General features: G+C 41.3%; 1 protein-coding gene and 1 pseudogene across 2 annotated transcripts; one reads left to right on the forward strand and one right to left on the reverse strand.

The window, feature by feature from the left end:
- Positions 1-13,879: 13,879 nt before the first annotated feature.
- On the reverse strand, positions 13,880-13,945 carry LOC122663470 (annotated as a pseudogene).
- An 855-nt stretch (positions 13,946-14,800) lies between these two features.
- On the forward strand, positions 14,801-103,492 carry LOC122660774 (putative RNA methyltransferase At5g10620). 2 transcript variants are annotated; one of them, XR_006332785.1, is made up of 8 exons: positions 14,801-14,907; positions 15,057-15,088; positions 15,416-15,558; positions 41,758-41,824; positions 77,078-77,155; positions 77,420-77,474; positions 90,067-90,212; positions 103,303-103,492. XR_006332785.1 is itself a non-coding variant. In XM_043856008.1 (7 exons), the coding sequence occupies exons 1-7, from the start codon at positions 14,856-14,858 to the stop codon at positions 103,340-103,342; spliced, it is 558 nt and encodes a 185-aa protein (XP_043711943.1). In that variant the 5' UTR covers positions 14,801-14,855; the 3' UTR covers positions 103,343-103,492. The 2 variants fall into 2 exon arrangements, 1 of the variants encoding a protein (XP_043711943.1); XM_043856008.1 differs by lacking the exon at positions 77,420-77,474.
- Positions 103,493-144,179: the final 40,687 nt, after the last annotated feature.

The raw sequence follows: 144,179 nt of genomic DNA on the forward strand, positions 1-144,179 counted from the left end.
ACAGACACGGCCATGGGAGCAATATTAGCATAACACCAGGAAGATGGCAAGACAAAGCAGGCTATATACTATTTAAGCAAGAAGTTTGGGGACTATGAGACAAGATATACCACTGGAGAAAGTCTGCACGGGTCTGATCTAGGCCACGAGGTGGTTGAGGCATTACATGATAGCTCACCAAGTGTTTCTAATCTCGAGGATGGACCAATCAAGTACCTATTCGAGAAATCTACTTTAATAGGGAGATTAGCATGATGGTCGCTCTTATTGTTAGGGTTCAATGTCAAGCATGTGACACAAAAGTCAATCAAAGGACGAGCAATCATAGATCATTTATCAGTGCATCCAAACCTTGAAACTAGACCGTTGGAAGATGTATTTCCCGATGAGGACATTGCATAATTAAACCAGAAGATGCCGATATGGTCTGGCAATTACTATTTGATGGAGCAACCAATCACAATGGGTTATGGAGCCGGCATATTATTAATCACTCTCGTGGGAACCCATATGCCCTGGGTGTTTAAGCTAAACTTTGAGTGCACCAACAATATGGCTGAATACGAAGCTTGCACCATAGGACTTGAGGCCGCCTTATCAATAGGGCTCAAGAGACTAGAAAGTCTATGGGGATTCTTCCTTGGTCATATGCCAAGTGCAAAGAAAGTGAAAAACAAATGAGAAGTTGGTTCCCTATCAAGAATACGTTGAGGTACTGTCCAGAGAATTTGAGGAAATCACTTTCTCTTACATGCCAAGCGATAACAATTGGTTTGCCAATGCACTAACAATGTTAGCATCCATGGTTGAGATGGAATCTAAAATAATGGTACACCCATTCTCGATTAATCAAAGACATCCACCGACATATGTCAATCACATCCATGCCTTGACGGTGTATGGAAGGCCATGGTATATGTTTGAGTTAAAATAAAACCGCAAGCGTACGGGTCAATCGTAGCTACGGGTCGAACACGAGGAGATATACGCCACTCTATTTAACTAACTTAAAAGTAATGCAAAGTGAACCAAATTAAAGTGTTAAATTAAACTAATTAAACTAACGAAAATCAATGCATCCTAACTCATAAGCATCTAACAAAATTAAAGGATTAAATCGGCGTCCTAACACATGAGCATCTAACCTATCAAACTAAAGCGAATTGAAAGGAATAAAAATACAGCCACACATACTAACCATATAAAAAGAAATAAGGGAATAAAAATGCATCCATAAACCACAACCATATAAAATTAAAATAAAAGAAATAGAGGGGGAAAAAGAAGAAGATAGAGAGAGATAGAGGAGAGGGAGAATGAGATTGAGAGTTTAGATAGTAAAACCCGGATGTGCTTGCATGAATGTAATTGAAAAGCTTGAATATTTGCATAAACTTACCATGACCTCCTCTTCTAAATCTTCAAGTCTTGTCATCAACTTAAGAACTTAGACTAGAAGGCTTAAAACCTAAACTAGAATTAAGAAATTACAACCCAATTGAAGACTTAAATTGAAATTAAAGTATAAACTAAACCTATTACAACCATTAAATGAAAATCAAAAAGCAAACTAGAACTTAGAAAAGCCAAAAATCACAACTTAGAAGGAGAAGAAGAAAAGAAATTTTACTAAGTGAATGAACTAAAAATTACACTAAAAACTAAATTAAAATTGAACTAGAAACTAACTAAAAACTAACTTCTTATAACCCAGAGGGCAAGGGGTATTTATAGGGGGAAGAGAGGAGAAGAGAGAAGAGGGAAGTGTAGGAGAAATATTCCCTAAGAAAAAAGAATATTCTCTTCTCCTTCCTCTTTTACAATGCCTTGAATCCTAAGAAAAAAGTTAAAAAATAGAAAGAAGAAGAAGAGAAGATTGTTTACATAGACCTTCTATTTCTAGAAAAGTAAACTTCCAATTCTAACAAATGCTTCCTTTTCTTTGTAGATATCTTCTCCAAGCAATAAAATCAAAGCATCTTTGACTTTCAACTTTCCATAGGTGAGAGAATATCTTTCAAAATAAATCTATCCCAAGTAGAATTCTAGAAGTGCCCTTGAGAAATTGGAGGAGAGAGAGAGTAAGGGTGATGACTAGGATTCCTTCAAGAATAAATAAAATACCCATTATATCCTTCAGAAAACGTGGAGCATGGGGTGCTTACATAGACCTCACCATTGTGTTCCTTGTGAAAAATCACCCAAAATAGACCCAAATTTCGTCCAATTTGGAGTTGGGGAGCCCAAGATATCTTAAGTTGAAGTTGGACTGTTCAGAGCCCTCCAAATGGAATCTTTAGGGTACAGGAAATATAACTTCTGGTTATTGCGTTAAGCCTCCTGCAATCCGAACTTCCGCTTCACTTTGTCCCCACCTGACTGTCAGTGATTACAAATAAACCCCTACAGACCATTTTCGCGCGTTGTTACGAAAACGACCGTCACTTCTTCGTTTCAACTCGGAATCAAGTGTCGTTTGAACCGTTACGAAGCTGATTCGATGGGCTACGCATCCATGCCATTAACACTTCTAAATAACTTAAAAACATTTTTTTAGCATCATCTCCTCCATTTTCACAAGAATTCACCTAAAACCTGAAAAGCACAAGAAAGAACCAAGTAACTCTGTCCAATGTGGTAAAATGTATGCTTTATGCCCTAAGATTTCACACATAAATGTGCTCATCAGTATACAAATGAAGTGGATTTTATCAGGGAAGGACGATACCCTAAGGATGCTACAACTAAGGAAAAGCCTTTCTTAAGGAGATACGCTACGCAATTCATCCTACTAGAGGACATTCTATACAAGAGATCACATGATTGAGTACAACTATTGTTTGTTGATGAGGAACAGTCAAAGCTAGTCATGGATCGAATCCACGAAGACATATGTGGGTCTCACATGAATGCAAGGATGATGGCCAAAAAGATCCTTAGACTAGGGTATTGTTGGAACACTATGGAAGTTGACTGTGCACAATATGTAAAGAAATGTCACAAAGTGTTAGATATTCGGCAATCACATACACACACCGCTTTCAGTGTTGCATACTCTGAGTTCTCCTTGGTCATTCTCCACTTGGGGCATCGATGTCATTGGCTAGGTGGTCCCTAAAACTTCTAATGGTCATGAGTACATTTTAGTAGCCATTGACTACTTTACCAAGTGGGTGGAAGCACAATCTTATTCCAAACTAACAGAAGCCAAGGTGACTAAATTCATAAGCAATAAATCATGTGCCGGTACGAAGTATCCCACGAGCTCATATCAGATCAAGGATCCCACTTCAGAGGAGAGGTGAAGAAACTATGTGGCAAAATGAACATCCAAAGGCATACATCATCACCTTACAGACCTCAAACTAATGGTGCAGTGGAAGCCACCAACAAGAACATCAAAAGAATAATGCAAAAGATGGCCAATAAGCACAGTGATTGAGCCTTAAGCTGCCCTATGCACTTTAGACATACAGGACATCCATCCGAACTTCGACTGGGGTAACACCTTACTCACTGATCTATGGATTGAATGGAAGCAGTCCTTCCAATCGAACTAGAAATACCCTCTCTTCGGGTCATGATGAATAGTGAAATTCTAGAAGCGGAATGGATTAAGACTAGATTCCAAGAACTAAACCTCATTGACGAGAGAAGAATGCATGCCATGGACAACATGAAGAAATACCAACAAAGGATGATACAAACATTCAACAAGAAGGTTGTACCATGTCAACTATCCGTTGGTGATCTGGTGCTTAAGGAGCAATGAGCACCCATACATGATCCACGAGGCAAGTTCAGGCCCAATTGTAACGGCCCTTACATGATTAAGAAGATACTATCTAGCCAAGCAGTACGAGTGGTGGATCTAGATGGGATCAAGCTCCCTTATCTTACAAATATGGATTAGCTTAAAAAGTACTATGTCTAAAGTTTCCTAAACAACGGAACTACGTTCGACCTGATCCCTTAAAAACTTAAGGGTACGTAGGCATCTTGGTGACATAAACATTAGGACCGATCATATAAAAAAAAATCAAAGTCAACCCAATCAAATTAAAGTTCAATCACAAGTTCAGAGTTTGAGCCACAACAATGTTCAAAAAGCAAAAAAAAAAAAAAAAAAAAAAAAAAAAAAAACAAAGCACCAATGCAAAAAAAAAAAAAAAGAGAGAGAAAAGTACTACTCTTGGCAATCAAAACATCCTAATAACTCAAGTCCTCCACCTTCTTCTGCAACTTTGCAATCCTTGCCTTCAAAACCACTGGGTCATTTGTATCCTCATCATCATCTTCTTCCACTTCCTTGGAACGCTTGGAACTCGAAGAGCTTGAAGTTTCCTTTCACTCCCATGTCAATCTCCTCCTTGCAGTCTTTTTCTTTCCTTGGGTCTTCACCCAATTCTCACACTCAACGATCATTCCTCCATCATCAACAGCTCCTACAGTTTTCAATATTGTCTTGGATCGCCACAGACTAGCTATCCTCCCCACCAATTCTTTGTCTAGCTGCTCCGATGGATGAAAGTTCACCAAGTCTTCAGGTATGTCTTGAGTCAGTCCGTATTATCGACGCAGCCAATTAGGCATATAGAAAGAAGTGTGACCAAACCCCATCAGGCGCACGTGGTTACACCCAGAAGATTCAGCACCGATGCATTGACAGGCCACATAGAGCACTGCCAACGGATGTCATTAGAAGAAATATGGGATAGAGCACGCTCCCAAGCATCCCAATGGTGACACTCCATCACTACCGAATGGAGAAGATAGTGCTTGATTTTGAAGTCTCTTCTCGTCGGCTTCACAAATTGCAGCCTCTCAATAAGCCAAACCTACCATACAAATGAAAATAAGGGTGATTCCAAACGCATGGAAAAAAGAGAGAAAGAAAGAAAATTTATAAGGAAGAAGAATACCTGCAACAAGTATGGATTGCCAGCAAAATATTCACTACGAGAAGTATGATTCCCACTCAAGATATCCAAACCCCTCATCGTTTCCGCCAAGATGGTCAGGACGATATTGCTACCCCATTGGATTTTCTTGACTACCTCCATTAGTACAGGGGAAGCCCCACGAGCACCAGAATGAAGTAGGAATTGAGTGATTACACAAAACAAGAAAGCTCTCTTCCTACACTCCATGAACCCATGATCACCCCTACGTTAACCCGCAAAGAGGCGGATAATTGCCAAGACATCGATATGGTGACCATGCGTAAAATTGGGGAAGACGTCCCTTTTCTAATCCAAAGAAGGACATGAAGTCTTTGGAATAGTCATTCTTTAGGAGGGATGTATCATGGCACCATGACGAGGAGAGAGGAAGCATGCACAAAATTCCTCATAAGTTGGACATACCTTAGCTGTACCAAAGCAGAACACATGAACCTCTGGGACCCAGTAACGACAAACACCTCAAAGTAAGTCCCATGCAAGCGTCATGTTCTTCATACCCATCAAATGCTAGAGATGCACTCTTCCCAAGGCTTCACGATCATCCTTCAACATGGAATCCATCCAAGAACTCAACGCCTTATCCATTGATCAAGAACAAAGAAAACAACAAAATAGGAGGAAAGGGAAAGAAGAAGCCCCGAGGAAACACCCTAAGAGCAAGGACAAGAGTTTCCACACTCCCTAGGTCCCTTAATAAAGCCCCAAGGACGAGCAAAGGCCCAAGAAGGGAAGGGGAATAAAAAAATCTTGCAATTGGGTATTTAAAAAAGGAAACAAACTGGAATTGAAAACACGGAGTCGACAGTGAAACTCCCCGAGTCAACAGCGAACCATGTTACCATTGACATCGAAACAATGTCAAGGATTTCACTTCGATGTTGATCCCAAATGGTTCGCTGTTGAGCAGTGCTCTTCCACTGTCTAAGCCAGTTTGACAGTTAGTCAATGACACTCGACACTCACGATTTTCTCTTAGATGTTGAGGGATATCGATCGACAGCAGTTCGATGTCGATACTGTGTTGTTCACAGCTTAAGCAGTCCTTTACATTTTTGGGCAGTTCGTACTACGCCAGTGGGTCCCTGCTGTCCCAACACAATACACCCTAGGGTCACGATTGACCAACCCACATCACATTCACATCGACATATCTTATTTTGACCTATCCAATCACACATTTGATCAAAAATCATATAATTAGGTCAAATAAAATTGGATTTAAATCTTTCAAAAAAACAACTACAAGGCTTAAAGGCCCAAAACTGTCTACACCTCTATACATTTTCAAAAGCAAAAAAGCGGGGACTTAACTACTACTCCCTACCATCTTCATCCTCTTCCTCATCCTCATCGTCCTCATCATCATCCATGCCATCCTCTTCATCATCACATCACTCCCGCTCTTTTCTGGCTCATCCTCAACCCCTACACCTTGATCACCAATGAGATCATCAATCTAAATAGTCGGGGGGTCAGGCACATAAGTCTCTGTAGCCGGGGCATTCCGGGCAGCAGCTAGGGCCTCATCTCTTTCCTTCTCGAGCCGATTGGCGTTCGCCTCATAACCTAGGATGTCACCCTCCTGCACCACACATCAAGCATCAGCATCATCATGCATCTTCTATTATGTACTAACAATGTAGGAAACAACATGACACAACATTCAACTTACCAATTCAAGAATCCTCTCGCTCTGTGATGCAACGAGTTCCGTTATACTAGCAACCATCCCCAATAGATCATCATATCTATAACCGGGAACCTGCATCAAAATCAATGGTTAGCCCGTTACGTAAGAAGGGAAAAACAAATCCAAAGCAACATCAATACTCACAAAGTTGAAGCCACATGGAAAGTCAACAACAGAAGAAGGACGAGGGATAGGCACTTCCCTGCCACGATAGACGAAGGACCACCTCGGCACTGGGAAGAAAGCATCAGGCACCTTGTGGAAACACAAGGGTGCTGAAGATGATCTAGCCCCAGTATCGCCAATAGGGAAAGGCGTCGCCCTAGGAGCAGACTCAAAAGAGGAAGCCTCACGAGCTGAGGTACCAGCACTAGCAGTGGCAGCACTAGTAGCCTCCCCAGTCTCGTAAGGATCAAAGCCACTAGGAGCTTGAACATGCAAAGGACAGTTAGTAACCAAGATGCAAACTGGGAGCATAGAAAAGCAAGAAGCAAAAGAAATCGAGACTTACCTGTGGACCCGAAGGAGTGAGTCGAATGCATATAAACTCCTTCACCCTATACCCGCGGTAGCATCCCCACGAGCTAGGCTCAACGAAGGGCCATGCATCGACGCCCTTCATGAACCAGTTCATCTCCTTTTTGGAGAGTCTCTCCGGTTTAAGCACGAAGCGAGGAGGCTTCATGGGAATACAAGGCCTCTCAACATCAGGCCACTGCCTGTAGGCCTGATCCCCCAGATACTATGCATACCTAGATGACCCGGTAAAGACCATGCGTTGTGGCACGAGCCTCCTTGCAGCCTCCAGTCGAGCTTGCGCACCCAATTCGAGAGACTCGAACGGCTACCTCACAACCTGTCAACACAGATACATCAAAGACAGAATCACAATCAAAACTAAGTCAAGCATGAAGCAACAACACAGGTAAACAAAAAACAAGTCTTTACCTCCTGTGGGGAGAGCCGATCTAACGTCGCCCTGACTATCGACACGGGAACCTTCCTCTCCTTGGGACGGGTGTTATCAGGCAAACACATCCCCACCCTAGGAAAGTAGGAATTGTCTCTAAATATCAACCTGGGAGCTCGTACCCCTAGGTGGACATAGCACTAGCACTATAATCAGATCAACAGACATTACCACAAGCAATACAAGCAAACATAACTCAAGAAAAAAAAAGAGGAAAGGAATGACGGATTACCTCTGGTACAAACCAAGTACCGTCGATGCACTGGGTGCACTCCATGGCCAAGGAATCCAACGTCCTCAACATATGGGCATAGCCCGCTCCAACCTAGTTGAAGATCTTCACCTTCGACAGGTCCCTGAGGTACCACACCATGGAGATGTGAATCCTCATACCGCTGGTACTAAACAAGGTGTTTCCCAAGAGATAGAAGATGAAACATCTTGCCTACTGATCCAACTCCTCACGGCTGGAAGAATCGATCACCGTCTTCTTGTCCCACTCATGAAGGAACCACTGCACCGCCACATGCGAATCAGGAGGAAGAGACCCAAGAAGCCTCGTCAACTACTGATCCTTGTACACCTAGCGAGAGAGAGAGAGAGAGAGAGAGTTGCAGAACGGTATTTGGAACTCACCTCTACAGATGCCTTTGGGCACAGAAGCCCTTCTCCTCTTCGTTGATGTGAAGCCCCTTTTCCTCTCCTACTTGCACTTTCTATTGGGTTTTCCCCAAAATTAATGGTTTTTCATGTGTTTCAATTTATTTTATAAACCGTCAAACCATGTCTAAGGCTACGTTTGGTAAATATCTGAACAGGGTTCAGAATTGTTTTTTCGTTCTTTAAGAACAAAAAAACATGAATTTCTGTTTGGCTTGACGGTTCATTTTTCTGTTCTTTTAGAACGAACCGGAGGAATATTTGATGTAAAGAACAAGAACGACAAAGTATCACGATTCACAATCAAAACTCGTGAGCAACTGGGCTTCAAGACAAACTTGCGAGACAGATCTGGGGAAGAGAAGGGAAGAGAAGTAGCAGGCAAAGCTCTCTTGCGACAAACCCATTTTTCTGTTCGTTTTCCTCTCGTTCATTGCTCCCCAAAGGTCGCCTACAACTCTCATCTCAACAATGATCGTCTGTGATCTCTTCTCTACTGCCTGCTACCATACGGCTCCTAGCCCCTCTCGCTTGCCTATGCGATTGGATTTGAAAGATTGAACTAGCCCAGGTGAACCCTCATTCGTGTTCTTCTTTTGTACTTCTCATTTTTTTTTTACAGATTTCAAGTAGCAATAGCAAACTAGGGATTGGAGGACCCCATTCGGGCGTGTTCAAATTTGAGCCTCATCCTCCCTCGCGAAGCTCGCCATCAACAAAAACAATTTTAGAAACCTAACACCTCTCATCGCATGGCATCTCTAACCTCTCCCAGTCTCCCTCACACTCAATGGCATGCCGCGAGCCAGCAACCTACAGCCCCGGCCACCAGAAACCTGCAGCGGTCAAAGGACTCCTACACAAATTGGATTTCTCTTGCTTCATAATTTGCTTGTTTGTATTTGGGATTTTATTTTTCTCCTTTCGGAAGCAACCAAAAAACTATGATTTCTGCTTTATCTTGATTCTTGACTCCTCTATTGGATTATTTCTTGGGCGTCTTCTCTAGCTGCTAAAAATTCTTGTTTTATTTTTTATTTTTAAGAAGTTCTAGATAGATGACCCAATGATTCTGCAATTCATACGTATTTTTTATTGCATTTATGTGAGTTATGTAGCTTTTATATTTTGTTGGTTGCAAGATTTATCGTCTATTCTTCTTCTATTTTTTTTTATTTTTGCTGCTCCCTTTCTCGGTTAGTTTTACTTCAGTTTATTTTTTTCCCCCAATGGGTTACTTTGGAATTATGTTTCCATATTTATACTAAAGAGACATATGTTGATCTTGAGCCTGATCAACCTAACCCTATATGAAGGAGAAGTATGATACATTTGTGTTTGTTTTAATGAAAGACATGGATCTTGACCAGGTTCTAAGGAATGGACTGTTTAACACCCTTTGCAGGTGTCTAGAAATTGTCTGGTGGGAAAAATCATTGATTGATCAAATGATAGGCAGAACAGGAATTGGATACTATGTTGCTTTGCCTCTACCATCTCTAATGGAAATAAGATATGGTGAAATTGAACACATTAAATTATAGCGTGTGTAATGGAATCCATGGTGGTGATCAATATTATATTTTAGCTTTTATTGTCATTATCTCTAAGGTCAACAAACCTGAAATACTGTAGCTTATCTTAGAAGACACTCTTCCAACACCTGACCACTAGTTTACTTGTCATTGTTCCTAAAATTGTTCAGAAATGGGTCTTAATTGAAGTTACAAGTATTCTTAAGAACATTGCCATGACACAGGAATTGGGATTATAGTTGGGCAGGGGAAAGATTGGAGAAAGTGTCATCTGAGAGCTTGATGGCTAAGGCTTAATCATTTAGAGGTTCTCAACAGGTTTGGATTCTTTTTTGTTGGATTGATCTCACAGCAACATAGCTCATTTCATTAGAACTTTATCCAAGCTACTTGTTGGTAGTGAGTGAGTATTGGTAATTAGTTGTAAGATTATAAAGGTTGTTCAGCAAAAGAAAAAAGAGCTTAAGCTTTTCTTTGATTTTCTCTACACATCTCTTGTTCTTACTGGATTTCTCATGGTTATAATAATTGTAGAGATTTGTCAATTTCTCTAAGGCTGCATATGGTGGGAGTGCAGGTGTTGTTCTTATCTTGCTGCTCTGTCTCCCATTAGCAATTGTTTTAAAGGAAGAGATTAATCTCTGGAAGAACAAGTGATCAAATACCTTGAACAATTCTGATTCTTCCCAGTTCAGATCAATAATTGAGGAGCCTATGGATAGAACTGGAACTACTGTCCACCACTGAGTATTACTTCAATTTCTTCGCTTGACCCAGATGTTAAAAGCACCAAAGAGAGGTGAAGACTACACTGTTTTGCAGGCGCTATTGAACTTAGACATGTTGATTCTCTTTGTGGCAGCAATTTGTGGGATATGCGGTAGGTAATTGCAAGCCAAATTGCAAAATAGCCTCCAAAGCTCATTGCTGCGCCTATGAAGATTACAAGCCATGGTGGTGAGAGATCAGAGATAACCTCATAGAGAACACCTACATTGGCACTCAATTCCTTGAAGAAACTTAAGAGATTGAGTGTTGTTTGATCATACCCAAGTGATGATTTGATACTATTTGAATAAATACCAAACATGTAGATTGAGGTTCTCAACAGGTTTGGTTTGGTTTTGCTGTATTTTTGTTTTGGATCTCTACTTGATAGGTCTTTAGCTCAAATTGGTAGAGCACTTGGAACATGAGCATATTCCAAGGGGATGGTGATTCGAATCCACCAAGGCCTTTTTTATTCAAATGTTCATAGCATAGTCAGTTATGGCACTAATCCACACAAAAACCCAATTTTTAATGGCATCTTTGAAATTTGACATATTTTTATAATTACTTTAGTTATGTTAATGAGATATTTTAATTTTATGTTAAGGTTGATAAGAGAGAAAATGATTTTACAAGTATTTTTTGGTATAATTTAGAAGGAAATGGCATTATTATAAATAATGTCAAATAGGGAAGAACAAATTATACCAAACACCATTTTCGTTCTGAACGGCGTTCTTGAGACCGTTATCAAACTGTCATTTTCGGTCTCAGAACGCTGTTCCAGACTAGAAACGCCAAAGAACATTTCTAGTCAAGAACGGGTGTTCTTTGTTCAAACATTTACCAAACGTAGCCTAAAGAGGTCTGTAAACGTTCTTTTCCACTTTTTTTCATCCAGTTCGTTCTTTAAGACCAAAGAACGAACCGTTTTACCTATGCTTTTGTTCTCGGAAAACAAAAGAACGGAAACAACGTCCTTGAGACCATCACCAAACGCACTCTATGGCTGCGTTTGGTAATGGTCTGAACAAAGAACGTCCGTTCTTGAATAGAAATGTTCTTTTACGTTCTTGGTCTAGAACGGGGTTATGAGACCGAAAATGACCAAGAACGCTGTTCAGAACGAAAATGGTGTTTGATAAAATCTGTTCTTCCCTATTTGATGTTAATTACAATAATGCCATTTCTTTGTGAATTATACCAAAAAAAGACTTGTAAAATCATTTTCTCTTACCAACCTTAGCATAAAATTAAAATATCTCATTAACATAACCAAAGTAAGTATAAAAAGATGTCAAATTTCAAAGATGCCATTAAAATTGGGTTCTTGAGTGGATTAGTGGCATAACTAACTATGTTATGAACAGTTGAATAAAGAGGGCCTTGGTGGACTCGAACCACCATCCTCTTGGAACATGAGCATGTTCCAAGTGCTCTACCAATTTGAGCTAAAGGCCCATCAAGTTGTCAATGAATTAACACAACAGATTAAACCAAATTATATTCTCCATTCTTTTGGATTCTAGACAGCCACGAGATTCCATAGACTGAATGATCTTAACTAACTGAAGCACTTGGCTATTTTGGACATGAGACGTAAAGAAATTTTTTGTTTTTCAAAGAAAAGGCAATTAGTACAAACAGAAAAATGGTGGTGCCAATGCCAAAACCTTTTGAAATTGGTCCTAAGAGATAACATAGATGGGCCTTGCTCCAAGAAGTATGACTAGAGGGGCCATCTTAATTTGTACTCTAGTTTAATAATGTGATTTTCTCACCAATGAAGTTTAACCAGCTGTACAGTGGAGAAATTGGTAGAACCATAGGCTCTGTTTGGTTACAAGGAAAGTGAAGGGAAGTATTTTCATTTTCCTGTAAAACATCTCACTTCTGAAGGAACTATTTGCATTTCCCTTGAAACCAAACACCAAAAATAATGCTGGAAAAACAAAAGACATCACTAATATATAACTCCCTTTTTTCCCCCCATTAACTTAGGCTCACAGTGCCTAGTTTATCAGATTCAACCACATTAGTTAGATACTTAACACAAGTTTGCTACCCTGTATTATTCAATCCGTTTGTTCACAGCTACCCTGCGCTAACCTCATCTTCTGGAAGCTAGCTTCTGGTTCAAATGTTCCATCCAGCAGATTCAGTTTTAAAAATTCTGCTTCTACTATCTGTCAACAGAAATATGATTTTTTAGACATTCTTCATTGATACTCCAGACTCAAACACATTTTATTAAGCTAGAGATGATACTGAAAGTAAACAAAAAAAAAGGGGGGGGGGAAAGAAAGAAAGAAGGAACATATATAATGGTCAGCATGAAATCACAATTTCCTAGTAGTGGAATAATGCAGGAAACAATAGGAGAAACTGATTCTGAAAACATCTTGATTTGTCTACGATGATTCGGTGTAGGCAAATTTCACATGAAGATGACGACTGCAAAGAATTTATCTTAAAGCTACTATTCTGGCTTTGTGTTTGCTTTGATTACAGATGACAAAACAATATCTGGCTTTGTGTTTGCTTTGATTTTATTGCTTTTCTTTTGGTTTATCTATTGAAAAAACATATTACATTACAATGGAAGGCAGTGGGAAGATACATAGACAACTGCTAGTTTATCCTATAGCAAACCTTTTCCCAATAGTTTTATGACCTTCAAGGGGTGGTATATATATATTTGCAGTAAAAAGAACTGTCCTGGATATGTTAAAAACATATTTCCGATTGAGAAGGTTTGGTTCATCTGTTGGGATTGAGTATGCCTTTCAGGATGAGGTGAGACCTGGGTCTTTTCCACGTACAGTACAACTATGTCCATACAGGTAGTTCAACCCAGTTCCTCTTCATGCTGACATAATATGCTTGTGTCATAGTCAAATTTCCAAAGATTCCATGAAAAAAAACCAATTATTTCACATAACCACCGTTACAATGGAGCTTCTTAAGCTGGAAGATGATTACTCATTCCTCTTATTTCCCTGGGATTAGTTGATTGAAGCAGGGATAGAAAAAGATCCTAAATTATGCCTATGATTTGTAGGCCCAACATAATTAATGGCACAAACAACCAGACAACTAAGAGAAAAGAAGGGATCATGTGTGTAAATTGAATAACAACCCAAGATAGACCTTGTGCAGATGTAATAAAAGGAAAAAAAGAGAAACCAAGTGCAATGTGTTGATAAATCGGAAGAGATGGAGAAAAAAATGCATAACACATAACGGAAATGGAAAAGAAGTACCTATCACAAAAAAAAAAAAATGGAGAAGAAGTTCGGTAAGCAGTTCTATTGACAGAGATGAAAATCTCACAACAATCGACCAGTTAACTTCTGAAAAACATTACAGATTTCAGGAAAAAATCGGCCAACAATCACAAATTTCAAACATTACACCATAAATCATTCATCAACGCATGAAAAACAATACAGGAAAAAATCGGAAAGAAAAAAGAAGAACGAAGACGAGATTTTCTAAAACCGAGCGGATCAAAATGCCTCTTGGAAAACCTAATCCTGAAAAACTAAATTGAAAGCCCAATTGGGAACCACACAGACCAGAAACGAAAGTCACAAGAATGATAACCTAATTAGAGAGAGAGAGAGAGTCACCTTCGTTGTTGTCAACTTCAGTTGCAGAGGGGGTCGTGCTAGAGAGGACCACTGTAGCAGAAACCTTCAAATTTGAGGGATGTTGCTCCAAATCCTGAGACACAAGGGAGAAAAATCGATAGAGCCCTAATCAAATCTTCATCCCAACAAACGACCGAGAGAGAGAGAGAGAGAGAGAGAGAGAGAGAGAGAGAGAGAGAGAGTATCGACCTGCAAGTTTCGCCTGCTCTTCCTTCCCCGGATATGTCTCTTCGTTTTTTTTTTGTCTTCAAGGCTTGCTCACGGGTTTTGCTCGTGAATTGCGCGATCGATCGTTCTTTGTTATTTGAGACGGTCTACAAAAAATATTCTTTTGGTGCTCAAGACCTCCGGTTCGTTCTAAAAAAACGAAAAAACGAACCGCAAAGCCAAACACTTTTTCATGTTTTTTTATTCTTTTTGAACAAAAGAACTGTTCTGACGTTACCAAACGCACTCTATGAGTTTATAATACTTTTTCCTGCTCTTGTATTGGTGTGACAAGATATCAGTAGGAAGAAGACCCGTAGAGGATACGATAGTACGCACTTCGGTTCAAGGAACGTGTCCGTTGCACAGCAGAGTCCAAAGCAAATTGAATTTCTCTCTCTCTCGATGATAATTTCCTTGAGCTCCAATCCTTATAATACGAAGACCCCAACTCCAGGTTTTTGAAATCCTTACTTAAAAATTTTTCGATAAGTTTGTTCACAAGAAATATTTAGATTTTACATTTAATCAATAATCTACACTTTTTTGTATATTTATCTGTAAATTTTCTAACATGGGTTACGCAGTTACGCTTGAATTTTTCAGGAAGAAAATGCAAATACTCGGGCCAATCAGTGGTAATGTCTCTGTTACTACTTTTATCAATTTTTGAAATTTGAATTAGTTAAACCCTACAATTGCCATGGAAATCCGTAAATACACGAGGATTATCTCTTTTTATTCTGGAAAAAATGCCCTGATTGCCATTTTCAACTTATTGAGCCACATGAGATTTTTGGTCTCAGCTTAATCTGAAGTTTCACCATGACGTTTTATGGTGGGGGAGTCTCTTATTATGTGTGTCTGTGGGGTGGGGGGGGTGGGGTTGAGGGGGTAAAGTTTGAAGCACAACATAAAGTTTTAAGCACAATATGATGTCCTCTCTGCTCTGTTAAAATTGGCAGAGAGCACTTCCTTTACGTCTATTAACAGTTGGGAGAAGAAGATCCAGTGGAGTTCAGCTTTTGGTTGAAGAGTACAAAGAGAAACTCAAGTACTATTGCAGTGTTGACGATATCCAAATTCGATCCAATCCAAAAAAGTCTTGGTACTTCCTTGCATTTTGCCCTTCTAACATGTCGTAGTTGTGATATAACCTTTTTCCCCCCTTTGTCTCACTGGCCTCTGATGAAGATGATGGCATAGAATATGCTTTTACTTATTGGGGTGGGTGTTTCACTCTATGTTCAGTTGTTTTTTGTTTGTATTGTTACTCATAGCATATGTATATCTGATGTATTATATGTATGGTGTCAGATTTGAATGGTGGAGTATGATTCATTGAGAAAATTGAGAAAACCCAAGTAGTTCAAATTAAGTCTTGGCTAAGTTGTAAATTTATGTGATTTAGAACAATCTTCAAAAGGAAAGTAATATTGAAAGGAGATATTAAAGATAGATTTGGTGTGAAATAGCATGAAACACTAGGGGGAAACAAGGTTCATGTGTTTAAGAGGAATTCAATGCAACCCCCATTTCAAATTAAGCTTTTGTTTTATAATAACCTGTAAGACACATAATGAACTGCCTTGGCAGACATAGATGGTAATGCAGTAATGCCTCCTATTTGGTCTATGGGACAAAGAGTTTGTAATTTGGTACCAATGAACTGATGTTGATATTTAAAGAGGTCTCTACTAACAAAATTAGCTAGAAGAAAATCAGAGGTTACAATTTCAGACTCCCAAGATTTCTTGAACATAAAAACACCCTGTCTCTATTATGAACCACGATATCTCATAATTCTTCTGGATATAAAGGCCTGTCTTTTACCTTTGGCATTGGATCAAGCTACAATCTGGTGCTTCTAAGACACAAGATGTTGTAATATGGGTACACGGGTAGAATTGTCTTATAGGGGTATTTTGGTTTTGACTCATTCTAGATTACCTCACCCATATTATAAATAAAGCTGGCCTATGTCCCATTAGACACAAGTCAGATTCACCAAAACCACATGGTATCAGAGTTGAAGATTTGAAACCCTAATCGCAAACCCTCTCTATCCCTTTCTTGATTTCAGCGCCTCCACCAACAAAACTGAGACTCTCTCTTCTTGGTTTGCATCTCTCACCACCATTACCCTTCTCTTTGTTCTCGGGGGTTCCTCCCTAGTCCATCGAGGGCCGTTCTCTTACCTTGAAGATGCCTCTTGAGATCTAGATTTATACGGGATCTTTTTCTCATGATCTGAGAAGTTTACCAGTTTTTCATAAGTAACCCTTTTTGTGGTCATAGTGCATCTGTTATAACATCCCCGTGGATGATCAATTTCGGGGTGTCAGATCACATGACAGGTTCATCTAACCTTTTCTTTCAGTATACTCCCTGCTCTGGTAAAGGCAGGGTTCGGTTAGCGAATGGAACTCATTCTGTAATTTCTGGGAAGGGTTCTATTCCTTATTCTCCTACTTTGCCTCTTTCCTTTGTTTTGCATGTTCCAACTTTTCCCACTAACTTGCCCATTAGAAGTCTTACATCTAGTCTTAATTGCAAAGTCACCTTTTTCCCTTCTCATTGTGTTTTTCAAGATCTGGTGATAGGGGCAATGGTTGGTTTTGGTAGAGTGCATAATGATCTGTATCTGCTTGACGATGGCTCCTCTTTGGTCTCTAGTCAGGCTCTACAAACATCTTCTTTGTCGCCTCCCATTTCTGAGTTACTATAGTGGCACCGTTGTTTGGGACATCCTCCTTTGGGGACTTTAGCTAGGATTTTCCCCTTTTTTCGGCATTGTAATTCGAGTCAATTTTTTTTTGTGAGGCATGTGTTTTGGCCAAAAACTTGAACCAGTTATTCTATTTCAGATAATAAAAGTGTCACTCCTGTTTCTTTATACAGTCTGATATTTGGGGTCCATCCCGTTGTATATCTGAAACTGGCTTCTGATGGTTTGTTACTTTTATCAAATGCCACTCTAGGATCACTTGGGTTTATATGATGCGCACCAAGGGGGAGGTTACTTCAAAAGTATGGTGTAGAGTGTAGACTCAATTCAGTAGAAGGGCGCCTAGGTGACGCCTTGACAACCTTGGTGTAGACTCATTTCATTGCTACTGATAAGGTTCTTTGAAGTAACAACGGCCGTGAATACTTCAAGGGCTCCTTTTAGTCTTATCTTGCTGCCCATGGGATCCTCCATCAGACTAGTTGCGTCGATACTCCGGCTCAAAATGGTGTTGCTGAATGGAAGAATCGACATCTGCTAGAAGTTGCTTGGTCTCTCATGTTTGAGATGCATGTTCCTCCCCAGTACTGGAGTGACACAATTCTTATTGCGGCCTTTCTGATCAATTGAATGCCCTCTTGGGTCCTTGGCTTCCACTCTCCTTTGGATCTCCTCCAGGGCTCTGCTGCATTTCCGGTACCTCCCAAAGTGTTTGGCTGTGTTTGTTATGCTCGTAACCATCATATGGGAAATTTGACCCTCGTGGCCTTCGGTGCATTGTTTGGGTTACTCTGCCACTCAAAAGGGCTATCGATGTTATCACCCTCCATCCCGATGCTGGTTTGTAACTATGGATGCCATCTTTCATGAGTCTGCTGCATACTATCCTGCGACACCTGATGTAGGAGCACCATCATCCCAAGCTAGTCCAGCCAATAGTAGGCCTAGCCCCAGCCCAGACTAGACCAAGGCCAACAGGATCAGCCTAGGCCCACGGCTAGCAAGCCTGGTCAGGGTTGTGTGGGTATTTTCTGGTCAATCCCAGCAGTGACTCTTCAGTTACAGCAAAGCGTCTTTTTAATTTTCTTAGTTTCTAGTTTAGTGTCTTTTTGTATTCCTAGGGAGAGTTAATGAGATTGTTTTAAGTTCCTAGGCGTAGTAATTTCCTTTTAAATTTCCTTGGTAGTAGTTTGAAAGTCGTAGTCTATATATTTAATGTTTTATTGGATCTATTTTCTAGGTGTGGGGAAACCCAAAAGTCCTTTTGTATTCTCACTGTAACTTGAGGCTTTAGCCTCCACATTTTCTATATAAAGGCAAAACGTGGGGAGGGTTCATATAACCTCCAGAATTTTAAAATTGCTCTCTTTTGTGAGACTTTTCTTGTGAACTCAACTGGCTGTGGATCTCAGCGTTTATATCCAAGGTGGTGGCTTAGGTGGGACTCCTACGGCTGGTAGACTGGTGGGACTCCAATTCTACATCTATCTATCCATCTCCATCATCATCCATCTTCATCATCACCACCACCAATCTTCATGCCCCTATTCTCTTCCAGATTCTTGGCTTGCTTACCCATTCCGGTTTGCATCATTTTGGTATTAGAGCTATGTTTGGTGAGGAGAATAACCCCCAATCAATGGAAGAAATTTCTGCTACCATGAAGCAAGTTCTTGATTTCATGATGCAGGAGCACCATCATCTCAAGCTAGTCCAGCCAACAGTAGGCCTAGCCCCAGCCTAGACTAGACCAAGGCCAATAGGATCAGCCCAGGCCCACGCCAGCAAGCCTGGTTGGGGTTGTGTAGGTATTTGCTGGTCAATCCCAGCAGTGACTCTTCAGTTACAGCAAAGTGTCTTTTTAATTTTCCTAGTTTCTGGTTAAGTGTCTTTTTGTATTACTAGGGAGAGTTAATGAGATTGTTTTAAGTTCCTAGGCGTAGTAATTGCCTTTTAAATTTCCTTGGTAGTAGTTTGAAAGTCGTAGTCTATATATTTAATGTTTTATTGGGTCTATTTTCTAGGTGTGGGGAAACCTAAAAGTCCTTTTGTATTCTCAATGTAACTTGAGGCTTTAGCCTCCATATTTTCTATATAAAGGCAAAACGTGGGGAGGGTTCATATAACCTCCAGAATTTTAAAATTGTTCTCGTTTGTGAGACTTTACTTGTGGACTCAAGTGGCTGTGGATCTCAGCGTTTATATCCAAGGTGGTGGCCTAGGTGGGACTCCTATGGCTGGTAGATTGGTGGGACTCCAATTCTACATCTATCTATCCATCTCCATCATCATCCATCTTCATCATCACCACCACCAACCTTCATCATTCCTGCCCCTATTCTCTTCCAGATTCGATCTTGGCTTGCTTACCCATTCCAGTTTGCATCAATACCTCTTCAGGGGGACCCTTCTTCCACAGTGGAAGATGTGCCGCCACTCGAAGTTGATATACCGCAACCTAATATTCTTGTTCAGGGGGAGACTGACACTACCACACCGGTTTAGCCGCCGAGATCAGAGATGCATGTCTATGTTCGCAAATGTCAGCAGACTCAGACCACTATTGCACCTACTCTACCACGCCAATTGCCACCTCTCGAGCCTGATCCAGTTCCCTTGGATCCTGGTAACAGTCTTCCCTCTTCTGATGTTGATTACCTTGTTGACCCCACTCTTGATTTGCCTATTGCTGTTCGCAAAGGTACTAGGTCCTGTACTTTACATCCTATTGCTAAGACTGTTTCTTATGACTCGCTCTCTCCCTCCTACTTTAGTTTTGTGTCCTCTCTGTCCCTTGTTTCTATTCCCCAGAACTCGCAGGAAGCTATTGCAGACTCACAATGGCATGTAGCTATGGTTGAAGAGATGCAGCCATTAAGGAAGAATTACACATGGGATCTGGTTTGTCTTCCTCCACAAAAGAAGATAGTGGGTTGCAAGTAGGTATTCACACTTCACAGCTAAGCAGAAAGCTGATGGTACGATGGATCGTTGTGAAGCCAGACTTGTTGCCAAGGGCTTCACTCAGACTTATGGGATCGACTACCAGGAGATGTTTGTACCAGTGGTCAAGATGAACGCCATCCGCTTGTCCTGTGCTGTTAACTTAGGCTTGGATCTACAACAACTGGATGTGAAGAGCGCTTTCCTTCATGTGGAACTTGAGGAGGAAGTGTATATGGACATTTCTCTTGGATTTACATGCTCACAAACTTAGGGGAAGATGTGTGTTAGAATAAGTAGTTCTACTCGATAGGGGTATTTCTGTCCTTTTTATGTTCTTTCTCCCTTAGCCGATTCCTCTTGGGTATTCCTAATTAGAATCGGCAAGGGTAGCTTTCCTATTTGTAGTGTGAGTAGTTGTAACTCTTTGAATAGAAATAAAGTAGCTTGGTGATCCATATTGATCACTCAGGCATTCAGTTTCAAGGCTGTTTACATGGTATCAGAGCCATCTTTGATCTAGAAGAGCAGCCTTCTCGGTTTTCAGGTTTTTTGTTCTCCATCACTCTCGGTTTCTGGTTTTCTTCTTCTCCACCACTCTCGGCCTCTCTCTCTCTCACTCAGGGCAGCAACTATGAGGTAATCTAATGAAGATTTAGCTGCTGCCCTCAATTTCACCTCATTGAAGATCGAAGACAATTGGTGTGACCTGAATCTGCCGCAGGTTTCCTCCACCCTTAGGGATCGAGCTACTCCTTCAACTCAAGCTTGATTTCTGCTTTTTTTGGAGATTGATTCCTGCTCTTATTGGTCTACACCCTTCCCTGATTGAAGACTGTAGCTTTGGATAAAAACCAATTCAGATTCAACCTTGCGATTTCTCTACTTTCAGGTTTTTCCTAAATTTTAATAAATTTAGGGCTTTTTATTGGCTCATCAAAGGAGCTAATTTTTGGAGGATATCTTCCCTACTACTAGAGGGAAACTCGACCTCAGTTTCAGCCAGTTCTGATGGCTGAAAATTCTGCAATATCAAAACCCAGGACTCTTCTCGATTCTAGTAACTGCCCTGCTAGGGTTTTTTATTTACTCATCAGAAGTTGCTGATTTTTTGAAGACTTATTCCTCACTACCTGAAGAGAATTCGATCCAAGTTTGAGCCTATTCTGACGGCTAATTTTATAGGAATTTCAAAACCCGTTCATTACACACTTTTGACATCATGTCTGATCTTACTTCAGCTGACTCAGATGGATCTGCTCAACTAGAGTACATTCCTTTTGCTTCTGCCACTAAACTAGATGGGACTAATTACTTGATGTGGTCAAGGTCTACTTACCTTACTATTGCTGGCCGTGGCTACACAGGACACCGTATGGGCAGCCTTCCCAAACCTGTTGAAGGATCTGCCCTGGCTCGATGGTTATCTCATGACTCTATGGTAATGTCATATCTTATACATTCTATGTATTCTTCCATTGCACCTGGTTATCTTCTCCTAGACGCTGCTGCCCAGATATGGAAGGCAGCAAAGGATACCTAGTCCTAGGTTGGGAATGATGCTCAGGTATATGAATTAAAGAAAACAATTCATGATACTAAACAGAATGAGTTGACAGTCTCTCAATACTATGCTGAACTCCGCAAGTGCTGGCAAAACTTGACCATTACTCTGATTATCAGCCCACTACTGCTACTGATATTGCTGCATACAGGAAACATGTTGATAAAATTAGGGTTTATGATTTTTTGGCTGGCCTTAATGTTGAATATGATCCGATTAGAGTTCAGATTCGCAGCAAGGATCCTTTCCCTACTCTGGAACAGTCCTATGCATTAGTCCACATTGAAGATCGACGCCGTGCAGCTATGCTCCATAATACACCTCCAGATCGGTAAGCTCTAAACACTGGGACTACTTCGAATCCTCCTATTGCTGAAACTTCTAAATCTGAAAAGGCAGCCATCAAATGTGAACATTGTGGTAAGTTATGGCACACTAAGGCCACATGTTGGAAGGTGCATGGTAAACCAGATGACTTTGAAGCTAAGCGTGCTGCTCCTGGGAAATTGAAAAACAAACCCAATCATACTGAGGCTATCACTACTACTCCTACTACTAACACTAGACTATTCAAGGAGGAACTTCAGGCTTTCCGGCGTATGTTATAGGCTTCCGCTCCTACTACATCGACTCTTGCCAGTTCTTCCACCGCTCCAAGTTCAAATTTTGCCTACTCAGGCATTTCTTTTGCTGGTCATTGTGCATCGGTGGTCTCTTCTCCCTGGATCATAGACTCCAGTGCCACTGATCACATGACTGGATCATCCAGCCTATTTTATCGTTATTCTCCTACTTTTGGTAAAGATAAAGTTCGAGTGGTTGATGGTTCTCTCTCTTCTGTGTCTGGGAAAGGATCTATCAGTTGCTCTCCCTCTCTCACTTTATCCTCTGTTTTACATATACCTAAATTTACAACTAATCTTCTATCCATCAGTAGTCTTACCCGTGACATAAATTGCAAAGTAACTTTCTTCCCTTCACACTGTGTTTTTCAGGATCTGGCAACGAGGGCGACGATTGGATGTGGTAAGATGCATGGTGGATTGTACCTATTTGGTAATAGGAGTCCTCCTTCATCGCAACTTCCTTTTCCCATTCATCAAAGCACATTAGTCTCTTCTGAACTTCAACAATGGCATAAACGACTAGGTCACCCCCCTTTAGGGACTTTATCCTTTTTATTTCCAGCATTAGTTAAACAATGTAATAAGGACGAATTTTTTTGTGAGGCCTGTGTTTTGGCCAAACAACATCGTTCCACTTATTCTATTTGTAATAAAAGAAGTTCTTCTCCTTTTAATCTTGTTCACTCTGGTGCATGGGGACCTAGCCGTAAACCTTCCCTTTCTGGTTATCGTTGGTTTGTTTCTTTTATTGATTGTTATTCTAGGAGTACATGGGTATATTTATTGCATAACAAAAGTAATGTTTTCTGTTGTTTTCAAAATTTTCTTAAGATGTTTCAGACCCAATACCATGCCACTCTCTTGATATTGCGAAGTAACAAGGGCAAAGAATATATGGATGGTCGTTTCCAACATTACCTTACGACCCATGGAATACTCCATTAGACCAGTTGTGTCGATACCCCAGCCCAAAATGGTGTGACTGAAAGGAAGAACCGCCACCTCCTTGAGGTGGCTCGGGCTCTTATGTTTGCCCATTCTGTTCCTTCCCAATATTGGGGAGATGCTGTCCTTATTGCAGCCTATCTCATTAATAGGCTGCCTACCTGAGTGCTTGACTCACAAATCCCTGCTAATTTATTACAGGGCTCTTCCTCCTTTGTCGTTCCCCGAAAAGTTTTTGGTTGTGTATGTTATGCTAGGGATACCAGATCCCCAGGTAAACTTGAACCTCGTGGCAATCGTTGTATTTTCTTGGAATATTCTCCATCCCGAAAGGATTATAATTGTTACCATCCCCCCACCCGTCGTACCTTGGTCAATATGGATTTTATCTTTCATGAAGCTCTCTCCTATTATCCTTTCACGCCTCTTCAGGGGGAGAATTTCAGTGAAGATGTGTTAGTTGACCTTGTTCAGAACCAGCAGAATATTGACCTCACCCCTCTTGAGTCTTGACCCTCCTGCTCCTCCCCTCCCTCTTAATGAAGACAAAGAGGATTTTCCACAGGGGGAGAACTTAGATGCTGAAAATCCCATTCAGGAGGAGTTGACTCTAGTCCAACAAACTATTAGGGAATTTCAGAAGAGAATCAATGGCTCTAACCTCAAAACCTACCACAGAGGACATTCCAAAAATAAGCTGCTTCCATCTACTGCAGCACCAGTACCAATCCAGTTGCTGGCTCTGAAACCAGATGATTCTCTAGGTAACATCTCTTCTCCTTCTTCTCCTGACTTACTTATTGCTCATCGCAAAGGTATTCGGGCTTGTACTCAACATCCTATTTCTCATGTAGTCTCTTATGAATCCCTTTCTCCATCCTTTCGTACATTTGTCTCTTCTCTTTCTTCTGTTCGTATTCCCCAAAATTGGCAGGAAGCTTTTACAGATGGAAAGTGGAGGCAACAATGATGGAAGAAATGAAAGCCTTACAAAAGAATGATACATGGGAGCTTATGGTTCTTCCTCCAGTAAAGAAACCAGTTGGATGTAAATGGGTGTTTGTGGTGAAACAGAAGGTAGATGGTACTGTGGATTGATACAAAGCACGATTGGTGGCAAAGGGATTTACTCAGACTTATGGATCGACTTCCAGGAGACCTTTGCACTGGTTGCAAAGCTGAACACTATCAGAGTACTACTATCTGAGCAGTAAATCTGGGATGAGAATTGCAACAGTTAGATGTGAAGAATGCCTTCCTCCATGGAGAGCTTGAAGAGGAAGTATATATGGATATTCCACCAGGTTTCTCATGTGATAAAACCAATGGCAAAGTATGTAAAGCGTGCTTTATACGGGCTGAAGCAGTTACCCCGTGCATGGTTTGGACGGTTTCTCAAGGCTATGGTTTCTGTGGGTTCTAAGCAGAGTAATGCTGATCATACCCTGTTTATAAAAAGGAATGGTGAAAAAATAACCATTCTCATAGTCTATGTGGATGACATTGTGGTTACTGGGAATGATAATAATGAGATCAACAAGTTGAAGACTTTCCTTGGCCAAGAGTTTGAAATAAAAGATCTGGGAAACCTAAAGTACTTTCTAGGGATAGAAGTTGCTCGATCCTCTAAGGGTATCTTTCTCTCTCAAAGGAAGTACATCCTAGACCTGTTGGCAGAGATGGGAATGCTAGGGTGTCATCCTTCTGATACACTTATGGAAGCTACTACACGGCTCAAAGAAAAGGAGGGTGAACCTTTTGACAAAGATCGTTATCAGAGATTGGTCGGCAAGCTTATTTATCTATCTCATACATTACCAGATATAGCCGTCGCTGTGAGTATGGTAAGTCAGTTGATGCATGATCCTCATTCTTCTCACATGGATGCTGTTCTTCGAATTCTCCGATATTTGAAGTCAGCCCTGGGAAAAGGAATTCTTTTGTTTCCAAATGGCCATCTTCATGTTGAAGTATATACTGATGCTGATTGGGCTGGATCCTCTGATAGGCAGTCCATCTCCGGCTATTGCTCATTTTTTGGTGGAAACCTCATCACATGGCGTAGTAAAAAGCAGAACGTAGTGGCAAGGTCTAGTGTCGAAGCAGAATTTCGTGCTATGGCACAGGTTATTTGTGAATTGTTTTGGCTCAAAGGCTTATTGCAAGATCTTGGTGCTCCTGTCCTCCCATGATGTTATATTGTGACAACAAGGCTGCTATTAGCATTGCTCACAATCCTGTTCAGCATGATCGTCCCAAGCATGTGGAGGTTGATAGGCACTTTATCAAAGAGAAATTGGAAGAAGGGCTGGTCTGTGTTCCTTTTGTGAAGTTTGCTGACCAACTAGCTGATGTGTTCTCTAAGGGATTAAGTGGAAAAGTTTTTCATCATATTCTTGTCAAGTTGGGCATGTTTGATGTTTATGCTCCAACTTGAGGGGGAGTGTTAGAATAAGTAATTCTACTCGATATGGGTATTTCTGTCCATTTTTATGTTCTTTCTCCCTTGGCCGATTCCTCTTGGGTATTCCTAATTAGAATCGGCAAGGGTAGGTTTCCTATTTGTAGTGTGAGTAATTGTAACTCTTTGAATATAAGTTTCAAAGCTGTTTACAGTGTGCAAGCTAAGCGTGCTTTATATGGGCTGAAGCAGTCACCACATGTTTGGTTTGGGCGTTTTCATAAAGCTATGGTTACCGTAGGCTACTACTCTCAAAGTAATGCTGACCATAGATTGTTTATCAAACGACCAGGTGGAAAGATTGCTCTATCGATTGTGTACGTTGATGATATTGTCGTCACCAATGATGACATTGAAGAAGTTTCTTTTCTCAAGAGATATTTGGGCAAGGAATTCGAGATTAAGGATCTTGGACAGCTTCGTTATTTTCTTGGCATTGAAGTTGCCTGGTCCTTTAGTGGCATCTACCTATCTCAGCGGAAGTATGTGCTTGACCTTCTTTCTGACATTGGTATATGTTGGGATGCAAGCCGGCTGATACTCCTATTGATGCTAACTATCACCTGGTTAGCAAGGAAGATGATCCCGTGGATAAGGGAGGATACCAGAGATTAGTCGGGCGACTGATTTACCTTTCTCATACTTGCGCTGACATTGCTTACGCCGTTAGCTTGGTCAGCCAGTACATGCATGATCCTTATTCCACCCACATGGAAGCAGTGCTGCGCATTCTCCGCTTGAAGTCTGCCTCAGGTCATGGCATCCTCTTTTCTCCCCATGATCATCTTTGAGTTGAAACTTTCACGGATGCTGATTGGGCGCGTTAACTTATTGTCCGTAGGTCTACCACAGGTTATGGTACCTTCGTTGGTGGTAACCTCATTACTTGAAGGAGTAAGAAGCAAGCTGTTGTGGCTCGGTCTAATGCTGAGGCAGAGTTCCGTGATATGGCTCATGGCATTTGTGAACTTCTATGGCTTCAGGGGCTTCTCACCGATTTGAATGTTCCCATTACACTCCCTATGATCAAAATTTATTGTGACAGCAAATATGCCATCAGCATTGTAATGGGGGGAGGGAAAGCAAGAAAGAGAAGATAGGAAGGAAATCAGAATTGTAGGGGGAAAAGAGAAGAAGCAGTAGGAGAAGAAGAAGAGGGGGGGGGGGGAGAGAGAGAGGAGAGACTTAAAGAAAGAAGAAGACTCCAACGATTCTGCAATTTTTATTTTCTGTTCTGTTCTACCTATTCTGTAGGCTATTACATATTTAAACAACAAAATAAAGGGGTGGTTATGAGTATGGGGCGGGAAATAAGGTTGCTGTCCAAATTGGACAGTAATCCAAAACCGTGGCGGGAAAGGGTGGATGGGAAGAATAGGGGAGGAAGTTGCAACTTACAACCAAAACAGTTTTGTAACTTCTAAAAAGAAAACAAAAAAAAAAAACTGCCTGCAGAAAAAAACTACCTATTTAAAATTCAAAATATCTAGCAACACAAAACTTAAAAGAAAGAAATAAAATAAAATCAAAGATCTTCATATGCTGATGTGGATGGTGGTGTGGCTGCTGATGTGGCATGAGATGCTGACATGGCAAGGTGCTGATATTTCATTCCTGATAGTGTGATCTTCTCTTTCTTTGGTATTCCTTGAAGGGTTGACCAGATTGTGTTGGAAAAAATGCCCTCATCAAGCAGCCCCCAAATGTCCTGCATCAACTCTCCCTTGCTTCAAAAAAAACTCAACCACGAGTTTTATAGAACGGAAGAATCAAATTAGTAACCATCGATGTCAATTTGCAGTCCTCAATCGACCAGTCTTCATTCATGGCAACTTCTGTGTAGCAGAAAAATAACAAGACAACAGTAACAAGGGACGGAGGGGGAAGGGAGAAATATAGAGAACCTGGAGAGGAGAATAGAAGAAGAGAAGAAGAAGAACTCGGGAAGAAGGGGAAGGGGAACAGAATTCAAGAAGAAGAAGAAAAAAGAGGAGTTGAGACTTGAGAGAGAGAGATTCACCCAGGTTTGAGCTCTGATACCAAATAATGGGGGGAGGGAAAGAAAGTAAGAGAAGATAGGAAGGAAATCTGAATTGCAGGGGGGAAAGAGAAGTAGTAGGAGAAGAAGAAGAGGGGGGGGGGGAGAGAGAGGAGAGACTTAAAGAAAGAAGAAGACTCCAACGATTTTGCAATTTTTATTTTCTGTTCTGTTCTACCTATTTTGTAGGCTATTACATATTTAAACAGCAAAATAAAGGGGTGGTTACAAGTATGGGGAGGGAAATAAGGTTGCTGTCCAAATTTGGACAGTAATCCAAAACTGTGGAGGGAAAGGATGGATGGGAAGAATAGGGGAGGAAGTTACTACTTACAACCAAAACAGTTTTGTAACTTCTAAAAAGAAAACAGAAAAAAAAAACTGCCTGCAGAAAAAAACTGCCTATTTAAAATTCACAATATCTAGGAACACAAGACTTAAAAGAAGGAAATAAAATAAAATCAAAGATCTTCATATGCTGATGTGGATGACTGCTGACATGGTTGCTGATGTGGATGGTGACGTGGCTGCTGATGTGGCATGAGATGCTGACATGGCAAGGTGCTGATATGTCATTCCTGATGGCGTGATCTTCTCTTTCTTTGGTATTCCTTAAAGGGTTGACCAGATTGTGTTGGAAAAAATGCCCTCATCAAGCAGCCCCCCAAATGTCCTGCATCACATTGCTCACAACCCAGTCCAGCATGATTGGGCGAAACACGTGGAGGTTGATCGTCACTTCATCAAAGAAAAACTGGATCCAGGTGTTATCTGTGTGCCTTTTGTCCTAGCAATAAACAACTGGCTGATATATTTACTAAAAGTCTTAGTGGAAAAATGTTTCATCCTATTGTTTGGAAGTTGGGCATGTGTGATATCTATGTACCGACTTGAGGGGGAGTATTGTAATATGGGTACAAGGGTTGAATTTTCTTATAGGGGTATTTTGGTCTTGTACTCATTCTAGATTGTTCTTCTCTATATTATAAATAAAGCTGGCCTATCCCATTAGAGACAAGTCACATTCACCAAATCCATACAAGAAAGTAGCACAGGAAAATACTGTAGTGTTAACAGATTTAGAATTAGAGTAAGGCTTGGATGATTAATGATCACCCCAAGCTCTTTATTTATATTATTGAAAATAGGGGACAAAATTACAAGTAAGCAATGTGGGACTAAAACCCACATAATAGAAACATAATAGAAACAAGAATATGTCTAGAATACCCCTACGGTTCTTACACTCCCCCTCAAATTGGAGCAAATATGTCAATCATGCCCAACTTGAGTAGATTAGGATGGAACAATTTCCCAGACAATCTAATGTAGTCCTAGATAGGTAGGAGACCTACCAGGAGCCAGATAACAGAATAAATAGCAAAAAGGGGCTGTTGGTTCACATGGACAGCCTAGGTTTTAGGTTAATTCTAGGGTTTAGGATGGGAATTTGGGAATGGGTCTTATATGGTTTTAATATGCAGGTTTAGGGGACTATTATGATATAAAAAAAAACAGGATTTGGTTCAGTTTAAAATTCCTGCAGAATTAGGGTTAGGGTTTCGGGTTTTTAGAAATTAGGGAAATCACTAAAGCTAGGGTTTAGATGGATGGATAGGGCTGGGCTTAGGATCAAGTTTAGGGGACTATGAGGGGAGGCTGTGGTCAAAGTTTGGATGATTTCTAATGGGTAAACAGATCTGGACAGAACTGAGATCCTCCTAGGGTTTATGAAAATAAAACAGAAAAAGAAAAGGGAATCGAATGGGGAAGGGAGGGAAAGATAAAAACAGAAAATTAAAATTCAAACTCACACTGGAATCCACCGGCAGTAGCTTGAATGTTTGAAGGATGAAACCACCTTCGAAGAGAGATCCTCTCAGCCGTCACGGCGTAAAGAGTCGCAGGAATCCACCCACCCTTCCACCTTGAAGTCCACAAGGATGCACACTCACATAATGTCTCTTCCTTCTAAAATCGTGGAAGGGAGAGTTCTAATCTAACTTAATTAAATTAAAACAGTAAATGTCCTAACTACCCCTACTAACTTAAAATAAAAGAATCTAACTTAAAAACAACTAATTTATTCCATATTAGCCAATAGGATATAAGAACCTATTAACCAATAGGAACACTTCACTTAAATTAGACCCATTGAACCAATTGGATGCAACCAATTCTAAACTGGTTCAATCTAAAAACAAGAAAATAAACTAAGTATGGAAAATAATAAATTCTAATCTATGGCTCCCTATTCAAACCCTAAGTTCAGGGCCTCTTCTTCTTCTTCTTCCTTCTTGGAGCTGCATCACAATCCCTTGGTGAAAAAATCAGCAACCTGATCAGTAGACTTCACAAAGGGAACACAAATCAATCCGTCTTCCAACTTCTCCTTGATAAAATGCCTGTCTACTTCAACATGCTTGGTGCAATCATGTTGTACTGGATTGTGAGCAATGCTGATTGCAGCTTTGCTGTCACAGTACAACATTATAGGAAGATGAACAGGAACACCAAGGTCTTGTAACAAGCCTTTCATCCAAAGTAACTCACAAATGCCCTGTGCCATAGCATGAAACTCTGCTTTAGCACTAGAACGAGCCACCACATTCTGCTTCTTGCTACGCCAAGTGACAAGATTGCCCCCTACAAAAGAACAATACCCAGAGATAATTTTCGATCTGCAGAACCAGCCCAGTCAACATCGGTATATGCCTCTACCCGTAGGTGACCATGAGGAGACAGAAGAATGCCTTTTCCAGGAGCTGACTTCAAGTAGTGAAGAATCCGAAGAACAACCTCCATATAAGAAGAATAGGGGTCATGCTTAAACTGACTCTCAGTACTCACAGCAACAGCAATGTCTGGACGTGTGTGTGAGAGATAAATCAGCTTCCCCACTAGTCTTTGGTACCGGCCTTTATCAACAGGTTCACCCTCCTTTTCTTTGAGACGTACAGTAGCCTCCATAGGAGTATCTGAAGGGTGACATCCTAATAAGCCAGTTTTAGAAAACAAGTTTAGGACGACTTCCTTTGGGAGAGAAAGATGCCATTAGAAGACCTGGCAACCTCAATCCCTAGAAAGTACCATAGCTTCCCTAGGTCTTTAATCTCAAACTCCTGCCCAAGAAACTTCTTCAACCGGTTGATCTCATCACCATCGTTGTGAGTAACCATAATGTCATCCACATAGACTATAAGAACAGTGAGGTTTTTTCTAGCCCTCTTTATAAAGAGAGTGTGATAAGCATTACTCTGCTTATAGCCCACAGAAATCATGGCCTTATGAAACTGACCAAACCAAGCTCTAGGTGACTGCTTCAGCCCATAAAGTGCTCGCTTCAATTTGCACCCGTTACCTTGATTACTGTCACAAGAAAACTCTGTTGGAATATCCATGTACACCTTCTCACCAAGTTCTCCATTTAGGAAGGCATTCTTCACATCCAGTTGTTGTAGATCCCATCCAAGATTGACTGCATAAGATAGCAAAACCCGAACTGTATTCAACTTTGCAACAAGAGCAAAGGTTTCCTGGTAGTCAATCCCATATGTCTGAGTGAAGCCTCTTGCAACCAGACGTGCCTTATATCGATCCACAATGCCATCAACCTTCTGTTTGACCACAAATACCCATTTACATCCCACTGGTTTTTTTCCCTGGAGGAAGATCTACAAGATCCCAAGTATTATTTTTTTTCAAGGCTCTCATTTCTTCCAACATAGCTGCTTTCCACTTTCCATCTGCATAAGCTTCCTGCCAATTTTTAGGAACAGAAACAGAAGAAAGAGAAGACACAAATGAACGAAAAAATGGAGAAAGAACTATATGAAACAAAGCGAGAAATGGGATGCAAGGTGCAAGTCCTAGTACCTTTGCGATGAGCAATAGGTAGTTCGGAAGGAGAAGTCTTACCAGGAGGAGGAGGATGAGGATTTGGATCCTGAGCCGGCAATTGGATAGGTATTGGTGCCATAGTGGATTGATGCTGCCCTCTTTTGGAGCATCTCTTTCGGTAGGTGATAACATTCGAGTTGACAATTCTCTTCTGAAATTCACTGATGGTCTTCTGGATTGGAGTCAACTCCTCCTGACTAGGAACATGACCATCATTATTTTCTATAAGCTCCCCTTGTAAAGGACTCCCTGCGGAAGAAGGGACAACAGCCAAAGTAGGCTCCAAAGTAGGCTGGACAGCAGCCAAAATAGGCTCCAAAGTAGATGGGAGAGGAGGAGCCTCAAGGGGAGGAAGCACAAACACATCTCCACTAGAACCAGAATTCTCCCCCTGAAGATGTGGGGATGGATAGTAGGAAAGACGTTCATGAAAAACGACATCCATACTGACCAAAGTACGACGGAAAGGGGGATGGTAACACTTATAACCTTTCTGGGTTGGACAGTAACCCAAGAAAACACACCGCAACCCATGAGGGTCAAGTTTACCATGAGATTTCATGTCTTTGGCATAACACACACAACCAAACACCTCGGGAGGAACCACAAAGGTGGAATTCCCATGTAAAAGTTCGGCCAGACTGCGGGAGTCAAGAACACGAAAAGGCAACTGATTAATGAGATAGGTTGCAGTGAGTATAGCATCCCCCCAATATTGGGAGGGAATATGGCAGGAAAACATCAACGCCCTGGTCACTTCCAACAAATGTCGGTTCTTCCTTTGAGCCACACCATTTTGGGCTAGGATATCGACACAGCTAGTCTGGTGAATAATCCCATTATTAGCCAAATACTTCTGAAATTGGTTTTCCTTATACTCGGTGCCATTATCACTTCTCAAAACCTTGAGATTAGCTTGAAATTGAGTTTGGATCCTTTTATGGAAATGCTGAAAACAGGAAAAAACTTGACTCTTGTTGTGCATAAGATAAACCCATGTATGCCTAGAATGACAATCAATAAAAGAAACAAACCAACGATGACCAGAATGGGAAGTTTTATGACTAGGGCCCCAAACATCAGAATGCACCAATTGAAAAAGTGAAGAACTCCTTTTATTTGAAATCGAATAAGTAGAAAGTGTCTGTTTGGCCAGAATACAAGCCTCACAAAAAAAATCGGTCTTATCACATGTTTTGGACTAAAGTAGGAAATAAAGATGCTAATATTCCTAATGGAGGGTGACCTAATCTAGAGTGCCATTAGTAAATTTCAGAAGAGACTAAGGAGTTCTGATGTGGATATGGTAACGGGGGTGGAGTGAGACAACCATCATCAAGCAGGTACAAGCATAGTTCGAAAACTCGGGTCTCGGTGGGATCTCGGTCCCTTGGAAAACCGAGACGAGTCGAGATCTCGCCGAGATTCTGCATTTGGTTTTTTTGGACTCGGACCCCAAACTCGGTGGGTTTTACACATATTTTGGGTCTGAAACTTGGTATTCAGCCTATTTCAGGCCATTTAAACACAATGGCATGCCCAGATTTCCTAAAAAACAAGTCCAAATATGAGTTTCACTTTGGACCATAGGTTGGTAGGCGACGAGTCGTACTAAAACAACCTACTCTATACATAATTTAGTAATACATAACAAATTAGCAATCAAAACATTCAATTTAGTACATATCAATCAAAACATTCAAATAAAGAGTACATTACATCAATCTTCTCTGAATTTGTTACATAAAATGTGATCGATTAATGAATTCTTCTCCATATTGATCCACAAAGAATTCCCATGTCATAGAATTGCTGAAGTATTGCGCATAGTATGACACAGCCTCCATATAAGTGTTGTCATCAACATATACCAAACTTCCTATCCTAGGGTACATGGGAGGCTGTTTGTATGAGGTGTGAGATTCACTGTTATTGTCATATTGAGTTTGAGGCGTGTATGGCTGGTTTGGGACTGGGAATATGTACCAAAACCTGACCCAGTGCTTTGATTGTCAAACTCAATTGCTGACTGCCCAAACTGACCATAGCCACTATATTCAAAACCGGTGCTCTCCTGGCCATATTCATAGCCATGATGATGCTGAGATGAATGCCATGACTGAGACTCACCTGTGAAACGCCCAAGGTCTAAGGATGTAAACGGATCGGATTCGGCTCGGATAGTGCTATATCCATATCCGTATCCGCATCCGATTAGCTTTCGGACGGATTCGGATAGTGCTAAACGGATACGGATCGGATATTTTATCCGTTTACATGTAAATATAGCTTTTTGGATGGCTATAGTCTATCTGTATCCGTATCCGTTTAGCTTTCGAACGGATTTAGATAGTGCTAAATGGATACGAACACGAATTCGGAAACGGATTTCGGCTATTCATTTACATCCCTAACAAGGTCCGCTTGCGTTTCCACATCATACTGGTACTACTCGCGCATCCCCTCATGACAATCATCATAATAACCACCACTCTGCATGCCACTACCACCACCACCATCACCACCATCACCATCACCACCACCATCATCATCACCAGGACTTCCTCCAGCAGCCTCAAAAGGTCTCGGTGACTCTGAATGTGCACGCCCCTCTTACGACATATAGTCCTCAACATCAGTACCGGTTACAGACGCAATGGTGGGGTCGGGCCTACCCCCAGGCTGATCCATATCAGGTGTACCACGATCCCTCACCCACTGGAATAGGGGATCCTCATCATCATCAGAGTCCTCCTGGAAAGTGTTGGATAGTTCAATGGGTACTTTGTCATTGGCTTTAATTCCTTCACGTATGTGCCTCATCCTTAATCTCATATTGTAGTGCACATACACAAGCTGCTCCAGTCGTTCGCTACCCAACCTGTTCCGCCTCTTTGAATGTATCAATGAGAATGTACTCTAGTTGCGCTCGCATCCGGAGGATGAACAAGTTTGTGAGAGCACTCTCACTGCTACCTTCCTCAGGTTGGGTGAACTTGTACCATAAAGCACCCATCAGTCGGCTGCATTACAAATATAGAATATTAAGAATATGTACATTCTAAAGGGATAAAATTATAATTCATAAATGTAATATCATGCCACCTACCAGGGTCTGACTTTTGTCTACCCTCCACTGTGGCTTGTCGACCGAAACTTACTGAGGCTTCTCTGAAGTATTTGATCTATTTTCATTTTAAATTTCGAACATTGTTAGAGGCATTAGTATTTGCTATTTAGTAATTACATTCATAAACTAACTACCAAAGTACCAAAGTCCCATACTCTCACCTCATCATTGCAGGTAGCTTGTATCTTTGGATTGGGCTCCAACTTCTCAATAACAGCTTGAACTCCCACTAACAAATATGTGTCTAGCCCAAGATCATGGGAGTACTGATACTTTGGATTCAAATAATATGCTGGTAAAGTAGATACCACAAATATAATTTGTTAGTGACTTAATGCCTTTGGGTTTTGAATATGTAAATGTAAAAAAGTTTTAACATTTAAAGTGTAAAGTATGTTGAACTCACCAGCTTTATGCAATGGATGACTGAAGTGCTTTTTCCACCGCTCATCAATGATGTTAATGTAGGACTTTGCACTTCGAGGTATAGCAGCTCTAACCATTTCCTTCTTTTTTTGAATGGCAGCATAAATGTGGGCCAAGGTAGGTTTCTTCTCTGTATTAACCATCCTCAGTACTGCCACCACTGACTCTAATATGGCAACCACTTTATGTAAGTCCTTCCAGAATCTGTCACTTGCAATGGTCTGTTGTCCTGCTCTCCCTTCTTCTGACCTGGAACCTTGCCAACCAAACCAATGTTCACTTGCAAACATAGACCTCTGACCTATCACCTTCGTTTGAAAGCTCTTCAATACAATGTAACTGGTGGCAAATTGAGTGATACCAGGCCTCACTAAATCTTTATTGCATTTTTCTCCCTCAACATGGCTAAAGCATAACCATGGTTATATACAAAATTTGTCACTTGTCTTGCCCTGTTTACCACACCCGCCACCAAAGTTTTTTTCCCTATATCCTTCAGCATTAAACCAATGGAATGTGCTGCACATGGAGTCCAAAAGAGCCGGATCCTCTTATTCTTCTTATTCATTAACTTCTCTCCAGCCTTTTTAAAGTTAGAACCGTTATTTGTCACAATTTGGATAACGTTCTTTGCTCCTACCTCGTCCACCACTTGCTTCAACTCCTTATACAAGTATGATGCATCCTTTACATGCTTTGATGCATCGACAGACTTCAAGAATACAGTCTTCCCATTGCAACTCACCATTGAATTTATAATGGACAGTCTAGTAGGTCCAGTCCAACTATCAGCCATAAGAGTAATCCCATACGTCTCCCACATTGGCTTCAAACCATCAATGTACTCTTTCAGCTTCTGTACCTCCTGAGGCAAATATACATTATATAATTTATGGGGTGAAGGCCCCTTCCATCCTAGGCCATCCTTCCCTGTAGCGTCAAGGAATGCATTATAGTATGTTCCTTGTGCTACATTAGCTGGAATGCCATTGTATAGCATGAACTTGCTGAAGACTTTCCATGCTTCCTCTTGTTTACCACCATACATTTGCGGGATGGTTGGTTGGTAGGCATCTTGTTGCCTAAAAATTGTTGGATCCTGCTAAAAAATGGGATCTGGAGAATGTGCTCGTGGTCGGGATGGGGGTCGTGGTATATTTCTTGTCTCAGTGCTCCTCCTCTCATCTTCTTGCATTGGTGCAGCTGAGCCAGATCCACCAGCTCCTCTTGCCTGCTCATATCTTCTTACATTCTCAAAATGCAAACTTTGTCTACTCTCTGCCAAAGTCTGCTGGTAAATTCTCCATTCAGCCTCTGATTGAAACTCACCAGGTGGAGACCTAAATTCAGTATCATCTCCTCTACGGACCTCTACACCAGGCCTCTCTAGTACTGCCTCATCAAACTGTTGTTGTCTTCTTTCCCTCTCAGTTTTTTTTATTCTTCCTCCTCTCAAGTGTTGTGCCATAGCCAGTTTCACTTGGGTCGGAACATTTGGGCATGAGGCAACATCCTTGCCTGTACTAGACAAATGTTGCTTTAACCTGGTGGCTCCTCTAGATAGCAACTTTCCACAATAATTGCATTTGGACTTCTTTTTGTCTTCGGACATTGGGACTCCATGTTGCCATGCTATATCAGACATTGTATACAAAATATCTTATATTTTACACTGTTATATAAAAAAGCATGTATTAATAACTATTAAAGATTTAAAGTAATGTATTCAAGACTTAAAGTATTCTATTCATAACTGTTAAACATAATGTCAAGCTACTAGAACAATCAAATAACTATCTTTTATTTATCCCCTTACCCTAGTATTTATTTCTTAATTAAAAATAATATTTAGAATTTTTATTAAAAATATTTATACCTTAAAGTATAAGAAAAATATAATGTGATGATGTATTTGATACCATTTGAAGTTGAACATTATGTACATATGTTGTGCATAATTTTCCATAAACAACAAGTATTTTTCCTTAATATTATATATATATTTTTAATTTTAATAATATTTTTATTAATTCTGAAAAATAAAATAATTTTTTTAATGGGTGAAAATAAAAAACTGATCCATGAGGCTGTAGAGCATCCAAAGTTGTTCAACATATATGAAAATCATTTCCAAACAATCACTATTCATCCTAATTTTTCAATTTTTTTTTCAAATAAATCATTTATTTTTGCAGAGATTATAATAAAAAAAATAATAGCAGAAAAATAATTCAGACTCTATCATGTGATAGATCGGCCAAAGTTGTTCAACATATATGAAAATCATTGCCAACCAATCACTATTCATCATATTTTTTTCAATTTTTTTTCAAAAAAATCATTGATTTTTGCAGAAATTATAATAAAAAAAATAATAATAGAAAAATAATTCGGACTCCATCAAGTGATAGATCGGCCAAAGTTGTTTAACATATCTCAAAATCACATGAATGTATCAAGGATTGCACAAATTTTGTTGAAAAAAATAGATTTGGGGAAAAGAGGGAATACCTTTGAAAAATCTTCAAATATGTGATGATTCTTGCAATATTGGAATTGAATCTTCAATTTAGTAGTTGAATCACACTTGAAACCATGCAATCCATTCAAAATTTGAAGCCAAGAAGAAGAAAATGGAGTTTGGAGCTTTTTTTTTCAAAGTTTTAGCCTTAAGGACAGAACTCGCCGAGATATGCGAGTTTTGTCCATGGTTAGGTGTTATTATTTTAGGTAGATGGGTCATAATGGGTAAACAAAATGGGTCAAACCGATATCCGAAAAGCGAGAAATTGCAGTTTTAGAATGCATAGAAGGTATCGTCTCGGGTTTTTGAAATACCGAGAAACTCGGCGTTTCTCGATCCATACAAGCCACCATGCATTTTACCCAATCCAATTGTCTTCTTAGAGGCCAGATCCTGAAACATACAATGGGAAGGAAAAAAAAGTCACTTTACAGTTAAAATCACGAGTAAGACTACTAATGGAAAGAAGGTTAGTAGTAAAATTACGAATATGCAAAACCGAAGACAAAGTAAGGGAGGAAGTGCAGTTGATGATTCCTTTTCTAGATATGGAGGAAAGGGAACCATCAGCCACTTTGACCTTGTCTTTCCCAGAAGTAGGAGAATACCGATGGAATAGACTAGAGGAACCGGTCATGTGATCTGTAGCCCCAGAATCTATGATCTAAGGATGGGAAGCTACAGAAACACAATGACCACCAAATGGAATACCTGACCTGGCAAAGTGTGAACCTGAAGGAGCAAAAGAGGTGGCAGGAGCTGATGTAGTAGAGGCAGCAGCAGCGGAAGACCTTAGCATTCGTAGGAAAGCTTGTAGATCATCCTGGGATAGACCAGTGTCAGTAGCCGGGGCTGTAGGAACAGATTCAGAGTGGTTTGCCTTACTTTTTGTCTTCTTCTTGGCAGCCCTTTTAGCCTCAAAGTCAGCTGGCTTCCCGTGAAGCTTCCAACACTTCTCTTTAGTGTGGTAAGGCTTGTGACAATGCTCACAAGTAACAGTCCCTATAGTAGAATCACCAAGAGAAACATGTCTGACAGGTGCAGGGGTAGCCTGGGCAGCAGACTGGAGGGCTGATCTGTCAGTAACCGGAGGGTGAAGCATAGCAGCCCGACGGTTCTCTTCAGAGGAGGCCAAAGCATATGATTGTTCAAGTGTGGGAAAAGGGGAATGACCCAATACTTGAACACGAATCTGGTCATACTCCATGTTCAAACCAGTCAAAAAATCATACACCCTGGTTTTGTCCAGATGCTTCTTATATGCAGTGATATCAGCAGTTGTAGTGGGATGGTAATCAGAAAAATGGTCTAGTTGCTGCCAGAGACTACGCAAAATAGCATAGTATTTGGAGACAAATAACTCCCCCTAAGTAGTATTATTGGCCTTCTTTCGAAGTTCATACACTTATGCATCATTACCGAGCTGGCCATTTGTCTCCTTGCAAGTAGACCAAATCTGATGGGCTGTATCAAGGAGAAGAAAACCATTGGTAAGGTTTGATTGCTTTGAGCCAATCAAATAGGACATAAGTATACCATTGTTGGAGATCCATTTGGTCAAGAGAGTGCCAGGAGCAGTCGGCATGGTGATAGTATCTTCACTATGGCCAGTAAGCCCGCGGCGAGCAATAGCAAAGTATGCCGAACGAGACCAGATCAAATAATTGCTCCTATCCAGTTTGATAGGATTAGGGAGGAGATCACGGGTGTCATTCCTACCAAGTCCATCAGCAGCAAAGGTGCCAGTAGAGACTTCAGAGTCACCCATAATGCAGCCAAAAAACCCAAATCGCAGAGGAGGACTGTGGTGATAAGAAGCCCAAGAAATCCTTCTAATTAAAGGCTGAAAATTGGAGGAGAATCCCCTTTCAATGTGAGAATATGTGTCTCCAAAAATCAGCAGTAGCAGACAAGTGTAGCCCCTAGATCGATTTTTTCAGGGTTTTGGAAAAAAACCCTATTTGGCTGAAATCAATATAGGGAAGATTAGGCCCAAAAACTGAATTGTTGAGACTCAAATTGGAGTCAAATCTGTTTTTATAAGTGGAGAACCGGCCTTCAAAAAATCAGCACCAACAGAGGCTCAAAACCCTGAGATCGATTTTTTCAGGGTTTTGAAAAAAACCCTGATTTTGTTGAGATCGATGTAGGGAGAGAAGCCTGCAAAAAAACACTGGATTGAGTTGAAACTTGGCTCGAGTGTGGGTCTAGAAGAGACTGAGCACTCTTCCAAATATCAGCCCCAACAGAGGACAGCAGCTCCTAGATCGATATTTGTCAGGGTTTTGAAAAAAAACCCTGTTTTTGGAGAAATCGATCTAAGAGGTCTTCAAGGCAGATCTGAGATAGAAAAAGTATTCAACAAAGGAGCCTGCTGCAGTTCTTGATCTTCAATAAGGGAGATTGGTTCCTTATACATGAGGTGGAATCAATCAAATATGTGAAACTTCAAATATCGCAGCCAAGGTGTTGTTGATATCGAACATATTTATTTAACCATGGAATGAGGTGAGAAAGGGCAGCAGCTGGATCTATGGATCACCTCAGCAGTGCTGCCCTATTGAAGAATAGAAAACAAAAGAAGAAAAGAGAGAAGAGAAGAGGAGATCGAGAGAGAGAGAGAGAGAGATAGAGAGAGAGACGAGAAAGAAAAAGCTGAAATTAGAAGGTAAGGGACCCTAATTTGAAACCTGCTCTGATGCCATGTTAACAGAGTTAGAATTAGAGTAAGGCTTGGATGATTAATGATCACCCCAAGCTCTTTATTTATATTATTGAAAATAGAGGACAGAATTATAAGTAAGCAATGTGGGACTAAAACCCACATAATAGAAACAAGAATATGTCCAGAATACCCCTAAGGTTCTAACATGTAGCTTACCAGAGGATGATGATATTGCGATTACAGCCAACTGGGATTAGCATATATGAAAAGAGAGCTCCAACTAGGTCTAGTATGGGCGGCGCCCGGGGGGGGGGGGGAGAAGGAAAGAAGAACCTGGTCAGCTACGATGTGGTGGTCGTAGAAATTATGAAGGAACTGAAATTTGGTTTGCAGAAAAATGCTATTACTTTGTAAAATAAAGCATTGAATATCCATAGCAAGCCTTGAAAAAGGTAATTGGCTCTAGTGAAATTCTGTTGAAAAAAAATACTACGACTTATATTCCCTGGTGAAGCTCTCTTGGTTCCTTTATCCTGAACATAAATACTGATTAAGATATAGCAATCGAATGACTCTTAGCTTTGATAATATCAGCAATATTAAAAAGCAAAACAACTGGCCTTCGAAGTCTTTGAAGACGAATAAATAATTATCTTCTACCTTCCTGTAATTATGAACCTTGCGCATAGAGGAGCTAAAACTATAGTTCGAGGTTTCGGTTGAAACTTGCACATTTTATATGCAAGTTTTAATGTTTGGTTTCGGGTGTCCAATGGACAAATTAAGTCCTGAAACTTGTAGGACACCCTATAATAGGCCATAGTGGAACCCTTAGATTTTAAAAAATCACACCGAAAATGGTAGTTTAGCTGTAATCAAATCAGCTCTGAAAGTCTTTTAAATCCTTAGAGTTGAAAGGTGAATTGACTAACTGGACTGATACTAAGATCAAGGTCGTAGTAAATTGTATAATTTTCTATTTTTTTTTCTTTTCTTCTGTGTGTGTGTGTATCCTATATACTTCTGTTCCACCATCTATTCCTACATTTCACATCTAAACAAAGAAAAGTAGAAAACATACCCACCGCCATAATACAGTACTCCTTCATTGGTATGTCTGATCTACCTACTTTTTGTTACCTGATGGAATAGTCTGGTAGCTATTTATCCTTTTAGATGCTAGTTTGTATGTGAGATTTGCTCTTTTACCTTGACAAGGAATTAATGACGAGATAATTTATTTGTTTAGAAACACAAAATAAACATTGGAGGGTTTCACTGGAATTCTCTTATTTGTTGTGATATTTTTATATATTTTCTCATCATTTCTCTCTTAATCTGCTTTTACTTCATGCAGTGATGTGAAGGCTCAGGTTGAACGGGAAGACATGGCTGTCATGCAGCACATAAAGTCCGAAGATTGGGTATAATCTTAAATCCACTTTGTAGATTTTCTTATTAATGATTTTTTAATGTTAATTTCATGACTTATCTGTGCGTTGGAGAGCATTCCAATTTCTCCAATAAAGAAGAACACGAGATAGAAGGCCAAACCTTTGGTCCTCTGATGTAGAATGGTCTGAGGCACTCCTGTGACATGATTCTCATGTGAATGGATATGGGGACCCACCATTGGATGGATCCCAGAAATTGCTTGAGTAAAGAAAATCAGTCTTTTCTTGTGATTGCAGCTGTATATTTCCACTGCACGTTGTGGGGGACTTAGGATTGTGCAGTAGTTCTGATTTTTGGTCTAGGCAATCTTGAGGTTGGCATTGTTCAGTGATAGATCCGGATCCTCTGAACCCAAGACACTAGGCATTTATAAACACCCCAGACCTGTCTTATGGGTCTTGTGACAGAAGGCCCAAGTCATTAGTCCCTTCCGAATTAAAATGCTATCAGGCATTCCCAAACGATGAGAAAAGCATACCTGAGAGTCCCTGTCTGCCTCCTCCCTGAGTGTCGTCCCCCTTGGCTGGCCTCCTTGGTGTGATGCCGCCATCTCACAAGCATGGTCCGAAAACTCGGGTATCAAAGCCAACTCGGCCCACGAAAAAACCGAGTTGGGTTGAGATCTTTGCCAGTTTTTGCAATTTTTTTTTTGTTTGACTCGGAGGCCCATCTCGGTGGATTTTAGGGCTCTGTTGGGTCTGAAAATTGGTACACAGCCTATTTTAGGCCATTTAAAGTTGCAAAAACAAAGTCCAAATATGACTTACATCGGACCCTTAGTTGCTAGGTGGCGACGTATTAAAATAGCATAATAGATACATTAATGACATAATTTATGTACATAGAACTCAAACAAAACATTCAATTAATAGGAAACAAGTTAATAAGCATTATAAATGTTTAAGTTACAAGTTACAACTTCATCACATAAAATGAGATTGAATGGCATATTCATTCCCTATTTGTCCCACATAGTCTTCCCATGACATATTGTTGCTAAACTGTTGTGTATAGTCTTCCACAGCATTCATATAAGAGTTCTCATCCACATATGCCAACATCCCTAACCTAGGGTATAGCTGTTCCACAGTGGAGTTAGACCGTTGCCATGAAGGATGAGATGCACCGCTTATGCTACTGTTATATTGAGGAATGCCTGGGACTTGGAATGTGGACGGATCGATGGACCCAATGCTGTACCCAATGCCAGACTCACTACTTTGATAGTCATACGCATGTGTTGGCTGCCCAAACTGACCATAGGAACTATATTCAGAACCGGTGCTCTGCTGGCCATAATCATACTCATAATGAGGTTGATATGATTGCCACGGCTGATGTTGACTACCAGTATCCATACTCATGCTTCCAAAACTTGCTACCATGGTGTTCATACGCGTGTCATCATACTGAGGTTGGTTCTGTTTGTGACCCGTCCTTCTCTTGTAAGTTTTGCTGTGGCCACCATGGTCTTGATCTTGTGTGGCATGTGTAAACTGAGACTCACCTGTGAAACGCACGGGGTCCTGCTGTGTTCCCACTTCTTGCTGGTATTGGTCGCGCATCCCCTCATGACGATCATCATAATAACCACTAGCAGGCATGCCACCACCAGTACCACCACCACGTCTACCACCACCACCACCACCAGCAGGAGGGTCATCACCACCAGCAGGGTCATCACCATCACCATCATCACCATCATCATCATCATCAGGAGGAGATCCTGTTGCAGCCTCAAATGGTCTCTGTGACTGAGAATGTGCATGCCCCTCTTGCGACATATAGTCCTCAACATCTGTGCCGGTTACGGACGCAATAGTGGAGTCAGGCCTACCTCCAGGCTCATCCATCTCTGGTGCACCATGATCCCTCACCCACTGGAATAGGGGATCCTCATCCTCATTAGAGTCCTCCTGGAATATGTTGGCTAGCTCGATGGGCTCTTTGTCATTCTTCTCAAATTCTTCATGTATGTGCCTCATCCTTAGTCTCATATTATAATGCACATACACCAGTTGCTCTAGTCGTTGACTACCCAATCTGCTCTGCCTCTTTGAGTGTATCAAGGCGAATGTACTCCAGTTGCGCTTGCTGCCAGAGGATGAACAGGTTTGTGACAGCACTTTGATTGCTACCTTCCTCAGGTTGGGTGAACTTGTACCATACAGCACCCACCAGTCAGCTGCATTATAAACAAAGAATATTAAGAATATGTGAATTGTAAAGGGATAAAATTATAAGTCATATGTAAAATCATGCCACATTGCCACCTATCAGGGTCTGACTTTTGTCTACCCTCCACTGTAGATTTTCGATCGAAACTTGCTGAGGCCTCTCTGAAGGCCTTGATCTATTTACATTTGAAATTTGAAACAGTGTTAGAGGCATCAGTATTTGCTATTTAGTAATTACATTCCTTTACTGACTAGCAAAATACCAAAGTCCCATAGTCTCACCTCATCATTGCGGTCAGATTGTGTCTTGGGATTGACCTCCAACTTCTCAATAACGACTTCAATCGCCATAACAAATCCGTGTCCAGCCCAAGATCATGCGAGTACTGGTACTTTGGATTCAAATAGTATGCTAGTAAAGGGGAAACCACAAATATAAGTTGTTAGTGACTTAATACTTTAGAGGTTTGAATATGTAAATGTAAAAACTCACATAAAGTGTATAGATGTTGAAGTGTTGAACTCACCAGCTTTATGCAAGGGATGACTCAAGTGCTTCTCCCATTGCTCATCAATGATGTTAATGTATGAGCGAGCACTTCGGGGTATTGCAGCTCGGACCATTTCCTTCAGCTTTTGCAGGGCAGCATATATGTGGGGCAAGGTAGGCTTCTTCTCAGTGTCAACCATCCTTAGTACTGCCACCATTGGTTCTAATATGGCAACAACTTTATACAAGTCATTCCAAAATCCATTACTTGCAATGGTCTCTTGTGCTGCCTTCCCTTCTTGTGTCCTAGAGCCTGGCCAAGTAAACCATTGGTTACTTGCAAACATTGACCTCAGACCTACCACCTTTGACTGGATGCTCTTCAATGCAATGTAATTGGTGGCAAATCTAGTGATGCCTGGCCTCACTAAATCCCCCTTGCATTTCTCCCTCATTAAGGCTAAAGCATAACCATGGTTATACACAAAGGTGGTCACTTGCCTTGCCCTATTGACCACATCAGCCACCAAAGCTTTTTTTCCCATGTCCTTCAGCGTTAGATCAATAGAATGGGCTGCACATGGAGTCCAAAAGAGGCGGATCCTCTTACTCTTCTTGTTCATCAGTTTCTCTCCAGCCTTCTTAAAATTAGAACCGTTATCCGTCACAATTTGTTTAACGTTCTTTGCTCCTATATCTTCCTCTACCACTTGCTTCAGTAGCTTGTACAAGTATGATGCATCCTTAACATGCTTTGATGCATCAACAGACTTTAAGAAGACAGTCTTCCCATTACAACTCACCATGAAATTTATAATGGACTGTCTAGTAGGTCCAGTCAGCCATAAGAGTAACCCCATATGTGTCCCACAATGGCTTCAGACCCTCTATGTACTCTTTCAGCTCCTCTACCTCTTTAGGCAATTATACATTATACAACTCATATGGTGTAGGCCCCTTCCATCCTGGGCCAGCCCTCCCTGCAGCATCAATGAATGCATTAAAATAGGTTCCTTGTGCTACATTAGCTAGAATGCCATTGTATAGCATGAACTTGCTGAAGGCTTTCCGTGCATCCTCTTGTTTACCACCAAACACTTGTGGGATGGTTGGCTGGAAGGTATTTTGTTGCCTAAAAGTAGATGGATCCTGCTCAAAAATGGTATCTGGGGAACGTGCTCGTGGTCGGGCTTGGGGCCGTGGGATATCTCTTGTGCCAGTGCTTCTCCTCCTCTTATCTTCTTGCACTGGTGCAGCTGAGCCAGATCTACCAGCTCCTCTTGCTTGCTCATATGCTCTGATATTGTCAAAATGAAAACTTTGCTTACTCGCTGCTAAAGTCTGTTGGTAAATCCTCTATTCAGCCTCTGATTGGAGCTCACCAGGTGTAGGCCTATATTCAGTATCATCTCCTACTCCCCCAAGGATGTCTACACCAGGCCTCTCTAGCACTACCTCATCGAAAGCTATTTGTTGTCTCTCCCTCTCAGCTTTCTTTGTCCGTACTCTTCTTAAATTTTGTGCCATTGCCAGTTTCACTTGGCTCGGAACATTTTGGCATTTGGCAACATTCTTGCCCAGACCAGACAAATGTTCCTTTAACCTAGTTGCTCCTCCAGAATTTAGAATCTTCCCACAGTAGTTACACTTTGACCTCTTTTTGTCCTCAGACATTGGGACTCCATGTAACCATGCTATATCCCCCATTGTGTAACCCTTATCTGATTTTTTACACTGTTACATAAAAAAACATGTATTAGTAACTATTACAGACTTAAAGTATGGTAATAAATACTTAAAGTATTGTATTTATAACTATTACACATAATATAAAGCTACTAGAACAATCAAATACCTATCTCTTATTTATTCCCTAACCCTAGTATTTATTTATTAATTAAAAATAATATTTACAATTTTTATTAAAAATAATTATACCTTCAAATATAAAATATTATAATATAATGATGTATTTGACATCATTTGAAGTTGGACATTATGTACAACTGTTGTGCATAATTTTCCAACAAAAACAGGTATTTTTCCTTAATTTTATATATTTTTTAACTATTTAAATAATATAATTATTAAATCTGAAAAATAAAATATTTTTTTTAATGGGTGAAAAAAAAAAATGACTCCATGAGGCTGTAGAGCATGCAAACTAGTCTAACATACATCAAGATCACATCCAAACAATAAGTATTTATCCTATTTTTTTAATTTTTTTTTTGAAAAAAATCATTTTTTTTCCAGAAATTATAATAAATAATTTAATAACCCAAAAAAAATTCGGCCTCCTTCAAGTGATAGATCGGCCTAACTTGTATAACATAACTCAAAATCACACCCATCTACCAAGATTTCATCAAATTTTTTTCAAAAAAATAGGTTTAGGGAAAATGGGTTTACCTTTCAAAAAACCTTCACAAACTTGAGCAATCCTCCAAAATTGAGCTGCAATCTTCACTTTGCCCCCAAATTCAGATTCCAAATGTTTCAATCCAACCAAAAAATGAACATGGGAAGAGAAGATTGAGAGAAGAAGAGAGAAGAAGAGAGTTGGAGAGAAGAAGAGTGTTGGAGAGCTCTCTGTCGACAGAATAGGCAAAAACAGACTTGTTTTAAGACTTAAAACAAGTCATTTGGGTCAAATCATGGTGCCCATACCCGAGATCCACTATTCGACCCGAGATCTCGGTGAGATTTTGCATTTTTCCTCCTGTTTTTTCACTGGTTTTTGAAGCTTTTTCGAGACGAGATCTCGCGAGATCGAGATCTCGCCGAGATATCTCCGAGATCTTGCACTTTTATGTTTCCCCTTCCATCTCGACTCGGATTTCTAAAAAATCGAGAATCTCGACGAGATCTCGCGAGATTTCGGACTATGCTCACAAGTTCTCCTCTCCTTCGCCCCCATCCTCTTACATGTCTTCATCCCAAACCCCTGATGCCCCACCTCCTTCCCAGTGGAGTACCCTCTTCAGCCATACCCCTGCATCGATGAGAGAAGGTCTTCCTCTCCACTTCATTGCACCCTCCATCGTTGGAAACTCAAAAATAGCTCACTGTCCACCTGGTTTATTAGATGACAAAGTCAAGCTTTGGGGCGATTGCCTGGTTTGCCATTTCATTGGGTCCAGGCCTCCATTTCTAAACAGTGGAGAGTCCAAGGGAGCCTCAAGATCTTCCTTCTGGACAATGGATTCTTTGTTTTCTAGTTCTTAGACGATCATTACAAACTCCAAACTCTCGAAAGTGGTCCGTGGCAAGTGGGAAAGAAGCCCATATTTCTCTGTCAATGGCATTGTCAACTTCAGTTCTGCTGTGTTGATTTGTCCACTATTCCCCTGTTGATCTCCCCCTAGGTCTTCCCCTTCACTTCTGGTGCACGGAGGACCTCAGTGCCGTGGGTTGGTAGTGGGAACTCCACTCTACACTGATGCCAGAACTATGAGGAAGGGGACTGTCTTGTGTATGCCCAAATTTGTGTTGAAGTCTTTACTGATGATCCATTACCTTCCTCCATCCCTGTGAATGATGGTGAAGCCTACTCCTTTGAGCAAGATATTGTATATGATTGGAGCCCTCCTCACTGCTTGTCTACAAGTTGTTTGGTCACGACTCCAACCTCTATTCTCCAAAGGTTGCTTCTGCTACTCAAGAAGATCTTCCATCAACAACTTCTGAATGCATCTTTCCTAGGGCTGCAATAGGGTCGGGTTGGGCCGGGCTTTATAGAACCCTAGCCCAACCTTGAGTCCCCTTGGCTGGGCCCAGGCCCGACACGACCCGACCCTTACACAAGGCCTGAAAAATCCAACCTTGATCCACCCTCAGGGTCGGGCCGGGCTGACCCTGATTGGCTCTGATCATGGGGAGGGGGAAGGAAATGCATGGGCTGGAATGGGTCGGAGAGAAAATTATCAATTTTATGTAAAATAACATAATAAGAAAATGTATTATATCACATATTATCTTCATATATAATATATTATATAACAAAATGTGGGTGGCGTTTAAAGTTTATAATATATATATTATATAAATATATATTTTATAGTATAACTTAAAACAGGGTCGGGCCTGGCCGGGCTAGGCTTAGCCCGAGGCCTCAACCCTGACCCGACCTGACCCTCACTCAAGGCTAGAAATTTCCAGCCCTGACCAGCCCTCAGGGCCAAATATCTCAGCCTAGACCCTGTTTGGGCTCAGGGCGGGCTAGGGCAGGTTCGGGCCGACAGGGCCAAACTGGCACCCTTAATCTTTCCCAACCATTCTACCCGCTATCCTGCTCCTCCAATCCTCCCTTGAACTCCCAACCTTCCTCCTGGGAACTGCTCCCTTAGTCGAGGAAGAACTAAAATCAGGCATCGTCGGAAGAATCGTCCAGGGAATATTCCGGCATCTGGGTCTCCGATATGTCACTCCGCGGCTCACTATAACCTACCGGTGGTCTCAAACTCTGCATTACCCAACAATTGCAACTGATTTGTGGCCCTGATCTCTGTCGAAATTGCAGACCTTAGCACTGCCCCTGAGGAATCTTCAGAACCTTGACGGCTTGAGACATCGCTCTCCCTTGGGTTCCCTAACAGTTGACATCAGAAGATCTACTTTTGTGCCTTTATCTCCTTCGGCTCAGTTGTCGGACAACTCTAAGTTCTCTCTGTCTATAGCTCTACCCTTGAATGGGAGACAAAGGTTCTCATGACGATGCCCCATCTCTAAACCCACGTACTATTCAAACCTTCTAGCCCTTGCGCCTTCTGTGGGGCCCAGGTCTTGTCTCCTTCCCACTCAAGATGCCTCTATGATCATGGGTCCCACTTTTCCTATAAGCATGCCTTCTCATGGTACCGTAGCTTTTCCCTTGGTCTCCAGTCCCGTAGGTCCTCTTCTCGTAAGTGTGCCTTCTCATGGAACTTACCAAATTCATTAACTCCTTTAAAGACCATTTTGACCCCAATCCAACATTGCATAAGCCCCATTATTTCCCGTGGTCCATCTCCAACCCATCTGGCCTCTCAGGTCCCTTCTGGGCCGATTTTGCCGATCTCACATCTGATTGAAGGGTCTTCTCTTTCACCCGATCATTCATCCGAGTCTCTCCCGCCTAGTGGCTGCTCTTTGCTTCTAACTCCTTTTGTGTTCCCTATTCCTCCTCCCAGCCATTCGACCAATTCTCCCCAATCCCATTTTCGAGCTTACTAGCTTATCACAGGCGCCATAGAAGCTCCTTGCAAGTTAGAAATCTCCTCCATAGCCCCTTCTCCCAGGGGTTTGAGCTGTACCCCCCCATTTGTCTCAATGAATCTGGGTGTTATCTGGAACACCAGGGGCGTCAATTCCCCCTCCAAGCATGCAGCTGTTCGCTCTCGTATCAAGCTCATTCCCGAGCTTATGCTGACTCATTTAAACTGGTATTAAAGAATCTAATGCTGTCCGCATCTCTTCCACCATTGCTCCTGGCTAGATCCTCTTATCCAATTATTCCCATCACCCTAATGAACGCATTTGGGTCCCCTTTCTCCTCGGTCCACCCGCCCTATTTTTGAGAAATTCATTTGCTTTTCAAAGAGGCAAGGGAAAAGAGGAATTCATCAAATTAATAAAAAATATAGGGGAGCCCTCAAAAATCCGCATTACCCTTCTTTCCTCCACCTTAACGTCATGGATTGCCTTGGGAATTCTCACTTTTTGTTCACTGTTACGTATGCTTCTAATTGCCCTTCTGAGAGAGCCTCTATTTGGAATGATCTTCGTTGCATTGCTGGTCAGGTTGGGACTCTTCCATGGGGCTTGGGAGGTGACTTCAATGTGGTTTGATACGGTCATGGAAAACAAGGAGGTGATCAGTTGGATATGGCCTTAGTGGAAGCCTTTAATGATTATATTGAGGATATTGGGGTGAATGATCTCAGGTGGTTAGGTCCTAAATTCACCTGGAATAATAAAAGAGTTGGTGGTTCTTGGATTGCTTGTAAACTTGATAGAGTGCTCGTAAATGAAGCCTGGCTCTCCATCTTTTCCTCTTTCCATGCCTCTAACACCCCAGGTATCTCTGACCATTGCACCGTCTCCTTGCTTATCCAACCACAGATCACCTTTGGTTCCAAACCATTCAAAGATATGTGGTCCTCTCACCCAAACTTTCTCTCTATTGTTAAGGAAGCTTGGGACAAGTTAGTTCAAGCTTTCTCATCCCCTCTTATTGCTTTTGCCAGGAAGCTGTGAAATGTGAAATGTGCTCTTAAAGCGTGGAACATTAACTCTTAAGTAAGAATACATTTTCTATGGAATATGCTAGCTGGAGAAATCTCATCAGATATATGCAATTTATTCAAGGAAAGAGACCATTTTGTTCAAAGATATGGTAATAGAAAGAATTCAGGTCACGAAAAATTGAAGAGGATCTGCAATGCCTTGTACATTTAGCTGTCTTAGCTGTCTGTTAATTTGAAACGATGTTCTTTCAGAGTTAGTGAAAAGTGAGAAAGGTTTAGCTAGGGCCTCCCCTTTAAGCGATGCATCGCGTCGACACCCAGATTCTGTGACAAGTAGGTAAGGGTTTGGTTCATGGAGAATCTGAATCTGACGGTGGTGGTAGTCCTGGGATTTGGTCCATGGAGAATCTGAATCCTACGGTGGATGGTGGGATGATGGAGGAGAACCTGACGCTAACTGAGTCGGAGCAGAGAGTGAAAGAGGAGCAAGGAAAGGATTCTGGGGATGCTGGTGGTGGGTACATGGTTTAAAGTATCGCATCGTATAGTATTGATACGTATCGGTATTGCAAGGTATTGATACGATACATAGAGATGTGTATCTTTTTTTTTTTTGTTTTGAAAAATATCATGTATCGATAAGTATCGCATTGTATCGGCCGATACGGTGCGATACAATACTACTGATACTCATCGATACGTCAAGTTAAGGGATTGAAAAAAAAGTTAATGTATTGGTATGTATTGCTAACGTATCGGCTGATACGATGCGATACATGCCATTAAAAGCTTGTGTTTACATTCCAGAACTCAAAAACAAGTTCTGAAGATGGAAATGACCACCCAAGAGTCTCATTCCTTGCTCTCAACCTCGTTTTTTTCCACTTCTTAGACTTGGGGTTTAAATTGAAGAATAAAAAATGAATCAGATTCAACCAGCAAACCTTTCTTTTGATCATTCAAGTGGCTGAAATAAGAGATTGAAGGAGAAGTTCTCAGAAAAGGTAGGTTTTCAAAGGACTTGATTTTTTTGGTTAAATCAGTAAGAGAACTTGTCTTATTATACAATAGAAAATGACTACATGTAAGAAACCCCATCCTTTATAAGAATTTCTATTGAATGCACTTGTCTCATCATTATACTTTGTTCTTCATTTTAGTGTTTATGCATGATACATGTTATATATTGCTTGTTTAAACAATTTTTGGCTCCAAAAGTGTATTTCCATGCATATCTTAACCATTTTCATGTGTATCTTGCATATCTCCAATACGATAAGTCTCTTAAAATCACCCACCGATACGATGTCCGATACTTGTTATTGTGAATGGTATAAGGCTCGGTATTAGTGCCTATACTAATACCGAGATATGTGAGGAGGGTATTTATGTCTAGGTTATTTATTCTTTTTTACTTTCTATGTTTCCTGTTTTACCCTTGAGTAAATATATAGTGAAGTATTGAGGGAGATTACACTTATCGTGTAACTCCCAAGTTGCACATCTCTTCTTCTCCTCTCTCTCTTGATTTCCCTTCTTCTTCTTCTTCTTTTTCTCTTATAGTTTACAATACCGATACTTTAATACCTGGGTGGGTATTTGCAACACAAGGTGCATGTAAGCCCAAATCATGAGAATATTACTTCACAGCCGAGATTGTGTTGGGTGTCCTCTCTTGCCTGTAACGCCAACACACTTGACCTTGTAAGTGATAGTGCAGAGGCTACAGAAAAACTAGAAAGTTGATGTATGTAACTAACTGTATGTGACTAACATATAGCATTTATACCTAGAGCGCCTAGGCGGGTTCCATGTCGCCTAAGCGCCACCGCCTTGGCACACCTTGTTGCCTTGACAACTATTTTCTCTAGCCTTCCTAGAAACAGAAACAAAATAGAAACTGATTTACTTCTCTTAGAGACTGACTAAATAGAGAAACAAAAACCAGCTTAGACTCTAGCTAAGAACCAATTTTGTGTATGGCTGATACCCCACGCATTTGGGCTTATAAAATTCGCCAATTACAATATTGATTAAAAAATACTTGGCCAAAGGCCTGTATGATCCAGTGTGGCCTTGAAATAAAGCATAATTAGGCCCAGTCGAGTTGGGCTGCCTGCATCAATCCTGTTATCATAGCTTCTCTTGCCTTTTGTAACTGTTGTAATATGGGCGCAGGGGTAGAATTGTCATTAGGGGTATTTTAGTCCTGTACACATTCTAGATTGTTCTCCATATTATAAATAAAGCTGGCCTGTGTCCCATTCGACACAAGTCATATTCATTAAACCAACATGGTATCAGAGCAGAAGATCTGATCTGAAACCCTAACTGCAGCTCTCTTTCTCCCTTTCTCGATTTCTGTGACTCCAACACCCACAGTTGAGCCTCTCTCTCCTCTCGGTTTGCATCTCCTACCACCACCACTCTTCTAACTGCTCTCCGTGGGTCTCCCCTAGTCCACCGAGAGCCTTGTTCCCTCTCTTTGGCCATGTCTCTCAAGATCTAAACATTCACGGGATTTTTCCCATGATTTGAGAGGTGTTTTGTTGTTTTTCCTCCACAGGTTTTCTTGTGCCTTTTTTTTCCGATCTACAGGGCCAACCCTGTATGTCGATTTTTCAGTGCCAATCCCTGCTTTTCCTTCTTCAAGGATATCAGTTTTTCAGAGCCAACCCTGTTACTGATTTTTTCCAGGACCGGCATTGCCTTTCGTTTTTTGGTTTGAGGTGTCTCCAGGTCTTTGGTTTATCGCAGAACCATTACTGGTTGTCGTCTCCACTCAAGGCCAACCCTGCCTTATCGATTTTACAGGGTCCATACCCCAAAAGTCGATTTTTTCCTGGCTGCTGATTTTTTTTATTTGGCTCTCTCTTACGGCTTGCTCCATGCCTGGATTCTCAGAAATTTCTACTACTTCAACTGGGATGGAAGGATTGACTCAGGGGAACTTTCCTTCTTCCCCACCCTGTCCTGTCAAGCTTAACGGTACCAATTACCTAATGTGGTTGTGTTCTTGCACTATCTATATCAAGTCCCGTGGTTACTACGGGTACCTTACTGGCGATAATACACGGCCTACCACTGCAGGTTCTGCTGTTGATAAATGGGAATGTGAAAATTACCTCATTATGGTGTTTCTTATTTGTGGAATACCGTGAGTACTGGCTTGATCCAAGTGATCACAGCCCAACCTTTATGTTGAGATGTGTTACCCGATATTATAAGGGTATTTTTGGTATTTTATTTATGCTTTATTTATGTACTTTTGAACAAGGGTAGAATTGTAATTTGGGATGTGACACTGTTCACGTGAACAGTGTTTCCCTTGTAATCTCTTTTATTATTATTATTATAAATAGAGAGCTTGACTGATCTCATTGATCATTCAAGCCATTCACGAAATTCCTGTTTTGTTAACATGGTATCAGAGTCAAATACACTCTGATCTAGGTTTTCAAAACCCACCTCCCTCCCTTCAATTTTTTTTTTTCTCCTACCCTTTATCGAGCTTCTTCCTGTCTTCTTTCTTCCTTTCTTTTGGTTCTTCTCCTCCCATCAGGGCAGCACTACTGAGGTGATCGTAATGATCTAGCTGCTGCCCCAACATACTTCCTTTTTTATGCCTCTTTTTTGGATCGAGTGGAGCTGAAGAACTGTCTGCGATTTGAAGATTCCTATTTTTTTTGGAGATCAGGCCTCTACATCTGTTTCGGCTGCATCTTCTATTGTGGGATCTTTATTTGATATTGTTCTCAGCCCCTATTCACTTCATTAGATTGGTTGAAGACCCCAGCCCCTTATCGATCTCTCTTCTCAAGGGTTTTGAAAAAACCCTAACATTAATCGATCTTGGGGTTGGGCTGCTGGTTCCTGCTGCATCTGATTGGCACCCTTGCTGACTTCATTTGACATCATTCCCAGCCTACATATCTGAGATTTTTTGCTCCAAACTCAAACTTATCCGGCTAGTCCAACCTTGTTCCCTGACTCTGTCATGACCCCTGTTTATCATGACTATATGGCTCCGCATAGTTTTCCTACAGCCATGTTTAAGGAACTCCAGGATCAGCAGAGACATCTGACTGCACATCAGGCACGATCCGCTAAACCTAAGCGATCTCATGCCTCATACTCATCATCACCCCAGCCAGTTTTTCAACCTTCCCCATTAAACCTTGCCAAGCCTATGGTGCAACCCACTTTCCAACCTTTACCAGAACAATCTTCAGGACCCCCTGGATTTGTTCCCTGGGTTCCTCCCAGATCTAAACCATCACCTCCTGCCTCGGTTTACACTGTCATCCCAGCACCTGCCCATCCAAATACCCTTAGCAATTATTTGACCCAGTTAACCTTAGCCCCTCCGGCCATCCCTGCTTTATCTCTCTCTAAGGTTTCCACTGTCCCTACTTTTTCGGACTCAGACTCCCAGTCTTCTTCGAGCCCTTTGCCCATCTACCAGACCAACCCCCCTCAGGCACCAGACGCAACTGAACCCATCATCTATAGCAGTGATAGTGAAGTGGATACTGCTCCACAGACCCAACAGCAGCATCCGCCTCAGGACCAGCATCCCATGATGCCTCCCCAGATCCAGGTTCCAGGCCCTTTTGGCAATCAAGACCCCAAACAGCTGTTTACCTTTGACGGTCTTCCGTTCCATAAATGGCCTGAACGCATCTCTGAGTTTCATGCCTGGCTCACTGCAGAAATGTTAATTGCTGGTGCTACTGACAATACTGTCCTCACCAAGTTTTTGGCCCGTTCCCATGGCACTCTTAGAGAATGGTTTATGGCCCTTGGTGGTTATCGTCAGCTTCAATGGACTCAGATCCCCATCGATGTTTTCATCGCCCAATTATACAATGAAATGATTGGCCCCATTGAAAACAATCGCATTAAAGCTCGTGAAGAATACTTCCAGATGAAGTGCTGCTCTTTCCAAAAGGCTGATCTCGCCAAGCATTATACCCGCATGCTGGACCGTTTCTACATCCTAGGTGGACTGGATGATCCTAATATGAAGCAGGTCTTCCTCAACTCTTTCCCTGAACCTCTGGGGAAGGAAGCCCTCAAATCTTTGCAGCAATTTGGCCTTCGAATTGATCAAGCCCCTATTGGACGTCTTTACCAAGAGATCCTCGGTACCCTGCAAAAGCTTTGTGACCAACAGCTCTTCTTCAAACAATGGGAGAAGACTACCCATAAGCTCACAGATGCGTGTGACACCTCCTATCTCAAGATCAAATGTAAAGACAAGGACTGCTCATGTCCTTCCAAGAAGAAGTCCCATTTCTCCAAAGTCCATCCCAGCAAATTCCGTTCTAGACATGACCGACCTCATCTGTTCAAACGGAAACCTCCACAGCAGCGGCCTTACAAATTCTTCAAACGTAAGAAGTTCCGGCAGAAGACTTCCACTAAGTGCTATGCCTGCGGCAAAATTGGTCATTTTGCTCGGAACTGTCCTGACAAGGCTAAGCAAGCCAAGCTCATGCATATGCTTGCCCCTTTTTCCATCACGGATGATCCTGATGCAGACGTTGAATCCCTCTACTCTGTGGACGAAGATTTTACGCCCGATCTACTGTTCGTTCTTGAAAATTGGAACGAAGATCCGGACACTCTTTCACCCGAATCTGAACCCGAGTCCGATGGATTTGACCCCATCTACCCGATTACTTCATCTTTGTCCTCTCCTAACCCTTCTAAGTCACCAGCTTTGGCTATCACCAAAACCCCTTTACCACAGGCTCCTCTTTCCATCCTTCCTACAACATGGGATCGTCCTATCAAGGTTATTGGCTATTTTGATACTGGATGCTCTACAACCATCCTCGCACCCCATGTTCTCCCCTCGGACTATTGGAAGCCACATCGCCAGCTTTTTACTGCGGCCGATGGTCAAACCTTCTCGGTCGACCTCATTTCCAAACATCCCATTAGGTTGAGGTTATTTCCCTCTCTTACCATTTCCCACACAGTGTTAGGTTCTTCACTCCCTGGTCGTGATGCCCTTATTGGCTTTGACGTCTTATGCCAGTTACCCCACCTTCGATGGAGTATCCATGGCCTCAGCTATAAGAAGCATTTTATCCCCTGGACCACTATCCCCAAATTGTTACTAATGGCTCCTATTGCAGGTATCAAGGACCACTTAATCCTCCGTTGCAGTGCAGACAATCATAATGAGTTCCTTACAAAGTGTTCCAGCCCCCTCTGGAAAAATGCTAAGTTCTTCATCCGTCTTCCTTTCAAGAAGAATGAGGATATCAACCCTACCAAGGCCAGCCATTCGGGCATGAACCCTGAACATCTCACCAGTGCCCGTCAAGAGATCGCACTCTTGGAAGCCCAGGGTCTCATCGAGAAGACATCTTCCCCTTGGGCCTGCGAAGCTTTTTATGTCAATAAAAGAGCAGAACAGCGACGCGGCAAGCTCCGCCTTGTGATCAATTATCAACCTCTCAATGCGTTTCTGCTTGATGACAAGTTTTCATTACCAACCAGGCCAGCTCTTCTCCTTCAGCTATCTACGGCCAAGTTTTTCAGCAAGTTTGATCTCAAAGCAGGATTCTGGCAGTTAGGAATTCATCCAGATGATCGGCCCAAGACAGGTTTCTGTGTTCCTGGAGGACATTACCAATGGACTGTTCTCCCTTTTGGACTGAAAGTGGCTCCATCATTGTTTCAGCAAGCCATGTTACGAATCTATGCTCCCATCCAAGAACATGCTCTCATCTACATTGACGACATCCTCCTTTTTTCTACTACAGAGGACGAACATGCCCTCCTTCTTCAACAATTCTTGGACATTACTGTGACCCATGGCATCATGCTTTCTCCAACAAAGATGGTCGTAGCAGTCAGCACAATTGACTTTTTGGGTGTCACCATCTCCAATGGACAATTTCAGCTACAACCCCATATTGGTCACTCCCTGCTAGATTTCTCGGACGGTCCCCTTACCCGTCAGGAAGTACAACAGTTCCTCGGCATCATCAACTATATGGCCGAATTCCTTCCTCATCAGATCCGTCTGACTAGTCATCTTCACCGCCTTTTGAAGAAAGATGCACCGCCATGGTCCACTATTCATACCCAGGCAGTCAAGGGTTTGAAAGCTTTGGCTCAAGATCTTCCCACTCTGCAAATTCCTTCTACAGGTCTCCGCATCCTCCAGACAGATGCTAGTGATACACAATGGGGTGCTGTTCTCCTCGAAGAACTCCCGGACAAGACACGACGTATCTGTGGTTATCGAAGTGGAGAGTTCAAGCTCTCTGAGAAGCATTATCGCTCCACATTCAAGGAAATTCTTGCGGTTCGACGCGGTATTGAGAAGTTTCAGTTCTTCCTCATCGGACATTCCTTCCTGATAGAGATGGACATGACAGCTTTCCCAAAGATGTTACAGTTCAAGCAGAAGCAGCTTCCTGAATCTCAGCTCCTTCGATGGGCTCAGTGGTTTTCCCAATGGTCATTCAAGGTTCGCCATATCAAAGGCAAAGACAATGTGCTTGCAGACTTCCTCTCTCGCACTAAGAGGAAATTACCATTATCTTCTTCCATCCCTGTCCTTTGCATGCCTCTTACCCCAGGTGCTTCCTCCTCTTCCTCTCCAGCACTTCCACCACCTGATCCCTTGCATCAGCTACTACCCATACTTCCAGCCTCTCTTTTCAGCAGTCTCTCTCTTCGCACTCTGAAAGCATATAGTATCTCTACATACCAGTCTATCCTCCTCTCTATTGTTCACACCAGTGGACTTCAGTTCGACTGGGTTGTCTGTCACCCGGATTATCCTTTCCTTACCCCGTTTGCCATCAATCCAGCTCTGTTTGATAGTGAATGTGTGGTCTTTTTCTGGCACCTTCTTGCGGTCCATAAGGTGGCTCTCACCTTCAACCGCCATACCCTCTGGCATTACCTCAGCACAGTTTCCACCATCTTCTCAAACCCAACAGGCTCAGCCTATTTTCGTCTTCAACGACCCCAGTGCTTAGCCCGTTTTCTCCGTCTCTTTGCTCCTATTCCCACTTGGCTCAATATCCTCTCCGCCTTGGATGAGCTTCCCTTTGTTACTTACATCTTCCACCGACCACCTGATTTTATTCACCATCATCTGGTTACTCCCCCCATTTTGGATCATAACCTCATTGCTTATGACCCTACCTTCACCTTCCACGAATCCAGCTCCCAGGATCTCTTCATCCATCGTGACCAGTCAGATGAGCATAAGGCTCGTTGGTTCTCTTTCATGACAACCATGTGCACCCATAACCATGTTGATCCAGCCACTTTGCCCTCTTGTCTTCTACAAAGTACCGACACGGCTTGGGAAGTCAACAACATTCTGCATCACCCGTTCATCCACCGCATACTGAGCGAGCACATGGAGTTCGAGGTCGATCATGCCCTAGACCTCTTCATTCCCTACACCAGCGATACCGACTTTGATACAGATTAGTTTTTATTTTTGAATGTATGTCTGTATTGTGTATTGAGTGTGTATTGAGTATGTATGTCTCTGTGTATTGAGTATGTATGTATTGAGAATCCTCTACTTGTATTTGTACCGACAACACTCAACATCAGTTTGGTGTCGGTATCCACCAACTATGGTTAGGTGAAGACTTTTGTCCACCAACTATGGTTAAGTGAAGACTTTTGTCCACCAACTATGGTTAAGTGAAGACTTTTGTCCACCAACTATGGTTAGGTTAGTTGAAGACTTTTGTACCTTGTAAACCTAACACGGGTTAGTTGTGTTCTCTATTTAAGCAGCTCGATTGGTTACTTGCTGCGATGACTGGTTCAGATTCTTCTTCGGCCTCTTCTGGCATTGATGGCCAGCCCCTGACTGATTTTCTTCCCCTTGTTGCCCCAATCAAACTTGATGGCTCTAACTACCTGAAGTGGTCTCGGTCTACCTATTTGACAGCAGCTGGCCGTGGCCTCACTGGCCATCTTCTTGGGACAACAACTAAACCGGTGGAAGAGGGTTCTCAGCTCAACAAGTGGTTATCTAATGATGCAATGGTGATGTCCTACTTGATCCATTCTATGCAAGGGGATATCTCAGACAATTTTCTTCTACTGGATACAACCCATACTATCTGGAATGGTGCCAAAGAGACTTATGGTCGCACGGGGAATGATGCACAGGTCTATGAGATTAGAAAGAAGGCTAATGCCACTACCCAACAGGAGCTCTCTGTCTTCAAATACTATGCTGCCCTCAAGAACATGTGGCAGCAATTGGATCATTACTTCGACTATCAGCCCTCTACTGCTACTGATCTGGCTGCCTATCGCAAACACGTTGACAAAATACGTGTCTATGATTTTTTGGCTGGACTAAATATGGAGTTTGATCCTATTCGGGTGCAAGTACTTGGGCAGTCCCCTTTTCCATCCCTAGAGCAGGCCTTTGCCTTGGTTCATAATGAGGAATCTCGTCGGGCTGCTATGCTGCATTCCTCTACTGTTGATCGATCCGCCTTGCAAGTTGCTTCCAGTACTCCTTCTCTTACCATTGCTGATGGTGGTACTGCTGTCCCTAAAGGTCCTGTCAAGTGTGAACACTGCAATAGGCTCTATCATATTAAGGCTCAATGCTGGAAGCTCCATGGGAAGCCTGCCGATTTTGAGGAAAAGAAAGCCCGTGGGAAGTTTAGGCCCAAGGCTCATATGGCTGATTCTCCTACTACTGCTGCTGCTGCCCCTTCATCTGATATTGGGCTTACTCAGGATGAGCTCCTAGCTTTTCGTCGCATGCCACAGGCCTCTTCCGCTGCCTCTACTACGACATCTGCACCTGTTGCCCCTCCTGGTTCTAATTTTGCGTCAGGTACTCCAGTCAATAGTCTGTGTGCATCGGCTGTATCCAGTCCTTGGATTATAGATTCCGGTGCCACTGACCACATGACTGGCTCCTCCCATGTATTTCATCTTTATACTCCATCTTCTGGCAAAGACAGTGTTCGAGTAACTAATGGTTCCCTTTCTCCTATTAATGGGAAGGGTTCCATACGCTGCTCACCTACCCTTTCATTAAAATCTGTTTTGCATGTTCCGTCCTTTTCTACCAACCTGCTCTCTATTAGTAGTCTAACTAGAGATCTGAACTGCAAACTGACTTTTTTCCCTTCTCATTGTGTCATACAAGATCTGGAGACGGGGCGCACGATTGGGGGTGGTACGATGTAGGGTGGTCTGTAGTTACTTGACCCGGGTTAGCCTTCTACTTTGCATTCGGCTTCCTCTACAGCTCATCATTAACAGTCCACCTCGTCCCCTGACCTCATCTCTGGCACTGTCTACTTGGTCATCCATCCCTTAGTACTTTGTCTCTTTTGTTTCCGCGCTTGATTAAGCATTGTAATAGGAATGAGTTTTTATGTGAGGCTTGTGTTTTGGCCAAACAGACTCGTTCCAGTTATTCTTCATTAAATAAAAGAAGTGAGTCTCCTTTTGCTTTGGTTCATTCTGATGTGTGGGGCCTTGCCCGTTGTACTTCCCTTTCTGGTCATCGATGGTTTGTCTCGTTTATTGATTGTTATCCTCGTGCCACTTGGGTGTACATGATAAGCCATAAAAGTGAGATCTTCCGTTGTTTTCAGTTATTTCATTGTATGGTTTAGACCCAATTCAATGCCACCTTGCGCATTTTACGTAGTGATAATGGCAGAGAGTACATGGAGGGTCAGTTCCAACTTTATTTGGTTGCACATGGTATTGTCCATCAGACCAGCTGTGTTGACATACCTGCCCAGAATGGGGTTGCTGAAAGGAAAAATAGACATCTCCTTGAGGTAGCCCGGGCCATTATGTTTGCACGGCAGGTTCCTTCTCACTACTGGGGTGATGCCATTCTTACTGCTGCTTATCTCATCAACCGTGTACCTACCCGTGTCCTTGATGGTCGTTCCCCCGTTGATCTCCTCTAGGGTTCCTCCTCCTTTGTGGTTCCCCCCAAAGTTTTTGGTTGTGTTTGCTATGTTCACAATCATCATCCTCATGGGAAATTTGATCCACGGAGCATTTGGTGTATTTTTCTGGGCTATTCTGCAACCCAAGAAGGATACACGTGTTACCATCCACCTTCTCGTCGTACTTTTGTCTCCATGGATATTGTCTTCCATGAGTCCTTATCATATTATTCCCAGACACCTCTTCAGGGGGAGCAGGATCAGGGTTTTGAAGATGTGTCTGCTATTCTTCTGGTTTCTATTCAGGGGGAGCCCTCTGTAACTTCAGCTCCTACAGTGGCTCCTATTCAGGGGGAGCGTGGACCAGTCAGTCAAATCCCTGTTGATAGGGTATATACCCGGGAGCGCACAGGACAAGTTGAGACTACCACCACCACCATACCACCTCTACAATCGTCTGCACTTGATCCAGATCCAGACCTTACGACATCATCTGGTAAGGATCCTTCCCTTGACTTACCTATCGCTGTTCGAAAAGGCGTTAGGTCATGCACCCAACACCCCATCTCCAATGTTGTTTCCTATGATGCTTTATCTCCTTCCTATCGTGCATTTGTTTCTTCTCTTTCCTCTGTTTCTATTCCTCAGAAATGGGCAGGAGGCGATTGCAGATCCAAAGTGGAAAGCAGCCATGATGGAAGAAATGACGGCCTTACTTAAAAATGAGACATGGGAGATAGTTGTTCTTCCTTTGGGTAAGAAACCAGTCGGGTGCAAATGGGTATTTGTTGTCAAGCAGAAGCCAGATGGAACAGTGGATAGATAGAAAGCCAGGCTTGTGGCCAGAGGCTTCACTCAGACTTATGGGATCGACTACCAGGAGACATTTGCCCCTGTTGCGAAGTTGAACACTGTCCAGGTCTTACTGTCTTGTGTTGTCAACTTTGGCTGGGACCTACAGCAGTTGGATGTAAACAATGCATTTCTTCATGGGGAGTTGGAAGAGGAGGTTTATATGGATGTTCCTTCGGGTTTTTCCTCTGACAAGACCCATGGGAAAGTTTGTAGGCTCAAAAGGGCACTCTATGGGTTGAAGCAATCTCCATGGGCATGGTTTGGTAGGTTTCATAAAGCCATGGTCTCCTGTGGATACAAACAGAGTAATGCTGATCACACTCTGTTCATCAAGCGAAAGGGAGAAAAGGTCACTCTTCTCGTAGTTTATGTTGATGACATAGTTGTGACTAGTAATGATACAGATGAAGTTTCTCACCTGAAGGCTTTCTTGGGACGGGAATTTGGTATAAAAGATCTAGGATAGCTAAGATATTTTCTTGGGATTGAAGTTGCCCGTTCTCCAAAGGCATCTTTCTCTCCCAGAGAAAGTATGTTCTAGGTTTACTGTCAGAGACTGGTTTGCTTGGTTGTCATCTTTGTGACACTCCCTTGGAAGCTACTACCCGTCTGCAAGAGAAGGATGGCGAACCTGCTGATAAGGGCAGATATCAACGATTGGTGGGTAAGCTGATTTATCTCTCCCACACCAGACCAGATATTGCCATTGCTGTGAGTCTTGTGAGCCAGTTCATGCATGATCCTTATTCCACTCACATGGTTGCTATTCTTTGTATTCTCTATTACTTGAAGTCAGCTCCAGGAAAGGGGATCCTTTTGTCTCCTCATGACCATCTTCGCATTGAGGCTTACACAGATGCTGACTGGGGTGGTTACCCTGACAGGAAATCTACCTCTGGCTATTGTACTTTTGTTGGAGGAAATCTGGTCACATGGCGGAGTAAAAAGCAAAATGTTGTGGCAAGATCTAGTGCTGAAGCTGAATTCTGTGCTATGGCCCAGGGCATATGTGAGTTACTGTGGCTTCAGAGTTTACTCCTTGATATCCGTGGTTCTGTTCATCTTCCAATGATGTTGTATTATGACAACAAAACAGCAATTAGCATTGCCCACAATCCAGTGTAGCATGACCGTACCAAAGATGTGGAGATTGACAAACACTTCATCAAGGAGAAGTTAGAGAGTGGGCAGATTTGTATCCCTTTTGTGAAGTCTGGAGATCAACTGGCTGATGTCTTCACCAAAGGGTTGAGTGGGAAGTTGTTTTATCCTAGTCTAGTCAAGTTGGGCATGTGTGATATCTATGCCCCAACTTGAGGGGGAGTGTTGAGATGTGTTACACGATATTATAAGAGTATTTTTGGTATTTTATTTATGCTTTATTTATATACTTTGAACAAGGGTAGAATTGTAATTTGGGCTGTGGCACTGTTCACGTGAGCAGTGTCGTGAACAGTGTTTCCCTTTGTAATCTCTTTTATTATTATTATTATAAATAGAGAGCTTGACTGATCTCATTGATCATTCAAGCCATTCACGAAATTCCTGTTTAGTTAACACTTTATTTATAATATTGAAATAATATGACAAGAATACAACTAAGCAATATGGGACTAAAACCCATATTACAACATTCCCCCTCAAGTTGGTGCATACATATTAAACATGCCCAACTTGCTACTTATAGGAAAAAATAATTTTGGACTGATTCCTTTGGTGAGGATATCAGCCAGCTGATCACTAGACTATACAGATTATCCCTTGTTTCAACTTTTCTTTGATAAAATGCCGGTCAATCTCAACATGTTTGGTACGATTATGTTGAACCGGATTGTGTGCAATGCTGATTGCAGACTTGCTATTACAGTAGAGTCGCATAGGAAGATCATTAACCATCCCCAAATCTTGAAGAAGCCCCTTGAGCCAAAGAAGTTCACAAATACCCTGGGCCATAGCTTGGAACTCAGCTTCAGCACTAGATCGAGCTACAACAGCTTGCTTTTTGGTTCTCCAAGTAGTTAGGTTTCCTCCAACAAATGTGTAGTACCCGGATGTGGATTTCCTATCATCAGGACTGCCAGCCCAATCTGCATCAGTGTATGTTTCTATCCGGAGGTGGCTCTGAGGAGAGAACAAGATTCCTTTTCCAGGAGATGACTTAAGGTAACGGAGAATTCTATACGCTGCTTCCAAGTGAGAAGAGTGAGGATCATGCATGTACTGACTGACAAGGCTTACAACAAATGTGATATTCGGCCGAGTATGTGAGAGGTAGATCAATCGGCCAACTAACCTCTGATAACTGCCCTTGTCCACCTGGTCGCCGTCCTTACTCTTCAAATGTGTGTTGGGCTCAAGGGGGGTATCTACTGGTTTACACCCAAGCATCCCTGTCTCTTGTAACAAATCTAAGGTATATTTCCTTTGAGAGAGAGATACGCCCTTAGCTGAATAGGCAACCTCAATCCCTAACAAATACCTTAATCTATCCAATTCCTTGACTCCAAACTCGGTGCCTAAATAAGCCTTCCAACTTCTGTATTTCCTGTGCATCACTGCCTGTGATCACTATATCATCAACATAGACAATCAGCATTGTCACTTGCTGTCCTACCTTCTTCACAAACAACATATGATCAGCATTGCTCTGCTTGTACCCATAAGCAATCATAGCCTTATGGAACCGGCCAAACCAAGCCCTAGGTGACTGTTTCAGACCATATAGGGCCTTCTTCAATTTACATACCTTTCCCTGAGTTTTTGAAGAAGTAAAACCAGGAGGTATCTCCATGTAGTCTTCTTCCAGATCTCCATGCAAGAAGGCATTCTTCACATCAAGTTGCTGGAGTTCCCGTCCTCGATTCACAGCACAAGAGATAATAACCCGTACAGTATTCATCTTTGCTGTAGGAGCAAAGGTCTCTTGGTAGTCAATACCTTGGGTTTGAGTAAACCCTTTGGCAACAAGCCTCGCCTTGTATCTCTCAACTGAGCCATCAGCCTTGTGCTTCACTACAAAGACCCATTTGCAACCAACAGGTCTTTTTCCAGGTGGAGGACTCACCAAATCCTAGGTCTGATTTTTTTCAAGGGCATGCATCTCTTCATTCATCGCATCCTTCCATTTCTGTTCGGCTATAGCCTCCTACAAGTTGTTAGGGACGGAAACAGAGGATAAAGAAGCTATGAAGGCATGGAAAGCAGGAGTTAGTGAGTTATATGACACAAAGTTGGAAATAGGGTGCAATGTACAACTTCTCTTTGATTTCTGAACAGCAATGGGTAAATCAAGACTGGGATCAATAGGGGGCTTACCAGAAATCTGATTAGGATCAAGACTTGGAGCAGGAGCTGATGCCGATTGAGTAGGATCAGTGGTGGTGGTCGCTTTGTATAGAGGGCCGTCCAGAGGGTGCAGCAGTAGCAGGTAACTGACAGGTATTCCCCCTTCCCCTTCTCCTTTCTCCTCCTCCTCCTCCTTCTCGGTTTTCTGCCTCCCCCTTTTTTTTGTTCTCGGTCTCATCCTTTTTCCATCTCTCTCGGTTTTTCTCCCTCTCTTTCTCTCTCTCACTTTTCTGATTTCTTTTTTTTTTTTTGTTTTTTTTTTTATATCTCTGTCTCTTTCTTTTGATATCTCTCTTTCCTTCTCTCACGATGACTCTCCCTCCCTCTCTCACTCTATATTTTCCCCCACTCCTTATCTCTCTCAGTTTCTTTCTCTCTCTCTCTCTCCCTATCCCCCTCGGTCTCTCTCTCCCTTTTTCACACAATATTTCTGTCCCCCTTTGTATTATTATTATTATTATTATTTTTTCTACTTTCCTATTTTATCTCTACTCCTTTTCACGATTCTGAAATTCCCCCTTTTCTCACGGTTTATTTGCTGGATATGGTGGGTCCACCTCTGACTTAAATCCAAAAATTTAAAAGCTTAATTATAACACCATCCCTCCCTTTGCAGCTTATAAGACTTGAACCTAGGACCTCTTAATAAATTAGTCCCCAAAACAAATTTAAATGAAGAAATAAGGCACTCTTTAATTCTTAAATCTATGCCATTCAACACTAGGTTAATAATTAAACTTTAAATTCTGCACATAATGGTATAAGAAAAGAATAGTTAAAAATTTCCAGAATTGCCCCTGAGGTGTAAAGTTTATGTAAATACCCCTGGTGTATAAAATTGCGAAAATGCCCCTATGCTTAAATAATTAATTATTTAGCAACACTTTCAAGCTTTCAAAATTCTGGGGCATTACAAAATATCTTCAACTGAATCATGTGGACCCCACTTTAGATGACTTAATAGGTGCAGCCGAAGTCCATAGCTTGTGATTCCCACCCTTTAAGTTATCTCCATCGGTTCAGTTAAAAAGACTTGAAGACATTGCCAAAACTGCCCCCACAATTCTTTTAGTAATATTCTCACCAAGCCAAATTAAGGATCTGTGACATGAACAGTGTTTTGGCCTCTTCATGTCTTGTTCTACATCAGTTGTAATATGGGTGCAGGGATAGAATTGTCATTAGAGGTATTTTAGTCCTGTACACATTCTAGATTCTTCTCCTCCGTATTATAAATAAAGCTGGCCTGTGTCCCATTCGACACAAGTCATATTCATTAAACCAATAGTAACTGGTAGATCTTTCTTTTTTTGGTGAATAAGTATGTATTACCAAACCCCAGGGGGGGGCAGGAAGGAAAAAGGGGGGGGGGGAATATACAAGGAGAGGGGAGAGAGAGAATGGAGGACAAAAAGGGGGGAAAGGACCAAAATCAAGCCCTCCTTAAAAAGGAAAGGGACTGAAAGACTGCTATCTAGACCTCAGGTAACAACAATGTGCCTGTTCCTTGGTGAATCCATGAAGGAACGATGAGGGATGGTACTGATCTTGGAGGAAACTTCGAAGGAGATGTCTTTCCAAATCAAGTCAAAGGATCTAGATTTGGAAGTCCATCTCCTAAGATTCCTCTCCATCCAGATGTGATGCACAACAGAGCCGAAAACAAGCTTGGCAATAGTTTCGCAGATGGTGCTGCCTTTGAAGGCCTTGGTCAACCAAATACATTCTCTATCAAATGGAAGATGTCTCCTGCTGCGGTGCCAGATGGTTGAGAGGGCTTTTTTCCAAATGGTTGAAGAAAAAGGGCATGCAAAGAAGAGATGGGCAGTGTCCTCAAAACCGTTCCAGCAAAAAGTGCAAAAGGGATGGGCGGGGATGTTACAGTGTAGGAGAAAGGCTTGGGTTGGGAGGAAAGGTTAAGCAATCTCAAGGTTGTGAGGCTGTGGCGAGGGATGGAGCCTTTGAACCAGACTAGGTTGGCCAAGGAACGGGGGTGTTGGGGTTACGGACAAAATTCCAAGCTGATTTAGTGGTAAAACGGCCAGAGGGGGAGGGGAGCCAAATTGCCTTATCCGCAAGAGCAGTGGGGGAGAGGTGGAGGGGGGGAAGGGTAGGCCAAACCTGGGATAGGACGATGGGGAGGGGAGGAGGGGACCAGGAACCAAGAGAGATGATGGAGGACATGGGGGCAGATTTGGGGATGCCCGAGGAATAGACTGCTCTAGCTCCAAAGACATTGTAGAGGATGCCTAAGGGGTGCCAGGGGTCAAGCCAAAGAGAGGTAGAAGAGCCGTTGACAATTGCCGTGGAGGTGGCTCTAAGCGCAAGAGGCCTAAGAAGGAGGATCTTACGCCAAACCCAAGACGAGTAAGAGCGGATGGGAACAGTCCAAATGGAATCATTCTTGAGGAGATGAGAGTAGACCCAGTTGACCCAGATGGAATCGTGCTTGGAAGAGTTTTTCTAGATAAGCTTAAGGATTCCAGCAGTGTTAGAGTCCTGAATGCGGCGAATGCCTAAGCCCCCTTCCGCCTTAGGGAGACAGACGGATTTCCAGCTAAATGGATGCAGGAATTTGGAGGTTTCTTTCCCTTTCCAAAGGAAATCACAGAAGAGGTTCTCCAAGGCTTTGATGGTGGCTTTAGGAATGCCGAAGATGCCACACCAGTAAGTGTAAGAAGATTGAAGAAATCTAATGCATTCAAGCCTACCCACATAGGATAAGAGTCTGCCCTTCCAAAGCTGGAGGCGCTTGCGGATATTATCAAGCATGGGGATACAATGATGGCTGGAAAGCCTGGTAGGGATGAGAGGCAGGCCAAGGTATTTGACGGGGAGGGAACCAATAGATAAGCCAGTGAGACGCTGGAGGGTGTCTTTATCTAACTCAGAGACACTCGCAAGGAAGATTTTGGATTTGAGGAGGTTGATGCGGAGACCGGAGAGGTCTTTAAAGAGGCAGAGGGAGGACATGATGGCAGAAATAGAAGAGGGGGAGGCCTTTGAGAAGATCATCAAATGATCAGCAAAGGCCAGGTAGGTAAGGTTGATGTGCTTGCATTTGGGAATGGGGGAAATGAGGTGGAGATCTGTTTTGGATTAAAGGCTCCTAGAAAGGACTTCTAAGGCAAGGGAGAAGAGAAAGGGGGAGAGAGGGCAGCCTTGGCGGATGCCAACTTTGGAGTTGAAATATCCGGCTGGGGAGCCAATAACAAGAACGGAGTAGGAGGGGGAGGAGATGCAGGCATAAATCCATCGGGCAAAAGCATTAGGGAAACCCATTTGGGTGGGCACGTTGCAGATGAAATCCCAACAGAGGGAATCGAACGCTTTGTATAGGTCGATCTTCATGAGAACAGCTGGGGAGTGGGATTTATGGTCAAAGCCACGCACAATCTCCGAGTACAGGATAATATTATCTGCAATGCTATGACCAGAGATAAAGGCGGATTGATTGGGGTTGACCAGATCAGGGATGACTTGCTGGATCCTGTTGGCAAGAATCTTTGCAATGAACTTGTAGAGAAGATTGCAGAGCGAGATGGGTCTGAAATCAGACAAGGAGGAGGCTCCATCCATTTTAGAAATGAGACAGAGGAAGGTCTGGTTGATCTGGGCAAGTTGACTGGGTTTGAAGAAGAAGCTACGGATAGCTTTGAAGAGTTCTCCTTTGATAGAATCCCAGCAACTGAGGAAGAAATACTGAAACCATCGGGACCAGGAGCTTTGTTGGATTTATGGGAGAGGATGGCTTTAGAGATCTCATCATCCGAGGGGATAGACAAAAGGAAGTCAGTCAGAGAAGGGGGGACAAATTTGTTGATGAGATTCGAGGGGAGGGTGGAGGCGGGGTGGGGAGGGGGTTGAAAAGGGATGAGAAGGAGGCAGCTTCGGCCTTTATCCCAGAGACGGAGGAGATAGGAGTCCCATCCGAAGTGATGAGTTGGGTGATGGAGTTAGAGTTAAGCTTGGCGCGCAAGGATCGATGGAAGAAGGCTGTGTTAGAGTCTCCCAATTCTAGCCATTTGATCTTGGATTTTTGGCGCAGGAAGCTTTCTTCAAGGAGGGAGAGAGAGGAGAGCTCCTCAAAGAGCTTTTTCTCCTCCAAAGCAAGATCCTGGAGGGAAGGATCCAGCTGGAGGGAAGATTGGACACGGGCTAAATCAGAACGGCAGGAGGAAAGACGAGAAGGAATGTTCCCAAAAGTGGAGAGATTCCAAAGCTTGAGAGCCGATTTGGTACGACGGAGCTTAGAGGCTGCTTGGAGGAAGGTGGGAAGGAAGTTATCATGGGAGGTCTACATGTCAAAGAATTTGAAAGGCTTAGGGCCAAAAGACGAATAGGGCTTGATGAGGAGATGGCAAGGACTGTGATCTGATAAGCCCTGGGGATGGAAATTAGCATGTGAATGGGGAAAGGTGGAGAGCCAAGTGTCGTTGATGAGGAGGCGATCAAGCTTGCAAGCAACACGGTCGGGGCCAACCCGTCTATTATGCCACGTAAGAGGAGACCCTGACCACCGAAGGTCGTCGAGACCAAGGTTTAATATTTCGCGATATCTCGGTATCTCGGGCCTACTGAGATATCCGAGATACCCGAAATATCGCGAAATATGACCGAAATATTGCATTTTTTCTGCAATATTTCGGGGGTCCATCTCGGGGGGTATTTGGCCATATCTAGGCCTGAAACTTCATGGATAGCCTTATTTAAGCTTAATAAACACATTTAAACCATAAAATTGTAAAAATGTGAATTCAAATTGGTGTTTTGGGCTTGCACCCTTGATTGACATACGGTCACCGACCCTAATGTATAAATAGTTAAATACACATAGATTAGGCAGTTAATATTTAATAATAGTATTTAACTTCATCACATATCAAGTTAAAGCCAATACACATTAATGAGTACCATGATTCTCATAAACTCCATAATATTCAATAACTCGCTTAAAGCCTTAAAGGCAATACACTAAGTGTTAAAGTTAGTAAGTCACAAGACTCGCAACTCGCAAGTCACAACTCACAAGTTCATAGATCAATGAAATCACAACTTAAGTTACAAATTACAAGTGCTAAACTGCTAATAGTAGTTACTGTGCCTCCCTGGATCAATCCCACTCATGCCTTGCTGGAGTCGACGTCCATTGCTCTCTGTTTGAAGGACATATGTGGACCATGGTATAGAATCGGAGAAGAAACGAGTGTAGTCATCCACAAGTGTCACGTAAATGGAATCATCAACATACTGTAGGTAACCTATCCTAGGATATAAGCTAGGGTTACCAATCGATCCAGTCCGTGAAGAAGATGATCCACTGTGATATGATGTTGGCGCCGGCGCAAGAGGCGATGGCATTGGATGCATGTATGGCTGGTGAGGTTGGTAGTTAGGTCCGCTAGGGCATGCAAAGATGTTATCTACAAAAGATGATCCAGTATGTCCCTGGGACTGGGACTGGGACTGGTAGTTATAGTCCCCTACCACTAAACTGCCCATATGATGATGATCCATATCCATATCCACCGTAAGGTTGTGATGCACCATAATCCGATGCCAATGGAGTGGTATGTGCGTCAAAGATGGGGCACGCCAATGTCCAGTCGGTCTTCCCTCCCTATCACCCATACTCAAACCACCAACAGAGCTAGATAGGTTATCAATGTCCATGTGATCAGGTTGCAACTGTGTTTGTTGACCCCTACGCTTCCTGTTGTATGTATGTAGGGGGCCTCTTGAGGGTCGGGGTGCGGGGCCACGTGCTCCGTGGTCCGTATCTTGTGTGGCATGATCAAACTGTGTCTCTCCAGTGAATTGGAGTAGCTCTACAGGTGCCGTATCCTGGGCCTCCTGGCCTACCACATAACGCTCTCGCATGCCGTCAAGTTCTTCACCAGCATCACCACCACCAACATCACCAGCACCAGCATCACCACCACCAGCATCACCATCACCACCACCAGCATCACCATCATCACCATCATCATCATTTGAGGACTTAGACCAGTCTTCATCATCAGCAACATTGCCACCAGTGGGCTGGAATGGTATGGGTGAGGCTTCCCTTGCATGTATCTGACCCTCGTCAGCCATATACTCGTCCACATCAGCACCAATCTCAGAAGCTATCATGGGGTCGGGCCTACCTCCCTCCTCATCCAACACTAGCTCACCTTTATCCCTCACCCAATCCATAATAGGGTCCTCATCGTCTGAGTCAACTTGAAAGATGTCAGCTAGATCAATGGTGCCCCTCTGTCCCTCATGTCCCATGCGTATGTGTTGCAGTTTCAGCCTCAAGTTGTAGTGCACATACACCATGTCAGATAAACGTTGAGACCCTAATCTGTTGCGCCTCTTGGAGTGGATGAGTGCAAAGGTACTCTAGTTCCTCTCACAACCAGATGTAGAACATGTTTGGGCAAGGACTTTAATTGCTATTCTTCTTAAGTTTTCAGCCGATTCCCCATACAACCCCTACCATTCAGCTGCATTACAAGTTTACAACAAAAAAGACATGTGTCAAATGTTGTTTCAACTTTCAAATTTCAATACATATGTAATTTAAAACTTAAAAGAATTACCAGCATCACCACGTGCTCTGCCTTGTATCGTAGCCTCAGTTCCAAAACTTCCCAATGCATCCCTAAATACCCTTGATCTACACCCATGTGGAAAATTAGTAAGTACTTCTTCACTACTTATTTGAAAGCATCAATAAGTTGAGTTTCCAAATGAATTCACCTCATTGTTGCAAATTGCTTGTAGTGCACCATCTGGCTCCAACTTCTTCACTACTTGTTTCACAGCATCAATAAGTTGAGTTTCCAACCCAAGCCTATTGTTATATTGATACTTAGGGTTCAAGTAGTATGCTGAAATATGACATATAGAATAGAGGTATTGTCAAATGCATAGGTAATTAGTAAATAATAATACTATGAATTAGTAAACATAAAACAAATTTACTCACCAGCCTTATGCAGTGGATGCATAAGTTGATTCTCCCAGCGAGCATTTATGATATCTAAGAAGTGTTTGCTACTGCGAGGAGCCACACTATAGACACTATCTTTCATCAAGTCTATTGCAGCATATAGGACTGGTATGGTTGGGCCCTTCAGAGCGGAGTCAGCAACATGTAGAACTTTAACTACTGGCTCCAAAACTTTCACCACTTTGCTTAGTTTAGTCCAGAAGTCCTCAAATGACATCGTTGCTTATGCTTCCCTCCCATTTGCAGTCTTGGAACTCTTCCATTCAAACCACTCCTCAGAAGCAAACATGCTTCTCAGCCCGGCCTTCTTTGTCTCAATGCTTTTGAGGGCAATGTAGTTGGTGGCAAATCTTGTGATGCCAGGCCTAACCAAGTCACCCCCACATTTTTCCCTCAATAGATTGAGTGCATAGGAGTGGTTGTATACAAAGTTGGTGACTTGTCTTGCACTTTCAACCAAAGTCTTCACCAACTTTAACTTTCCCATATCTTTTAGCATTAAGTCAATGCAATGGGCTGCACAAGGAGTTCAGAAGAGCCAGTACTTACTATTGTTCATCATCTTCTCACCAGCCAGCTTGAAGTTACTTCCATTATCCGTTACAATCTGGACAACATTCTCAATACCCACATCTTTTTTCACTACTTCCTTTAACAATCTGTAAATATATTTTGCATCCTTTATCTCTTTGGATGCATCCACAGATTTGAGGAACACTGTCCTCCCATCACAATAAACCATGAAATTGATGGACTTTCTTGTAGGCACAGTCCATCCATCTGCCATTATAGTTACCCCATATGTCTCCCACATATTCCTCATCTCACTAATGTACTCATCAATCTCACTCTTTTGTTGAGGTAGATAAACATTCATTACCTCATATGGGGTGGGGCCCTTGAATCCTGGGCCAGCCTCTGCAATGGTATCTATCATGGTATCATAGTGGGGGCCTTGTGTAATGTTTGCTGGGATGGTATGGTATAGCATCCACTTAGCTATTGATTCTTTAACCAATCCCTTCATCCCCTTCCATGCTCCTTTGATTCTGGGTTGACTGCTTCCTTTCTTCTTATGCAATTTAGGATTAGATGTTGATGGTGGTACTGGTACTGGTACTGGTAGAGGTGTTGGGGCTGCCCTTACACTTTGTGATCTTCTAAAAGGATTCAAAGATCTAGGACCTCTAGAACTGCCAGCTCCTCTACTACCCCCTACTCTTTGTCTCTGCTGATCATCTTGAAAACTTACTCTACTCCTTGAAACAGTCCGCCTAAAATCCCTAGCCTCCTCTGCTGTTTGTATGTCATCAGGTACTGCAATGTCCTCATCATCATCATCATCATCATCATTGTATTGTCTTCCTCCTCCCATCGAACTCCTCACTGTATCCTCAAGTTGTTCTCTTATCCTTTGCTTGTCAGCCTTCCTCTTCTTCTTTCCCCTCAAACTATCACCAATCTCCCTGGCTACTTCAATAGGGACCATATGACAACCTACAACATCTTTAGATCCTCCAGTCAGATGTTGTTTAAGTCTACTGGACCCACCTCCCATAAATTGCATGTGACAATAGTTACATATAGATTTTCTCTTATCCCCATCAATGGGAGTGCCATGTAACCATGCAATGTCACCCCTATGCTGGCTGGCTGGTCTCTCTTGTTCCCTCTGTTCTCTTTGTTCCCTCCGCCCCCTTTGTTGACTACTTTCCCCCACCTTTTGCTTGCCCTTCGCACGTTGTCTAGCACGATCCGCCATAATGATACTTGTTTACTGCAATGTAAGTAATACAAATAATTAAAAAACTTAATGTAGATGCACTTCCATTGACACTTTTAGATTACTAATACACTTGTATAGTTATTTAATATTTTTTCCCCAACCCTTATATTTTTCACATAATTAAAACCAATTTTTTATATATAATGTTAATATAAGTATTGACCTAACACAACAAAACCAAAAATTAGTAAACATAATATACATGTAATGCATTTCAAAACATATAGAAATAACTTTCATATTTTTTCATTATATTTTTAAACTTAAAACTCATATTTTTCCTTTTTTATTTTTTTTATTTTTTATTTTTTATATATTTTTCTTAATTTCCGAAAATTAAAATAATTATTTAAGAGCAGAAAAATAAATCCGACACCGTGAAGCCGTAGATCGGTCATTGGTGTCTAACATATATTTAATTCATTACCATCTAAGTCATATTATCCCTAATTATTTCCTATTTTAATTGTAGGAAAATGAATTTTTAAAACCAGAAAATTAAAAAAAAAAAATACATATGGAAAAAAAATTTCGACACCGTGAGGCTATAGATCGGCCTCCGGTGTCTAACATATATTAATATCATCACCATCCAACAAAATTTGTACATAGTCTTTTCAAAAAAATAGTTTTAGAGAAATAGAATTTACTTTAAATAGTGGAAAAAGGTTTGGATGATGAGCTTAGATGACCCTCCAATGAGTTTACCGGCGAAAATCCGACAACAATGTGCTTGAACAATGGCTAGAGTGTTGGATGAGAGCTTGGAAGAGTGGAAGAATAGGCAAATGACTGAAATTCCTTAGCAAATGCAGCTCTCGGTCGAAATATGGACCGAAATTGGTGAAATATTGTATTAAAGCCCCCCTTCACGTGACACTTTAAGCCAAAATACCATATTTCGTCGATATCTCACGAGATATCGACGAAATATGGTATTTTTTCATTTCGACCTGATTTCGCATCTCGGTAAGCTCGAGATATACGAAATTAAGCGATATTTCGGCGAAATATTGTGAGATTTTGAACCATGGTCGAGACCGAGATCTTCAATACAATCATTGAAGGAGTTGACAGAATGAAGGTCAATGGGACGACCTCCAAATTTTTCAGATTGGAATCTGACAACATTGAAATCACCGCCCACACCCCAAGGAAGGGAATTTGTCCCAGGTTTGAGGAGAGAGAGATCATTCCAAAGGGCTAAACGGCGGCTGCCAAATTATGGGCATAGACCACAGAGAGGAAGAGGGAAGAGGGGGAGTTAGGGAAAGAGAGATGAAGATGAAGGAGTTGGGAAGTGGAATGAGAAATGGAAATGTGATTTTTTAGGGATTCCAGAGGATCCAAATACGGCCATTTGGTGAATGGTTATAGTTGGAGATCAAGGACCAAGAAGGAGCAATGGATCCTGCAATACGGGAGGCGTTCTCTTGGAGGACGCGGGTCTCAAGTAGAGCGCAAAAGGAGGAGTTAAGAGGAGTTGATAAACGATCTAATTTCATGGTGCTTTGCTAGGGAGTTGAGACCCCTAACATTCCAAATGAAACCAGCAGACATGACTAAAGGGTAGAGGGCAGGGATGTCCTAGGAGGGACACTCCGGTAGCATTGACAGGAGAAGACAATAGCCGGATTGCAAACAAAGGGGCGCCAGGGAGGGGAGGGTCTTACAAGACCAAGGGGCGGGGGGGAGCGCACAGTGGATAAAGGCAAAGGAGTTCTAAGGAGTTCTATTTTTCATGCGATTTTTTCTCTCATAATAAATTTCTTTGAAGAATAGAAGACCACACCAAATGGTTAATAAGAATGTCAGCAGAAAAAGTGCAAGAAAATAGGAAGCACAATACATGACATCAGCCTCTTGCCAATCAGACACTAGATACAGAAACTGGAGAAGATAACACTTACGAAAGTCCTTGATAGAACCCATTCTGTCAAACAGTAACCACTTTTTAACTTAAATAAGGAACACATGCAGAGGTCTCTCTCTCTCACTTTGAATTAATTTTGTTACAGAAACATATTTAATATCATAGTTGTCACGGCGAATAGGTGAACCTAAGGCATTGGAGGGAAAGCAGGGCTACCAAAACGCCTGCCTAGGAGACCAACACGACACGAGTTGTCAAGGCGGCTGGATGCCAAGGCAGTCACCTAAGTGATTCCTTGACAACTATGTTTAATATTATCTTATATGAGGCAGATTGCACATGTAGATAGTGTTATGGTCTTATTATATTATTGTAGATTCTCTAGCATGGAAAATCAGCTATATAGCTCACTTCTGCATATGCATTTTGATCAACCTTTTTATTCGAAGTCTTGTAATTCTTGGCTTCAGTACGATGTTAATTCACTGACAGCTTGGCCGCCTTCTACGTTTTTGTTATTATTTGCTTCCAGGTTGTGATGTTGGATGAGCATGGTTCAAACATAGGATCCACGCAGATGGCAGAATTGGTGGGAGATGCAGGGAATACAGTATGAACTTCAATTTAATTTCCACAAGTTTCCAAAAGTATGTTGCTGTGTGGCAAGGATGTGGACATGTCACTGTCCAACATAGCAACCCTAAAAACTTGTCATGAGACATGTCTGTGCATCTATGTACTAGTAACATTCTTTCTATTGGCAATGACTTTGTAGTGACTATAGTTGTGTTCCCTCATCCTCAACTTAAGTCAACTAGTTATTTTCCCAACTAAATGGTATGAATCCTGTTTTGTCATTCAACCATGTTCACAGCTATATTTGTTGTTAAACCTAAGGCAACCATATTTTTTTCACCACTTCTTTTCAAGTAAGCTTCATTCGATCCATTGTTTTTTTAGCTCTTATAGCATTCAGACTGTAATCAAATATACCTTCACAAACAGCTAGTCAGAAACCAGAACAAGAGAAGAAAGAGAGTGGAAGAGGAAGAAGAGAGAAGAGAATAGGAAGAAACTGATCCAGCGACAGAATCGGTATGTGATTGCTGCCGCTGGACTCTATTGCGTATAAAGATAATGTTGTTGAGTTACAATCTAACAAGGAAAAGGAAAACCAATTAGGAAACTACTAAGTAACATAAGTCAAATTAGGAAACTAAATAACTTATCACGATGGGGTTCTCCCCTATCGTGAATACATCAGACACACTAACTACCGCCAACTTAACACACACTCTCTCTCTCTCCTTCTTATGGGTGTATTCAATGGGCTTCGTTGTACATGTTAATGTAGTCCTAGATTGGTAGAAGGCCAACTAGGAGCCACTAAACCAGGATTTGACATGAACTGGTAATCCGATTAGGGCAAAATATGATTTTAGGTCAAAATTAGGTTTGGGGTTTGAGGTGTTGGTTATGCTAGGCAGGTGTAGGGGATTCTATCAGTGAAGGTCTTGAGATGTTTTGATGGGCAGAAGTGTGTAAACTTGAATAGACAGCAAATTAGGGTTAGGGTTTTGGGTTTTTGAAAAGAGTAATTTAATGGATTCTAGGGTTTAGGATGGAGGGATGGGTCTAGGACTTGGATTGAGTGTTAAGAGAGGGTGTGAGGGAGGTTCGGTCCAAATATGGACAGATTCTGATGGTGGAATAGTGCTGTGCAGGTTTTAGGGTTTATCGGGTTTGATTTGAGATGGAGGGGATTAGGGTTTTAATGGTGGGAATGGGCAGCAGTGTGGATCGAGTATTCCTTATGGGCAGGAGGTGTTATGGGTGAAGTTTGGTGAGTTTTTAATGGCTGGTTATGTCAGTGGGTTACTTAGGGTTATGTAAAATTGAAAAACAAAAGGGGGAAAACTGAGGGTTGGGCTGTAGAGGATGATACGAAGAAGTATGAGGTTGCGGATGCTTCTAAACTTACTTGCAGTAGCAGAGAGTAATCGGCAGCAGCTTGAATAAATATTGGATCTTTGACAGAAAACTTGAAGAACTTGACACTAACTACCTGGGCTTCACACAGCAAGGTGTCGATTGGATCAGGCGCCAATCCCACCAATGAATCACCCGGGCTTCACACAACAAGGTGTCGATTGGATCAAACACCAATCCCACCAGCTTTGATCATACACATAGCAAGTCTTCAAGAGAAGAAAGGTTGCAGTAGCTTGCAAGAGCAAATTTCATAAAACAGTGAGGTAAAGAGGAGCCCCACGGTTTTCCTTTATTTATATTGGCCCAAGGCCCAAATTCCTATGTAGCCTAGGAATAGGAAATCCCAAATCTTTGGCTGAGACTAAATACAAAACACCCCCTCTCTAAAATTCGTGTAGAGGTGTGGACCCAAAAAATCACTTAAGTTAAAAAGATTCTATTCTAAAAGAATATTCTAAAATCATTTAAATTGGACCAGTGGTTCAACTGGTTCAATTTAAAACACTAAATTACTAAAACATGAAAATAAACTAAGTATTGGGCTGATCCTGTATGCAACTTATGTACCCCTACTTTAGGTCCATAAAAGTCACCTGTTACATTGAAAATCCATGGGATCAAAGGCCCAACATGTCTATAACCCCACCCTAGACTTATTTGAAAGAAGCCCTGTTTGGTGATAAAACTGCATCGCATGTCTTAACCAACTCAAATGATTCTCCTTTAACTATTGAAGGTACTGCTAAATCACCTCTAATGTGTTCACTCCTTATTCTATTTGTAATGCCCCGCATTTCTAGTATAATACTTTAATATTGATTTGGATTATTTGTTATTATTTTAGTGTCTATTGAATTGTTTTATTTATTTATGATAAATAGTGCAAGCACGAGGTAACATGCTTGTATTAATCTTAGTTACTAAATATTGATTAGTATTTGATTAATATTATTCATTAAGCTAATCCTATTTATTAGGGGGATTAATGAAGGATTAGAGGTGGCTTAGCATGATTGGACCATGTGTCCTATTTAAAGGCTGCCATATGGTGTGCGTGGAGAGGATGAGGTGGTGGCATGGTTAGTAGCCACATGGCATAGAGGTGTGGTGTTATCAAGAGTCAGCCACTTTGTTTTGCTAAGTCTAAACAGCTACCATTTGCATGGGAGAGGTGGTGTGGTAATGCTTAGCCAGCCACATGGTGGTGGAAGGACGAGGTGGCACTTGAGGTGCAACAGCTTGTGAGCAGCTTGTAAGTAAGTAGGTGAAGCAGCTAAGGGCTGGGAGTTAGAAAACTCTCAACTGTGGGTTTGCTTAGGTACTAAATAGAAAAGCGAGAGCAAGGGAAAGAAAGAAGGGAAGGGAGGAAAAGAGAAATAGAAGAAGGTAAGTTATTGGGTTTGGGATACTGTTTTGCTACTATACTTGATGAGATTTGGTCGACTATATTGCTGAATCAAGATTTGGAAGAAGAAATTGAAAGAAAAAAAGAAAAAGAAGAAGAAGAAGGAAGTAGAAGGAGGAAAAACCTGAACTGAGTCAGATGGAATTCAGATTATAAAGGAATTAGGGGGGATTTTGGTTGCTGGAATTCTGAATTGAAGAGGGAATTGGGATTTCTGCTGGGGTGTTAGCTTGGGTCCTTGAGGAAAACTTATACACAAGTAGTTTTGTACGTGGACGCTTACTTTATTTAAAAAAGGTGAGGGATCATGGTTATGTATATGTTTGCAAGAACGAATGATGTGAGAGGAATACGGTTATAGGATCTTGCATAAATCATGAATCTTGTTCTTGAACTTGAAGGAGATCTTCAAAGAATTGAAAGAAAGCTTCAAAGAACCATCTGGGCTTCACACCGCAAGGTGTCGATTGGATCAAACATCAATCCCACCAACGAACCACCTAGGCTTCCCACTGCAAGGTGTCTGTTATAACCAGATACTGAACAACCAGATTGGAGAGAAGAGAAGAGAAGAAAGAAGGAGAAAGAGGAGGAGAAGAAGAAGAGAGTGCAAATCCAAAGAGAAAGGGAACCTGCGGTAGAACAGTATGTACTATCGCAGGTCACTTGATGTATTATTTATATTGAAATAAGTTTAGGACAAAACTTCCCTTACATCAATGAAACACTAGAAAAACAGAAATAAAACAAAGGAAAAGCACAATGACCTATCTGCCCTTACAACTATCGACTTCAACACTCCCCCTCAAGCTGGAGCATATATATCACCCATGCTCATCTTGTTACAACAACATCGAAAAGTAGGAGCAGATAAGGACTTTGTGAACACATCTACAATCTGATCAGAAGAAGAGACAAATGGTGTCTCAACCAGCTTCTTCAAAACGGCGCTGCGAACAAAGTGAAAATCCACCTCTATATGCTTAGTTCTTTCATGAAAGACAAGATTACTAGCAATATAGATGGCTGCCTGGTTGTCACAAAACATCTTCATAGGGGTTGGAACTGAAAAACCCATCTCAAGTAGGAGAGACCTAACCCACATCAACTCTGCAGTGGTATGGGCCATGGCTCGATACTCCGCTTCAGCTGGACCTGGCAATTGTGGTCTGTTTCTTGCTTCGCCACGTAACCAGATTTCCCCCAACGAACATGCCATACCCAGTAATAGATCGACGATCACTAGTTGAACCTGCCCAATCTACATCAGAGTAGGCAACAAGCTCCATATGCTTATTGGGTCGATACATTTGCCCCTTTCTAGGGACCCCCTTCAAATACCAAAGAACCTAAATGGCTGCATCCCAATGAGACTTACAAGGAGACTGCATAAATTGGCTGAGAACACCAACAGCATAAGAAATATCTGGCCTAGTGATAGTCAAATACAAGAACTTCCCAATCAAGCTTCTGTAAGAGTGAACATCCTTCATACCCTTACCATCATCAGAGCCAAACTTGTGATTAGTATCCATAGGAATATCTACTGGTTTTGCAGCAAGCATGCCAGTTTCGGTCAAGAGATCAAATACATATTTCCTTTGGGATAGGCCGATTCCCTTTTTACTTCAAATAACCTTAATCCCAAGGAAGTAGTGAAGCTGGCCCAAATCTTTAGTTTGAAAGTTCTGTAAATAATTTTTTACTTTTTTGATTCCACCCTCATCATTCCCTGACACAATAGTGTCATCAACATAAACCACAAGTACAACCAATTTCTCTCCTTGGCAACGAACAAACACAGAATGGTCAGAGAAGCATTGAGTAAAACCAAAGTGAGTCACAACAGAACTAAACTTCTCGAACCATGCACGTGGAGATTGTTTCAGCCCATAAATGGCCTTGTGCAGCCTACACACACGACTACTATTCTCCCCCTGAGCAACATAGCCTGGAGGTTGCTCCATATAGACCTCTTCAAGTAGATCACCATAAAGAAAGGCATTCTTGATGTCTAACTGGTACAAGGGCCAATCAAAATTCACAGCTAGAGAAATAATTAGGCGAACAGAGTTCAGCCTAGCCACAGGACAACACCGTAAGTCTGGGTGTACCCTTTAGCCACCAGGCGGGCTTTAAGCCGCTTAACAGACCTATCAGAATGATACTTAATAGTGTACCCCCACCAACACTTGACTAGGTCTTTATCAGGAGGTAAATCTACCAACTCCCATGTATTTTGAGTCGGTAAAACATCCATTTCCACATCCATGGCCTTTTTCTAGGCAGGGTTACTAAGAGCCTCATTGTGAGTGCGGGGAACAGCATAGGAAGACAAAGAGATAGTAAGACTACGAGGACAAGAGTCACAAGACGGAAGATGGTATAAAGAAACAAACTGCTCAATATGATAGATAACTAAAGACTTATGAGTACACGAACGTTTACCTTTCCGAGTGGCAATGGGTAAGTCATCAGGATCTGGAGCAGCTGGTAAGTCAGGAGGAACAGGTAAGACTGAATCTCCACCAGAGGTTGAAGAAGGTACAGGAAGCAATGCAAAAGGGCCATTCTGATCTGGATGGAGCTGCCCAAAGTGCCGCTTACGCCGATACACCTGTAGTGGAGAGGTAGGCAGGGGAACAATGGCAAGAATAGGGGGGTCAGACACAACTAATGGATCACTGGACACAGTGGGCTGATCAGAAAAATAGGATGTTCCTTCAAAAAGGTGACATCTGCACTCACAAACTGCCTTCTTGTAAGAGGATCATAACACCTATATCCCTTCTGGGTTCTAGAGTAACCCAAGAAGACACATTTGGTTGACCTAGGGTCCAATTTATCTCCATGGATATGGAGATTATGAACAAAGCAAACACACCCAAACACTTTAGGAGGCAGACTAAAACTCGAAATACTAGGAAACAAAATAGAAAAGGGTGACTTGTCACCAAGAACAGAAGATGGCATACGGTTAATCAAAAAACATGCAGTAAAAACTACATTACACAAAAAATGTTTGGGCACCTGCATATGCAACATGAGGGCCCTGACAACTTCAAGTAAGTACCTATTTTTCTGTTCCGCTACCCCATTATGTTGAAGAGTATAGGAACAACTAGTTTGATGAATCATCCCGTTAGCAACACAAAAAGATGAGATCTCAGTTTGAAGAAACTCCAAAGCATTATCAGACCGAAAAATTTTAACAGAAGCATTAAATTGGGTCTTTATTTCATTGCAAAAATTTTGAAACACGGATAAAAATTCTAATCTATCCTTTAAAAGGTACAACCAAGTAGTCCGGGAATAATCATCCACAAAAGTGACAAAATAACGAAAACCATGACTATTGTTTGCACGACAAGGACCCCACACATCGGAATGCACCAAGGAAAATAAAGAAGCACTACGGGGCATAGAACAAGAGGGAAACGTATCACGATGATGCTTACCCAACTCGCAGCCCTCACACTCTAATTTATTTAAAGACTTAAACTGGGGAAAAACAACTTTTAACCTAGACAAAGACAAATGTCCTAGCCTACAATGCCATCGAAATGGAGACTCTCCATCAACAGTAGTAGTTGCAGCTGAAGCAGATGGGGCAGCACCATGCAAATAATGTAGTCCATCTTTCTCACACGCCCCACCAATCGTCTTCCTCGTGTGAAGATCCTGAAAAACACAGTAAGAAGGAAAGAAGGTTAAAGAACAATTCAAACTTTTAGTAAATTGACTAATAGAAAGAAGACTTAAAGGAAATTGGGGAACATGTAGGGCAGAAGAAAGAGAAATATTAGAATTAAGAGAAACGGTACCATGTCCGGTAATAACAGGAGGGATATGAGAGCTAGGAGAAATAGAGCTAAAAACAGACGACTTACCAGTCATGTGAGTGGAAGCCCCCGAATCAATGATCCAAGGTGTGGAAGTAGTGGAAAAGAGAGCAGCAGGTGTACCTGCATGAGCTAGAGTGGCAGCAGTGGTGGATGCCCAAGAAGTGGAAGTGGATGACTCCAGACTCTTGATGCGACGCATGAGTTGTTGCATCTCATCACGGATGTTGGTAGAAGAATCTCCCATAGTCGAATCAGCCTTAGTATCACTAGGTGTAACAAAATCAGTACCACCTTCAGAACTTGCATGATTGGCCAAGTTTTGAGCCCATTCGGGTTTCCCATGCTTGGACCAGCAAGTATCAACAGTGTGATTTGTCTTCCCACAATAAGAACACAATTGGGCTGCTTTATCAATATGCTGCCCACCAGAAGTACGACCACCAAAGCCACGTCTCCCCCTGAACTACGGCCTCTACCACGGCCTCTAGTAGTAGTGAAAGCCGAATTTTCCTTGGGGTTAGTTTCAGGCTTGGAGCTAGGAGAAACAATACGCTGCAGCCGAGTAAAAGTATCATTCAAGGTAGGGACAGATTCACCTGCCAACAGATGTCCTTTAACAGCCTTAAGACTAGGACTTAAACCAGCTAGAAACTTAGAGACAAAAAACTCATTCCTTTGAGCCTTCAACTTTTCAATGTCAGTAGTAAGAGGCTGGAAAACATTCAACTCTTCAACCATGCCCTTAAAGGCACTGTAATAATCTTGGAGCGGCTTGTCTCCCTACTGAAACTGAAACAATTTCTCATAAAGTTCAAAGATCCGTGTCATACTCTTCTCTTGAGAGTATGTCTCCTTGAGGTCATCCCAGACTCCCTTTGCTGTGGTGTGAAACATAACATTCACAGCGATATCCGGCTCCATGCTGTTCCATAACCAAATTAAAATAATTGCATTCTCTTTATTCCAAGTGCTGTAGTCCTTAGAATCAGGTTCTGGAGGAGGGGAAGTAATGTAGCTAAGCTTGTCCTTAGCTATAATGTAAACCCGGACAGCTTGTGCCCACAATAAGTAGTTGGAATTCCCTTTCAACTTTATGGATGTAATCTGAAAATTGACATTGTCCTGGGGGGTCTTCGAATCAGCCATAGTAGATAAACTTAAAAAAAAAAAATCGATAGAACGATCACAGAAGGTAATTGATTCTGAAGTAATAGAAGTAGAGGAGCAGCAACCAATAACAGCAGCTGATAATAAAAGGCAGCTAATGCAGTAGGAAAAGAAGTAATAGGCAGCAACAACCCCATAATAGGCAGCAGCAACACCACACTCGATAGAAGCAGCCAAGGCAGGGAACAAAGCAGAATCGATGTCAGGGTTATTGGGAAGAAGAATAAAACCTTCAAACAAGCAGCACCATCACTCGAAATAGGTTACAATAACCCCCAGAAGCACTAAGCATCATGTAGAAGCAAGCCTGAACCATAGGACATCAAACCAAACCTTCCCAGGGAAAATCGATTATTGTCAGGGTTTTATTTGACATCGATTTCAGCAGCCTTCAAAAAATAGTTGAGGGAGAACTCCAATCATGCATAAAAAAAGGTAGGTAGCAGTAGAAATCGCTCCATTAATTCTTCAGAGGAGTGGAACTACATCATAGAAGGAGCAGCTATAGGTGGCTGCACACCACAAGCAAAAGTCGAGTAAAGAGAACCAGAAGAAGATCATGAGATGGTGCTCCAATCTGATTAGATAAGCTCAGATACCATGTTATAATACCAGATACTGAACAACCAGATTGGAGAGAAGAGAAGAGAAGAAAGGAGGAGAAGAAGAAGAGAGTGCAAATCCCAAGAGAAAGGGGACCTGCGGTAGAACAGTATGTTCTATCGCAGGTCACTTAATGTATTATTTATATTGAAATAAGTTTAGGACAAAACTGCCCTTACATCAATGAAACACTAGAAAAACAGAAATAAAACAAAGGAAAAGCACAATGACCTATCTGCCCGTACAACTATCGACTTCAACAGTGTCAATCGGATCAAACACCGATCCCACCAGCCTTGATCAAGCACAAGACAAAAATCTTCAATGGAGAAGAAGAGCAGCCAAAACCTTTTCTTTAATATCAAAATTCGTGTTCAATGCTTGCCCCCCTTACAACCTTATATAAAAGACTCAAAAATAGACTCCTACACTAAAAAGGAAAGGCCTAACCCAATCCTTAACATATTAAGTAGCTTAAACTCACTAGGAAACTGAAATAGACTCAAAACAGAGTCCTTATCCAGCCCCACTAAACACTTAAAAAAATTACTAAAATCACTTAAATTGAACCATTGATTGAACCGGTTCAATTTATGAACAAAAACACCAAAATAAAACTAAATATGGAACTAAAACAACTCATCCCATATGCAACCTAATTACCCATATTTTAGGCCCATAAAAGTCGCCTATTACATAGAAAACCCATGGTATCAAAGGCCCAACATGAAAATAACCCAACCCTAGACTTGTTCTTATTAAAACAAAGCCTATTTTGGTGATGAATCTACATCACTTTCATTGGGAGTTTCTTGAAGCTCAAAACTAAAAGATTCTTGCCCTATGAGTTAGTTTTCCAATGCCTCAAGAATTGAGTCAATCCAAGTTTGGATATGGGAGCTATGATCTCAAACACAGATGTCGTGCATGGTGCCCAAAATTCTATTTTCTATATAAGTATATATGCAATAACTTTATGTACTTTTTGAGCTGTCCTTCATTTGGAATTTGTAGAAGCTCAAAATATGGGAAAGGTAGATCTCTAAGTTAGCTTTCGAATCATTTAAGAATCAGATCAATCTGATATCGGGGTTGGAGGTTATGGCTTGATCATCAGGCATGGTGCGTATGCTTCACGAAGCTGTTTCGTCTAATACATCAGATTCAAGCTCATTTTTGGAACACGTGTACTGATTCTGGGTTGATGGTGAAAACATGAAACTTGTAGCCAAATGTAGTCCTAGATTAGAAGGGGTCCAACTAGAAGCTGATAAGCAGGATCTGCCATGAACATGGTAGTTCGAATAGGTCAAAATAGGTGTTTTTTGTTAAATTAGGGTTAAGGTTTAATGTGACCTAGGGTTTGATGGTAGGGTTAGGTCAAGTTAATGTAGGGGAGCCTTCTAGTGAAGGTCTTGTTAAGTTTTAACAAGTCTAGGCCTTTTAATTAGAATCGGCAGCAAGGTAAGGGTTAGGGTTTCAGGTTTTTGAAAAGAGGAAAAAAATGGATTTATAGGGTTTATGATGGTTAGATGAAGGAACCATTTGGATTGAGTTTTCCTCAGTATGAGAGGAGACTTTGACCAAAGTTTGGTGTGATTTGGCTGGCTGTTTTGGTCTGGGCAGATTTTAGGTATTGGGAAAATTGAAAACAAAAGGGGGAATCTTAAGGTTTGGGCTGTAAGAGGATTAGAAGAAGAATTGTAGGGGGTGGGATGATTCAAACTTACTGTAGTTGCAGAGAATCCTTGGCAACAACTTGTTTGAAGGGAGAAACTTGTATACAAATTAAATCTTGCACGAAGAACACCAAAAGAAATCTTCGAAAGAACTACCTGGGCTTTACTCCGCAATGTATCGATTGGATCAAACACCGATCCCACCAGCCTTGATCAAACACAAGACAAGAATCTTCAATGGAGAAGAAGAGTAGTCAAAAAGCTTTTCATTAATATCAAAATTCGTGCTCAATACTTGTCCCCCTTACAACCTTATATAAAAGACTCAAAAATAGACTCCTACACTAAAAAGGAAAGGCCTAACTCAATCCTTAACCTATTAGGTAACTTAAATGGACGAGGAAATTGAAATAGACTCCATCAAAACAGAGTCCTAATCCAGCCCCATAAACACTTAAAAGTAAACTACTAAAATCACTTAAATTGAACCGGTTCAATTTATGAACAAAAACACCAAAATAAAACTAATTATGGAACTAAAACAACTAATTTCGTATGCAACCTAATTACCCATATTTTAGGCCCATAAAAGTGGTCTATTACATAGAAAACCAATAGGATCAAAGGCCCAACATGTATATATCCCAACCCAAAGCTTATTTCCAATAAAAAAAAAGTCCTTTAGGTGATTAATCTACATCATAGCCCTTTGAGTTAGCTTTCATATGGAAAAAGAATCAAGTTAATCAGAGATCAAGCAAGAGAGTTATGACCATTTGAGAAGAGGTCAGAGTGTTGGATCATAGAACCGGCCAGCTGGTTGGAAAACCAAATCCATTTTGGCCGAGAGCAAAGTGAACAGAAATTGACTCGCCGCTCGCTCAAATGGGCGACCGATTTGCCCAGAAAACGTGATTTTGGGTTTTTAAGTGGAATTTTTTGATTGGGGTTATAAAAGGGACCTAGGGCTTCAAAAGAAAGATCTAGGGAGAGGTTCTTGAGCTTGAGAGGAGTGGTCTACGAAGGAGAGGAAGTTCCAACAATGAGAAACCCAACAATCCCCAAAGCTTCTATTCTCCTTTGATGATTCAAGCATTTAAGTGAAGATTTGTTGAAGTGCATTCAAGAACACATTAAGGGTTTATGAAGAAGGCTCAAAGAAGGTTTAGCTTGCTCAAGAACATTGATTGAAGTTCTTCATATGTTGAGTTGAAGGTTGTGAGTAGAAGAGTGATTGGGTTGTGAAGAGAAGAGAAGGAGAAGGAGAAGAGGATGAATACAAACCTAGGTTTGTAATGGAGACTCAAGAGAGAGGAAGGAAGAAGATAGAGGAGTGCATCAAAGATTGGAGATGTGGGTGTGACAACAAAAAAAAAAAAGGTTTCCCGGTTATGTAGGTAACCCCCTTGTAAATCCCCTTTGTTGCAATTGACTGTAGGCTAGGTTTTTGTGATTTTTCCTGTGTCATTACTTGTAGTCTGTTGGGTGTGATTTGTATGTGTGAGCTTGTAACTGGGGCATTTCATATAAGCCCATTATTATTGAGCTATCAAGTGGGTGCTTGATAGTTGGAGGTAGGGGCTCCCGTGTAGTGGGTACAAGTGTACAACACAAAGATAGGGGTTGGTGCTCCTATGTCGTGGGTGTGACACGAATTTGTATTGTGCATTATACAATGACCAATTAGGCCATTTGCATCATGGATGTAGGCACACTGCCGAACTACTTATATCTCCGTCGTGTGGTGTGAGCTTATTGCTTACGTTTTTGCATTGCTATATTATCTGCGGCAGGATGGTTTGTGGAGTATGGATTATGTGATGAGTGGCTTGTGTTAGCCCTGGCTGGTGATCACCGTATGTGTTTGCTGCAGGGTGATATGTATGTTGTGTACATTTGATAGACCTGGCCACATGGTTGTAACTTGTAAGTGCATGAGGTTGCAATGTATATGTGTGTGATTGGGTGGTTGCTTTGTGATTGTGGTTGAGTGCCAGTGACGCCGATGAGTGAGTTGGGTTCAAGTTTTTGGACACCGCTGATGCACCCCCTCTCAGTGGCAATCTTAGTTCACCATTCCTCTGGTCTTTTACCCCCTACAGCGGTCCGTAATAGCCTTCCAGAATTTATTAGAGTATGAAGAATTAACTTTAAACATAGTTGATGGTCAAAATTAGGTAGAAGAAAATGGCCTACTTCCGTCCTTGATCTGCTCGTTTGTGCTTGATGACTAAACTGCATACCACATCTTGTTAACCCAAAATATGGATCATAGATATTAAGGTCTGTCATGTTTTACTTACCGTGACTAGGGAAATTGCTTTGTTGTTGTTTGGGGGAGGGGGAGAGGGGGGGGGGGGGTGGAGGGAGAAACGGGTAAGAGTATCATTATACAAGGTTCAAAACTTCTCTAGCTTAATGGTTTGTGGAGCTTCACCTTTTAATACAGATTTCTTCTTTTCCTTCAGCATTCTAGAGTCTCATGGTTCTTATCTTTGAGATTTCCTGCAGTCATTGATGATCAGAGCCATTTAGTCTCACTTGCCAAATCCTGAAGGTTAGGATGGCCAAGACCATCCGGGCGGTAGGGCAACTTTTCTTCTGTGAGAACTTCTTTGTAGGGCTTAATCAAGGACAAGCTCTGATATATAACTGCATCATCGTGTCTTGATATACCATTAATTAATGCATATTCCTTTCCTTCGTAGTTTGATTACATGTACACTTGTCTGACCATATGGTTTGGCCCATAGCTTCACTTGTGCTTGTTTAAACTTTGGGATTTATTCATTGACGTTGATGGCTTTGTAATCATTTGTATTCTTTGTAGGGTTCATCAAGGTTATTGTTTTGCATTGGTGGACCTTATGGTCATGGGCCACAATTGCGTGATCGTGCAAATGTAACAATCAGGTTGTCTTCTTTGGTTTTAAATCATCAAATTGCATTGATAGTGCTACTGGAACAACTTTACAGGTAATTTGGCTTTCAATCCTAAACCATGTAGTTTTAGATTTTCAATTTGGCTTTCAATCCTATACTCTGTGGTTTTAGATTTTCAAATCTGGGCTTTTGTATCCTTTTGTCCCTAAGAAATTTGCATAACTCTTGAAAAAGGCATGTAATACACTGGGTAGCTTGCAAGTGCACCCACAAGATTATGGTATTCTCATAAAAAGGGACATGGTTTTGGTTGAACTGATAAGTTTCTTCTTTCCAGTCGTGTAAGGGTCGGCTTGCGCGACCTTTTGGAGGGTTTGGGGCAGGCATAAGTATGATCTAGTCCAGCTTTTGTGTGTGGTTGATGCATGAACTACCCAACCAACTGTGTCATTGACTCATTGTACTGTTTCATTTAAAGAGATAGATACTCTAGACTAGGCCAATTGAGTCCTTTTTGCTCACTAGTTTACAGAACCTATTGGTTTGAACCAACTGAAACTGTATCAACACCACTTGAAAAGTTATTTTAATATGAAAGAAGCTAATAATACATTTAGAAATATTAATTGAATCGGAGATCCCTGAGTCCCAATAACCTATTTTTGGGGTATTTTTGAGTGAATTAAGTCTGACAACCTGTGGCTTTATTGTACTCCACTCCTGCTCTCACATTGATGTAATATGGTCATGTACCTAGGTGACTAAATCAATGACCAGTGTTTGATTTTTGGCAAGGGTCCAAGGTGGTTGCTTTTCTTGCATCAAACAAGGTGTGTTGTCTCCTTGGACCTAACTCCTAAGAAGGCACCTGGATACCTAGGGAACTATGCTCTAGAGTTGGAGTACATGGTCTTTCTTGGTTTGTCTTCCCCTCTGTAACAACCTTTATTGATGGCTGAAATGGAAGCATAAAAAAGGTGGTGCAAACCCGGATTGGAATAACCCTTATTGGGTTGCTTGTTGGCCAACCCAAGCAATAGAACTCAATTAATCCAAAGCTGATGGCAATTTCGGAATTATGGTAGCAAGCTATAAAGAAAATGAACTAATTAGTGGGACAGGACGTTGATGAGGAAAGGGTAAACTTGGAAGTAAAAATAAAATCAGGAGCAAGGAGAATGTTGGAATATGTACACCAGAATACCATGGGGGGTATTCTGGTCTTTTGGGTGTTTTATTTATATATTTATGAGCAAGGGTAGAAATGTAATTAGGGTTGTAACAGTGTTCACGTGAACAGTACGTGAACAGTGTTGTGAATAGTATTTCCCCTCGTAATCTCTTTTATTATTATAAATAGAGAGCTTGACTGATCTCATTGATAATTCTAGCCAGTCTCCCATTCTCGGTTCTGCTAACATGGCATCAGAGCCAATTCTCTGATCTAGGTTAGAAAAAAACCTTCTTTTCTTCCATCACCTTCTCCCACCTTTCTCTCTCTCTCTCTCTCTCGGCTTCTCCTTCTTCTGTTTTTTCTTTTTCTCATCCTTGTAAGGGGGGCAGCACCAATGAGGAAAAACCGAATTCAATGATTTAGTTGCTGCCCTCCTCCCAATCTGTTTTTTTTTTTCATAACCTAAATTCTAATCAATACTGCTGGAACCATACCTGTGATATTGGAGCTTTCCAGAATTTTGAAGATCAGATTCCTCACATGAAGGCTGACCCTCCATTGTTGGAGCTCCCTCTACTTTCTTTTCCAGCACCTATCTAGCTCTTCTATCTACTACACTCTCTTTTCTATTCCAGCTTGGTTCACCCAATCGATCTCACCTTTTTAGGGTTTTTCAAAACCCTGACTCCAATCGATTTTAGGATTCCTCCTTCCAGTTGATGCTGATTTTTTGTGGGTTGTTTTCCTCCAATACAAGGACCACTTGACCTCAATATTGCACCTTTTCAAGTTTTTTTAAAGACCCCTACCCCAACCGATCTCTACTTTTTAGGGTTTTCCAAAACCCTGACACAAATCGATTTTTTGGGATAGGGATGAGCTGCTATAGTGCTTTGGAGGTGGTTCTAACATTAAAAGAGACACTCTACTTCATCAATTCATGGCTTAAAGAAGGTCTATTTACTGCGATAGCTGCTGCCCTACTTTTCTGCAAATTTTTTGGTGTCTCTCCCTCTTGAAGACCAAGTCTCATTCTAACTGGAGATTGGTTGTTCGCATTGGAGGTCCCATTCAAGCAGTACTAATTAACATCTATTGCAAGTCTACTTCAGCAATTGAAGCCCCCTTTCCCTATATCGATCTCAATTTCAGGGTTTTCCAAAACCCTCCTTAGGGTTAGGGCTATCCTATCAAGTTGATTTTTTTAGGGGAGTCTTATACATACCGGAGGAGTGTTCGACCCAAATTTCAGCATTATCCTTGGAGTATTTTTTGAACAAATTCAGGTTTCTTTCTTATGATCGATTTCTCCAACTATCAACCTATATTTGTTTGGTTCCTCTGTGACTGGCTGCATCAATTCCTATTGGATCTGCTGAGTTATTGTCTTCTACTTGCTGGTTCTATTGAGCTTTACTACATCCCTTACTGGTTCTGTTGATTGGCTTCTGTAAGCATGACTGGTTAACTTGTAACTACTGCTGCCCTGGTTTTGAGACTGAGTATCCTACTATTGGAGATCGAAGTTCTTTTACATTGTTGAAGAGTTGAATCTACTACCTTGGAGATCAGTTTATTTGGGATAACAACAGTGTGTTCATGGTTATTGGTTGCGACTACGAATCTATTCAGTTGTGTGAAGCTTTTCTATTGGTTCATATCCAGCTTACTTTGAGAACTTGATCCGAGCATTGTTCTCTAATTCAGATCTGGTCCAAGTTTTTCTAGAAGCTTATTACATCAATTCTGCCCAGATATCATCAGTTCTATTCAGCATATGGGAGTTTATAGATTGGAGTTTTGCACACTGGTTCTTCCTTGTTTGAAGATTGCTCAAGCCTTGAAGATTGGAGCCTTTCCTTGCTTCAAATCAGATCTGTTTTCTTATTAGATCTGCAAATTGGAGTTTGGTGTTTCTCCCATGCAAGAGTTTCCATCCAAGAAGTTTGTTTGATCGATTGAAGAAGGTCGAAAATTGCTATGTTGCATTGTTTTTTCTCCATGATTCTTTATCCCACTGCCTTTTTCACTTACCCATCTCCCATATCATACCTTTGGCATTTACCCATAACCACTTTGAAAGTTTATGGTATACTCTAATTTGCCATTCCTTCTTTTTTTAATTACCCATAGCACCTTTGGAAAAATTCTGGAACATCATACTTTTGCCCTATTTCTTACATCATCTTCGTTATTTGTCCACGTGTACTACTACACGTAAGGGGGGGATTATGTAAAATACACCTGTAGACATTGCAGAACGTAGAACTTGCAGGAACATTGGTGCAAAACATAGAAGATCAGTGTTTCTCCACCATTGCCATTGGGTATTCTTTGTTATTGGGTTGAGTTTGCCATAAGGGGGAGATTGAAGTATTGAGAGTATTGAAGATATTTGGTTGTTGCCTGCCTATTTGAGGATTACAGTGCCTATTTGAGGATTTATAGTTGGGTTGATTCAGTTGTTTCCGCTGCTTGCTGCCCTAGTTTTTCACTTCAAGATTTTACGTCACTATGACACTCTGAGATTCATCACTGGACAGCTATTGAAGATTGGTGAAAACTTTGTTGATAAAGTCTGCCCAGGTTTTGAAGATCAATTATTTCAAGTTCTTGAAGGTTTATTTGGGAGCTTCATTCATCCGTCTGTGTGTCAAGCTAGAATGGAATTTGCTACAACTCTGTTACTCCCTATTTTGTTCAAGTTGGGCATTAGTGCCGTATATGCGCCAACTTGAGGGGGCGTGTTAGAATGTTGGAGTGTTAACATTTTTTTTTCTTATTAGTTCAAGCTGGAGCTTCTTTACTTATTTGTATACTCCAGCTTGAGGGGGAGTGTTGGAATATGTATACCAGAATACCATGGGGGGTATTCTGGTCTTTTGGGTGTTTTATTTATTTTTTATTTATGTATTTATGAGCAAGGGTAGAAATGTAATTAGGGTTGTGACACTGTTCACGTGAACAGTGTCGTGAATAGTGTTTCCCCCTGTAATCTCTTTTATTATTATAAATAGAGAGGTTGACTGATCTCATTGATAATTCAAGCCATTCTCCCATTCTCGGTTCTGCTAACAGAGAATATGGGAGAAAGGGAGAGGTATTATGGGAAACTAAAAAATAAAATTAAAGGATTTAAAGAATCATGGGAAGGGGCTGTCTTCTTCAACCTCATGCTGGATATGAATATGGCTAAGGCAGTAAGCCGGCAGCAGTATTTTTGGAATAACCTCCACACTACAAGTCCAAACAAGCCAATATGCTTGGACCTGAGTCCCTATGAAGTCCAGGTAGTATCTCAGCGATACAGCCTTGACTCATTAAGCAAAAACTCTCTGAGATTATTTCTGGCGGTACCTTGAGCCAATCTGAGTTGCAGACTTCGATTGTCACAGCAGGAAGGGATTTTTGCGGAGAGGCTGTAAGGGTTGGTCGCCCAGGGCAAGGGTTTCTTCGACGCTAATCTCGGGGAGAAAAGAGGGTGAGAGAGATAAAAACAGCCAAGGAGAGGGCCTGTTGTTACCGCCTGAAACAGAGAAGGAACAGTATAAGAAACTGCAGATAGGAAGAAAGGATGCATGAGAGAGGAAGATTGCAGGAAGTTGGGGGGGGGGGGAAGCTCGCACAAACACCACACGCCACGCAGGCACAACCAAACTCGGTTTTCAATTCATCTTTTCAATTTGGGTTACAAGCATATATATAAAAAGGAAATTAAAAATTTCCTAATTGAAGTCTACAAAAACAGCAATAGAATTAAAATCTATCTCCTAATTACTTCCTAAAACTTAGACTAACAAAAATAAAAACTCAAATTGGAAATTTTCCTACATGTCTAATAGCTACCCAAAAGTATTGGTATCACGTATCGTATCGGTTGGGTGATTTTAAGAGCCGTTTTGTATCGTATCATATCGGAGATATGTATCGCACACTACAGAGACACATGGAAATGGCCAAGCTACACATGAAAATACACTTTTGGAACAAAAAAAAATACAAATAAGCAATATGTACCATGTATCATGCATAAACACTAAAATGGAGAATAATATATAACCAGACAAGTGCATTAAAGAAATTGTTGTAACATATGAGGTTTCTTACATGTATCCCTCCCTCTATAGCCATGAAGAGTGTCGGGGAAGTTAAAACTCATATTTAAAAGAGTCTACAGGAATAGGAGCGACTATGATGATATTGTGCACTAACCGACATAAGCACAATACTGATGGTAATGTGTCTCCCACTCATAGAAGAATTGCATGTACTACTCTGGAGTGGCCAATGTCTGTATAGTACTGAGAAGGGGTTCAGCTAAGAACCACTCTACAGTAGGATCGTTAATGGTTGCAGCAGATCATCAATAATAGAAGCAAATCAGAATTAGAAGAATAACACCAAAATAGAAGGTAGCAAATATTATGCAAACCAGCTGTGAGAATGGGTTCTAAGGCAGATCGAGTGGAATATGCAATGAGGAGAATCTTTGCTGAAAAATTCAGCCAATTCCAAAGGCTAACTTGTGAGATATGAACAAGATCCCAAAATAGAAGGTTAGGGCAGATCTCCCAAACCAGAGGAACTTAGAACACCAAACTTGGGATCGAGTGTAGCCCTTGATTGTGTGATTGTGCTCTCCAAACCTCTGCTGAATATGAGCCTCAGGTGTAGAGATACTAGCACTTGAAGTTTGCTGGCAATTCTGGGCAGAATTGGAATCGCAAGAGAGTCTCTGGCCTTCCTGTTGTAATATGGGTACAAGGGTAGAATTGTCAATAGGGGTATTTTGGTCTTGTACTCATTCTAGAATTTTCTATTCTACATTATAAATAAAGCTGGCCTGTGTCTCATTGACACAAGTGATTCTCCCAATTTCTAAGATTTCATCATGGTATCCAAAGCCAAGAGAAATCGATCTAGGGTTTCGTATCATGCTTGAGAGACCAATAGCAGCCGCCTCTCACAGAATCACAGCACCACCACCACTTCCGCCTCCTCTCTCCCTTCTCGCCTCTCTCTCTCTTCTCATGAGCCTACAGCCCCATCTCCCTCCCACTTTTTTTCGTTTTTTGCCCCCTCCACCTTTTTCCGCCACCACCGCCACAGCCGCAGGGGTTCCCCTTCCCTGCCTCTCTCTTTCGGCCTCTTTGGTGGTGAGTGTGTTCCATCAAGGGCCCTTTCCTTCTACTATGCGATAAATCTCCTGCTTCTCTTGGAGATATTTTTTATGTGCTACTTCTTTGAGTGAAGCCTTGTGATTTTTTTGCCTTTCTCTACGGCCATGTCTGAAGACAAATTCTGCCATTTCTTCTGTACAAGGAGGGTCCTCTGTGCACTGTGAGAAGGATTTCCCTACCTTCCAGACTAACTCTGTTACTCTTGATGGCAATAATTACCTCATGTGGTCGAGGTCTGTTTCGCGTGGTGTTGGTTCCCATGGTTTGAAAGACCATCTGATGGGTACCTCTGTTCATCCAATTGCTGCAGGGAAGGCCCAAGTTAAATGGGATCTCAATGAGTGCCTTGTGATGTCTTTTCTTCTCAGTTCGATTGATCCTGCTATTTCCTAGAGTTATCTTCTGTTGGAGAATGTTGCCGATGTATGGAGTGTTACCAAAGAAACCTATTCTAAGGTTGGTAATGCTGCCCAGTGCTACGAGCTCCGTCGGAAGATTCATAAAGATGGAACAGAAGGATCTTACTCTTAGCCAATACTATAATGCCATGCGAGGTATTTGGTAGACCTTGGATTTCTATGGGAAGTTTACTGCTACATGTCAGGTGGACACTATTGCCTACCGCCAATGGGAAGAAAAGCTTCGGGTGTAGAATTTTTTGGCGGGCCTGAATATGGAGTATGATCCAATCCGTGCTCATGTCTTGAATAATGATCCCTTTCTTACCCTTGCACAGGCCTATGCCATTCTGGCCTCTGAAGAAAGCCAGCGTGAAGCTATGGAGCACCCTCCACCCGTGGAGCATGCTGCCCTATATACGGATCCCTCCAAATGGGCTCTGACCTCCTTTGCTGGCTCACCTGGGGTCCAGAATCATGGTCCTGCTGCTCTAGCTGGTCGCCCTCCTGTGAAGTGTGACTATTGTGGGAAGGAACGCCACACCGAGGATCTTTGTTGGAAATCCATGGTCGTCCTCCTGAGCTTCGTGGGCGTGGTCAACCAAGACCTGGAGGCAGTGCTGCCCACCAGTCTACCTTTGAGGATGCTTCCTCTAGTACACCCCTCTCTACCAATAAGATGACTCACCTGTGGAGTTTGATGTCTAGGCTGGAATCTTCTACCTCAGCACCTTCAACCCATGCCAGTGTTGCCTCTGCCACTACACCTTCCTCTAACAGTTCTACCACAGGTATTTCATTTTGTGGCCATAGCTCCTCTGTCAAATCTTTTTCTTGGATCATTGACTCTAGAGCTACTGATCACATGTCGAGTTCTCCTAAAAATTTTTCCCAGTATTTCCATTAGCTGGTAACCATAAAGTTCGGGTTGCTAATGGTTCTTTTTCGCCTATATTTGGCAAGGGTGTTATCCATTGTTCCCCATCCCTTTATTTATCTTCTGTGCTTCATGTCCCCAATTTTTCCACTAACCTGTTAGCCATTAGTAGTATTACATGTGAGCTCAATTGTAAAGTGATTTTCTTTCCTTCTCACTGTGTATTTCAAGACTTGGAAACGGGCAGTACGATTGCATGTGGTAAGATGGAAGGTGGCCTGTACCTGTTAGAGCAGCCTCCTATTGTATTATCTACCGTAGCTTCTCTCCCAGGATTTGATTCCAAAGCACTTGCTGATTTGCACACTTGGCATTGTCGATTGGGACACCCACCCTTAAGAACTCTATCTAGTTTATTTCCTAGACTAAATTATGTAATTTGAACAATTTTCATTGTGATGCTTGCATTCTTGCAAAGCAAACTCGGAATACGTACCCTGTGTCGGGCAATCATACTTTGTTTCATTTCAGTTTAATTCATTCTGATGTGTTGGCCCTGCCCGTGCGGTGTCTTCTTCTGGTTATCGTTGGTTTGTGACTTTTATTGATTGTTTTAGTCGTACAACTTGGGTTTATTTAATGCAACAGAAGAGTGATGTGTTTTCTATATTTCTGCATTTTCACAACATGGTTTGCACTCAATTTGATGCTAAAATCAGAATTCTTTGGTCTGATAATGGCACTGAGTACTTGGTTGGGACATTTCAGTCCTATTTTTCTGCCCATGGGATTATCCATCATACATCCTGTATTGATACTCCACCTCAAAATGGAGTGGCAGAGAGAAAAAACCATCATCTTCTTGCGGTTGCTAGGTCCCTAATGTTTGCTATGAATGTTCCTGTTCAATTTTGGAGGGATGTTGTTACCACTGCAGCCTTTCTTATTATTAGGATGCCCTCTCATGTCCTAAATAATAAGAGTCCCATAGAAACTCTTCTTGGTACTGTCATCTTTCCAGTCCCTCCTAAAGTTTTTGGCTGTGTTGCTTTTGTTCATAAGCACCATGTCCATGGGAAATTAGATCACAGGGGTCTCAGATGTATTTTTTGGGGTACTCTGCTACCCAAAAAGGATATAAATGATACCATCCTTCCTCTTGAAAAGTCTTTGTTTCCATGGATGTTATTTTTTAGGAAGATGTTCCCTTATACCCTGTCCCTCTTCAGGGGGAGTCTGTTCACCCATAAGAGGTCCTTCAAATTCCTATACATCTACCATGGGAAGAAGAGGATGTTCTTGAGGACGGGGTTACTAGTCAGGAACATCAGGAACAGGAGCAAAGCCAAAGTAAGGTTCCTGTTTAGGGGGAGATTGAGCAATGCCAAAGTGAGGTTCCTGTTCAAGGGGAGACTCCTGAACCTATTGAAACCACCATTCAGCTAGGAAAGGAAAAAATGGTTCAGGGAGATAAGTCACTTCAGATATATGCCAGGAAGAGAAAGCACAACCAGAGCAGACCTACTACCATCTCTCCTACAGAATTGATTAGAACGGTTCCATGTTCTACTAACTCTGAGCCCTCTGGTAAGCTTCCATCTGTTCCTCCTTATGATCCTACTTTAGATCTTCCTATTGCTGTTAGGAAAGGTAAACGTAGTTGTACTCATCACCTAATTTCTAATATGGTTTCTTATGACTCGTTGTCTCCTAGTTTCTAGACCTTTTTTGCTTCTTTGTCCTCTGTTTTGCTTCCTAACTCCTGGCAGGAGGCAATGGCACATTCGGATTGGAAAGAAGCTATGGAGGAAGAGATGAGAGCCCTTGGCAAAAATAACACGTGGGATTTGGTTCAGCTTCCACCGGGAAAGAGAGCTGTAGAGTGTAAATGGATCTTTTCTGTCAAACACAAGGCTGATGGAAGTATTGAGAAATATAAAGCCAGGCTGGTTGCTAGAGGCTTTACCCAGACGTATGGGATTGATTACCAGGAGACGTTTGCTCCAATAGCTAAGATGAACACTGTAAGAGTTTTCCTGTCTTATGCAGTAAATCAGGGATGGAACTTATTTCAGCTTGATGTAAAAAATGCGTTCTTGCATGGTGAATTGGCTGAAGTAGTCTACATGGACATTCCACCAGGTTTTGATTCTCAGAAGACTCAGGGAAAGGTATGTAAGCTCAATCGAGCTCTTTATGGGTTGAAGCAATCACCTAGGGCGTGGTTTGGTAGGTTTCATAAGGCTATGGTCTCCATTGGGTTCAAGCAAAGCAATGCAGATCACACACTTTTTTAAAAGGACTACCAAATTTGTGACAATGTTGATAGTGTATGTGGGTGACATAGTCGTCACAGGGAGTAGCCTGGAGGAGATTGATTCTTTAAAGAAATTTTTGGGTACTGAGTTTGAGATCAAAGATCTGGGTAAGTTTAGGTACTTCTTGGATATTGAGGTTGCCTATTCAAACAAAGGAATATCTTTATCTCAAAGAAAGTACACCATGGATTTATTATCTGAGATAGGTATGTTGAGAAGTAAGCCAACTGACATCCCTGTAGAGCCTAATTGTCACCTTCGGTCAAAAGAAGGGGAACCTGTAAATAGAGAGCAGTACCAAAGATTGGTAGAACGATTGATTTGCTTGTCCCACACTCATCCAGATTTTGCCTTTGCAGTAAGTCTAGTAAGCCAGTATATGCATGACCCCTATTCTACACTTTTAGATGCAGTCTACAGAATTTTGAGGTATTTGAAAGCTTCTCCCGGGGAGGGGAGGCCGAAGCTAGCAAAGGCCTAACAACAACTGTACATAAAGACCCATCTTCAGAGATTGCCCATGAACCAGGAATTGAAGAAAGCGACAATAAATCATAATAAGTTGTCACGACAAAGGCCATGACCACGGATATCTATACTTAAGAGGCAGTGGCTTCTCAGTGTTGGGTAAGGAAGAGTCCAAGGGGGACCTCTTCTTGGGATAAGGGGGAGCTTATGTCACACTGATAGTAAACACAAAGGGAGGGGGGTGAGGAACAATAGAGGGCTGGAGTTGGTGAGGGGTTGAACAGAGGGAGGGAGAAGATCTCTGTGTGAAAGGGGGGAGACGGGGGAGCAGGGAGAGGAGGACCTCTATACAGACACAAAAGGGAGAAGGGCCGCAATAGAAACATGCAGAGGAGGGAGAGGAATCACCCCCATAGCCGAACCCAGCTCCAAAGCTGAAAGAGGGACGAACAGAGGCAGGGCTGGGATGGTGGACTGACAAGATGGAATATGGGTCGTTTGGGTCGGCAGGGGCTCCAATTCCATAGAAGATGGGAGGAGAGGTGAATGAAGTAACCTTTGGTTAAGATTGTAGGCCAAAGGTGTGGTTAAAGCCCATGGGCCAGAGTTGACAAGGGACTAGACCGAAGGCATTAGCAGGGTTTGGGAAGAGCGCTGGAAATGGACCAAAGGAGTGGGCCTAGAACAGTTAACATTATTATTAATATAGGCTGAAGAAAGAGAGGAGGTTTGGTTTGCTTTAGTGGAGAGGGGGGCACCCCAAAAGGGAAAGTGGGGTAAGGCAAAGGGGTAAGGGTAAGGGATGAGGAAGGCCTTTCGAATCCCGCAGATGGAGGAAAAAGGTTGATTGGCAGCAGAGGAGCAGAGGTGCGAGAGCCGAAAGAGGAAGGGGCGACAGGTTGATGGTGTGACCTTGCAGGAGGGTCAGCAGAGGAGGGATGATCTGTGGGAATGACACAGGGAGAGGATGGGATAGCGGTGTTAGGGCTGTCGAAGGGCAAAGATCTGTGTCTTCCACAGTCTGGAGGACTGAGAAGCTGTTATGACCAGCAGTCCTTGGCAACATCTGAGTACCATCACCTACCGGAGGGATTGGCATGGACGGACCTTTAGAGTGACCTCCGGGGGAGCCAGAAGGAGGGGCACGACAGTGGTCCTTACGAGTTACGACACAGTCTGGGTTTTCTCCAACCTCTACTAGGTAAGCGATGGTGGATCGATGGGGGTTTTGGGAATGAGGGAGAGATGGAGGATGGGTGGGGTAGGCTGGCCTTGGTTGAGCAGAATATCGAGGCTTGGGAGGAGGATGGATGAGCAAGAGTTGGTAGAGTGGCTTAGAGTTTTGCAGGAGACATAGTGCAGAGGCAGCCAATCCCAATAGACTTGCTACTAGAAGCAGTAATTGACATCATCTGCTATCGTGATGTTGGCGGGAGGTCCTAGGCAGTAACCTCGACATAGATTCGGGCAATGGGCATAGGCAAGGGGGTCCATGCTTTTCGTGCTCCGATTAGAGAAAAGTGGTTTTCCCAGGGCAGATCTGATTCGCCAACCTCTACTAGGTAAGCGATGGTGGATCGACGGGGGTTTTGGGAACGAGGGAGAGATGGAGGATGGGTGTGGTAGCCTGGCCTTGGTTGAGCAGAATATTGAGGCTTGGGAGGAGGATGGAGGAGCAAGAGTTGGTAGAGTGGCTTAGAGCTTTGCAGGAGACATAGTGCAGAGGCAGCCAATCCCAATAGACTTGCTACTAGAAGCAGTAATTGACATCATCTGCTATCGTGATGTTGGCGGGAGGTCCTAGGCAGTAACCTCGACATAGATATTTGGGCATAGGCGAGGGGGTCCATGCTTTTCGTGCTCCAATTAGAGAAAAGTGGTTTTCCCAGGGTGGATCTGATGATGCTCAGCCCATCTTCACACCAATAATGGAGAGGGAGCCCAGGGAAGGATATCGATAAAGGGATGGTGCTTAAGTATACACGGTGGAGTTGCAGTTGTTGATCCCATTGCCGCAGAATGAGAGTTCTGCCATTTGATTGCTTCATTATCCAGAAGGCTTGTAGGACAGAGGCAATGTTGGAGTTCCCAATGAGTTTGGGGAAAACAAACCTTAGGGGGAGACCTTCTCCGGCAGAGAGGCTACATTGGCTGAAAAGAAAGGTCCATGCCATCCCGCTCTTAGGAGGCGGAGCACCCCCCCCCCCCCCCACATACTATTATTCTAACAAAAAACTCAAAATAGTTTCATTTATTCAAATTTCAATCAGGTGTTGCTGAAAATGATTACTATGTATTTCTCCTACCCTTTCTATAAATGACATACATGGAATTGTTTTTAATACAAAGGCCCATTATTAGTTTACTAGGTGGGATTACACAAACTCCTAGTCAAATTGGCGCTTAACTAGAAAATTTTTGGTTGCCAAGTGCATCCAGTTCTTAACAGTCCAAGTTCCCCTGAGACTTATTCCTTGGTCATGTTTTTCAGTTCTTAGGTTCAGATTTAACAACTTATGAAGAGCTAAAAGCATATAACTTAAATGGACTTAGAGGCCAGCTTAGGATTTAAGAAAACATTGAGGAACTCCCTTTTAGTTGGTATATCCATGCATCAGAATGACCTAAACTTAAATTTGTTGTTCCATTTTACATGAGCTGACTTTTGCCCTCACCGTGCCCTTAAGTATTTGTAAATTTTCCTTAAATACATTGTTCTTTTTTAATAAGTGAACTAACGGTAACTGGGTCTTGGTTTGATCTTTTAGGGCATGGACCATTCTTAAAGGACAGAACTACCATCACTAGAAGTGTCACTTTATTCTTCCAGGCAAGACATGCAAAGTGGTATTTTAGAGTATACTTTTCATGTATTTTCTTGTAAATTGATTTGAATCGTTGAACATTGAATTCTTCTTTCACAATACTTTTATCTCTTGTCAAAATGAATTTTGTTTTCATGTTAAATTTTAATTGGATGTTGGTTAGTATTATAGTTGTGAGGGAAAAATTCCCCAAAAGTTTTTTTTTTTATGACACTGTAGGAAAACACTTTCTTTATTCTTAAATTTAGTAATCTTAATTAGGTAGTCAAGTTGTACAACACAAAAATATGGAGGAGCTGCCAATTTTCTTATGCAGGGTAGCTAAGATGACATCCAAATGAAAAGATAAAACGATTCCACCTTCCCTTCCACACACACACACAACCCCCCCCCCCCCCCGTTTCTTCTTTTGATGGTGTAATAATAAGTATGTAAATATGTTGCCGGATATAAGGAAGATGTCGGAGATGAAGAGCTCACCGGAGTAGATGTCTTGGAGATGTCTTCCTCCTCTCACCAACCTCTTTTCCCTGCAGCCCCTCTTCCGCCGCTACCAGTTCTCTTTCTCCTTCTCAACTCCTTCCTCTTCACTCCCAGACCTTCCCATCTGAGTAATCCTCTTCCTTGTGACACTCCTTCTGTATCCCGTCTAACCAACCCGGCCGGTCAATATCATCCCTCCTCCCCTTCTCCGAGCCTCCCATCTTACTCTCCTGAAGTCAAGGCAACACCATCCATTTCCCAACAACCTTTGGACACTCTTTTAAACCATAATGCTGTTCACCTTCATTGTCTGCAGTCTTCTGACTCTCAGATTCTTCCTCTATCGTTGGATGCAGGTCCCCTACCTTTGCCTCCCAAGGATGCCGATGTCTCTAACCCAGTTCAACATCCATCGCAACCTCCTACCTCATCTTGGGCAGGTTTGTTATCTAAACCCAACTCTGACTCGTGTAGGACTGGTACTGAAGGTTACAAGTTGAAGCATGTGCCTCTCAACTCCGTTAATGGCATCCCCATTGCTTTTTGCCCAAAAGAAGTGGTAGAACAAGGAGCTGCCCTCTGGAATTCAACAGCTACTGGTTTCATAATAGGTAAAAGGGCTCTTTTCCATGTGATAAAGAACATCTTATAGAGGTTGTGGCACCACTGCCCAGGGTTCAATATGTTTCTGATTGATAATGGTCTATCCATTTTTAAATTCATATCCGAAGGTGATGTGTACTCTATAATTGAGAAAGGACCTTGGTTTATTATTAAAAAACCTCTCATTATAAAGCCATAAAACACTAAAAGTGGATTGAATCTTCATGAATTTAGATCCCTTCCGTTGTGGATCTCTCTCCGTCATCTTCCCCTCCAGTTTTGGACTCAAGGAGCTCTGGGCAAGCCTTTGATGATTGACCTTAACATTGTGCATCGTGAAAGGTTGTCCTATGCTAGGCTATTGGTAGAGGTAAGTGCCGAGTTTTCCTTCGGATCTAGTACCAAAGTTAAACCAGAAAAGGGTTTGGAATTTGATCATCCTATGCACTTTGATTAGGTTCCGCTAGGTGTCTAAGATGCAAGATTTTTGGTCATATTGATAAGGACTGCAGTTTTTAGACCTCTAATAGGAATATGTTGGAGGAGCAGTAAGTAGCAATCTTGATAAATCTCTTGATTTGGAGCAAGCTTTACAGGTTCCATCTTAGGGTGAGGATCCATGTATAGTCCCTGAGGTAGGCGCTACTGAAACATTGTTCTCTAATGGTTATGAGGAAGAGATGGTTTAAGGATTAGTTGAGCTCTCGGCTATTGATGGAGTTGCATCACAAGTTGTTAATGCAGTTCACTCTTCTCCTCAGCTGCAAAAACTTACCGGAGCTCTCTCATCAGAGAAAAAGAAGGGAAAACGGAATAGAAAGAAACATAAAGCGCAGCTGGCTGAGTCTTCTGCCCCTGGTGATGTTGCAGTTTGTACTGTAGCTGTTAAGAGTCAGATGTTGCATGGTTTTCGTAATCTTAGCCATGTGGTAAACACCACTTCTGCCATTATTCCCTCTTTGGGTAACCGGTTTCAAATTGTCGAAGTGCATACCTTGGACTCCACCCCTTGCTCTGCTTGTCCACAACCTTCTCATCCTTCACAGCCTATAGCTTCTACCCACGTAGTCTTCCCCCCCCCCCCCCCAACCTCAACCAACCTCCAGCCTTTCTGTTACCCCTCAGTCTGATTCCTCTCAGACTGTGTTGCCTTCCTCTGGTCACCTTTATGCTCCACTCAGTCTCTCTCCCAACTTGTCTTCTCTTTTGACTTCCTTTTATCTGCAGTCTGCTTCTGCTGAGGAGAATACCTTGGCCCCCTCCTTACCCTTGGTGGTAAACCCCTCTGAAGTCATTGGCAGTGTTTCCCCATCTTCCATCCCTTTGCCTCCTTCAGCCATTGGTTGGATTACTCTGCCCTTTGACCCCACCATTCGCATGTTTCTTGGGTCAGTGCTCCCTATTCCTGAATCTCAAGTTCAGGGAAATACGAATCATTCTGTCCTGGTTGCTGCCCAGCCTTCTGTTGGTTCTCGGTTCTAGGGCCATCCAGTCCTCTATTGGTTCTGGTTCTAAGACAACCCAGCTTCGTTGTTCTTCTTGGCTCAAGTCCCCTCCCAGGCCCCCCTTTGGACCTGGTTCACCCCCTGCCTAGTCTTGGTCTCTTCTTTCTTGGTGTTCAGAATTTGTTTGTCTGCTCCCTCAGTTTCTCAATGCAGTCTCTTCATATGGTGGTGTGGAATGTTAGAGGTCTTAATCATCACGCTAAGCAGGCTATTTTTAATGATTATATTCGAAGTAAGCAGCCCAGGATATGTGTTCTTGTTGAGACCAAGTGAGAGAAATCCATTCGCGGGGATTTTATTGCTTCCATTGCTCCGGGTTGGAGCTTCCTTCATAACTATAGCTCAAGTGAATGTGGCCGCATCTGGATGTTATGGGATAATATCTTGCTAAATGTTGATTTTATCAGTGAGAATTGCCAACTTCTTCATGTGTCGGCTGTTGCTACAGTGTCTAATTCCAGATTTAGTGCGGTCTATGCATCCAACAACAGCCTAGATCGAACTCAGTTATGGTCTTCTCTTGTTTCTATTTCTTCCCTTGTTGGTGACTCTCCTTGGTGCATTGCAGGTGCCTTTAGTTTCATTCTATATAATCATGAAAGGAGGGGGAAGTGCAGGGTGATTCATCTGCCATCTCAGACTTCTTTGTGTGTTGGGACTTGATTAATGTGATTGACCTTCATTAAACTGGTTTTAATTTTACCTGATCGAATCGGAAGGGTGCAATGCAAGCTGGATAGGGTGCTTACCAATCCAAGTTGGTTAGCTCACTTTCCTGCCTCTTCTGTTGTCTTTGATTCTCCAGGTATCTCAGATCATTCGCTGGCCTTAGTTTCTTTTGCTCCATATTATTCCTCTGGCTCTGAGCCGTTCAAGTTCTTCGACATGTGGACTTCTTGTGAAGATTTTCAAGTCTTGGTGTCATGAGAATGGAATCAGCTCCTTGGTATGTACTCTGCCTGTCTTATTATTGACCTTGCTATGAATCTAAAGTCAGTTAAGTTGATGCTCAAATGTTGGAATAGATCAAATTTTGGTAATATTGCTTCAAACGTTAAGGAAGATAAGGGGCTGCTTAATAGCATTCAAGCTCGGCTTTAAGTTGACAGGGATGATATGGGTCTTGCTTTGAAGAAGAAAATTTCAGTTGAGCTGGGCAATTTACTTCTTTAGGAAGAGTGCTTTTATAAGTAGAAACCTAGGGTCGACTTGTTGACCCTTGGGGATTCCAATATTGTCTTTATTCATCGCACAATGAGAGCTAGGTAGAACTTCAACTCAATTTATAAGCTCACTTCAGCTGAAGGTAGTATTTTGGATGATCCTGGGGCCATTAAACTTGAGATCCTTCCCCACTTTGAGAACTTATTTTCCCCTCACCCATCTTTGGATCTGATTCTGGATATCCCCTCCCATTTCAGATTTAGTTTGATCTCTCAGGAACAAAGAATCAAAGATGTGCTCTTGCAGTTGCAGCTCTCCCTTCGGATGAGGAAATTTTTGTGGCCATTATGTCTCACCAACTTCAGAAATCCCCGGGGCTAGATGGTTTTAGTATATGTTTTTATAAAGCTTCTTGGGCTATCATCAAGGAGGATTGGTCAGTGCTATCTAAAGCTTCTTTCTCTAGCCTAGCCAAGTTGAAAGTATCAGTCACTATTTCATCAGCCTCATTCCCAAGATAGAGGGAGCTTCTAAGGTGTGTGACTTTAGGCCTATTTCTTTAAGTATCTCCTTTATAAGTTCATTGCTAAGGTGCTAGCTAATAGGCTGCAATCTGTCATTGGTGAGCTTGATAGTAGCAACCAATCTGGTTTTATTCCTGGTAGAAGCATCACTGATAATATTCTGATTTGTAATGGATTGATCATGGTTTTGGGAGATCTCATTCCACGCCTCCTGCAATGCTAAAAATATATATTTGGAAGGCATTCAATACAGTTAAGTGGATGCATATTTTAAGCATCATGGAAAGACTGAACTCCCCCCCCCCCCCCTCCTTTCCCTGCTAGGTTCATCTGTCCTATCTACAGTCCGAATGTCTGTGTTGGTGAATGGGTCTCCGGCTGGCTTCTTTGCTCGAAAGAGGGTTATTAGACAAGGCCGTCCTCTTTCTCCTCCATTGTTCTCACTGGTGATGGAGTGTCTCTCTTATTGTCTAAAATGCAAGATTAAGCGACAACAGATGTAATTACTCCCTAAATGTAAAGATTTGAGTTTGTCACATCTTGTCTATGCTGATGAGATCTTTATTTTCATGAGAGCAAATGCTATTTCCACTTCTGCTGCCATGGATGCTTTGAAGTTGTTTGGTGATATATCTTGTTTGAGCATTAATCCAGAAAAATCTTTGATTTTTATCACTGGTGTGTCGGATGATGTCAAGGCTCAGCTCAAGGATATTGTAGGTTGTTCTATTGTTAATCTGCTAGGTATTCCTCTTATTTCCTCTAGGCTTTCTTTGCATCTTGTATCCTTATTCTGGACAGGTTAAAGAAGAGGCTTTAATTGTGGAAGAGTAGACTTCTTTCTTTTACAGGGAGGCTGGGATTGATCATAGTGGTTGTATTCTTCTTTTATTTTTCTTTATTAAAGTTTATTCACCCAAAAAAAAAAAAAAAAAAAAAACAGATCACATCTGAAAAGTCCACTTGCTCCCCTCTTTACATTCTAATTTTGCATTTCTCTATTTTTGTTCTTTTAAATATATCATTATTTTCACATCGTTATTCATATGAATCACAATATCAATTAAACTAGTGCGAGTCACAAAAACCCAGTGTCCAACTCAAATTCTTGTTCGAATTGGATCAACATTTTTGGAGAAGACAGTTGGTTAGGCATTTGTTAGAAAGGATCAGCCTCATGGATGTTTGACAATATCCATGACATAAGCGGCTAAGTTTCACATGTAGCCCATTCAAACACTTATATCATTTAGAATTATAATTGGAACTGAAAACCATCTCGTTGTTGATGCTGGGAAACTTTCTTCAGAGACTAAATATCAAACCTGCAGTTCTTTGAGAGAGGGGGGAAGAGTCCCATAGACTTAAACATAGTCATAAAAATGATTCAGTTATCGAATTGAGGAGTAGAAAGTTACTTTGAAGAAAGACGTAAAAACACATGCATGACTTGAGGTATTTTTTAATCTTTCTTTATATGCTTTGCCTTCAAATTGTTTGGATATTTTATGGTTATTGTTATGTGCCTAGTGGGGTCTACTCTAGTGTATGGAATAGGTTAAAGGGCTTGATTTAATGTGTTCCATCAGTTCTGGAGTTTTTGACGTATCGGTCAAATACCTAGCATTTGATATTAGAGTTGGACACCATGTCACAGGTTCGATTCACGGAAAGGGCTATTTAGGAGAGAGCTACCTGAAGTAGAGTGAAATCCATCAAGAAAGGGTTATCTGCTGTCAAGCAAAAACCTTAGAGCAGAGTGGAACCCCTTGAAAAAGGATACCTACCACCAGAGTGAAAGCTGCCTAGAGTGAGAGTCGTTGAGGACGATGGCTGCGGAAGCGTGGTGGACTGTTATGTGCTTAGTAGGTCACACTCTAGTGTATAGGCGTTAGTTGGGGCTAGCCTAGTATGAGATAGGTTAAAGGGTTTGATTTAACACATTCCAACAGCTTTGGAGCTTTTGGCATATCGGTCAAATGCCTAACAATTATCACACCAAATTATACGTTTATAGGTGTTAAATTCTTTTCTACAATAAGGTAGAACCAAAGTCTCTAACTTTATGTCATAATGAAGTTAATTAGTCTTTAACATTTTTTTTTATAGTTAGGTCCCAGGGGAGTTGCAACTCATGACCTCTTAATTGTGAGGTGTTGGTCCTTGTCAATTGTTAACGTAAACACAGAAAACTCAAAAAAAAAAAAGGCAAAGATGACAGAAATTTAATGTGATTCATACAACAATATGATGTGCTACATCCACAATAAAATATGTGTTTTTACCCGTGGTTTTTTCTGCGGCTATTGATAGAAAAAACCCAACTCATTCGCGGCTAAATGTAGCATGATAATTGAAAAACTGTCTATAGCCACGGTTTTAAAATACACACATGTATAGTCTTTTTAGCTGCGTTATTCTAAAACTACGGCCATAAAGTAGGTGTTACATCTATCTCATTATAGTTAACTAGGCGGTTTATACACCAGTAATATATTAGATTTGCCTTTCCATCGTGGTTTTATAAAACTGACGGTACATACATATTATTAAATTTTGTAATTTATAAAATCTTATTTATTTATTTATATTTTGTCATGGTTTTATCCAATCGCAGCCAAATACTACTATGTCGTTTATATATAGCCGCGATTGTATAAAATAGCTTATTTCTAGAACCAGTAATTACATTTACCATCAAGCTAACATTCACTGCATTCCTCACATTCACCCACATATTTGGTGTAACATCATTCACATCATTTCTCACTCTCAATTCTCAAACAAGATCAAAAAGAAAAACAAAATTATCGTCTATCCTTTGAGTTCTTGCAAGCCTGGGCCCTCCATACAAAGAAAAGTTGATTAAACTAATATAAACAAATACTACACTTGATCCAAAAAGGGCCCTATCTAAAAGGAAAAAAGAAAACATGGTTAACAAATTACTGGTGTTTAGCTGCCTCTCTCTTTTGGTCTTAGAACACTTGCCATAAAGAGAAGCATTAATAATTAGGCTTTGTTATTATAATGTAGCAGATTATTACAATGGATAGAAGCACTCCCAATGAAAATTAACATAAACACCGCCGGACCAGCGAAGCTCCAATGGAGAGTGGCATGATATGCCAAAACCCAAAAAAATGAAACATACAAGGTACCCCAAACCACTTGTAATAACAGCAAAGCCAAATATACAAAACAAAACCCATGATATGATACTATATCATAATGTTGTGATTGATCCAATATCATGTTATCAAGATTAAGTAATAATGTGCTTTGATATTGCCTAATACTATAGTGTTAAATTATGGGGTTCGAAGTGAATGGAGATTTCAAGTAAGTATTGAAATAACAGTCTGCCCGGCTATCCTCTCGCCCCCTCTAGCTCATACATACACATACAAGAGTACGGCGAATGTGATACCGAAGTAACGGTCGGTCGGTCACAAACCCGTTTTCATCCTAATGTAGCAATTATATCTAATGCAATTTACATCTGCATGAGCAATAAGTAAATATCACATGACAATCACAAGTCTGGCACCCAATCACGGTACTTGGATCCCATCATCCACATTCATCTCATAATCATCACATGTCCATTGTACATCTCCAATTCGAACCTTACTCCAACAACAAACTCAACCTTATCCCAACTAAATGGGGTCGGCTACATGGATCCTTGCCAAAAGTAGGGAAAACTAACAAAAAGTAAGAGGAATGAAGAAATGAGAGATGAGAAGTTTGAAATGAGAAATGAAAGTAAGAAGAAAGAGGCATAGTCCAAGAATTCAGGAAAATCTTAGCTAAATGGGGCAAGCAACATGGATCCTTGCCCTCTAATACGCTCTATCTGAGGTCATACTTGGTACGAGACCCAGACTATGCATGTCACATTCCTTATAACCTCTCCTATGGTCATTGTAGCAAACTCAACCTTATCCCAACTAAATGGGGTCGGCTACATGGATCCTTGCAAAAAAATAGGGAAAACTAACGGAAAGTAAGAGGAATGAAGAAATGAGAGATGAGAAGTTTGAAATGAGAAATGAAAGTAAGAAGAAAGAGGCATAGTCCAAGAATTCAGGAAAATCTTAGCTAAATGGGGCAAGCAACATGGATCCTTGCCCTCTAATAGGCTCTATCTGAGGTCATACTTGGTACGAGACCCAGACTATGCATTTCACATTCCTTACAACCTCTCCTATGGTCATTGTAGCGCCCCAGTCTCGGGATAAGGGAAAGGTACCACCCTCATGGGTGCTGACCGTAAGGTCAGATATATTTATCACATAATATGACGTTTAGTTAACACAATACATCAGTCTCATTCAATTAATCACTATCCTTTGACATTTCAGAGTTTACTTCGAAATGGAAAAATTAACCTTAATATACATCTTAAAATTCAACATTACTGTATATAATCTCAGAGTGCACAACACATCGGAAATCATGAAATCACAATCACAATCTAACAATAATACTTAGACATATTACACATACATTTCTATTTATTGAAAAATTTGATTTTCCAAAATATGACACCGGTCTTTACAGCCGAAGCTCCATCAGTCCAACAGCAGTAAGTCCTTGAGACAAGTCTTGCAAAGTAATAAAAGAACGGTCCCCGAGGGGTAAGCCACACAGCCTAGTGAGCAAAGCCTACTCTAAGATTCACTCACCAATTACAAACATCAAGTAAAATATCGAGTAATTTAGAAATAATCTCCTGTTGTATTTTCTTTCAAATCCTCAGTTCAAAATATTTTTCTCACACAGAAAACCAAGTCTTTCGAAATCATTTTTCTCGTTCTTGAATCAACGCCGCCCCCACACTCATGGTGAGGAGGTCCCACACAATAATTACTCACACATTAAATCTTTCTCAAAACCAGGATGAAATCATATCATACCATCTCCACACATTCATAGTGGAGTGAGATCACAATAACAACAATATGCTATCACTCACCATTTGTAAATGGCCACACACAATTGTACCCTCCACATAGTGGGGTATACCGATAACTTCTATTGCACTTCACAACTTTTGCTGACGATCACGTGGCCTTAGTCTACTGTACCCACCATCCCAAAACTTCCCCCGCTGGATGCGGTACATCATGGATATCCTTTCATCCCATTACTTCCCCCACTGGATGAGGTTTCCACACCAACATCTCATATTGTAACTTTCCCCACTCGATGAGGTAACACTCATTACACAATATGTACATTTTCATCTTTTCCATACTCACTCCCTGAGTGAGATGGACTCACAATATCCATCATATTATCCACAAACACAAGTAATAACACAACACACACATGCTGCAAATCACAACATATTTGATACATTTATAAGCCTCCATTACCCATTTATTTAAAACAAATTGTTTCATTTCCACATTTCAATGTCCTTACTCATAAATCCATGTAATCCAACATTTGAACAAGGTTTTCATCATTCACCGTATCAACATCTAGTACGGATGGTGCCACAAGGAAACAATCACACGAAGAGTTTTCTAAAACGACATATGGATGTATTATACACTGACACGATGTTAAACATTACCTCAATCATATACCATATGTAAATTTAAAACTTTAAAATCAACTCACAACATATCGCTTAACTATTTATATAGCTACTGTTTGCAAGAAATAATAACCGCAAGTGTACGGATCAATCGTAGCTACGGGTCGAACTCAAGGAGATGTACGCCACTCTATCTTACTCACTTTAAAGCAATGCAAAGTGAACCAAATTAATTAAAGTGTGAAATTAAACTAATGATAATTAAATTAACGTATCTTAACGCACAAGCATCTAGCAAAATTACGTATCTAACGAATTGAATTGACGTCCTAACACATATCCATCTAACCTATCAATAATAATGCGGATTGGAGGGAATAAATCGCAGCCACACACCACAACCACATAAAAAAAAACAAAAGAAAGAGATTAGAGAGGGAGAATGAGACTAAGAGATTAGAGAGGTAAAACCCGAAGGTGCTTGAACCAGATTGAAATTGCTTGCTTCTTCTAACACACTTGAAATGGCGCTACCAAATCTAAAATTAAAACAAAAATAATTAAATTAAAATCCTAACATAATGCATGATGATGATAGTAAATAAAAAGAATAAAATCCTAAAAACATGATTGAATTAGAGAGGTAGAGAATGAGAATAAAAATAATGGAGAATGAAAATTCCTAATAGAATGGAGGGATTAGAGGAGATGAGAATACTAATAAAATAAAAATAATAGAAGAAAGAGGTAGAGAATAAGAAGAAATTAGAAATTAGAAGAATTAAGAGGTTAAGAAGAAGAAGAAAATAAAAATAAAAATAAGACTTAATACTCTCTTCTACCAAAGTTGAAAGTGGGTGAATTAATTAGCCTTTGCATTAGTGTAATTGATGAAGCTTGAACACTTGAATAACCCTTGCATGGCTTCCTCTTCTAAATCTCCAAGTCTTCTTACAAGAATTAGAAACTTAGACTAGAAAGCTTTAAAACTAAACTAGAATTAAGAGATTACAACCATATTGAAGATATTAATTGAAATTAAAACTTGCATAAACTCATTACAACCATTAAACTAAGCTCATAAAATCAAACTAGAACTAGAGAAATCACAAATTAGAAGGAGAAGAAGAAGAAAAATCATAAAAAAAATGAACTGAAATTGCATTAAAAATTAACTAAACTAAACTAGAACTAACTAGTTACAACCCAAAGGGCAACGGGTATTTATAGGGGGAAGGAGAAAAGAAGAGAGAAGAGGTAGGAGAAAAATTCCCTTCTCCTTCCTTTACAAAAAGCTTGAACCCCAAGAAAAAAAGAAAAAATAGAAAGAGGGAGAGATACAAAGCTTAGCTCCTTAAATCTGCTATTTTCTAAAAAGTGGACTTTCTAATTTCATTTTTGTGCTTCCTTTTCTTTGCATGAGTCTTCTCCAAGTAAAGTGATCAAGGCATCTTCAATGTTTGACTTTTCAACCTTCCAAGGATAAGAGAATCTTTTCCAAAAGAAATCTATCCAAAGTAAAATTCTTGTAATGTCCCTTGAAAATTTGGAGGAGAGAGAGAGAGAGAGGGTGATGACTAGGATTCCCTTCAAGAATTAATTAAATCCCCATTCTGTCCTTCAAAAAACGTGGAGCATGGGATGCTTATATAGGCCTCACTGTTGCATTCCTTGCGAAAAATCACCCAAAATAGACCCAAATTTTGTCCAATTTGGAGTTCGGGAGCCCAAGATATCTCAAGTTGAAGTTGGACTGCTCCGGAGCCTTCCAAATGGAATCTTTCGGCTAACAGGAAAGTTAATTCCGGATTTATCACGATGTAGGCACGTACGCGGAACTTCTGCGCCACGGCATCATTCTGGGCCGTCAAATCTGCCTCTAAAAATTGGACTTGATATCAGCCTTCGGATCGGCGTCTACTTGAATTTTAAGATAACTTTTGATAATTGCACTACAGCCCCTTGAATCTGAACTTCAGCTTTACTTTGTCCCCAGCCGATTTTTGATAATTATAAACAAACCCCTGTCATAAAAATTGAAAACAGTGGCATGCCATTTTCGCGTGTCGTTACGGAAACGGCCGTAACTTCTTTGTTTCAACTCGGAATCAAGTGCCGTTTGAACCGTTACGAAGCTGACTCGACGGGCTACGCATCCATACTATTAACACCTCAAAATTATGCTAAGGAGCCCACTTTACTTAAGTTAAAATTTGACTAATTGACGTGATTTTTTCAGGGCTTAATCCAAACTTTATTTTCTCGACTGCTGGGCGCTTCCGACTACTGCCAAACACCACTAAACAGCTTAAAAATGGCTCCTTAGCATCATTTGCTCCATTTTCACAATAAATCACCTAAAATCTAAAAACACAAACAACAACCTCGAGTAGCTCCGTTCCAAGTATAAAAATGCATGCTTTATGGCCCTAAGATTTCACACATAAATGTGCTCATCAGATTCCCCCACACTTGAACTTTGCTTGTCCTCAAGTAAACAAAACAAAAACTATCCTAAAATACAGAAATCCTAACTCACTTTCGTGGTAATCACGGCTGCACTTAGCATACACAACAAGCCTTTAAACCCCTAGGTTACCCCTAGTGGACGAGTTTTGTCTCGTGGGTGTTTGCAGTGAATGTACACCCAAAATTCAATAAGTCAAAAAATGCTGTAAATTTTAACCATGGCATAAGTAGGATAGTGCACACTAGCTCTAAGAGTGCTCAACTAAAGATCAAGGAGCCAAAGATTCCCCCACACTTGAATTTTATCATCCCACATCAATTTAAGTAACAAGCATGCATCAAGATTATGGGATCTCCTCATATTTTCTGAACACTACTCACCTTCAGGTAAACTCTATTTCTACTCCACTACTGTTCTCTGAATGACATGGTGGAGCATACACCAGACACCCAAATACTTGGTAGCTTCGCTTTTTTCATATATCCATAAAAACTTTGAGACATTGATGCTAGAATTTTTTTTATGAGTTTCCTTCCAAGGAATTTCGAACAAGTCACCCTGCTTCCTGAGGCACAGTGCCCTGTTTAGTCCCAAGGAATTCCACTTTCCTTTCTTGTTTCTTTTTTTCTTTTCTTTTCTTTTTCTTTCAATTTCATGCCTTGCCTTGCCACAAACAAATTGGTCTCAACTACTAGCCAAAAGATCAAAGGGTCCATAAAACACATAGAGGAATCTAGCCATCAAATGAAATAGTACTCATATTTTCCAACTTAGTCCCTCTCACCAGATACATACCAATTACAGTCCTTGAAAAGGGATTTTTTTTATTATTTCGCATGCTAGGGCACCTAATTTCCTCTTTCTCTCACTTCGCAATCAAAATTCATCAATTAAGTCCAACACACCCCCCCACTCTTAATTCATGTAGTATCCTCAATGCATGTAGAAAAGAAAGAATAAGGACAAGGGATGGGATCAGGTGGCTTACCAGATATAAGCACAAAGAGGATCATGTAGAGTCATGAGCTCTACAAAAAGTTCTAGGGGCAACAACAGAAATCTCAATCCATAGCCGATAAATGTAGAAAGAGCTTTAGAACCAGAAAACACTTGACTATGAATTTTAGTAAAGCGAGAAATAATATGGAAGCTAAGCACAAGTGAGAAACACCTAACAGAAAAATCTGTCCACATGGGATAGTGGAAAGCAGTGAAAAATAGTCCATGTAAACAAATCCTCCCATTCCCTCCTATGGTCAATGTAGAATGCATACCATTATCACAAAAACCAACCAAGAATGGTTCGCAGTAAGCATCAAAAGGATCATAAATATCAGTAACCTCATCAAGATAATCATAAAAAATGGGAGGCTTATTCAAATCAATCCTAGCAATAAAACTATCCGCTCTTTGCATAACTTGGTTTTCCAAATTAGGATCATAATAATATGTTTGAAGAGCATCATGACTAACATTGTCCTCCTCAATAAAATCATCAAACCTAGGAGGTTTGGACCAATCAACATACGGGACAATCATGGGGTAATCATCAAATCTAGGAGGTTTGGACCAATCAATAATGGAGGGTTTAGGAATGGAAGTAGATAGGGGTCCAAGGGGCTCCAATGGTGGTTGGATGTTCCAGACCTCAGATAAGGTAGTATCATCAACACCTTCCAATTCCTTCTTACAGTCCTGAAATCTTGAATCAAAATCAATGTTAAAGAAAGTCTCAACATCATTGGGGAATTTATGAAGCATATGTACCTCTTCATCCATATCAGACTACTTGTCCAACCTAAACACATTAAAATCCACAGAGGTATTGCCAAAAGATAATTTCATGAGACCATTCCTACAATTGATTAAAGCATTACTGGTAGCAAGGAAGGGTCTACCCAAGATAATTGGGATTTTGTCCTTAAAATTTATAGTAGGTTGGGTATCTAAAATAATAAAATCCACAGGGAAGACAAATTCACCAACCTTTATTAGGACATCCTCAACCATCCCCTTAGGAACTTTAACCGACCTATCTGTAAGCTGAAGGGTAATTCTGGTGGGTTTCAGCTCTCCCAATCCCAACTATTAGTAGACATGAAAGGATAGCAGGTTCACTCTTGCACCAAGGTCCAATAAGACATGATCAATAGTGGTGTTGCCTATAGTGCAAGAGATGGTGGGGCTACCTGGGTCCTTATGCTTGGTTGCTACCGACTGTGCTATAAGAGAACTGATGTTAGCAGCCAAGAATGCCTTTTTGGGCACATTAGTGGTCCGCTTTTAGGTGCATAAGTTTTTGATGACTTTAGCATAAGCGGGGACCTGGGCTATAGCATCCAATAAGGGAATATTCACCTGAACCTGCTTAAAAACATCCAATATTTTCTCCACATAAAGAGACTTCTTGCTAACCAACCTATTTGGGAAAGGGGTAGGTGGGGTATAAACTCTCTCAGGGGTGGTCCTTTTCACTGTTTCAACAGAATCATCTTTGGTTTTCTCAACCAAATCATTGGAATCTCTTCAGGTTCATCAGATGAACCTGGAACAGAAGGCACTACAATGGCCTCTTCTGAAGGGGGAGAGTCAATAGGAGTATGAGATGGTAAAGATTGAGGCGTACTAACCTGTTGATACTCACGGCCACTCCTTAAAGCATATACAACATTTACCTGATTGGAGGGCCCTTGATGCTGTTGGTCTTGTACAACATTGAGTGGAGGAGCTTGGGTACCTTGCTGAATACGAACCTGATGCCTAGGATTTGGCTCAGGTTGGCTAGGTAACATCCCTGTTTTCCTCTCATGCAGGATTGTTATAAGTCGGGTGAGTTGTTTCTCCATATTATTGTGGCTTGTCATGAGAAGGGCAATCCTATTTTCCATCTCACTCATTCTTGTTGCTTCTCCTGTATTGATAAACCCTGGGGGTTGCTGATAAGGTGCGAGGAGAGGTGGCCTAGCAGAATTCATACTGGGTCCTAAATGAGGACGAGGGGGAAAGGGGTGAGGAGACATACCTTGATTTTGTAGTGCAAAGTTGGGCCTTTGGAAACCAAGATGGCATTGATTGTGAAAGTTGGAAGGGCTTGCTTGGTTTCCTTGATTCCAGGAGAAATTTAGGCGATTTCTCCAGCCTGGATTGTAAGTGTTGCTATATGGATTATTCTGGTAGAGAGCACTTACATTCTCAGTGTTGGAATTACCCACAAAGGTGTTGGAACATTCCTCCAAAAGATGTCCAATATTGACACATGGTTGACCTGGTTAACCGGTACAGGCTCTTTAGGCATTATGGACTCTAGCCTTTTGATGAGGCTATCCAGTTTGGCTTCCTTTGCTGGCACACCCTCAATGAGGTACCCTTTAGTGGTCCTTTCAGTCTCTTGGGAGGATTTTCACGCCCTAGTCTTATCAGCCAAGTTGGTTAAGATGTCCAAGCCTCATTCTCATCAGAAAAAGAGGTAAAGCCTGCAGGATACATAGACTCTAAAAGTTGCTTGGTCTAAAAGTCAATGCCCTCATAAATTATTTGGCAGATTTGCCACAAGTCAATACCATGGTGAGGGCATTCTAATAGGAGGTCTTGAAATCTTTCCATGAACCTAGAGAAGGACTCATGTGGTTTCTGCCTGAATTGGAGTATGTCACTCTTGAGTTTATTGATTTTGTGAAGAGGGAAGAATTTTCTCAAAAAGACAATTGTGAACTGATCCCATGTAGTAATGGAATTAGTCGGCAGCCTATAGAGCCACTTATTGGCCTGGTCTTTCAGGGCATATGGTATAAACCGAAGCCTAACTGCATCATCAGTTAAATTTTGAACCTTAATTAGAACACAGACCTCCTCAAATTCTCTAAGAAAAAGATAGGCATCCTCATTAGCCATCCCATAGAAGTGGGGTAGCATACTGATGAAGTGGATCTTGAGTTCATAGTTGTTTCCTGTAGCAATTGGCAGATTGATGCAAGAAGGCTGTGCAGCCTTGGTAGGATAAAACCTATCCTTGAGAGTCTTGGGTTGTTGGTCTCCCATGGCAGTAGGTGGGGTCAAAGGTGGTGGAGAAGGTGGTATTCTAATAAGACGATTAGATGAATCACGAGTCCACACTGTAGCCACCTAAACATATATGAGGTCTCCTTTAGAAAAATTAAAGAATAATAAAAGCACTCACTATGTCGCTTTCCTGTTATCAAAGTGAGTTACGGAAAAATCAACAAAAGCACTCACTTTGTTTTTCACTAATTATTAAACTAAAATTGCATAAAAAAAAATTAACTAAAAACTAAACTAGAACTAACTAGTTACAACCCAAAGGGCAAGGGATATTTATAGGGGGAAGGAGAAAAGAAGAGAGAAGAGGTAGGAGAAATGTTCCCTTCTCCTTCCTTTACAAAAAGCTTGAACCCCAAGAAAAAAAGAAAAAATAGAAAGTGGGAGAGATAAAAATCTTAGCTACATAAACCTTCAATTTTTCAAAAAGTGGACTTTCTAATTTAATTTTGTGCTTCCTTTTCTTTGCAGGTGTCTTCTCCAAACAATGAGATCAAGGCATCTTTGACTTTTCAACCTTCCAAGGATGAGAGAATATTCTCCCAAAATATATCCTTCCATAGTAAAATTCCTATAATGCCCCTTGGATATTTGGAGGAGAAAGAGTGAGAGTGATGACTAGGATTCCATTCAAGAATTAATTAAATCCACATTCTGTCCTTAAAAAAATGTGGAGCATGGGATGCTTATATAGGCCTCACTGTTGCATTCCTTGCAAAAAATCACCCAAAATAGACCCAAATTTCCTCCAATTTGGAGTTTGGGAGACCAAGATATCTCAAGTTGAAGTTGGACTACTCCAGAGCCTTTCAAATGGAATCTTTCGGCTAACAGAAACGATAACTTTTGATAATTACAATACGGCTCCTTGAATCCAAACTTCCGCTTTACTTTGTCCCCGTCCGATTATCAATAATTATAAACAAACCCCTATCATAAAAATTGAAAACAGTGGCATGCCATTTTCGCGCGTCGTTACAGAAACGTTCGTAACTTCTTCGTTTCAACTCGGAATCAAGTGCCGCTTCAACCGTTGCGAAGCTGACTCGACGGGCTACGGATCCATACTATTAACACCTCAAAATCATGCTAAGGGGCCCACTATATTCACTTTCAAATTTGATTGATTGACGTGATTCTTTCAGTGCTCAATCCAAACTTGTTTCTTGACTCCTAGGCGTTTCTGGCTACTGCCCAACACCACTAAATAGCTTTAAAATGGTTCCTTAGCATCATTTGCTCCATTTTCATAATAATTCACCTAAAACCTGAAAACACAAACAAAAACCTCGAGTAGCTCCGTTCCAAGTATAAAAATGCATACTCTATGGCCTTAAGATTTCACACATAAATGTGCTCCTCAAATTAAACTAGAATTAAGAGATTACAACCATATTGAAGACATTAATTGAAATTACAATTTCCATAAACTCATTACAACCATTAAACTAAGCTCATAAAATCAAACTAGAACTAGAGAAATCACAAATTAGAAGGAGAAGAAGAAGAAAAATCATACAAAACTGAACTGAAATTGCATTAAAAATTAACTAAACTAAACTAGAACTAACTAGTTACAACCCAAAGGGCAAGGTATAGGAGGAAGGAGAAAAGAAGAGAGAAGAGGTAGGAGAAATATTCCCTTCTCCTTCCGTTACAAAAAGCTTGAACCCCAAGAAAAAAAAGAAAAAATAGAAAGAGGGAGAGATACAAAGCTTAGTTCCCTAAACCTGCTATTTTCTAAAAAGTAGACTTTCTAATTTCATTCTTGTGCTTCATTTTCTTTGCATGAGTCTTCTCCAAGTACAGTGATCAAGCCATCTTCAATGTTTGACTTTTCAACCTTCCAAGGATAAGGAAATTTTTTCAAAAGAAATCTATCCAAAGTAAAATTCCTATAATGCCCCTTGGAAATTTGGAGGGGAGAGAGAGAGAGAGAGAGAGAGGGTGATGACTAGGATTCCCTTCAAGAATTAATTAAATCTCCATTATGTCCTTCAAAAAACGTGGAGCATGGGATGATTATATAGGCCTTACTGTTGCATTCCTTGCGAAAAATCACCCAAAATAGACCCAAATTTCGTCCAATTTGGAGTTCGGGAGCCCAAGATATCTCAAGTTGAAGTTGGACTGCTCCAGAGCCTTCCAAATGGAATCCTTTGGCTAACAGGAAAGTCAATTCTGGATTTATCGCGATGTAGGCGTGTACGCGGAACTTCTATGCTACGGCATCATTCTGGGCCGTCAGATCTGCCTCTAAAAATCGGACTTGATATCAGCCTTCGGATCGGCGTCTACTTGAATTTTAAGATAACTTCTGGTAATTGCACTACGGCCCTCGAATCCGAACTTCCACTTTACATTGTCCCCGGCTATTTTTGATAATTACAAACAAATTCCTATCATAAAACTTGAAAACAGTGGCATGCCATTTTCGCGCGTCGTTACAGAAACGACCGTAACTTCTTCGTTTCAACTCGGAATCAAGTGCCGTTTGAACCGTTGCGAAGCTGACTCGACGGGCTACGCATCCATACTACTAACAGCTCAAAATTATGCTAAGGGGCCCACTGTACTCACGTTAAAATATGACTAATTGGCATGATTCTTTCAGTGCTCAATCCAAAGTTTATTTTCTCGACTCCTCGGCTCTTCCAGCTACTGTCAAACACCACTAAACAGCTTAAAAACGGCTCCTTAGCATCATTTGCTCCATTTTCACAGGAATTCACCTAAAACCTGAAAACACAAACAAAAACCTCGAGTAGCTCAAGTATAAAAATGCATGCTTTATGGCCCTAAGATTTCACACATAAATGTGCTCATCAGCTACATACGCACAAGGTTGGGGAGTAATGCTCAGGGTAGGGTTTACTCACATTGGTTCCATCACACCATCCGTGTCATGGCCATCTATTCATATAAAAGGGATACAGTGTGTTAGAGTCCTTATGTGTGTCACCCATGTCGCTCCCATTAGGTTCTGCTCGAGAAAATGAGCAAAGGTAGTCTTCAGGGACATAATGGACTAGCCGGTAGGCTATTGAGCCAGCCCAAAGCCAACCCAAGTGCCTAACAGATCACCGATATGGCTAGCAGACTCATCGATAAGTGATCCGTTAGCTCTGGTAGTTTTTAAAATTTTTTTTTTGGTAATTGGGAGCTTTACATATATATTTGATAGAAGGGGGGGGATCGAACCGGGGAGGGGATAAGATACCAGCCAAGAGACTCGAACTCGAGACCTCTTGGTGAGCATGGGCATGAAGCGCACCACGGCTCACCAACTGAGCTAAGCAGTAGTTTTTTAATTTTGTAGGTTTAAAGTTCCAGAGACTAACGGTGACCACCGGTATCCCTATTGGCTCGCCCGTAGAGATACTGTACTCGCCAATAGAGCTTAGAAAATAAATCCGAGATGATTTTCTACTCGAACTCCGGTAGGGTTTGAAGGGGATTTTCTTCCCCAGCCAAGATGCGAAGTTTCCAACGCTCTATAACCACTCAGGGCATTCTAATTACTACAAAAGTACACCATATCCCCTAATTGAACCATTCTAACATAACAACAAGAAAGCTTCAAGAATCAAAAGGGAAAACATACCTTAGGATCCAAATCCTACACTCGGCTCACAAAACCTTTTGAACCTAGCAGCTTAAGCATTCAAAATCCTTTCAAATAGTGACTTGATTACGCATGCAACACCATTCTAGTGTGTAGACACGAATGCCAACACCCCAAGTTAGAAATACCACTTACCCAAACCCCTTTTTCTATAGCTAGTTCAACATTCCACCTAAACTCAAGCTAGATCCATGGTGGAATTTGTTCAGTATCACCATCACTTGCTCGATTTCATTAGATTTTTGGAGTGTGCAGCATGTACAACAACATGCATAATCCAAATCTCTCTTAATCCCCTTCTTTATCCTCACTTCCCTCTCTTACTCTCTTCCTCTTCTTCTTCTTCCTTTATTACTGAAGGGAATCTCTCCCTAGCTAAATCTCCAACTGGTCCATATATAGATCGAAGTAAAATTCTAATTAGTTCTCTAATAATCATATTTAGCCCATTAACTAATGCAACCTATAATTTAACTAACTCACTATTAATGGCATCAATTATAATTTACCAAGCCCTCACAAATTTCCCAGATCTACCCATGCTGAACAGTACCTTCCACAGTGTCCCCACTCACATCCTCACCAATAGGACCTCATGCAACCTCACCTAACTCTTTCACTCCCAGTCCTTGTAGGATTTATGTCACGCCCCCATCCCAATAAAGGATAAAATACAAGAAAAGGGGTGACTGGGATGACGAGTGTCATCCCTAAACTACCAGGATCATAGATACAGTGTCCCAAACCACAGTCTATGACCAATATTAAATCATAATAATATCACATTTGTGTAAGCAAACGGAATAATTCATTCCAAGATAGATCGAAATCAGCGGAAGTGTAAATCAATTTAAAATCGAATAATTACAAGGTGTTCATTGACTAATAATAATATATACTGTAGTTACAACTTTTCCTAAAACCATCAAGTAATTATTCCAAAAGTATGCATGGAGTTTGTACATGACTAATGATAAACATAAAATAAAGAGTAAGATTATGCCCCAAGGGCACCACCATTGAATGTACATCAACATCCAAGTCCACCCACTAGCTTAACTCGATTCACATCAGAAGGAGCACGTCACAAGATTACTTGCACATCAACTAAAAGAGGTTGCGCAACGGGGTTAGCTCCACAAGCTAGTGAGAGAGCAAAGGGGAATGCACATACACACAAACACACAATTTCAAACAGTTCATGATGCATGCACATGTTAAATTCATTTTCCACCTAGCACATAAATTTAAGTCAGGTATATGCTACTATGATAATTGGGAGATACTGTGGGTCACTTAACTTATCACCACAATGAAACCTCAATTATCACAAGGGAGCCTACGCCGGTCGAAGCCACCAAGACCACCTAGTGGCAGACCCCGATAGCCATTACTACCGCTGACCTAGCCTCTCTCCCCCACATGCAACAGGTGCTCTGACTACCCAACACATAAACCCCTGTTGATAAGGGTCATAGCATAAGGGGACAAGAATCCTAACCACAGATATACTACATGCAAGTCTTATCATCCTGAGAGGTATTCCGGGTGCATCAACGTCCCATTCCATCTAGTACCCGGGTACCAGCACGGCACGACACATACAAAGCATGATGACAATCAATGAATTTCATAAACATTTCTAGGGTTCCAGTATCGGTACTCCCGGCACCGTAACCAATACAATAATGAAGCAATTCACATATCCACATTTGAATTAGTTCACAAATTTAGATAAATAATGCAATTATGTAAAATTTTTATTAATCATATAATAGTATGATAATGATTATTTAATAAATAGCAAACCCAAACAATCACCCAAACCCACTCACAGTAGTTCGGATTTTGCTCGATGTGTTTGGTATGGATTGCCTTGAAATACACTCTCCTGTACAAGTTAGACGGCCTAAAGATGCGAGAGAAAATGTTAGAAGGTGTGTGGAGGGATCGCATGCCGAGCCCCAAAGGCTAAAGTTGGGTTTTACACTAGACAGTACGGACGGACTCACGGACGGAAGCAATAGGGTGAGTTCATTCGTGGCTCCGTCTAAGCCAAACGGTCAAAATAAGAGGGACAGATTCACAGACAGAACCTCTCCATGAATCCGTTCGTGCATCCGTTCTATCCCTAAGACATTCCTGAGAGGGAATGAAACCAGTAGGTGAATTCGTTCCTGGCTCCGCTCGAACCAGTCACTAAAATGTATTGGACGGATTCACGAACGGAACCATGATGCTTGATCCGTTCGTGCATCCGTCGAGGTTCTTCCCGAGATTTCTAAGGATTTTTCTCTCCATCTTGGAACCTGGAGGTCACATGGCCCTCAAGGTCATGGAGGGGAGTCATAGGCCTTCCTAGGGTCACTAGAACCTAGTCCCATCCCATGGGTCCAAAGTCACACAAGGATTTAACTCCTTTGGTCCAAGTATAGGATTTAGGGTTTGGAAACCATAGAACAGCAGCAATGGCTGTAAATGGGCTGAGTGGAGCTAACTTTAGGGGTAGGTCTTCATTAATAGAACCCCATTATGGGCTAAGCTCCACCTTGAGTCCCAAATGGAACCCTAGGTTAACTCTTCCTTAGTAAAACCTACCTAAACATAAGAATAAATGGAGAAGGGGGAGGTGTAGTAGGATGGAAGCATACCTAGTTGAGTGGAGCCCAAACCCCAGCTTCAACCAGCCTTGAAGATCCACCTTCCACTCTCTCCTTCCTCCCTTTTTCTTCTTTTCTTCTATCCTTGTCCGGACAACAAGAGGGGAGGAGGTAGGACAGCAAGACCACTTCTCTTGCTTCCCCTTCCTTTTTCTTCCTTCCCCTCCCATTCCTCTTCCTTTCTCCTTCTTCTTCTTCCTTTCTTCTTCTCCTCCATGGTTTGGCTTGGAGGGGGAGAAATGGGAAATCTAGAGCTAAGCCCTCCTTTTGTAAAAGAAATGGGCCTTAGGGTTTGTTTGCCTAGGTCCCTCAAAGTTACGAATCCTTTTAATTCAACTTGGGCCTTAGGGCCAGTTTGGCTAAGGTTTCAAGCCCCTTTAGGTCCAATTAGTTAGGATATGTTTGGCTTAGCCTAAGGTCCTAAAATGTATTTTAGTCTAGGGCTTGTTTGGCTCAGTACAATAAAAGAGAACCATTATTTGTTTTAGTTAAGTCTTGTGGGCCCACTTTCATGGCCCAACAAACCAAGAGAAGGTAGGTATGGGGGTCTATCTTGTCCAAGAGCTTAGTCATTGTGTCCAGAGCACAGGGACGTGGGTCCCGCATGAGAAAAAAGTAAAAAGGAAAGAAATAACACGGAAGGATCCACGAACGGAACCAGTCTTGTGAGTCTATTCGTGACTCCGTTGCTGCTGTAAGAGCAAAAAACACAAAGAAAGTTGCGGGGCTTTGACCCACCCTTCCAGAACTTCGAAGGGGACAAGTATACTAAAATTTAGGGTTCAGGGCTTACTTCCCGGTGTGGTTCAGTCGTCCATCAAGGTGTGAATACAATCCTTGTGTTCGAGCCTTCCCCTCCCCCCCCCCCCTTGACTATTACAGTCCAAGGTCATAGGTGTTGACCATTGGCATAGTGGCATCACCCATCAACAAAAGTTCAAATTGACCTGGCATATTAGGGTGCATTTTGGGTACGGGTGAAACATTCCCCCAAGCTTATAAAAATTTTGTCTTCGAAACTGAATGCATCTAGGGACTCCAATAAGTGAGGATACTTTAAATAACAACACTTCCTACTCAACCACTACCCGGACTATGTTAGGGGTTCCAGTCAAAAGTGGGGTTTTTTTTTTCTTCCTTACAGAATCACATCACCACAGAGGATGTGGTTTAAGGCAACCCTGGGATTAATTGGGCTAAAGGTCGATGCTTCTAAGTATCCAGGGAGATTCGAACTTCAGATACATGGTTAAACCATAAGGAACAAGGGTCTATTTGATCTTCCAGATCAGGTCGATATTAAACTCTCATTACCTTGAGTTGCAAGGTCAAGCTTATACTATCCTTCACATAAGGTTCTTGTCCTGAATGCTTTCACTTCAGATCCTTCCATTACCTAACCCAACTTTAGAATGATTTGGAATATTGATGGAATCTCCTATTCTTCACTCCCAATACGGAGGGAACGCATTTGGTGACCCATTATTCCATTGATGCCTATTGTTGGAATAGGTCCTGTCACAGCTTTCAGTTCCAATTTTTTTCAAAACCACATAAGCCTACAAACTAATCACTCGATAAAAAGTAAGTTTATATCAGCCCTCCTTTTAGGAGCTAACATTCACTTCTTAGTCTCGGTCTAAGTCAACTCTTCTAAGTGATGCTCCAGGTCAGGCAAGCTTGCTAATTAGCTCACTCGAGGTTCACCCAGGGCCCACATCAAAATTACCAACTATAAACCAACAAATCGCCTGACAAAGTTCAGTGCCCAAGTCAACTGACATAGTAAGATCAAGGTTAAGGTCATACTAGAAGCGCAGGGAAACCATCTAGGTCAAGCATTTAAGGATTAAGAAAGGTACCTACTTAGATTCAAATTCATATATATCATTAAGTAAAAATAAATAAATAAAAAAGAACATACTCACATCCCTAAGGATGCATCCGCCAAACAAGGCTAACCTATGAAGAAAGGTCAACCTCAAAGTACAACATGTTAGGAGATCCGGACCAAAAGATATTAAACACAGATGGGTCGGGTATAAGTATGGGTCATAACTCAGGTGTGGGTCCGATAAATTTCATAGAAATGGAGAAACCCGTGATTAGTTCTCCACTCATATTCTAGGGTTTTGTCCAACATTAAAAGCCTTATTACTTTCATGATCAAGGTTATTTGGGAGTTCTAAATGCAATTTGGCATTCCATCCATGGATTTAGGTAAGGGTTTGGGTGAACTGAGTTCAAAAATCAAAATAGAATTGCTACTAATTCAGGGAAATACATGAGTAGGGTCCCATTTGCACAATATCTCCATTAATCAAAATATCCCCCTTTTTTTTTTTTTTTTTTCTTCTTTTTTTTAGTGTACTACCCATGAGTTTGGTATTTTGCTTGGAAACATGCAATAACCAAGGGCATAGGCTTGTTTCTACAAAATCACCCCCTTCCATTTCCATGCTCTAAGGAATTCATTTCCCCCAAGGTATTCACACATCCTACTTGTTAATTATGGCTTGTCTAATTGTTGTGTAACTTCTCTTGCTCAATTAATTCCTACATGTATACATGTTTGCATCTATATATATATATATATATATATATATATATATATATATATACATGTGGGTTTTGTCTTATGTATCTGAGTTTGACTTAATCATTGTTATCTTTTATTGGTTTCTTGTGTGCAGGGATTAATCCATGGCCCCACGAAGAAGGAATGCTCCAGCCACCTTACCACCTCCACCCTCGCCCTTTAATGCCAAAAGGTTTATATCAGCAAAGGCCGAGGGCCTATACCATGAGCATTTCCATGACAGCAAGATCTTAGTGGAGCGGGATGCAGTGGTTGAAGAGTTGGTTGCCTTTAAGGTGGATATCAGGTTCAACCATTTAAGGTGGACCAGCATGCTAACCAATCCTGAGTTCTACTATCCCACCCTTGTCAGAGAGTTTTACTCCAACCTGGTACCTATCTAAGAGGATGCGGACAGCCTCAGACTGACTTCCTTTGTGAAAGGAGTGCCCATATCCTTCAATGAGGTGGAGTTGGGGATACTTTTGAACATATCTTCAGAAGGGAACAGGGTGTATTATCCTCCTGGGAGTGATCCCAACAGGTGCTTGTCTCCGACTGATCGTCAGCTCTTGTATCAGGTGCTTACAGATTATGTGTTTAATGACAGTTATGACCTCTCTAGATTTGGTCCTTCTCAGTGGGTCCTTACATACATCGCCAAGACAAACTTGGCCCCAGCTAGAGGACATAGCACCGAGCCTCCTCTGATGGCAGCATCACTGGCGTCTCTCTCTACACAGGCAAGCAGACTTGCCTCCCTTATATCATCATCCAGCACATGGCACATGCAGTCGCCAATCCCCGTCGAAAGAACACTTTGCCCTATGGAAGGCTGCTCACCCGGATTTTTCTTCATTATGGAATAGATCTCAACAATGAGACCCATGCTGCGAGCTCCGAGGGACCATTTGGGTTTAATTTATTGCAGCGGATGGGCATACCATATGATTCCTATAGTTTTGGGGAGCCGGTCAACTATGGAGGGGGTGGAAGAGCCCAAGGGAGCGAGGATGATGATGTGGAGGCGGTGGGATCCAGGCAGCACACCACAGGGGCTACCAGTGCAGAGGATGCAGGTGCAAATGCTGTTCTTGTTGCCATCAGGCAATTGAATTTGAGGATGTCAGAGGGATTCACTGAAATCAAAGGGCAGTTCTTGTAATTAGCACCCTAAGAGGATGGAAAAAGAGCTTAATGACATTAATACCTTCCTCTTCTATGGCGCGAGCGAGAAGACAGATGACCAAGATGGCATGGAGAGCTAGCCTAGTTACTTGTCTTGAAGTCAAAAGTTGTTTGGTTTAGGGTTTTCTTTTCAGTTTTCTTTTTTTTTTCTTTGAACTTGTTGGAACTCTTTCCTTTCTAGCTTTTCTCTATTTTTTTTTTTTTTTTTGATCCAGCTGAACTTTAGAAAGCTTTGATGGTGGTTTGATGTTTATGTTTTGTTTGAAAGAAGGTGTAATTACCTCCAAGGGAGGTCTTGAAATGTATGGACAACCAATGTTTAAACTCATTACATATATATACATATTTCCTTCCAATTTGGGTTTCCTTTGGATTGTTATGGTTATCATACTTTGCGATGTCCCTGTAATACTCCTCTAGGGGTATAACAATGTAACTCGACAGCTGGCACCGGGACATGCATGTACTTCAAGTCCTAATTTTCATATTTGTCTATTATTTTCTAGAGTTCTTAGTTTGCACCATAGCTAGTCTTCTTCTTATGTCTACATACATTCAGTTATGATCTTGAGATTTTTAATTAGAACCTATATGTAAGGAGTAAATTGAAAGTCTACGCCATACTGCGGTTGGTGTAGAGCATCATGCTCTGACAATATGTTGTCACGCCCCCATTGTAAAAAAGGATAAAGTACAAGAAAAGGGGTGACTGGGACGACAAGTGTTATCCCTAAACTACCAGGATCACAGATACAGTGTCTGAAACCACAGTCTATGACCAATATTAAATCATAATAATATCACATTTGTGCAAGCAAACAGAATAATTCATTCCAAGATAGATCGAAATCAGCGGAAGTGTAAATCAATTTAAAATCGAATAATTACAAGGTGTTCATTGACTAATAATAATATATACTGTAGTTACAACTTTTCCTAAAACCATCAAGTAATTATTCCAAAAGTATGCATGGAGTTTGTACATGACTAATGATAAACATAAAATAAAGAGTAAGATTATGCCCCAAGGGCACCACCATTGAATGTACATCAACATCCAAGTCCACCCACTAGCTTAACTCGATTCACATCAGAAGGAGCACGTCACAAGATTACCTGCACATCAACTAAAAGAGGTTACGCAACGGGGTTAGCTCCACAAGCTGGTGAGAGAGCAAAGGGGAATGCACATACACACAAACACACAATTTCAAACAGTTCATGATGCATGCACATGTTAAATTCATTTTCCACCTAGCACATAAATTTAAGTCAGGTATATGCTACTATGATAATTGGGAGATACTGTGGGTTACTTAACTTATCACCACAATGAAACATCAATTATCACAAGGGAGCCTACGCCGGTCGAAGCCACCAAGATCACCTAGTGGCAGACCCCGATAGCCATTACTACCGCTGACCTAGCCTCTCTCCCCCACATGCAACAGGTGCTCTGACTACCCAACACATAAACCCCTGTTGATAAGGGTCATAGCATAAGGGGACAAGAATCCTAACCACAGATATACTATATGCAAGTCCTATCATCCTGAGAGGTATTCTGGGTGCATCAACGTCCCATTCCATCTAGTACCTGGGTACCAGCACGGCACGACACATACAGAGCAGGATGACAGTCAATAAATTTCATAAATATTTCTAGGGTTCCAGTATCTGTACTCCCGGCACCGTAACCGATACAATAATGAAGCAATTCACATATTGTAGACACCACATTTTGACACCTTGGAAGTATGTCTTGGCAATGATGGTTAAGGACGTAACTCGTGTGGTGACTGAATGGTAAGAATTACCAAATTACCCCTACCCCACTTTTTGTAACCAAACTATCCCAAATAGAGCCTAAACCCTTAACATAGCCGTATTTAACCATTTTAAGTTCACATTTGAAGTTTCACCCAAATCCAACACCTTTCATGAAAATGACCGTTTTGCCCCTGGCACTGTTCTCGGTATCTAGACCACCCGATTTAGTCTGAAATACTTTGGATGACCTCATTTGGTCATATTAAGTTTTCACGTAAAGTTTCGGCCAAATCGGGTAACTTTTGTGAAAATGACCATTTTGCCCCTGGTATGGTTCTTGGTACCCGAGCCACCCGATGTGACCTGAAATCATTTGGATAACTTTATTTGGTCATATTGTGCTTACACATAAAATTTCATGTAATTTTGGTATCATTTGGACCTTGATCGGTGTGAAACACCATTTATGTGCTTTCCTCGATATCCATGCCATTTTTAGGCAAAATCCGACCATATCTGTCACACGGATGAAAAGTATGGGTTGAGACTTTCGCGGCAATATGTGGCGCGTCAAAATTGGCCACACGGATGGAAGATATCAATATTTGAATGTGGGCCTTTAAAATGGAATCTTTAAGGAGAGAAAAATAAAATAAAAAAAAGTGGCCGACCCGAGTCAGACCGGATTGACCCGACCGGATCAACCCGGCCTGACCCGACCCAGCTAGGACTGTCGGCAGGGGACAAGCCCCCACCATTTAGGCTGAGCCACACAAGGCCCATCACCCATGCCCACCTGCCCAGCAGGCCTAGGCACACGCAAGCCCAGGCTGCACAGCAAGCCTAGGCACATGCAAGCCCAGGCTGCTCAGCAAGCCTGGCCACACGCAAGCCAGCCCATCACTCCTTATCCTAGCCATTAATGCACCAGGGGTCTTTGAGACGTTTCCTCGAACACTTTTTTCCTATAAATAGGAGGTGTTTTAGAGAGGTTAGAGACGGAGGAAAATTAGTGAAAAATTACCTTCACGTAGTCCTTGATCCCCTCTTTCCATCCATGGTTTTCTTATCCATAGGTTATGCTCCATTACTGATATAAAATTCCGTAAATACCCCTTTTTCACCACCCTTGCCATTCGGAGCAACCACACTTGGAGCGGCTTTTGGAGGTTTCCGGAGATACTTACGGTAAAAAAAAGGATACTCAAGCTGAGCCCAGGCACTTCCACGCTTCAAGGGTATTTTTGCATATTTTTTACTTATTTCTAAGTATTTGTTTTGATTTTCTTTACAACAAAGGTTGTTTTTCAGTTATAAAAATGTTAAAAATAATTCAAGAGTGATAAAAATATGAAATTTTCAGGGATGATGCTTGTCACTATGTTTGACAATCATTAATTTGCTGAAGCTCCAAATCATTTTTTTTGTGACATTTTTGCCCCTATAAAGGATTTTGGATTATGTAAAATCTGAATATGTGGGTGGGTATTTGGATAAAAGTGTTATGACCATGTTAAAGATCATGTTTTTATTAGTGGGAATGGGCTCTGGTTTGATCCAATTCGGATCTGTGATGGGGATTTTGTATTTTTCTTTGTTTTCCCTTCTTTTTTAGCATTTCAGAAAATATTAAAAATAATATAAATGCATAAAAATTCACAAAAAATTTATGGAATGCATATTTCATCATGCTTGATTTTATGGAATCATTATCCACTGACATGCATGTTTGATAGTTTTTATACATTTCCCACCTCATTTAGGGGTATAAATGTCATTTTTCTAATTATAATGAAAAATTCTGGAAAAATAGGAAAAAATGTTTTTATGCATGACATGCTGTTTTAGAATGGTTTAGGATGTTTTCATATGCATACGTGACCATCATGCTTGATAGATATGCATACAAAGTCATTTGCGCCCTCTAGGGGCATTTTGGTAATTTACCAAACGTGGGCTTAGGCTATCATTCTAGAAATATCATTTGGTGTGTTCAGTCATTTTAGGATGTTTAACATCACTTTCGATGCCTACAATGATTCTAAGTTGACACTTTTGCCATTTTTCCCTTAGGGGCATTTTGGTCATTTTGTGACCAAACCTTGCTTAGGACCCCGGAAAGGCTCCTGTTACTTTTGCCGCATGTTTTAACATTTAATAAACATGTTTTAAGCATAAGTCAGCATTTTCATGAATTATCATGCATTTTCTACATGTTTGCCATAACAGAGGCATTTTGGTAATTTTTACCACCCCACATTTCCTTGCCATTTCATGTGCTCTTGATGATCCAAATGCATGATGTTAATGTTATTTAATCATGTTTTGCTTATTTACAGCATTTAAATATGATTTCACTCCTTTGTACATATTTTGGCCCTTTAGTGGCATTTTCATAATTTTGGCTATTTTGGCCTATAAGCTGTTGTGCTTATCAATATAATTGTCCTTCTCCATGATATAAATCATATAATTAGACTTGGTTTTCTTTTTTACAGTCAACCATGTTTTAGACCATAGAGTTAGGCTTTCTAATTTAGGTAAAATCCATTAATTAGCTTAACTAGGATGCATAATGTACATAACCATCTAGCCTAGTGGTAGTAATCAGGATTAAAACATTAATCTTAATTAGCCTAACTAGGTTCATAAATTTCAATTAAGATAATAAAAAATCTTCAAAAAAAAATTAGTTTAATTAGGTACATAATATGTATAAAACAACAGTACACAACAGAGTTTGGTCTAGGAAGACCGGCCGTCGGCCGGGCGGTTGCTGGGTGCCTAACACCTTCCCAGCCCGTAACTTGACACTTACCCAGGGATCTGGGGCAAACCATCCATTGAGTCATTGGAGTTAATTTAGCGCCCCTTCTGCGAAGGAGGGGCACCATTCATGGGTCCTAGACCCTAAATCTAGGTGGCGACTCCCATTTTTCCATTTTCCTTCTTTCCCCCGGGTGCACGCTCAACGACCCTCCGTCCGCTGCCCCTACACATATCCACATTCGAATTAGTTCACAAATTTAGATAAATAATGCAATTATGTAAAATGCTTATTAATCATATAATAGTGATAATGATTATTTAATAAATAGTAAACCCAAACAATCACCCAAAACCCACTCATAATAGTTTGGATCTTGTTCGATGTGTTTGGTATGGATTGCCTTGAAATACGCTTTCCTGTACGAGTTAGACGGCCTAAAGATGTGAGAGCAAATGTTAGAAGGTGTGTGGAGGGATCCCATACCAAGCCCCAAAGACTAAAGTTGGGTTTTACACCAGATAGCATGGACGGACTCACGGACGGAAGCAATAGGGTGAGTCCGTTTGTGGCTCCGTCTAGGCCAAATGGTCAAAATAAGAGGGACGGATTCATGGATGGAACCTCTCCATGAATCCGTTCGATCCCTAAGACATTCCCGAGAGGGAATGGAACCACGGATGGAAGCAGTAGGTGAATCCATTCCGGGCTCCGCTCGAACCAATCACTAAAATGCATTGGACGGATTCACGGACAGAACCACGACGCTGGATCCGTTCGTGCATCCGTCGAGGTTCTTCCTGAGATTTCAAAGGATTTTCCTCTCCATCTTGGAACCTGGAGGTCACATGGCCCTCAAGGTCATGGAGGGGAGTCATTGGCCTTCCTAGGGTCACTAGAACCTAGTCCCATCCCATGGGTCTAAGGTCACACAAGGATTCAACTCTTTTGGTCCAAGTATAGGATTTAGGGTTTGGAAAACCATAGAATAACAACAATGGCTGTAAATGGGCTGAGTGGAGCTAACTTTAGGGGTAGGTCTTCATTAATGGAACCCCATTATGGGCTAAGCTCCACCTTGAGTTCCAAATGGAACCCTAGGTTAACTCTTCCTTAGTAAATCCTACCTAAACCTAAGAATAAATGGAGAAGGGGGAGGTGTAGTAGGATGGAAGTAGACCTAGTTGAGTGGAGCCCAAACCCCAGCTTCAACCAGCCTTGAAGATCCACCTTCCACTCTCTCCTTCATCCCTTTTTCTTCTTTTCTTCTATCATTGTCCGGACAGCAAGACCTCTTCTCTAGCTTCCCCTTCCTTTTTCATCCTTCCCCTCCCATTCCTCTTCCTTTCTCCTTCTTCTTCTTCCTTTCTTCTTCTCCTCCACGGTTTGGCTTGGAGGGGGAGAAATGAGAAATCTGGAGCTAACCCCTCCTTTTATAAAAGAAATAGGCCTTAAGGCTTATTTGCCTAGCTCCCCCAAAGTTAAGAATCTCTTTAATTCAAGTTGGGCCTTAGGGCCAATTTGGCTAAGGTTCCAAGCCCCTTTAGGTCCAATTAGTTAGGATATGTTTGGCTTAGCCTAAGGTCCTAAAATGTATTTTAGTCTAGGGCTTGTTTGGCTCAGTACAATAAAAGAGAACCATTATTTGTTTTAGTTAAGTCTTGTGGGCCCACTTTCATGGCCTAACAAACCAAGAGAAGGTAGGGGTGGGGATGTATCTTGTCCGAGAGCTTAGTCATTGTGTCCGAAACATGGGGACATGGGTCCCGCACGAGAAAACAATAAAAAGGCAAGAAACAACATGGGCGGATCCACGGATGGAACCAGTCTTGTGAGTCCGTTCATGACTCCATTGTTGTTGTAAGAGCCAAAAATACAAAGAAAGTTGTGGGGCTTTGACCCACCCTTCTAGGACTTCGAAGGGGACAAGTATATCAAAATTTAGGGTTCAGGGCTTACTTCACGGTATGGTTCAATCGTCGATCAAGGTGTGAATATAATCCTTGTGTTCGAGCCTTCCCCCCCCCCCCCCTTGACTATTATAGTCCAAGGTCACAGGTGTTGATCGTTGGCATAGTGGCATCACCCGTCAGCAAAAGTACAAATTGACCAGGGATATTAGAGTGCATTTTGGGTATGGGTGTACCAATTTATATGTCCATCAACAGTTCGGTCCGGTTTACTTTGTATTCAACCTTTTATACATTTTGGTTTTATATTATCACATGCGATATAAACTTTTTGAGCATTATGTGTCCGTAAGTTTTACTTAAAATGGTAGTCACGACAAAGGTTTGGACTGGACAGCCTTATCATATGGTCGTCGCATTAGGTATGCCTAGATATGTTGATGTCACGGTATAAATGCGAGTGAACATCATAATGTGCATTGGCGAAGAATCTTATTTGTCGATTCAGTTATGTATTATTGCCAGATGTAGGATGGGATAGACATGTGTCACTGAGACCCTGTACCTGAGAGGACCTTGTCACTGCGAAATGTAACCGCATTCTTTGGATCATCAATGATTGAGATTCAAGAGAGTCAAAGCCGGTGTTCTAGGAATGCGCGAACATTTCGTGAGTGAGAAAGTTACTCAACATGATCACCACTACCCGATTGGGGAACATCAAGATAGAGATTGTTTGTGGATGGTCGGATCAGAATCTGGATCCAGTGCCGTTTTAAAAATGGTTTTTGCAAAACCTAATTTACATAAAATGATAAATTATATGTAGTTTTATTTGAAAATTTTTTATCGTGTTTTGCGGGATCCGATCACGTACATAGGCGCTCCCGTATGGACATGTTCTATGGAATGGGGTTTGGCAGTACATGTGTACATGCCCTAGATTCCATAATGGTGATGTTAATTAATGGTGGGTTGGTACATAATAATTAATTATTATGTGAGGGTATAATTGGAATTTACAAATTAATTAATTATTTATTTAATTTATTGGATAAGGTACTAATTTTTATTTATCCATTAAATATAAAATAAATAATTAATTAAACTATTCCCTATTAGATTCTGCTTCTTCACCAATTGAAAGCCCATCAAGTTTAAACAGGTTCAAGTTAAAGAAGAGAGAGACAAACAGACTCTCACTGGAATTTTTTCCAAACAGGGCTTCTGAAGCCCTGTTTATTTAAATATTTAAAAACGTGGAGGGGGAGCAACCCATGCTTTTCCAGCCTTGTGCGTTTTGGGTGCTCTCCCCTTCTTCCATGATTTTGGCTCTCTCTTGATCTCTTCTCTCTCTCATTCTTCTTGCTCTCTAGCTTTTGAGAGTTGGGGTTTTGGAAACCTAGGATTGCTCTTGAAAATTTAAAGAAGAAGATCTGGTTTTGACTTGGAGAACCTTGGCTGCACCATTGGAGGTTCAGACCTGTTTACCTGGTGTGCTCGTTGGAGGAAGAACCACTGTCTATTGGAGGAGTAACACTTGAGGCTCATCAGGTTAGCAAGTTTTTATTAATTCCTCCTATTTTAATTATATGATTATTCATAAATCGATCTCTTTCAGCTGCGTATGCGGTATGGGATGAATCCTTCTTTCTATGGGATGGAAAAGAGATGAATTTTATTTCTCTTTTGGATCTCATAATTTTATGGGACATGAAAGAGAAGGATTGGGTATTGGTTTTTCATACCAAACCCTGACTGGGTTACATCGGGGTTCCCAAGGGCAACCGTGGGCAATCCTAAAATTAATATAGGACACCCATGGGCAACCATAGGTTAACCCAAGGGTGTAAAACCCTAGTAAAATGTTTATTGGTTTCCCAGGGAAATCAAAAGATGATCCCATGACTGCTATTTGATGTCCTACCCTTGGTCAACAGCCCTATTTACACATCCACACGTGCTCTTTATAAAATGGGCCCAAGTGAACCCAACTGGTTCACCCAAACTTATATTGACCCATACCTCATGTTTTATATAAAATTTATGTTATATGCACAACATTCATATAAATACCATTTGAATTTGCTCAAACCGTAGGAGCATATTCCTCTATTACACATTTCATCAATAATAACTTACAACATACCATACTTTTATCCTAGAAATCCCAAATTGCTATTGTAGAATACAAAACTCCACATTTCCTAGAGGGTTAAGACCCAGGGTCTTACAATTATTTTAGGCCTGCCCCTATCTCTTATAGATCCAATTCGAAGCGTACTATGACATGGAATTTGAATCCAAATAGGCCAAGAAAGAGAGAGGGAGGGAGAGAAAGTAACACCATGGCGTGGATTGTAGTGGCGAAGATAGAGGGAGAGAGGGTGCAACAACAGTGGAGAGAGTGGGATATCACTAGCAACAAATTGAATTATTGAGATAGAAAAACGGGCTCCAACGGCCAAGGGGGAGGAATGGAAAAATGTGAGAGATTCCACCCATGATGTCGGCTCAGAGAACCTTTTTTGGGAAAATTATACATACACCCTTTACTTTGCTAAAGTGATAATAAACTTGAAGTTTCAAAAACGCATTTGTATACCCCCTCTATTTTTTTTCAAAAAATATAAAATTAACAGTCCTTTAGGAGGTGACTGTTATGTGATGACATCATTGCTATTTTTCACTTGAAGTGAAAATTTTACCCTCTTAATTCCTAAACCCTTTCTGCCTCCATTTACCCCTTTTCATCACTATCCCCCTTGCTGGTCACCCCAACACCTTGGCCGAACTACCCCGTCTGCATCACCCCGCCCCACTTCTGGGAAGGCTTTCGCTAAGAGGGTTAGGGTCGATGCCAAGGGCAGAAGAAGGAGCTGTCGCCTCAAGATGTGGCTCTGAGGATCCAGATGATCTTCAGAGCTTATCTGATTTGTCGATCACAAGCTCTCCGTGCACTTCGTGACCTGGCTGTGGCCAAGGCCAAGTTGAAGGAGATTAGGGCATTTTTCAACAACTTCTCTTACTGCCACTGTATTTTCCGTGATGCTGAAGACTTCTAAGAGCTAAATGGATCCATGTTTTGTCTGTTGTTTTTGGGAACTCTGTTATGTTTTTCTTAATTTCCCACTGCAACTACAAAGACATGCGGACTCTAATTTCATAGTATCCGTCATTTTTGGTAGAGACTAGCGTCTAAAAGAGTTGATTCCAATCATGGTGGAATGATTGAATAGTTACGAAAAATGTTAGATTAAGTGCATCCACCAAAACGATTAGCCCCTCTGTATGCATGGTAAAGGCATGAATCTGATGCATTTTAGTTTCTATTCCAACTTCGAATAAACACTATTGTTCATAGAGTGAAATGCTGATGGAAATTGAAGTTTATACGGATTGCAGAGTTCTGCTCCCATCCCATGCTTTTCCAGGTATGTTGGTGGAAATTATGAACCCAAAATTTCTTATTTTTTTTTTGGTGTCACCCAGTCTCTCTGCGTCATTCCTCCACCTAACCATCGGATCTCAAGATTAGTTGTACCAAAGCTTCGTGGATGCTTTCCAAAGGGAGTGGGGCGGGGGTGATGCAGAGGGTGGAGTTCGGCCAAGGAGTTGGAGCAACCAGCAAGGGGGATGATGGTGAAAGGGGGTAAATCAAGGGAGAAAGGGTTTGGGAATTAAGCGGGTAAAATTGTCATTTCAAGTGAAAAATAGCGATGACATCATCACTTAAGGTCACTTCCTAACGGATTGTTAATTTTTTATTTTTGAAAAATAGAAGGGGTGTACAAGTGCATTTTTTGGAAACTTTGGGTTTATCATTACTTTAGGCAAAATACAAGGGGTGTGTACACATAATTTTTCCATTGAGGTCAACTTGGTTGAAAAATAGCATTCCGAGGATTTGAAGGCCCCACCAACTTTTTTTTCAAAGGAAAGGAAAAATTAATAATAAAATTAGGTTTACCATTTTACAACAGATTTACATTCTCAAAAACACGAACCCCAAAGCATCTCTAGCAATAGCATTGCTAAGATCTTGCAGGAGCAAAGTAACATAAAAAAATTAGCTCGGAAGAGAAGGTTTGTAGCTTTGATAAAAGATCAGCAGTCCAATTTGCTTCCCTATACACAAAGACAAACTGTATGTTCAGAAAGAAAGGAATGAGCTACTCAATTTGATCCAAATGCCACCAAATTTCCCATGGAGCTTGTAATTTCTTAGTAATATATTGAACAACACACTTTGAGTCTGAGTAAACCTTGATTCTTCTATACCTCATTTCAGCAGCCACCATTTGACCTCTTCTTATCGCTTCAAGCTCTACCCAGATAACTGACTTGGTAAGATCAGCACCTCCAGCCAAGGCAAAAAGAGCCTTCTTATTATAGTCTCGACCTAGAACTCCATAACCAGCTCAATCTGTATTGAGAGCAATCCAGCCAAAATGAGGTGCTTCCCAATTCACTCATTTGATGCAAGAAGAAGAGTAGAAAGGGTTTAAAACCCTTGAAGCAAAGAACTCCCTTGTCCATGCACTATCCACAGACTTACCGGTGCCATATAGAAATTTCAATCTCACATCGTTCTTTATATTTCTAATGATCTGAATTGGCTGGACAGCTTTATTTTGGAAGAGTCTATGGTTTTTTCAGTCCATATGTGCTAAATAGAAGAGCTGAAAAAAAAAACGTTTTGAGAATCAATGTTGTCTTAGCATAGGTCCATAGGACACTCTGGGCCTCCAAACTTTGGCAAAACAGTCTTTGTGTAGATTTCGGCACACTTCTTCCAAGGTGGGGCCACCTAAGATTAATTTCATAGGTGAGCCCCATTTCTTTGTAGACCCCACCTGTTTGACTACTACATCAAATCGGCGATGAGAGAAAAGAATCCCTTTAATTACACTAGCTCCTGCCTAACGTTACTTTAGAAGTCCTATTCTTCAAAAGTTGTGCTTGTTTCACTCTAGTATATCTTACTCTTTAATAGTAATTATTATTTATATTTTTTAAGGGAAAGAGAACGCTACTTGGGCACATGTGGTGCACTACCCCTATGCCCAGACACAAGGGTGCGCAAAATCACCGCTGCATCCCTGGGCTTTTTCACCTTTACATAGTGGTGTGGTGGTCATTTTGCGTGCCCCTATGTCTAGGTGCAAGGGCAGCACACCGCACGCACCCAAGTAGCATTCTGTCTCCCAATTTTTTATTATTTATTATCTTTTTATAAATATATTTGAACATAATTGAATGAGAGAAAGAATCCAGCCACATGATAGGTTTGAGTGTTCCATGGATGCCAATAGTACCTGTTACGGGTAAAACATTCTCACCACTCATAATGAGAAATGTGGAGACACTAAAACAGGAAACATAATCCAACGAATCTCTCGCATTATTTTCCCGATATAGAAACCTTCAAAGAGCTAAACTCCAAAACAATGAGATACACTCCAATTTGAAAACCAAGAAGACCCATGCTTCCAATTCCCCATTAAGGGAAGGAATCCTATCAGATCTACACGATGTAGAAGCTTGCCTCAGATAGATTCTCTAAGAATGATTCCTTCTCCTAAAAGGAAACTACAAATTCAAGCAGAATGCGCATCAGAGAAGGATCCACCTCTCCAATTCAAGTTACCAACCAACCAATATAAATAGAACCCCTCCAGAGGGCAAGGTATGAGACAATCTCTACTTCACACTCTTGTGATATTGCTCTGTTATTCCCTTCAGTTGTAAGGAAGCTGACTTAAGCATTGGAGAGTCTTTGTTGTACACAGCTCTGACCCTCTCACAATGTCTTTTCCTTTATTTTTTACAGGTATCCCTCGGAGCGCAACTCGTATTCACGGAAAGTCAGTTTTCTGCTATGACAATACCAATGATCAATAACATCTTATTTTGGGAAAACAATATCCTAAAACTTTTCTGACTTTTTTAATTGCATGCTAGCGAACCATTTCCTTCCTTTCTACTCCCTATACATTTTGATATCAATTTTCAACAACTCTCAAAAAATATTTTACGATGAAACAAATGTAGCCTTGGTGAAAAAGGTGACACATTGACTCTGTTTCTTAGCTTGGTAAAACATACCATCTTATTAGTGTCATGTGTTAAATTTGATGGAACATTTTAAGATGACAAATGATTTGAAAAGTTTCAAATGTATGGATAGGCAATGTCTATTTTGAATCATGGTTTGAGGTATTGGTATCGGATCAGATGATTTGTATCAATATCAATAGGTGCAATCTGATTCCTGGCCAATCTTGTATCGGTGGATTGGTACGGACCAAAGGTAAAATGGTGAAAAAAGTGATTGTTAAATGAAACAAAGGGCAAATCCATCTGATACAGGCCGATTTGGATCTATATCAGTCGACGCCGATCCTATATCTGATATCAATTCCTAAATCCCTACTTTGACTTAGCTATGTCAAATTCTCATGGTTTAACAAAACCGTGAATCAAAACCTGCAACCCCTATGTTTTTTCCTCCTCCTTGTGAGTGTTATTTCTCTCCTCCTGGCGAGTGATTCATCATGACCATTGGAAGTCATCCAGAAGAAGACGAAGACGAAGGCAATGATGACGACAACAACAAAGACAAAGATGAAGATGATTTTATGGTAAGGGACGAATTTGTGGATAACACTATCGTAGCTTGGAATAATGCATTAGTGGGTTTTTTCTTCTTGTTTGCACTTAATATTTCATCTACACTGGGTCATCTCAAAATTACAATCCTTATACAGGGTATGCTGTTCGATCAACTTATGTAATACATGTGATGTCGGATCTCTATCAATATAATGAAGCTCCTTCGAGCTTTTTTTTCCAATTTACCACAGTTCCGGAGTTTGTGTTGAATTCATTATCAAATATGAGAGGCTGCCTATATACTGCTATTGTTGTGCTATGTTAGGCCATATGGAAAGAGATGTGCTGCTCTTTACCATATGCCTGAACACGGAGGACCAATGGTTAGAAATACTGCTCGACAGGATAGGTCTGAGTTACGTGGACAAGTGCTCAATATGAGGTTGATAGAGAAAGATCACGCCGGTTATATTGGTGAATCTAAGTATTGCAGAAACCATACTGATCCTTCTTCGGCATCCACGCTGGTGCTAAATAATTTAGTTGTGGTAGTCATTGTCGAAGAACATGATTCTGTGAGTGTTCATGATTCAATTGTGGGATAGCTAGTGCAAGAAGAATCACTTTCATCCCAGTGACATCAACATGTAAGGCAGCAAAGAAGACCAATGGAAACTACCGCGGTCAGAGAAAATGATCATTTTTTTCGATGAGACACATGGTGGTTTCATATTAGGGGTAGAGAGCGTTTTGTTTCAGCCATCACACCCGACTTCTTTGAATAACAGTCCATTTATAATGGCAATAAATTCTTCCTATTAGGCATTTACTCACTTCAATGTCCATCAATGCTTACATGTGGCAACCAATAGCATCTCCTCAAATCATACAATTTAATACAAGAGTGAATGCATTCAATTTCATGCAGCTAGACCTCCTTATCTCTCGTTGGTTACAATGTCTACACTTAGTGCTCCACAAACGTCTACATTTAGTACTTCTCAATCACCAATTATGGTCAGCGATTACAATCATCCTCATACTATGACTTTATGTGGCAGTGAAGCTCTACAATCTTCCTATATTCATCCATCTCTAATAATGGCCAGCGATTACAATTTTCACACTATGTAATTCTACGTGCGAGTAAAGGTAAACTGGTTATGTCACTTAAAGAGCATCAAGTTGGCAGTGATTACCATCAAACCAGGGATCTCAGTTTTACCACTGGTCCTAGCATTCTTTCTTTATGGGATCGTCTGATCTTTTCAAGTAAAGCCCATTGTTACACCCATACCCAAAATATATCCTAATACCCCGGGTCAAATTAGACTTTTACCAACGGGTAATG

Source organism: Telopea speciosissima, chromosome 5 (assembly GCF_018873765.1).
Source record: "Telopea speciosissima isolate NSW1024214 ecotype Mountain lineage chromosome 5, Tspe_v1, whole genome shotgun sequence".
NCBI lineage: Eukaryota > Viridiplantae > Streptophyta > Magnoliopsida > Proteales > Proteaceae > Telopea > Telopea speciosissima.

Bases quoted from the DNA above. Each gene is read 5' to 3' on its own strand.
- LOC122660774 (XM_043856008.1), top strand. From the start codon at position 14,856: ATGATAATTTCCTTGAGCTCCAATCCTTATAATACGAAGACCCCAACT. The intron at 14,908-15,056 runs GTTTTTGAAATC...TGAATTTTTCAG, and splicing joins TACGAAGACCCCAACTCCAG to GAAGAAAATGCAAATACTCG. The intron at 90,213-103,302 runs GTAATTTGGCTT...TTGATCTTTTAG, and splicing joins CTACTGGAACAACTTTACAG to GGCATGGACCATTCTTAAAG.